The 144179-nt window shown below is 44.3% G+C and overlaps 3 protein-coding genes across 4 annotated transcripts; 1 reads left to right on the plus strand and 2 right to left on the minus strand.

Moving 5' to 3' along the window:
* The first annotated feature begins 6813 nt into the window (after positions 1-6813).
* LOC311137328 (uncharacterized protein) lies at positions 6814-50919 on the plus strand. Its single transcript, XM_084171768.1, has 6 exons — positions 6814-7100; positions 31655-32378; positions 41852-41993; positions 45295-45507; positions 45717-45854; positions 45992-50919. The coding sequence occupies exons 2-6, from the start codon at positions 31790-31792 to the stop codon at positions 47232-47234; spliced, it is 2325 nt and encodes a 774-aa protein (XP_084027894.1). The 5' UTR covers positions 6814-7100; positions 31655-31789; the 3' UTR covers positions 47235-50919.
* Positions 50920-54264: 3345 nt separating this feature from the next.
* LOC311136962 (anoctamin-10-like) lies at positions 54265-61287 on the minus strand. Of its 2 annotated transcripts, none has more exons than XM_084171295.1 (13): positions 61190-61287; positions 60200-60453; positions 59608-59781; positions 59224-59364; positions 58719-58838; positions 57976-58626; positions 57659-57714; positions 56580-56654; positions 56161-56325; positions 55776-55967; positions 55413-55550; positions 54649-54765; positions 54265-54561 (listed from the first exon to the last, which is right to left on the minus strand). In XM_084171295.1, the coding sequence occupies exons 2-13, from the start codon at positions 60444-60446 to the stop codon at positions 54553-54555; spliced, it is 2085 nt and encodes a 694-aa protein (XP_084027421.1). In that variant the 5' UTR covers positions 60447-60453; positions 61190-61287; the 3' UTR covers positions 54265-54552. The 2 variants fall into 2 exon arrangements, with proteins under 2 accessions (XP_084027421.1, XP_084027422.1); XM_084171296.1 differs by lacking the exon at positions 61190-61287 and adding an exon at positions 61020-61181.
* A 9770-nt stretch (positions 61288-71057) lies between these two features.
* On the minus strand, positions 71058-112001 carry LOC311136963 (fatty acid 2-hydroxylase-like; the record flags this gene model as incomplete). The annotated part of the gene is made up of 7 exons (XM_084171297.1): positions 71058-71125; positions 77666-77918; positions 78189-78361; positions 79535-79635; positions 80343-80485; positions 86486-86575; positions 111720-112001. The coding sequence occupies 7 exons, from the start codon at positions 111999-112001 to the stop codon at positions 71058-71060; spliced, it is 1110 nt and encodes a 369-aa protein (XP_084027423.1).
* Between the last annotated feature and the right edge of the window lie 32178 nt (positions 112002-144179).

The following is a 144179-nucleotide window of genomic DNA, read 5'->3' on the forward strand; positions in this document are numbered from 1 at the left end:
GAAATTGAAAATTCCCTGTGTGTCTGACACCCGCCATTTGGTGCGACTCAGACCCGGTGGCGAGCGTGGTGAAACTGAGAAGACATTGTCTGTCCTTTTGAGTTTTTACCTGATAAAGTAATGTTAGGCTATGTCAGTTATCCAGTGAGAGCTTTTGTGCCGAACCCACTAAGGTGTTTCAGATGCCTAGCTTATGGTTATGTTGCAGCAGTGTGTAGGAGGGAGATTATGAGATGTGAGAAGTGTGCAGGGGAGCATGGGACAAAGGAATGTGTAGTGTCGGTGGAAAAAACTGTGTGTCAATTGTGGGGGTGCCCATGTTGCTGGGGATCAGAAGTGCCCAGTGCGAGAGAGACAGGTTGAGGTTGCCAGGGTCAGAGTAGAACAGAAGGTGACATATGCTGAGGCAGTGAAGAGAGCAGAGGATGATGGGTCAAGGGTGAATAGTAGGCCTAGGCCAATACAGAGTGATACGAATTTGTGCTTCAGTAAGGTTGGCTTCTTAGCATTCATTGCCATTGTTATCAACTGTACCACAGAAATGGAACGTAAATCACAGAAAATAGATGTTGTGGTGGCAGCTGCAAAGAAGTACATGGGTGTATGAAGTTTTACTGCAGATGAGTTACAAGGTATGTTGAACGAAAGAGTCCTGTCCTCCCAGGCTGTCGGCCTAGTGTAGGATGAGTTAGGGTCAAAGTAGTGGAATGGGGCGGTGATTAAAATGTTTATGAAATAGTGGTTTATAGGCGTAGGGTTAGTTGGTGGTGCAATTTTTTCCTTTTCCCCCTTCCTTTTTAATTGTTGTATCATAAAATGTAACGTAATTGACTACACACTACCGCACAGTAGGTGGCAGCATGCACCAAAAAAATGGTGAACGCCATGTTACCAACGAAGAAGAAGAAGAAGGAAAATAAGCAATTTTGATTGGACACCCTATATAAAATTGTTTTTGACTAAAATGAAAACGTGTCAGTTTGTCACTTTCACGAGGTTCGAGTAATAACATGTTAAACTACTTAAGACATTGGCACGAAACTAGGTTGTGCCTTTAGATTTCGAGAAAGTTAACAACTAAGGAATCATTTTTCACTTCTCTCATTGACTTCTCAAACCCCAAACTCCGGTTTTCACAACTACAAAGTCAAAATTGGCTATATCGTAAAAATACATGAATTATTTAAGGTTAGGTAAAGGTTAGGGTTAGGTTTAAAAGCAGTTAAATGTAACTAAATGTAATCGAAAATGTAATCTACGTAATCCCCAAAAGTAATTATTTATCATGAGAGGGCCATAAACAATAACTAGTAATGCTGTATAGTCCAAGAAAGGTTCAAATCTCACCTTTCTGATAACAATTTTTATAAATTGCTGAGGTGTTGTCACTTTTGAGGACACAACTCAAGTGCACAATACAAATATTATTAATATTAATATTATGTTATACTGTATATATGTATTTCCTATTCAATAAAACTGTATGAATAAGGCTTGCAATGACGTATACGCTTTCTAAATATATTATAATCAAATTATAAAACAACTAACTATAAGATTTCACCTGAATTATAACTGTAAAATACATATTGTGTTAGAGAAAATGTGCATATTTTCTGATCAAATCGTCTGTCCCCATTGCTGTGAACGTCTCACAGAGCTCTAGCCTGGCTTCCTGAACTTGTTAGGAACTCACCTTTCATCTCATATTAATATTGTCCGTCTATGACAAACATAAAGTGTTTTATGTTTAAAATCGATTAATTATATTCGATTAATGGCTATAAATCGATTTCTGAATGTGCTACCTGCTGTGCTACAATGTAAGGATTGCAGGCATGTGCTTTGTCGGTGGCTGTGACCTAGGGTTCAGCCAGGAGTTGATGGACAGTCGTAAGAGCAAATGAAATGGGAGGAGGGACATTCCAGCTTTAAGTGGTTTCAGATTTCATATCCTACATCACACAGACTCAGAAAATATACTGCTGTGTCGGTGGAAACCAGGGCTTTCACTCAATGCAAGCGACCTCGATCTACGGTGTCCACAGATCGGTTTATAAGCAAAAATGTGGGTTGGAACCAGTACCAAAACCATGCAGGTCCCCTAAACATCTACATCTAAGAGGTTTTAAAATCACATTTTAAGTAGATAAATTGTAGAAATAGGCGGGGTTTATGACTTTGTGGCCGTGGTAACTAGTGATGACACCCAAACTCCGGCCTGGGGTGTCATTTATAACCCTTGCGTAAATTTCACACAAACAATTTCTGAGAAGTCTACTCACAGTACAAAAATATAAAGATATATAAACTTTGCGCATGCCATACATACCCATGTTTCCCACTATAAATCAGACCTGTCATAAAACTGTGGGCGCGTGAACGAGGCATTAAAACTCCGCCTGGTTATTGTCACCTTTTATGGTGATCATAACCATCAATATTTAGTTTATCAATAGATTATTGAGTTTATATGTCCTGCCTTGGTATAGGCTCTGAGATTAAATAGGCGATGATGTCATGCTCCTATCGCACAGCTCCTATGTAGCCTACCCATACTGTCAAATATTTTACATAAGCTACCGGTCTATTTACTGTGTTGGCAGAATGTTTTAATCTTTAGCAGTAATTTATGCTGTATCTGGAAAAGGACTGTGTCAGTTTCTGGAAGAGAAAACAATGACAAATTGTCATGGACCTGTCAGCAGAACGTTTGAATTCAACAATGTTATATATCGACTTTTCTCCAACCTAAATATGTAGGACTTCCCGCGAATTCTGAAACATTGTAGAGCAGGCTACTCCCAATTTTTTTTTTTACAGTACTTACAGTAGTAACAGTTCTATTTCTCTTGTGTTTTCTACTTTACTTTTAAAAACATTTATAGTACTACTGATATTGATCACTGCATTGTTGGGAAAGAGCAATCAAGAAAGACATTTCACTGTACTTGTGCACATGACAATAAAAACTTGAAACGTTATACATAGGCCTACATAAATGTAAAAGATCAACTGTTAAATTCGACAGTATACCAGGATTATAAACTGCGCTGCCTATGATATTGCAAAACTTGAAAAACATATAGCCTTACACTGAACAAAAATATAAACGCAACATGAAAAGTGTTGGTCCCATGCTTCATGGGCTGAAATAAAAGATCCCAGAAATCTTCCATACGCACAAAAAGCTTATTTCTATCAAATGTTGTGCACAAATGTTTTTACATCCCTGTTAGTGAGCATTTCTGCTTTGCCAATATAATCCATCCACCTGACAGGTGTGGCATATCAAGAAGCTGATTAAACAGCATGATCATTACACAGGTGCACCTTCTGCTGGGGACAATAAAAGGCCACTCTAAAATGTGCAGTTTTGTCACACAACATAATGCCACAGATGTCCCATGTTTTGAGGGAGCGGCAATTGACATGCTGACTGCAGGAATGTCCACCAGAGCTGTTGTCAGAGAACTGAATGTTAATTTGGCAGTACGTCCAACTGTCACGTCTACACCCGCTCCCCCTCTCCGGCGCTCGAGGTCGCCAGTTTACTCTTCATTATGCAAACCTTCCATCATCGTTATGCGCACCTGCGTCTCATGAGACTCACCTGGACTCCATCACCTTCCTGATAACCTCCCCTATATCTACCACTCCCTTTGGTTCATTCCCCAGGCGTTATTGACTGTTCTCATGTTCCTGTTTCTTGTTTTGTTCCATGTTCTATTTATTATTAAATTCACCCCCTGTACTTGCTCCCCGACTCCCAGCGCCTACGTTACAGAATAACACCTCAACAAATGGAAGCAACAGGGATTTACTGGTAGACGTCGGGTCCAAATGCCACAGCCGAAGCAACCTGCCATGCCTCAGTTGGCTCGTCAGGCTCCCATGCCTCAGCTGGCACATCAGGATCCCATGCCTCAGCTGGCTCGTCAGGCTCCCATTCCTCAGCTGGCTCATCAGGCTCCCATGCCTCAGCTGGCACGTCAGGCTTCCATGCCTCAGCTGGCTCGACAGGCTCCCATGCCTCAGCTGGTTCGTCAGGCTCCCACGCCTTAGCTGGCTCGTCAGGCTCCCATGCCTCAGCTGGCTCGTCAGGCTCCCAAGCCTCAGCTGGCTCGACAGGTTCCCACGCCTCAGCTGGCTCTACAGGTTCCCACACCTCAGCTGGCTCGACAGGTTCACAGGCCTCAGCTGGCTCTACAGGTTCCCACGCCTCAGCTGGCTCTACAGGTTCCCAGGCCTCAGCTGGCTCTACAGGTTCCCACACCTCAGCTGGCTCTACAGGTTCCCAGGCCTCAGCTGGCTCTACAGGTTCCCACACCTCAGCTGGCTCTACAGGTTCACAGGCCTCAGCTGGCTCTACAGGTTCCCACACCTCAGCTGGCTCTGCAGGTTCCCATGCCTCAGCTGGCTCTACAGGTTCCCACACCTCAGCTGGCTCTACAGGTTCCCAGGCCTCAGCTGGCTCTACAGGTTCCCAGGCCTCAGCTGGCTCTACAGGTTCCCACGCCTCAGCTGGCTCTACAGGCTCCCATGCCTCAGCTGGCTCGTCAGGCTCCCAAGCCTCAGTTGGCTCTACAGGTTCCCACGCCTCAGCTGGCTCTACAGGTTCCCATGCCTCAGCTGGCTCTACAGGTTCCCAGGCCTCAGCTGGCTCTACTGGTTCCCATGCCTCAGCTGGCTCTACAGGTTCCCAGGCCTCAGCTGGCTCTACTGGTTCCCACGCCTCAGCTGGCTCGACAGGTTCCCACGCCTCAGCAGAAGCTGGTCCTCGGGACCATCCCTCTGGTCGGCATCGGGGGGGGGGGGGTACTGTCACGTCTACTCCTGCTCCCCCTCTCCGGCGCTCGAGGTCGCCAGTTTACTCTTCATTATGCAAACCTGCCACCATCGTTATGCGCACCTGCGTCTCATGAGACTCACCTGGACTCCATCACCTTTCTGATAACCTCCCCTATATCTGTCACTCCCTTTGGTTCATTCCCCAGGTGTTATTGACTCTGTTCTCATGTTCCGGCGCTACTCCTGTTTATTGTTTTGTTCTATTTATTATAAAATTCACCCCACGTACTTGCTTCCCGATTCCCAGCGCCTACGTTACACCAACTAGCCTCACTACCGCAGACCATGTGTATGGTGTCGTGTGGGCGTGCGGTTTGCTGATGTCAATGTTGTGAACAGGGTGCCCCATGGTGGCGGTGGGGTTATGGTATGGGCAGGCATAAGCTACAGACAATGAACACAATTGCATTTTATCTATGGCAATTTCAATGCACAGAGATACCATGACAAGGTCCTAAGGCCCATTGTCGTGCCATTCATCCTCCACCATCATCTCATGTTTCAGCATGATAATGCACGGCCCCATGTTACAGGATTTGTACACAATTCCTGGAAGCTGAAAATGTCCCAGTTCTTCCATTGCCTGCACACTCACCCGACATGTCACCCCTTGAGCATGTTTGGGATACTCTGGATCGACGTGTACGACAGCGTGTTCCAGTTCCCACCAATATCCATCAACTTCACACAGTCATTGTAGAGGAGTGGGACATAATTCCACAGGCCACAATCAACAGCCTGATCAACTCTATGCGAAGGAGATGTCGCGCTTCTTGAGGTAAATGGTGGTCACACCAGATACTGACTGATTTACTGATCCATACCCCTACCTTTTTTTAAGGTATCTGTGACCAGCAGATGCATATCTGTATTCCCAGTCATGTGAAATCCATAGATTATGGCCTAATTTATTTATTTCAATTGACTGATTTTCTTATATGAACTGTAACTCAGTAAAATCTTTGAAACTGTTGCATGTTGCGTTTATATTTTTGTTCAGTATATTTACTAGGCTAATAGGTCAAATTAAATGAGAGATGCGCATGGTAATTTGTTGTATGGCTCCTTCGGGAATATGAACCCATCACGGCCAGAAAAGAGGAGGAATATATTCTGCAATGGTTATGAAAATAAAATAGGAAAAAGATTCTTATTTCTAATTATAAGATTCCGATGTCTAATTCTTTTAGATTCTAAAACTAAAACACATAGATTTTCGCTCTTCTCACTAATGGCAAATGGTTGCATTCTTGTTAATATGTTTTCCTGTCTGTAGTTTTTTTAAAATGAATAAGCATTTCATCATATCCCCTATTTGCACAAAATACTTACTTGACAGCTTGCAATACAATTTTTCAAGCACTAGCAGATGTGTGTACGCATGCTCTAAAGTTTGCTGGGAGGTGAGCACATTCTCACATCAAGTTACATTTTTATAAATGCCAACTTTTGGGGTATATTTTGTACATAAGCACGGTTGAACTCTGTGGCCATACTGACTAAAGAGAATGTGTTTTACTATTTTCCTTATGTTTTCATTATTTCCCTCCAAAGGCATTCTAAAGAATTCACATTTGTAAAAAGCATTGTCTTTGGAGTTGTGAATCATAGCTAACGCTACAGTTGACCTAATGTGATGTGGTTGAAAAGGCCTCCCCTATAGGCCACTATGCCTCACCCATATATAAATATGTGAAGAATGTATTCTCCCATTGTGTTTCTTTATCTCCTCCGCCTACCTAATTATAGACACGCTGGCTGTTCAATTGCGTAGGCCATAATAGTTTTCAGCTCTTTCGACTTCAAGACAGACGTTTTCCTATAGGCCCTTCCGCATGCCTCAGCCCTCTCGCGCCCTAGGAGAGAACGTCCGCGGAATAAGACGGGAGTCAGCTGGAATGCTTTGACGTCAGTAGCAGGCCAACCCAGGCCAGCGCTCAGAGCCGACCAGACCGAGGCGAATGCACGAATAGGCTAGCCTACTGCAGAGAGAGACGCACTCACATCGAGCATCCCTGTTGCCTCGTCCTTTGCGGAGACATCGGGGCACACAAAAACTACGCACCAGGCACTGTCAACACAACAGGACGAGGGGAAATATTGTGTAATAGCGGTATTAAGATTTTAACACATCAAGTGTGCTAGTATTATTGGTAGGCTAGTATTATTGGAATGGAATGAAGTGCGGAGCTGTTTACAGTGGCGGGTCGCTCCACTAGCCTCAAGGATAACGCATTTTCCTAACAATCGTAAGTATTATTATTATTTTTTATCTTTAAGCTAACTATATTCTCACTCTTAGCAATTGTAGAATTATCTCATTTGGCTATAATGTTATTGTCAGACCGCGGTGCCAGATGTTAACGACAAGTCTATTTTTGTGCATTTCATCAGATGCGTAGGCTAATCAGTCTATGTGTATTTTGCGAACTCGGGACTGCGAACTCAGGACTGATTGCGGAGTGGAAGTTTACCAATTGAAATTAAAGCAAGTGTTAACGCTGGGCTGTTATAGCCTACTGCTGGTATTAATGTCCATGGGGACATTAGAATAATCATAATTTGCACTTTGATAACTAGATATATGCGCTGGCAGTTTTGACATAAAATTATACCGACTCACTTATGATCCATCCTCTCCAAACCTGCTGTTATACAAAACTTTCACAATGCTTTAAAAGGCATTTAAAGAGATTTTTATGTTAATTATATATATTTGTGTAACTGTTTGGTAAGTGAATCCCGGATATCTTAATTCATTAAAGGTCCAATGCAGCCGTTTTTATTGCAATATTATAACATTTATGGTTAACAGTTAAGGACCTTACTGTGATTATTTTCAATTAAAATGGTCGAAAAGACACAAAAATTGCTTCTTAGCCAAGAACAATTTCTCAAGCAAGAATTTTGCAAGCACTGTCTGGGAGTGGTCTAAGTGGGGAGGGGAAAACTGAAAACTATCTGTTATTGGCAGAGTGGTTTGGGACTTAATTTACCGCCTGGTGAAGTCACCGGGCAGGCCAACACTCCATCCTACCCAAACAGACTGAGGCATTATCATCATTTTCACAATATCACAGTATTATTCCAACCTCGTAACGTGGAAATATATTTACAGTACCAGTCAAACGTTTGGACACACCTACTCATTCCAGGGTTTTTCTTTATTTTTTACTATTTTCTACATTGTAGACATCAAAACTATGAAATAACACATATGGAATCATCTAGTAACCAAAAAAGTGTTCAACAAATCAAAATATATTTTATATTTGAAATTCTTCAAAGTAGCCACCCTTTGCCTTGATGACAGCTTGGCATTCTCTCAACCAGCTTCATGAGGTAGTCACTTGGAATGCATTTCATTTAACAGGTGTGCCTTGTTAAAAGTTAATTTGTGGAATTTATTTCCTTCTTAATGCATTTGAGCCAATCAGTTGTATTGTGACAAGGTAGGGTCAGAAGATGGCCCTCTTTGGTAAAAGACCAAGTCCATATTATGGCAAGAACAGCTCAGATAAGCAAAGAGAAACGACAGTCCAGTTACCTCTGCTGCAGAGGATAAGTTCATTAGAGTTAACTGCACCTCAGATTGCAGCCCAAATAAATGCTTCACAGAGTTCAAGTAACAGACACATCTCAACATCAACTGTTCAGAGGAGACTGCATGAATCAGGCCTTCATGGTCGAATTGCTGCAAAGAAACCACTACTAAAGGACACTAATAAGAAGAAGAGACTTGCTTGGGCCAAGAAACACGAGCAATGGACATTAGACCGGTGGAAATCTGTCCTTTGGTCTGATGAGTCCAAATGTGAGATTTTCGGTTCCAACCGCCGTGTCTTTGTGAGACGCAGAGTAGGTGAACGGATGATCTCTGCATGTGTGGTTCTCACCATGAAGCATGGAGGTTGAGGTGTGATGGTGTGGGGGTGCTTTGCCGGTGACACTGTCTGTGATTTAATTAGAATTCAAGGCACACTTAACCAGCATGGTTACCACAGCATTCTGCAGCGATATGCCATCCCATCTGGTTTGCGCTTAGTGGGACTATCATTTGTTTTTCAACAGGACAATGACCAAAACACACCTCCAGGCTGTGTAAGGGCTATTTGACCAAGGAGAGTGATGGAGTGCTGCATCAGATGACCTGGCCTCCACAATCACCCGACCTCAACCCAATGGAGATGGTTTGGGATGAGTTGGACCACAGAGTGAAGGAAAAGCAGCCAACAAGTGCTCAGTATATGTGGGAACTCCTTCAAGACTGTTGGAAAAGCATTCCTCATGAAGCTGGTTGAGAGAATGCCAAGAGTGTGCAAAGCTGTCATCAAGGCAAAGGGTGGGTACTTTGAAGAATCTAAAATATAAAATATATTTGGATTTGTTTAACAATTTCTTGGTTACTACATGATGCCATATGTGTTATTTCATAGTTTTGATGTCTTAACTATTATTCTACAATGTAGAAAATAGTAAAAATAAAGAAAAATGAGTAGGTGTGTCCAATCTTTTGACTGGTACTGTATACACAACACAGGAAAATCACGTTTTTGACTGCACTGGGCCTTGAATGGGACATGATGAAAATTATTGTAGTACAGGGGATGATGAGTTAAATGATTGTGAGACAAAGTCTAAGTTTACCCATGTGTTCTGTGTGTGTTGTCCTTTGTTAGGGGGTAGCAAGTTTGGTGTCATCTCACAGTGCAGTGTGTGATCACTCCCCCATCTCTCATAACTCTGTAGGCTATTGTTCGTTACTGTAACAAGAGAGCTGGTTCCTGGCCTGCACCTTGTCTTTCTATTGCCTTGCCATCCCCAGGGACACCCCGGATCACGGGCCAACTCTGAGTCATCACAGGACTGCCAGCCAGAGAGGGAGATAGAAAGCGAGGGGGAGAGGAGAGAGGGAGAGAGACGGAAAGGGTGGACGGGAATACAGATGGGTTGATTAAATAGCAGAGGAAAGTCAAAGTGAACTAACAGAGTGTGTGTATACATGTGACTCCCCATACTTTATTCTGAGCGGGACGGGACAGTGTCCCCTGGGTCAGAGAGGAGAGAGCAGGCAGGTCACAGGAGACCTGACGCTGCCTGATCTGCAAACCTCAAAGCGCATGCGCGTGAGTCTCAGATAGTTTTTCCGTCTCAAATGGCGCGCAACCTGTAGAGGTTTGTTTGTGTATCGCGTGAGTCAGTAGCTTTGTTCCGGGGCGTCAGTGTGCAACGCACATACAATTTGTTGCACTAACTCTGGTCCAAGGTGTTATGTTAACCACTGTTGCTTGTTCAGCTAACTAGTACACACTAGCTAGTACACACACACAGCTAGCTAGTACACACACTCACTAGCTAGCTAGTGCACACTAGCTAACTAGTACACGCTAGCTATCTAGTAAACACTAGCTAGTACACACACACAGCTAGCTAGTACACACACTCACTAGCTAGCTAGTGCACACTAGCTAACTAGTACACGCTAGCTAGCTAGTAAACACTAGCTAGTACACGCTAGCTAGTACACTCTAGCTAGTACCTAGTTTCTAATTCTAAATGTAATTGTAATGTTGGTGGTGGTAACGCACCATCCTCTGTGGGACCATTTGACATCCTGTCTGATCTCGCATGTCTCACAGCATCTGTGGTGTGAGAAGTTATCTGCTGGAGCCGGACCCTATTGCGTCACACAGGCCCTGCAGCAATCTCAGTCTCAGCACACTGCTTCTGTTTGGACTCCGATCTGCTGCATGTGGAACACACCATCAAACTGTGTGTCTTAGTAGGCCAAGGTGGACATGCTCTCCTCAACTCCTCTCTCTCATTACCACTGACCGATGAAAGGACTATCGATTTCACTGTGCATGACCAAACTTTGGGCCCAAATTATGAGGGAAGGAAAACAAGGATAGAGTGATATAAGTGTATTCAAGACACAACTCACTCAATCCTGTACTTCTCCTCCAATATAATTACAATTCTATTTACATTTCTATTAATATTAACATGCTGTTCCATACAAAGGGAGAGACAAAGGAAATGGAGGAGCTAAATTTGTATAAGAGTTTAAATGCTGGAAATGAGTGTGGAATTGAATTATCTGTGTGATAATGACTGAATTGAGAATTCAGAAGAGAGAGTGCTCTCTCAAGTCTCTCTGCTCCCCTATTCCCACGGTGACCTCACCATGTTGAATATTGCATGATGGGGAACAAGTGAGATGAGATCATACCTAAGGAAACCCCACTCCGTTCTCCATCACCCATAACCCCTCCCTCCTCTTTCCCCATCACTATCCTCACTCCATACCCTCCTCCCTCCCTTTTCCTCCTTCCATCCCTATCTTCTCACCCTCTATTCTCCCCTTTGATAAGAGACAGAATGAGTCATCCCCTCGCACTTTTCTCATTATGCTTCTCTCACGTCATAATCCCGCCCACAGCTTTACCGTATGTACGTCAAATCAAAATCAAATCAAAATCACATTTCATTTGCCACATGCTTCGTAAACAACAGGTGTAGACTAACAGTAAAATGCTTACTTAGGGGCCCTTCCCAACAATGCAGAGAAAATAAAATAGAGAAGTAATAGAAAAGCAATAACACGTAATAATACAATTATGAATAAACATATAATGAGTAACAATAACTTGGCTATATACACGGGTACCAGTACCGAGTCGATGTGCAGGGGTACGAGGTAACAGGTAGATATGCACATATAACTAGGAATAAAGTGACTAGGCAACAGGATAGATACTAAACAGTAGCATCAGTGTATGTGATGAGTTAGTGCAAAAAGGGTCAATGCAGATAGTCGGGGTAGCTATTTGGTTAACTATTTAACTAATTTATGGGGGTAGAAGCTGTTCAGGGTCCTGTTGGTTCCAGACTTGGTGCATCGGTACCGCATGCCGAACTTGATCATCAGTCTCCCGAGTGGCGCAGTGGTCTAAGGCACTGCATCGCAGTGCTAGCTGTGCCACTAGAGATCCTGGTTTGAATCCAGGCTCTGTCGTAGCCGGCCGCGACCGGGAGACCCATGGGGCGGCGCATAATTGGCCCTGCATCGTCCAGGGTAGGGGAGGGAATGGCCGGCAGGGATGTAGCTCAGTTGGTAGGGCATGGCGGTTGCAACGCCAGGGTTGTGGGTTCAATTCCCAAGGGGGGCCAGTATGAAAAATACAAAAATAATGTATGCACTAACTGTAAGTCGCTCTGGATAAGAGTGTCTGCTAAATGACTAAAAATGTAAAAAAAAAAAAAAAAAAATTCATAATAAACACATTTTAGAGGCCAAAACGGCCGTGTAATTGTTTTTTGTTTGACCATTTTGGCGATAGTAATTTACATAGGTTTCTAGGTCAGACCAGGGCTTTTGGCACCGCTAGGTTGCTATGCAATAGCCGACCAGCAGAGCTTGTGAATTCACGCTCCAGACCTGACACTGGATGAATCCGGGAACATATTCCAGTCTGTGCTAGTGAACAGTCCTGTAGCTTAGCATCCGCTTGGGCGCATCACTGGTACTTCCTGTTTGAGTTTTTGCTTGTAGGCAGGAATCAGTAGGATAGAGTTAAGGTCAGATTGACAAAATGGAGGGCGTTTCTGTATGTGGAGTAAAGGTGATCAAAAGTGTTTTCGCCTCTAGTTGCACAGGTGACATGCTGGTAGAAATGAGCTAAGACAGATTTCAGTTTCCCTATATTAAAATCACTGGCCACTAGGAGCACCGCCTCTGGATGACCATTTTCTTGTTTGCTTATGGCCCTATACAGCTCGTTGAGTGCAGCCAGCATCGGTTTGTGGTGGTAAATAGACAGCTATAAAAGATCCCAGAATTTTTTCATACGCACAAATAGCTTATTTCTCACAAATTTGTTTACATCCCTGTTAATGAGCATTTCTCCTTTGCCAAAATAATCGATCCACCTGACAGGTGTGGCATATCAAGAAGCTGATTAAACAGCATGATCATTACACAGGTGCAGGTTGTGCTGGGAACAATAAAAGGCGACTCTAAAATGTGCAGTTTTGTCACACAACATAATGCCTCAGATGTCTCAAGTTTTGAGGTAGTGTGCAATTGGCATGCTGACTACAGGAATGTCCACCAGAGCTGTTGCCGGATAATTGAATGTTCATTTCTCTACCATAAGCCGCCTCCAACATTGTTTTAGAGAATTTGGCAGTACGTCCTGTAGTCTCACAACCGCAGACCACGTGTAACCATGCTAACCCAGGACCTCCACAACCGGCTTCTTCACCTGCAGGATTGTCTGATACCAGCCACCGGGAACAGCTGATGAAACTGTGGGTTTGCACAACTGTCAGAAACCATCTCCGGGAAGCTCATCTGTGTGCTAGTCGTCCTCACCAGGGTCTTGACCTGACTGCAGTTTGGCGTCATAACCGACTTCCGACCGGTTTACTGATGTCAAGGTTGTGAACAGAGTGCCACATGGTGGTGGTGGGTTTATGGTATGGGCAGGCATAAGTTATGGACAACAAATACAATTGCATTTATCACTGGTAATTTGAATGCACAGAGATACAGTGGCAAGATCCTAAGGCCCATTGTCGTGCCATTCATCCGCCGCCATCACCTCATGTTTCAGCATGATAATACACCAGCCCTATGTCATAAGGATCAGTACATAATTCCTGGAAGCTGAAGATTTCCCAGTTCTTCCATGGCCTGCATACTCACCAGACATGTCACCCATTGAGCATGTTTGGGATGCTCTGGATTGACGGTTACGACAGCGTGTTCCAGTTCTGCCAGTATCCAGCAACTTCGCACAGCCATTGAAGAGGAGTGGGACAACATTCCACAGGACACAATCAACAGCCTGATCAGCTCTATGCGAAGGAAATGTGTCGGGCTGCATGAGGCAAATGGTGGTCACAACAGAAACTGACTGGTTTTCTGATCTACACCCTGTCACGATCGTCAAAAGGAGCGGACCAAGGCGCAGCGTGATATGAGTACATACTTTTATTTTAGTACTTTCAAATACACAAAACAACAAAACGATACGTGAAGTCCTCGGTAACATGCACAAACCTACACGGAACAAGATCCCACGAATAACAAGTGCACACAAGGCTGCCTAAGTATGGTTCCCAATCAGAGACAACAAGCAACAGCTGATTCTCGTTGCCTCTGATTGAGAACCACCCCGGCCAACACAGAAACACATAACCTAGAACATACCATAGAAACACGAAACATAGACTCTACACAACGAAACTAACACCCTGGCTCAACATACAAGAGTCCCCAGAGCCAGGGCGTGACAGTACCCCCCCCCAAAGGCGCGGACTGTGACCGCGCCAACATAAACCCAACAGGGGAGGGGCCGGGTGGGCATTCCTCCTCGGAGGCGAATCCGGCTCCGGGCGTGACCACCACCCTCTAACAACCCCCCCGTAGCGCCCCTGGTCTGGTCCCGCTGGCTGGAGCTGGACTGGACATCGGTGGAGCGGATTGCTTAGGCTCCGGTGTGGAGCAGCTGACCTGACCAGGCACCGGTGAAACGGGCACGGGCTGTGCCGGACTGACGACACGCACCACAGGCTTGGTGCGGGGAGCAGGAATGGGCCGGACCGGGCTGACGACGCGCACCACTGACTTGGTGCGGGGAGCAGGAACGGGCCGGACCGGGCTGGCGACGCGCACCACAGGCTTGGTGCGGGGAGCAGGAACAGGCCGGACCGGACTGACGACGCGCACCATTGGCTTGGTGCGGGGAGCAGGAATGGGCCGGACCGGGCTGACGAAGCGCACCATTGGCTTGGTGCAGGGAGCAGGAACGGGCCGGGCCGGGCTGGCGACGCGCACCATAGGCTTGGTGCGGGGAGCAGGAACCGGCCGGGCCGGGCTGGCGACGCGCACCATTTGCTTGGTGCGAGGGGCAGGAACAGGCCAGGCCGGGCCGGGCTGGCGACGCGCACCATTGGCTTGGTGCGAGGGGCAGGACCAGGCCGGGACGGGCTGGCGACGCGCACCATTGGCTTGGTGCGAGGGGCAGGAACGGGCCGGGCCGGGCCGGGCTGGCGACGCGCACCATAGGCTTGGTGCGGGGAGCAGGAACAGGCCGGGCCGGGCTGACGACGCGCACCATTTGCTTGGTGCGAGGGGCAGGAACAGGCCGGGCCGGGCTGGCGACGCGCACCATAGGCTTGGTGCGAGGGGCAGGAACAGGCCGGACCGGGCTGTGGAGACGGACTGGAGGTCTGGAGCGAAGAGCTGACACAACCCATCCTGGCTGAATGCCTATTTTTACACTCTCTGTGTGAGGCATCAGCACAGGACGTACAGGGCTGTGTACTCGCACTGGCACTACAGCACGTGACACTGGCGCAGGATATCCGGGACCGAGGAGGGGTACTGGAGGCCACGAGCGTTGAGCCGGCACACTCCGTCCTGGCTGCATGCCCACCTTAGCACGACACGTGGACGTACCGGACTGTGCCGGACCACTCGCGGCACAGTACGCAGCGCCGCATACCTCGGAACCTGCCCAGTCTCACGCTGCCTAGCCTGAGTACGGGGAGTTGGCTCTGCTCTACCTCTAGGCTCCGCCAACCTCCCTTCCAGCCCCCCAAACCCGGTGGCCTCCTCTCCTAATCCCCAAACTCGCCCTGTAGCTGCCTCCAGCAGCCCCGTCGTCCATGCCGTGTGCCCCCCCCCTAAAAATGTCTTGGGGTTGCCTCTTGCGTGTCCTACGTCGGCCCGGTTGGCGCCGCTGCTCCTCTCTATGGCGCGCCTCCACTGTCTCCTCCCACGGACGGCGATTCATACTGGCCTGGATTTCCTCCCAAGTCCAGGACCCCTGCCCGTCCAAGATCTCCTCCCAAGTCCAGGCTGTCTGCTCCTGGGCACGCTGCTTGGTCCTGTTTTGGTGGGATCTTCTGTCATGATTGTCAAAAGGAGCGGACCAAGGCGCAGCGTGATATGAGTACATACTTTTATTTTAGTACTTTCAAATACACAAAACAACAAAATGATACGTGAAGTCCTCGGTAACATACACAAACCTACACGGAACAAGATCCCACGAATAACAAGTGCACACAAGGCTGCCTAAGTATGGTTCCCAATCAGAGACAACAAGCAACAGCTGATTCTCGTTGCCTCTGATTGAGAACCACCCCGGCCAACACAGAAACACATAACCTAGAACATACCATAGAAACACGAAACATAGACTCTACACAACGAAACTAACACCCTGGCTCAACATACAAGAGTCCCCAGAGCCAGGGCGTGACACACCCCTACCTTTTTGTAAGGTATCTGTGACCAACAGATGCATATCTGTATTCCCAGTGATGTGAAATCCATAGATTAGGGCCTAATTAATTTAATTTGATTGACTGATTTCCTTATATGAACTGTAACTCAGTAAAATCTTTGAAATTGTTGCATGTTGCGTTTATATTTTTGTTCAATTTATCATTGTATTGTTTGGTCTACAGCTTATCATGTATTCTAACTCAGGCGAGCAGAACCTCAAGACTTCCTTAATATTAGAGCTCGCGCACCAGCTGTTGTTAACACAGAAACACACAACTCCCCCCCTGAGGTTACCTGAAGCTGCCGTTCTGTCCTGCCGATGCATAGAAAAAACAGCTAGATGTACAGTGCCTTCAGAAAGTATTCACACCCCACTGGTCTCGTGTGTGTGTGTGTGCGTGCGTGCGCGTGTGTGCGTGGCAGGGCATTTATCCATATCCACCCTGGTCCTTGTGTTAAGTGCAGTACCTCTATTGCTTGTCTGTCTGGAATGTTCACATAGGTACAATGTGTTCTCAGCCTTTCTGCTCAGCTAGCACCAGGCACCAGAAGAATAGATATTCTGCCCCATTTACTCAAGATGTTAGCAAACAAACATGCTGAAATCCTGATGCTTTAGCATTGTTTATTAATGTTTGTGTGCCTGTTAGTGTGTGTATGTGCGTGAGAGAGAGTGTGTGGATGTACAGTATGTGTTAGTTTGTCTGTGTGTGTCTGTGTGTTTATAACAGTGAAAGTAATCTCCCCAGCGGAAGCCTGGTCCCTGTTTGAACACTATCAGAAGGAAACAGTGTTTCCTCCCTGCTCCCTATAGGATGCAGCGGTCTCACACGGTGCTGTTTTAGGCCTGTTCTGCTTTGGTAGCTGACAAGAGAGGCAGTGAAAGCCACAGTGAATAGGAGGGTGGCATTCTCCTTCACTCTCTCAGTCTCTGTTCTATTTCCCTCTCTCATCTCTCCATACTGTCTAGCTCTTTCTCTCATCACCCCTCTCTTTTACAGTCTATCACAGCACAGCTTGTGCCCTGAACTTTGTTTAGCATAACTGCTGATGTGTCTCTCAAATGGAAACATAAAAGCTCTATCCCAAGGACAGATCCTGAGGCAAGTCCTACTCTTGCAAAGCACACAATGTGTGTGGCTGTGTGCATTTGAATGCACAAGTGTGAGTTTTACTTTCTGTGTATATACTCCTAGTGTATGTATACATAGTTCAACTAACAATGATTGATTCCCAGAAAGTTTTCAGGTAGATTGTGTGCATTACATCCCCTGAACAACTTCTAAACAGGCTGATGTTTTGAAGTTGTTCAGGGGATGTAATCCACACAAAAGCTGTTTTTCTGCAAAGGGACCAGGACGACTGATCCGTGTAAAGGAAAGAATGAATGGGGTCATGTATCGTGAGATTTTGAGTGAAAACCTCCTTCCATCAGCAAGGGCATTGAAGATGAAACGTGGATGGGTCTTTCAGCATGACAATGATCCCAAACACACCGCCCGGGCAACGAAGGAGTGGCTTCGTAAGAAGCATTTCAAGGTCCTGGAGTGGCCTAGCCAGTCTCCAGATCTCAACCCCATAGAAAATCTTTGGAGGGAGTTGAAAGTCCGTGTTGCCCAGCGACAGCCCCAAAACATCACTGCTCTAGAGGAGATCTGCATGGAGGAATGGGCCAAAATACCAGCAACAGTGTGTGAAAACCTTGTGAAGACTTACAGAAAACGTTTGACCTGTGTCATTACCAACAAAGGGTATATAACAAAGTATTGAGAAACTTTTGTTATTGACCAAATACTTATTTTCCACCATAATTTGCAAATAAATTCATTAAAAATCCTACAATGTGTCACGATCGTCGGGAACAGAGGAGGACCAAGGCGCAGCGTGGAATGCGAACATATTTATTTTTATAAAGTATCACACGAACAAAACAACAAAACGAAAACGTGACGTCCCTGGTTACATACACAAACCAACACGGAACAAGAAACCACACCAAATGAATGCCTCACGGCTACTTAAGTATGGCTCCCAATCAGAGACAACGAGCTACAGCCGTCTCTGATTGGGAGCCACCCTGGCCAACATAGAAATACAACAACTAGAACAAACACAAATGAAAGCTCACACCCTGGCTCAACATACTAGAGTCCCCAGAGCCAGGGCGTGACAGTACCCCCCCCTAAAGGCGCGGACTCCGACCGCGCCAACCAAATACCACAGGGGAGGGACCGGGTGAGCACTCCGCCTTGGCGGCGGATCCGGCTCCGGGCATGATCCCCACTCCCTCTCTAACCCCCCAAAGTACCCCTGGTCCGGTCTGGCCCTGCTGACCGGAGCTGGACTGCACACTGGTGGAGCGGATTGCTCTAGCTCCGGCGTGAAGCAGCTGACCCGTGCTGAACCAGGCACCGGTGGAACAGGCACGGGCTGTGCCGGACTGACGACGCACACCACTGGCTTGGTGTGGGGAGCAGGAACGGGCCGAGCCGGGCTGACGAAACGCACCCCTGACTTGGTGCGGGGAGCAGGAGCGGGCCGGACCGGGCTGACGAAGCGCACCACTGACTTGGTGCGGGGAGCAGGAACGGGCCGAGCCGGGCTGACGAAGCGCACCACTGACTTGGTGCGGGGAGCAGGAGCGGGCCGAGCTGGGCTGACGAAATGCACCATTGGCTTGGTGCGGGGAGCAGGAACGGGCCGAGCCGGGCTGACGAAGCGCACCACTGACTTGGTGCGGGGAGCAGGAGCGGGCCGAGCTGGGCTGACGAAACACACCATTGGCTTGGTGCGGGGAGCAGGAACAGGCCGGACCGGGCTGACGACGCGCACCATTGGCTTGGTGCGGGGAGCAGGGACGGGCCGACCCGGGCTGGCAACGCACACCACAGGCTCTGTGCGAGGGACAGGAACAGGCCGGACCGTACTGGGGACACACACCACTGGCCCTACGCGGGGATCAGGAACGGGCCGGACCGGACTGGTAACACACCCCAGTACCTCTCGCCGTGCCTCTACACTTTCCTCCCCTTTTGTGACCAGTGGCCCCCGTAACCTGGCGGCCTCCTCTACTAACCGCTCCATCGCGGCCCCCTGCTGCCCCGTCGTCCACGGCGTGAGCCCCCCCCTAAAAGATTTCTGGGCGTCTCTCCTACCCGTGGACCAGGTCTCCATGTCCCTCGCCAGACTTTCGCCCTTCTGCTTCCAAGTCCGGCCCTTCTCTTCCTCACCCGGCTTGACCCAGTCGAGGAGGCGAAGGAGATCTGCTAGAGATCTCCCTGGCGATGGCTCCTGGACACGCTGCTTTGTCCAGTCTTGGTGGTTTCTTCTGTCACGATCGTCGGGAACAGAGGAGGACCAAGGCGCAGCGTGGAATGCGAACATATTTATTTTTATAAAGTATCACATGAACAAAACAACAAAACGAAAACGTGACGTCCCTGGTTACATACACAAACCAACACGGAACAAGAAACCACACCAAATGAATGCCTCACGGCTACTTAAGTATGGCTCCCAATCAGAGACAACGAGCTACAGCCGTCTCTGATTGGGAGCCACCCTGGCCAACATAGAAATACAACAACTAGAACAAACACAAATGAAAACTCACACCCTGGCTCAACATACTAGAGTCCCCAGAGCCAGGGCGTGACACAATGTGATTTTCTGGATTTTTTTTTCTAATTTTGTCTGTCATAGTTGACGTGTACCTATGATGAAAATTACAGGCCTCTCTCATCTTTTTAAGTGGGAGAACTTGCACAATTGGTGGCTGACTAAATACTTTTTCCCCCACTGTACATGATACTGCAACAAAATTTCCCCATGGGGACAATAAAGTCAGTAAGTAGTCACGCCAGTATGAATTGGTTAAAGCTCAATTATCGTTGGTGAAAAGAGCCAATAATGAGCCGAATGAGCTACTGTCACCTACCATTGAACGTCTGACTGACATGTCGTGATACCACAGCCTGAATAATGTCTGCGTGACACCTGTATCTTATGTTGTCGCCTACCATTGAACGTCTGACTGACATGTCGTGATACCAACGCCAGACTAACGTGTGTGTGACACCTGCGTCTTAAAAAATAGCATTGAGCTAAATTGTTCATCTGCAGGCTATTATAATACCGTAAGCCTCAACTGCGGGAGGGTCTACTCATACAATTTTGATTAGATTTTCTTTATTTTAGGTTCAAAAGAAGCATGGTAGGCCTACTGCTGGCAACTGTAGCCTATATTCCGCAGTAAACTTTTTGGGAGGCACTGTTGCATTTGATGTAAACACCATGGCAATTATGCACTCCAATAGTAATTATATGCAACATGCATCAATCCACTGTAGCTTATATATAGCTGGGATATTTCTCCCTTGTCAAATCAACATCTTCATTAGCCTATTATATTGCTGAAATTTCAACTTGAATCGATTGATCAAGTGGTTATAGCCTACTGTTACCTGATAGATATTGGTGTCATATTGGTGTCCATAAGCCCTATTCGGAACGGACTATTACTAGAATGTTGGTTATGTAATTATTACCCCAGCATCACTGGCGTAGCGCAGTTTCTCCGGACAACAAACTTAACATGTGTAAATATTTGTATGAACATAACAAGATTCAACAACTGAGACATAACCTGAACAAGTTCCACAGACATGTGACTAACAGAAATTTAATAATGTGTCCATGAAGAAAGGGGGGGTCAAAATCAAAAGTTACAGTCAGTATCTGGTGTGGCCACCAGCTGCATTAAGTACTGCAGTGCATCACCTCCTTTATGGACTGCACCAGATTTGCCAGTTCTTGCTGTGAGATGTTACCCCACTCTTCCACCAAGGCACCTGCAAGTTCCCGGACATTTCTGGGGGAAATGGTCCTAGCCCTCACCCTCCGATCCAACAGGTCCCAGACGTGCTCAATGTGATTGAGATCTGGGCTCTTCGCTGGCCATGGCAGAACACTGACATTATTGTCTTGCAGGAATTCACATACAGAACGAGCAGTATGGCTGGTGGCATTGTCATGCTGGAGGGTCATGTCAGGATGAGCCTGCAGGAAGGGTACCACATGAGGGAGGAGGATGTCTTCCCTGTAACGCACAGTGTTGAGATTGCCTGCAATGACAACAAGCTCAGTCCGATGATGCTGTGACACACCGCCCCAGACCATGACGGACCCTCCACCTCCAAATCGATCCCGCTCCAGAGTACAGGCCTCGGTGTAACGCTCATTCCTTTGACGATAAACGCGAATCTGACCATCACCCCTGGTGAGACAACTACGACTCGTCAGTGAAGAGCACTTTTTGCCAGTCCTGTGTGGTCCACTGAGCACTCATGGACAATCTGAGCACTCATGGAGGGATTGTGCGTTCCTGGTGTAACTCGGGCAGTTGTTGTTGCCATCCTGTACCTGTCCCGCAGGTGTGATGTTCGGAAGTACCGATCCTGTGCAGGTGTTGTTACACGTGGTGTGCCACTGCGAGGACGAGCAGTTGTCCGTCCTGTCTCCCTGTAGCGCTGTCTTAGGCGTCTCACAGTACGGACATTACAATGTATTGCCCTGGCCACATCTGCAGTCCTCATGCCTCCTTGCAGCATGCCTAAGGCACGTTCACGCAGATGAGCAGGGACCCTAGGCATCTTTCTTTTGGTGTTTTTCAGAGTGAGTAGAAAGGCCTCTTTAGTGTCCTAAATTTTCATAACTGTGACCTTAATTGCCTACCGACTGTAAGCTGTTAGTGTCTTAACGACCGTTCCACAGGTGCATGTTCATTAATTGTTTATGGTTCATTCAACAAGCATGGGAAACAGTGTTTAAACCCTTTACAATGAAGATCTGTGAAGTTATTTTGATTTTTACGAATTATCTTTGAAAGACAGGGTCCTGAAAACGGGACATTTCTTTTTTTGCGCACAGAGAGAAAGAGAGCACAGAGAGAGAGAGCACAGAGACAGAGAGAGCACAGAGAGAGTGCAGATAAACAGAGCTCTGTGTCTGTCTGTCTGCACATGCTCCTCATAGGACTCGGCACTCAGACACATGTGAGAAGGCCTGCTCTCCATCCTTTCTGCTTCTCTGGCACATTAACCATTCAGTTACACACACGCGCACGCGCGCACGCACACACACGCGCGCGCACACACACACACTTGCGCACACATACACACACAGACACACTTGCATGGCGGCGGCACACACACACGCGGATACACCCACACAAACAAATTATAATATCCCATTACAGATATCGATCCATACCATTTTTGCAGGATCGCGGTTATCTGACTCCCTGCCACTAACTCCCTAAACGCACTCAACATCCATAGCCTTTATCCCGTCCAACCCTGTCTGTATCTACCACCCTTCTCCATTGAGTCCTTCCCCACCTATCTCTGTTTATTCTAGCCCTTCCTCTCTCCTGTCCTGGCTATTATCCTCTCACAGTTACGTGTATCCATACCTATAGGGACGCCTGTTCTGTTGTTCTTTCTGCCTCGCTTCCTGTTTCCTTCCACAGTCCTCTGGGATTCTTGGACAGTTCACACTGGTCACAGAAGTCAGTTAAACATCTAGTTTTGATTTACATTTGGTTAAGTTGTTAACTAACGTGAATTCAACATGAAATCAACAAAAATATCACCATGTCATTAGGTTAAAAGTTGGGTGAAAAAAAATTACGAAATGCCCTTACGTTGATGACTTTTTGCAAATCCAATCAGTTTTCCACGTTGATTCAATGTCATCACCATTTTTTGCCCAGTGGGTTGTAACTTGTGAGGCACAGAGGTGTACTTATACTGTTTGTGCTGGGTTGTTTATGATGCCATGAGATTGTTTTATGTCGTAAGGTGTTACAAAAAAATGATTTTTTGTTGTTGTAGTTTTTTGTAGTTCAAGTTTATGTTGTTCAACTGTCTGTGTTTGTTAGACAGAGGTCGATGAGGCCACCTGCCTCCTGCTTCCACTCCCTTCTGTTTATAGGAAGGAACACTTCCCTAACCTGTCAGTCAGATCACTATGTACTGTACAAGAACGTACACACACGCACTCCCTCTGTGTGGGTTCATTGGCGGGACAGCCTGTGTGAGAAACTGTAAATGAGAATGAAATGCAGCCAGGAAATTTTGGCAACAGTTCTGAAGCTAAATGTCTCTATTGGATATATGGTGACTATGGCCGCTATGACTTCTAAAATTAGTTTAAAGATTGTAAAGGGTGATTCTGCTAGTATTGTATGGGCAATACTGTTCATAGATCATAGGGTCTTAAAGGAGGCATGTATAGATCTAAAAAGGGCCTAAAATAGCCCACTTCCATCATGATTTTCAAAAAAAAAATGGTGGTACAAATGTATGCACTCACTAACTGTAAGTCGCTCTGGATAAGAGCGTCTGCTAAATGACAAAAAAACAACAACAAAAAAACATTCTTTCTCCCAATGAAGTTCCTATTTGAGAATTGCCAGAACAATCTGAGATTCCCAGAAAATATTTTGGACACAACCAACACAGTGAATGGGAAAATGGATTCAAAGGGAACTCCCTCTGCTGGTGACTTGCTGAATGTGCAATCCTAAAGGAGGGCTGTGATTGGTTAATTACCTAAAATGTCAATTTCTATGGATAAAATGGGTCATATCATTTAAAGTACCACAGAGCCCACTCTGGAAATGTTACATGTTTGAAGTAGGGTTGTCACGATATCAGTATCGCGAGATACCTTTGTTTATTTAGCAAGCTATAGCACTCACAATTTTACATAAAGTACGTTTTTAGCAATCAATCACATTTATTTATAAAGCCCTTTTTAGATTAGCAGATGTCACAAAGTGCTTATACAGAAACCCAGCCTAAAACCCCAAACAGCAAGCAATGCAGCTGTAGAAGCACAATGGCTAGGAAAAAGTCCCTGGTAAGGCAGGAACCCCTGAAGAAACCTAGAGAGGAACCAGGCTCTGAGGGGTGGCCAGTCCTCTTCTGGCAGGGCTGGGTGGAGATTATAAGAGTACGTAGCAGGGTAAAAAAATTATCACAGTTGAGGTGTCATTTAGCAGATGGTTTAAAACAGTGGTTGTAGAGGGTGCAACAGGTCAGCACCTCAATAGTAAATGTCAGTTAGAGAGAGAGAGAGAGAGAGAGAGATTCACTTAACTTCACACACGACACCAGATAAGACTGATTGACCCTAGCCCCCGACACGCGGGGTCTGGGGACACCTGTGGCCCCGTACGACGATACCCCCGGACAGGGCCAACCAGGCAGGATATAACCCCACCCACGTTGGCAAAGCACAGCCCCCACACCATTAGAGGGATATCAACAGAGCACCAATTTACTACCCTGAGATAAGGCTGACTATAGCCCATGAAGATCTTCTCCACCGCACGAGCCCGAGGGGGCGCAAGACCGGACATTTAGATCACCTCAGTGACTCAACCCACTCAAGTCGAGGATAGCGCACAAAAGCCTAGCATGACGTGACGCACCCCTTCCTAGGGACGGCATTGAAGAGCACTAGTAAGCCAGTGACTCAGCCTCTGTAATAGGGTCAAAGGAAGAGAATGCCAGTGGAGAGAAGGGAGCCGGCTAGGCAGAGACAGCAAGGGTGGTTCGTCATTCAAGTGCCTTGCCATTCACCTTCGCACCCCTGGGCCAGACCACACTCAATCATAGGACCTACTGAAGAGATGAGTCTTCAGGAAATACTTAAATGTCGAGAACGAGTATGTGTCTCTCACATGGATAGGCAGACCATTCCATATAAATGGAGCTCTATAGGAGAAAGCTCTGCCTCCAGCTGTTTGCTTAGAAATTCTAGGGACAATAAGGAGGCCTGCGTCTTGTGACCGTAGCGTACGTGTAGGTACAGTGCATTCGGAAAGTATTCAGACCCCTTCCCCTTTTCCATATTTTGTTACGTTACAGCCTTATTCTAAAATGGTTTAAATAAATACAAATCCTCATCAATCTACACACAATAACCCATAATGACAAAGCGAAAAACAGATTATTTTTTGCAAATGTATAAAAGAAAAGAAAACTGAAATACCTTATTTACATAAGTATTCAGACTCTTTGCTTTGAGACTCGAAATTGAGCTCAGGTGCATCCTGTTTCCATTGATCATCCTTGAGATGTTTCTAAAACTTGATTGGAGTCCACCTGTGGTAAATTCAATTGATTGGATATGATTTGGAAAGGCACACACCTGTCTATATAAGGTCCCACAGTTGACAGTGGATGTCAGAGCAAAAACCAAGCCATGAGGTCGAAGGAATTGTCCGTAGAGCTCCGAGACAGGATTGTGTCGAGGCACAGATCTGGGGAAGGGTACCAAAACATTTCTGCAGCGTTGAATGTCCCCAAGAACACAGTGGGCTCCATCATTCTTAAAGAAGTTTGGAACCACCAAGATTTTTCCTAGAGCTGGCCGCCCGGCCAAACTGAGCAATCGAGGGACAAGGGCCTTGGTCAGGGAGGTGACCAAGAACCCAATGGTCACCCTGACAGAGCTCCAGAGTTCCTCTGTGGAGATGGGAGAACCTTCCAGAAGGACAACCATCTCTGCAGCACTCGACCAATCAGGCCTTTATGGTAGAGTGGCCAGACGGAAGCCACTCCTCAGTAAAAGGCACATGACAGCCTGCTTGGAGTCTGCCAAAAGGCACCTAAAGGACTCTCAGACCATGAGAAACAAGATTCTCTGGTCTGATGAAACCAAGATTGAACTCTTTGGCCTGAATGCCAAGCGTCATGTCTGGAGGAAACCTGGCACTATCCCTACGGTGAAGCATGGTGGTGGCAGCATCATGCTGTGGGGAAGTTTTTCAGCGGCCGGGACTGGGAGACTAGTCAGGATCGAGGGAAAGATGAATGAAGCAAGGTACAGAGAGATCCTTGATGAAAACCTGCTCCAGAGCACTCAGGACCTCAGACTTGTGGCGAAGGTTCACCTTCCAACAGGACAACGACCCTAAGCATAAAGCCAAGACAACGCAGGAGTGGTTTCGGGACAAGTCTCTGAATGTCCTTGAGTGGCCCAGCCAGAGCCCGGGCTTGAACCCGATCTAACATCTCTGGAGAGACCTGAAAATAGCTATGCAGCGACGCTCCACACCAACCTGACATAGATTGAGAGGATCTACAGAGAAGAATGAGACAGACTCTGAAATAAAGGTGTGCCAATCTTGTAGCGTCATACCCAAGAAGACTCATGGCTGTAATCGCTGCCAAAGGTGCTTCAACAAAGTACAGAGTAAAGGGTCTGAATACTAATGTATTTGATATTTCTGTTTTTTTTATTTTATAAATTTGCAAAAATGTCTACAAACCTGTTTTTGCTTTGTCATTATGGGGTATTGTGTGTAGAGTGTTGAGGGGAAAAAAAACAATTTCATCAAGTTTAAAATAGGCTGTAACGTAACAAATCAAGGTGTCTGAATAAAAAATGTCAAGGTGTCTGAATACTTTACGAATGCACTGTATGTACGGCAGGACCAAATCGGAGAGATAGGTAGGAGCAAGTCCATGTAATGCTTTGTAGATTAGCATCTACCTTGAAATCAGCCCTAGCCTTAACAGGAAGCCAGTGTAGCGAGGCTAGCACTGGAGTAATATGATGAAATGGTACTAGTCAAGATTCTAGCAGCCGTATTTAGCACTAACTGAAGTGCTTTACCCGGGTATCCCGAGAGGAGAGCATTGCAGTAGTCTAATCTAGAAGTGACAAAAGCATGGATTAGCTTTTCTGCATAATTTTTGGACAAAAGGTTTCTGGGTTTTGTAATGTTACGAAGATGGAAAAAAGCTGCCCTTGAAATATTCTTGATATCATCATCAAAAGAGAGATCAGGGTCCAGGGGAAAGGCAAGGTCCTTCACAGTTTTATTTGAGACGACTGTACAACCATCAAGATTAATTGTCAGATCAAACAGCAGATCTCTTTGTTTCTTGGGACCAAGAACTAGCATCTCTGTTTTGTCCGAGTTTAAAATTAAAACATTTGCCTCCATCCACATCCTTATGTCTGAAACACAGGCTTCCAGGGTAGGCAATTTTGGGGCTTCACCATGTTTCATCGAAATGTACAGCTGTGTGTCATCCGCATAGCAGTGAAAGTTGACATTGTGTTTCCAAATGACATCATCAAGAGGTAGAATATATAGTGAAAACAATAGTGGTCCTAAAATGAAACATTAAGGAACACCAGAGGACAAACCATCCACAAAGACAAACATATCTTTACGACCGATAATATCTAAACCAGGTAAGAACTTGTCCGCATTGACCATTTAGGGTTTCCAATCTCTCCAAAAGAATGTGGTGATCGATGGTGTCAAAAGTGGCGCTAAGGTCTAGGAGCACGAGGAAAGATGCAGAGCCTTGGTCTGAAGCCATTAAAAGGTAATTTACCACCTTCACGAGTGCAGTCTCAGTACTATGATGGGGTCTAAAACCAGACTGAAGTGTTTTGTATACATTTTTTGTCTTCAGGAAGGCAGTGAGTTGCTGCGCAACAGCTTTCACATTTTCTTTGAGAGGAATGGGAGATTTGACATAGGCCAATATTTGTTTTACATTTTCCGGGTCAAGATTTGGCTTTTTCAAGAGAGGCTTTATTACTGCCAACTTTTAGTGAGTTTGGTACACATCCGGAGGATAGGGAGCCATTTATTATGTTCAACATAGGAGGGCCAAGCACATGAAGTAGGTATTTCAGTAGTTTAGTTGGAATAGGGTCCAGTATGCAGCTGGAAGGTTTAGAGGCCATGACTATTTTCGTGAATGTGTCAAGAGATACATGATTAAAAAACTTGAGTGTCTTCATTGATCCTAGGTCCTGGCAGTTATGTGCAGACTCAGGACAACTGAGCATTGGAGAAATACGCAGACTCAAAGAGGAGTCTGTAATTTGCTTTCTAGTGATCATGATCTTTTCGTCTAAGAAGTTCATGAATTCATCACTGCTGAAGTGAAAGCCATCCTCTGTTGGGGAATACTGCTTTTTAGTTCGCTTTGCGACATTATCAAAAATACATTTAGGATTGTTCTTATTCTCCTCAATTAGGTTCGAAAAATAGGCTGATCGAGCAGTAGTGAGGGCTCTTCGATATTGCACGGTACTGTCTTTCCAAGATAGTCGGAAGTCTTCCAATTTGGTGGAGCGCCATTTCCGTTCCAATTTTCTGGAAGCTTGCTTCAGGGCTCGGGTATTTTCTGTATACCAGGGAGCTAATTTCTTGTGACAAATATTTTGTTGTTTTTAGGGGTGTGACTGCATCTAGGGTATTACGCAAGGTTAAATGTACTTTTGATAATCCTGGTTTGGAGTCTAAACAGATTATTTGTTGCGATTGCAAACATAATAACATGGTGGTCCGATAGTCCAGGATTATGAGGAAAAACATTTAGATCCACAATATTTATTCCACTGGACAAAACTAGATTCAGGGTATGACTGTGGCAATGCGTAGGTACGGAGACATGTTGGACAAAACCCACTGAGTCGATGATGGCTCCGAAAGCCTTTTGGAGTGGGTCTGTGGACTTTTCCATGTGAATATTGAAGTCACCAAAAATGTGAATATTATCTGCCATGACTACAAGGTCCGATAGGAATTCTGGGAACTCACTGAGGAACGCTGTATATGGCCAGGAGGCCTGTAAACAGTAGCTTTAAAAAGTGATTGAGTAGGCTGCATAGATTTCATGACTAGAAGCTCAAAACACAAAAACGCACTCCTTGTATTTTTTTTTTGCTGTCGTAAATGTTAGCAACACCTTCGCCTTTGTGGGATGCGTGGGGGATATGGTCAATAGTGTAACCAGGTGGAGAGGCCTAATTTTACACAGTATATTCATCAGGCTTGAGCCATGTTTCAGTCAGGCCAATCACATCAAGGTTATGATCAGTGATTAGTTCATTGACTATGACTGCCTTGGAAGTGAGGGATCTAACATTAAGTAGCCCTATTTTGAGATGTGCGATATCACAATCTCTTTCAATAATGACAGGAATGGAGGAGGTCTTTATTCCAGTGAGATTGCTAAAGCGAACACCACCATTTTTAGTTTTGCCCAACCTAGATCGAGGCACAGACACAGACTCAATGGGGATAAATTTAAGTCTAATTAGTGGAAAATCTGTTATTGTAGTATCGCGATACTGGTATCGTGACAACACTAATTTGAAGAGTATGTTGTTACAGACAATATGTCTAAAATAAACAAAATCAAAAAAGGTAGTTTTGAAATATCAATATTAATATTGTTAATGTTGAATAAATGAATGTGAACATTTTATATTTCAGAATCTAGACATGCTCCATATTTGAGAGAACACTATAAAGAGTATAATGACACCAATATGTTTTCTGTATCATGTATTGTTCACAGATCATATGGTCTTACAGGAGGCATATACAGTGCATTCGGAAAGTTTTCAGACCCCTTCACTTTTCTACATTTTGTTACGTTACAGCCTTATTCTAAAATAGATACAATTATTTTTTTCCCTCATCAATCTACACACAATACCCCATAATGACAAAGCAAAAACGGGTTTTTAGAAATGTTTGCAAATCTATTACAAATAAAAAACGGAAATATTCAGACCCTTTACTCAGTACTTTGTTGAAGCACCTTTGGCAGCGATTACAGCCTTGAGTCTTCTTGGGTATGATGCTACAAGCTTGGCACACCTTTATTTAGGGAGTTTCTCCCATTGTTCTCTGCAGATCCTCTCAAGCTCTGTCAGGTTAGATGGGGAGCGTCGCTGCACAGCTATTTTCAGGTCTCTCCAGAGATGTTCGATCAGGTTCAAGTCCGGGCTCTGGCTGGGCCACTCAAGGACATTCAGAGACTTGTCCTGAAGCCACTCCTGCGTTGTCTTGGCTTTGTGCTTAGGGTCGTTGTCCTGTTGGAAGGTGAACCTTCGCCCCAGTCTGAGGTCCTGAGCACTCTGGAGCAGGTTTTCATCAAGGATCTCTCTGTACTTTGCTCCGTTCAACTTTCCCTCGATCCTGACTAGTCTCCCAGTCCCTGCCACTGAAAAACATCCCCACAGCATGATGATGCCACCACCATGCTTCACCGTAGGGATAGTGCCTGGTTTCCTCCAGACGTGATGCTTGGCATTCAGGCCAAAGAGTTCAATCTTGGTTTCTTCACACCAGAGATTCTTGTTTCTCATGGTCTGAGAGTCCTTTAGGTGCCTTTTGGCAGACTCCAAGCAGGCTGTCATGTGCCTTTTACTGAGGAGTGGCTTCCGTCTGGCCACTCTACCATAAAGGCCTGATTGGTGGAGTGCTGCAGAGATGGTTGTCCTTCTGGAAGGTTCTCCCATCTCCACAGAGGAACATCGGGTTCTTGGTCACCTCCCTGACCAAAGCCCTTCTCCCCCAATTGCTCAGTTTGGCCGGGCGGCCAGCTCTAGGAAGAGTGTTGGTGGTTCCAAACTTCTTCCATCTAAGAATGATGGAGGCCACTGTGTTCTTGGGGACCTTCAATGCTGCAGAACAATTTTGGTACCCTTCCCCAGATCTGTGCCTCAACACAATCCTGTCTCGGTTTCAGTTTTTTATATTTAATACATTTGCAAAAAATTCTAAAAACCTGTTGTGTGTAGAGTGTGTATGAAAAACGTATGCACTCACTAACTATAAGTCGCTCTGGATAAGAGCGTCTGCTAAATGACTAAAATGTAAATGTAGATTGATGTTTTTTTGTTTTTTAATCCATTTTAGAATAAGGCTGTAACATAACAAAATGTGGAAAAAGTCAAGGGGTCTGAATACCTTCCGAATGCACTGTGTACAGTAGGTCTAAGAAGGGCCTAACATGGCAATACCCCCCAAAAATGATTGTTTGTGATACAAATGTAAAAGCATTTCAAACATCCTTCCTCCCGTGTAGCTCAGTTGGTAGAGCATGGCGCTTGCAATGGCAACGTTGTGGGTTTGATTCCCATGGGGGACCAGTACGTAAATGTATGGATTCACTACTGTAAGTCGCTCTGGATAAGAGCATCTGCTAAATGACAAAAACTTAAATTAAGTTTATATATCAGAATAATCTGAGATACCAAAAATGTTTTTCGCTGGTGTAGAATTGCCCGTATGTGAGATCTGTAGGCATAAGGCCTATACAATGAATTGCTTCATGAAAGTTGTTTAATGTGTGTTGTCACCATAGCAGTACTGTAATGTTAAATGGTAAATCTGTCAGTGGAGCCTTTATTTTGGCAGACCACCCACTGAGCACTGTCTGTACCACTGATCTGAGCAATCAAACTTTAATAAGGAACATAGCTGCCTGCAACAGACTGCAGGGCTGAAGAAATTGCAGTACATTGTGATGTTGTTAGGATCATAGTGATTTTTATAGTATTTCAAACACCACATCTCCCATACCAATCTGGACAATAAAACCCCTCCTCCATCTTGTTTGATATGAAGTACTGACTGTGTTTCCCATCGCTCTGTTTGTCCAGGTAATGCATCAGTAGAGAGAGCCTCCAGCCCAGCCCTCCCTCTCTTCATACCGAGACCCCTCATCCAGACTGAGACTGTCTCCAGCACCAACACACCACTCCCCTCACCCCGCCCTCGCCCCGCTCCACCCAGATATGGCTGCTTCCAAGAGTGGCTACGAGGGCAAGATCGCCGGCCTCTACGACCTGGATCGCACGCTGGGGAAAGGCCACTTCGCCGTGGTCAAGCTGGCCCGCCACGTCTTCACAGGCCAGCTGGTGGCGGTCAAGGTGATTGACAAGACCAAACTGGACGCCATGGCGACAGGCCACCTGCTGCAGGAGGTGCGCTGTATGAAGCTGGTGCAGCACCCCAACGTGGTGCGGCTCTACGAGGTCATCGACACCGCCACCAAGCTCTACCTTATCCTGGAGCTGGGCGACGGAGGGGACATGTATGACTACATCCTGCGTCATGAGGGTGGCGTGGCCGAGGACACGGCTAAAGTTCACTTCGCCCAGATCGTCCGGTCCATCTCCTACTGTCACCAGCTCCACGTGGTGCACCGAGACCTCAAGCCAGAGAATGTGGTTTTCTTCAGGCAGCAGGGAACAGTCAAGCTGACCGACTTTGGCTTCAGCAACCTCTTCAAGCCCGGGACCATGCTTATGACCAGCTGTGGCTCGCTGGCTTACTCCGCCCCAGAGATCCTGCTGGGGGATGAGTATGACGCTCCGGCTGTAGGTAAGACACATGGGTGACCTGGACAGTGGGTGTCTGGATGAGCAGGGGGTCTGTCTGTCCATCTGGTTGTCTGGCTGGTTAACTGTCTGTCTGTCTGGCTTGCTGGATGGATGGATGGCTTGCTGGCTGGCTGTTTCTATCATAAGGCTCAAGAGATGAGAGAAAGATATATGTGAAAAGACAGTTCCATATAATTCTCCATAGAAAAAATTTCTGCGTGTGACCCATTTTACAGACAAATAAACTATTCACAGATGTCTTTATTCTGTCCATAAGACCACATTCAGGTCCTTCTAAGCCAGGGTTTCCCAAACTCGGTCCTGGGACATTTTGGTTTTGGTTTTTGCCCTAGCACTACAAAGCGGATTCAAATTATCAAAGCTTGATGATGAGTTGGTTATTTTAATCAGCTGTGTAGAGCTAGGGCAAAAACCAAGACGTGAACCCAGGGAGCTACACAGAATTACCACAAATCCTCTGAGACCAAGATAAAGCTGGAGAGATTAACATGGGTTTATCTGTGGTACTGTCTGTGGGTCTGTCAGTGATGCAGGAATACCTCTAGCTCACCCAACACAAGTATATATTAATTGAATCCCTATTTAGATTTTAAGGCAACAAAATGTGAAAAAAAGTTAAAGGGGCTGTAGACTTTCTACACACACACACACACACACACACATTCACATTCACATTAACACACACACACACAAATGTGAACAGATGGAGTACTCTCTGGGCTGCAGAGAATCTGGAATGGAAATGTAATTTGCGCATGGATAGGCGGCGTGGTTGTAGCAATCCTCGCAAGGCTTTAATCCAGGCCAGGGACAGTGAAGCTGTGTACATGCATGGCTTAAAGCCCAGAGCCAGGTATATAGTTGTCTCTGTGTCAGGATAGGAGGATTGTGGGTTGCCACTCACAGTTCAGTGTCCGCACACTGATGTTGTTTTTAATCTGGTCTGTTTACCGCAGACAGACAGGGTTGTATATAGGCTTTTCTTCAATGAAGTCAAATCAAAAAATTAAATCAAATTAAATTAATCAAATTAAATTAAATGGAGAGTAGTGCAGGGAGAGTGAATGAACTATGAAGATACAGTTGAAGTCAGAAGTTTACATACACCTTAGCCAAATACATTTATACTCAGTTTTTCACAATTCCTGACATTTAATTCTAGTAAAAATTCCCTGTCTTAGGTCAGTTAGGATCACCACTTTATTTTAAGAACGTGAAATGTCAGAATAATAGTAGAGAGAATGATTTATTTCAGCTTTTATTTCTTTCATCACATTCCCTCCCTGTGGGTCAGAAGATTGCATACACTCAATTAGTATTTGGTAGCATTGCCTTTAAATTGTTTAACTTGGGTCAAATGTTTCGGGTAGCCTTCCACAAGCTTCCCACAATAAGTTGGGTGAATTTTGGCCCATTCCTCCTGACAGAGCTGGTGTAACTGAGTCAGGTTTGTAGGCCTCCTTGCTCGCACACGCCTTTTCAGTTCTGCCCACACATTTTCTGTAGGATTGAGGTCAGGGCTTTGTGATGGCCACTACAATACCTTGACTTTGTTGTCCTTAAGCCATTTTGCCACAACTTTGGTAGTGTGCTTGGGGTCATTGTCCATTTGGAAGAACCATTTGCGACCAAGCTTTAACTTCCTTGAGATGTTGCTTCAATGTATCCACATAATTTTCCTTCCTCATGATGCCATCTATTTTGTGAAGTGCACCAGTCCCTCCTGCAGCAAAGCAACCCCACAGCATGATGCTGCCACCCCCGTGCTTCATGGTTGGGATGGTGTTCTTCGGCTTGCAAGCCCCCCTTTTTCCTCCAAATATAACGATGGTCATTATGGCCAAACAGTTCTATTTTTGTTTCATCAGACCAGAGGACATTTCTCCAAAAAGTACGATCTTTGTCCCCATGTGCAGTTGCAAACCGTAGTCTGGCTTTTTTATGGCGGTTTTGGAGCAGTGGCTTCTTCCTTGCTGAGCGGCCTTTCAGGTTATGTCGATATAGGACTTGTTTTACTGTGGATATAGATACTGTTGTACCTGTTTCCTCCAGCATCTTCACAAGGTCCTTTGCTGTTGTTCTGGGATTGAGTTGTACTTTTCGCACCAAAGTACATTCATCTCTAGGAGACAGAACGCGTCTCCTTCCTGAGCGGTATGACGGCTGCGTGGTCCCATGGTGTTTATACTTGCTTACTATTGTTTGTACAGATGAACGTGGTAGCTTCAGGCGTTTGGAAATTGCTCCCAAGGATGAACCAGACTTGTGGAGGTCTACCATTTTTTTTCTGAGGTCTTGGCTGATTTCTTTTGATTTTTCCATGATGTCAAGCAAAGAGGCACTGAGTTTGAAGGTAGGCCTTGAAATACATCCACAGGTACACCTCCAATTGACTCAAATTATGTAAATTAGCCTATCAGAAGCTTCTAAAGCTATGACATCATTTTCTGGAATTTTCCAAGCTGTTTAAAGGCACAGTCAACTTAGTGTATGTAACTTCTGACCCACTGGAATTGTGATACAGTGAATTATAAGTGAAATAATCTGTCTGTAAACAATTGTTGGAAAAATTACTTGTGTCATGCACAAAGTAGATGATCTAACCGACTTGCCAAAACTATAGTTTGTTAACAAGAAATTTGTGGAGTGGTTGAAAAAACGAGTTTTAATGACTCCAACCTAAGTGTATGTAAACTTCCGACTTCAACTGTATGAACACCTGGCTGCACCTTATTCACCTGACCTCATTGCTAAGAAAATTGACTGTTATTGTGAAAACACCATGACATCCTCACACACATGTGGAAAGTGTTATGGTGCTGTGCCATTAACACCCTAACAGAACACTGAGAGACAGTAGAAGAGGTGAGTGAGGGCAGAGTAATTCCTTGTGTTCCTAGCAGTGTGGAATCCAGTAACCCTATTAGATCTGCTAGGTAATGGCCACTGGCCAGGGAACACCTGAGTGTTCAATGACACAGACAGACAAACATACAGGAGGACAGGATTACAGCTTAGAGGGAATCTAATCAGACTCACACCTCATCTCAGCACGACACTACTAGTCCACAGTGTGGTTCTCTACATGCCTTAGTCATAACTGCTGATGGGATTGTCCATGTGAAATAATGAAGATCAGCGCTACACTAGGTAAAGTATATCCCCTATGGGTACATATTGTATAAAATATAGTTGAGACTGTTTGATGTCGACGTTTCAGCACAGAGTGTGACCCAAGCAGGACTCGTAATACTACAGTAATACTTACTGAGCTGTATGTGGTGCTGGACTGGGAGTGTGCCAGGATTAAAGCCCCTAACTGGGTCAGACTCCTCTGAGACACAGATCCAGATCAGCCTGCCAGGTGCCCAGAGCCAACTGGGCCGCCCACTGCAGAGGGACCACAGGAGTTTAGTCACGTGCACTGAAACCAAAACCAAAACACAACCACCTCATTCACCTGCAAAATCAGGACCTGGCAGGAGCACCTACACACCTCAAACATGCCCCAAAATAAAGACTACACTAGCCAGCCCAGGAGATTTGTGACAGAATCCTTAGAGCTATATTCTCTGATCAGTCCTATGTGTGTCACTGTGTGCACAAGCAATCTTGTTTGGGCTGTGCTCACCTACATTTGTAGTGGATGCTCAAGTAAATTAGAGGCCATTTTTTTATTACCGTCTGGTTAATACATCCGGTTGATTTACCAGTTAATCCACAAACACATCTGTGATACATTTTAGTAATAAATCAAAACATTGGCTTGCACGGCAGTGGCACTTCTGTAAAATAAAATCCCTCATTTTTGGGCCTATTGCATGTGGGTGGCCTTGGTGTTGTGTGTGACTGTGTGAACTGACCAGTGGCAGTCTGCCCAGTGGGCTTGAGGCTCATTGTGGTATAATCAGATTGTGTGGCATGCTGGGAATGGCAGTGCCTGGCACACGGCCTGGTTTGAGCCCAGTCATGATGACCCAGTGATTAGCGCCCTGTCTAAGCAGAGCCTGGGAAACACACACATAGCCATGTGGCTGAAGAGACCTTGTTTCTAGTGTCAACTTGTCTCTGATGTTATCTGACAGGCTGTATTGAAGTCAAGCTGGGACAAGGCCTGATGAGTGTGTGTGTGTGTGTGTGTGTGTGTGTGGTTCCTATTAGTTCCTATTACTACAGGATTGTATATGCAATTCTATGGTCTAGTCTCTGTGACTCAGTAGTCTTCAGATGACACCTGAAAACCCCATGAATGGAGCCTGAGTCAGTGTGATGTAGTATTTCCACAGGTTCCCTGGCTGGTGGTGTACAGTTACAGTACGACTGACTCTGAATGAATATTCATTAGCTCAGCATGCTCTTATCTTGGTCCACTAACCAGGTGCTGGTTTAATCCACTCATTAGGCCTCAGTGACAGAGTGCCAGCTGAGAGAGGCAGCTCGCTCACTGAGGCCCACTGCCACTACACTGCCACTACACTGCCATACAGCCCTGCTAATGATAACATAGCACTGCAAAGCATAACACAACACCGCACAGCACAACGCAGCTGGGTTTGGGCTCAACTCCATTTCAATTCAGGCAATTCAGAAAGTGAATTGAATTTCCAATGCAAGAATTTCCAACTACACTTTGAAGATAAATGACACCTGGAAGATTGGACTTTCATCTGCTGAATGGACAGAATGTAGCCTTGCAGCACACTGCCAGGTGTGAAAGAAGAGCTGTAGAGACACACACATGCACACACACACACACACACACACACGCACACACATGTAGAATCACGTATTGAATATTTGTACAGTGTGTACTTTATATTGTGTGGAATATAGTATAGGTGGGTACTGTATACTGCTGTGAATGGATCCCCAGGGGCATTGAACTGAGTGTCTGTCTGTCTCCTAGTTATTATGAGAGCAGCGTGACTATCTGAACACAGTGGTTATATGATGAGGCAGAGACAATCAAAGGCCTGTGTGTGCAGAGTGCATAGTGCAGAGCCATGCAGGGTTCATCCCAAACCCATGGCGATGGGACAGGGGGCCTGTTTTTTGTGTCTAACTAACACATGGCTGTTAACGTTACATAAGCCAAACCAAGCAGTGTGGAGAAGAACAGATAGTCAGATACCATCTCAGGCCCTCTGTCTTGTCTTGTGTCCTGGGCTATTTCAGTAGAACTTGTCTGTCTACCTCTGTTCTGCCTTAACATTCAAGTATATATCATACTTTTTATGTTTCTACTTCACAGACATACATTTTCATAATGTATTTCTCAAAATCTCTAGTAGACAAACCAGTTTACATGTAAAATCTGTAGGTTTACCAAACATTTAAGTGATCGTCAATTAAGAGCAGTCGGATTAAGTAATATATTTTAACAAAAGAGAAGAGAATCATATAAAAAGGCAAATACTTTCTAGATAAAACACTAATTGTATTTCTAGATAAAACACTAATTAAGTTTGGTGAAAAGGTGACTATGATTTTGTAAAACGGAGTCTGGTGCTCTCTAATGTGTGGATAGGCCACTGGGAGCAAACGGATACTGGACTGCACTCTGGTCAAAGAGTGATGACAGACACAGAAGCCCAGTCTAGGAGTTTAATGATGAAACAGAGTATACATGTGGTATTTGGTCAAAAACGCACAAATATCCCTGCAAATAAAAACGGTCTGATCTCCACGAAAGCCAACCTAACTTAGAAATAAGTTTGTTTTTATACTAACAAGTGGTTGCCATGGTGAATAATCCAATAATAATTGGTAGGACACATGAAAGGAAACATCAAAGAGTTTACCGGAATCTCTAAATGAAAATACTGGCAGATCAATAAAATGTCCTTGTAGATCTCATTACATTTAGAGGATTCTAAATTAATATCTAAGCTTTTATACATTTTGTGTTGTACTTAGTCAATTGAAAATGTGTTTAGAGTTTTGAAACAACTGCCTTTTTGATTATCTGTTTTGAGTTTTGTACTAAATTATGAACAGATGGGGTGAGGTTTAGAGTGAGCGAGAGATGTAGAGGGGGAGAGGGGGAGAGGGCTCTCATTATGTACTCAAGGACAGAGTATTTCCTCTGTGTGAGGGAGCAGATTTCTCCTCTGGAGACAAACACCATCTGCTGGGATATTTAGAGGGTGTGGGGGGGGCAGGGAGAGGAGGCGGAGGGAGAACAGGGAGAAGAGGGAGAGGGCGCAGGGAGAGGACGCAAGGAGAGGGTGAAGGGAGAGGGCGGAGGGAGAGGAGGGAGAGGGAGAGAAAGGAGGGAGAGAAGGGAGAGGGAGAGGAGGAAGAGAGAGGGTGCAGGGAGAGAGGGAGAGGGCACAGGGAGAGGGCGCAGGCAGAGAGGGAGAGGGCGTAGGGAGAGGGTGCATGGAGAGAGGGTGCAGGGAGAGAGGGCGCAGAGAGAGAGAGAGAGAGAGAGGGGGGGGGGGGAGATGAGAGAGAGAGAGAGAGAGAGAGAGAGAGAGAGAGCGCAGAGACTTGGCCGTCAGAAGCCCACTCCATTGACCTGCACACATCAAATTGTGGGCAGGTCGATAATTAGCAGCATTGATTCCTGCAGATAAACAGAGCTCTGTCTGTCTGCACATGATCCTCATACTCACACACTTGCTCGAACGAACGAACGCACACACACAAACACACAGTGTGAGTGAGTGAAAGCATTAGGTAGCCAAACAATATATATTGAACAAAAATATAACCACAACATGTAAAGTGTTGGTCCTATGTTTTATGAGCTGTAATCAAAGATCAGAGAAATGTTCCATATGCACAAAAAGCTTATTTATCTTAAATGTTGTGCAAAAATGTATTTACATCCCTAATAGTGAGCATTTCTCCTTTACCAAGATAATCCATCCACCTGACAGGTGTGGCATATCAAGAAGCTGATTAAACAGCATGATCATTACACAGGTGCACCTTGTGCTGGGGACAATAAAAGGCCACCCTAAAATGTGCAGTTTTGTCACACAACAAAAGGCCACAAATGCCTCAAGTTTTGAGAGAGCGTGCAATTGACATGCTGACTGCAGGAATGTCCACCAGAGCTGTTTCCAGATAATTTAATGTTAATTTCTCTACCAAGCCACCTCCAACGTCATTTTAGAGAATTTGGCAGTACGTCCAACAGGCCTCACAGACCATGTGTAACCACGCCAGCCCAGGACCTCCACATCCAGCTTCTTCACCTGCGGGATCATCTGAGACCAGCCACCCGGACAGCTGATGAAACTGTGGGTTTGCACAACTGAAGAATTTCTGCACAAACTGTCAGAAACCATCTCAGAGAAGCTCATCTGTGTGCTCGTCGTCCTCACCAGGGTCTTGACCTGACTGCAGTTCGGCGTCGTAACCGACTTCAGTGGGCAAATGCTCACCTTTGATGACCATTAGCATGCTGGAGAAGTGTGCTCTTCATGGATGAATCCCGGTTTTAACTGTACCGGGCAGATGGCAGACAGCGAGTATGGCGTCGTGTGGGTGAGCAGTTTGCTGATGTCAACATTGTGAACGGAGTGCCCCATGGTGGCGGTGGGGTTATGGTATGGGCAGGCATAAGCTAAGGACAACAAACACAATTGCATTTTATTGATGGCAATTTGAATGCAACGAGATACCGTGACGAGATCCTGAGGCCCATTGTCATGCCATTCATTCGCCGCCATCACCTCATGTTTCAGCATGATTATGCAAGGCCCCATGTCGCAAGGATCTGTACACAATTCCTGGAAGCTGAACATTTTCCAGTTCTTCCATGGCCTGCATACTCACCAGACATGTCACCCATTAAGCATGTTTGGGATGCTCTGGATCAACGTGTACGACAGCATGTTCCAGTTCCCCCAATATCCAGCAACTTCGCACAGCCATTGAAGAGGAGTGGGGCAACATTCCACAGGCCACAATCAACAGCCTGATCAACTCTATGTGAAGGAGATGTGTCCCGTGTAGCTCAGTTGGTAGAGCATGGCGTTTGCAACGCCAGGGTAGTGGGTTCGAGTCCCACGGAGGGCCAGTATGAAAATGTATGCACTCACTAACTATAAGTCGCTCTGGATAAGAGCGTCTGCTAAATGACTAAAATGTAAATGTAATGTGTCGCGCTGCATGAGGAAAATGGTGGTCACGCCAGATACTGACTGTTTTTCTGATCCACGTCCCTACTTTTTTTGTAAGTATCTATGACCAACAGATGCAAATCCATTGATTAGGGCCTAATTCATTTATTTCAATTGACTGATTTTATTATATGAACTGTAACTCATTAAAATCTTTGAAATTGTAGCATGTTGCGTTTACATTTTTGTTCAGTGTATAAACAGTATATAGAGAGAGATTGCAGGAATTAGGCAGAGACAGAACAGAATAGGAGAATAATCACAGGGATTCCACATGGGTAATATCTGCCCTCATACAGCATTAATAATCTGTGCCATGGGGTGTTCTGGCTTTCTCACAGACATCATTAACTGAACCTTAAAGGGATACTTCGGGATTTTGGCAACTTCCCCAGAGTCAGATGAACTAGCGAATACCATTTTTATGTCCCTATGTCCAGTATGAAGGAAGTTAGAGGTAGATTTGCGAGCCATTGCTAACTAGCATTAGCGCAATGACTGGAAGTCTATGGGTATCTGCTAGCATGCTAAAGAAGAATGTCACTCAGTAAGAGCAGAGCCAGAGCCAGATAGATAGAAGGCTCTGGGCAGGGCCATAGGGACACAGAGTGTCAGTGTGGGTGAGAGGTTGGCTCTCTCTGTCTCATAGGGCCACTCACAGTGTGGGTGAGAGGTTGGCTCTCTCTGTCTCATAGGGCCACTCACAGTGTGGGTGAGAGGTTGGCTCTCTCTGTCTCATAGGGCCACTCACAGTGTGGGTGAGAGGTTGGCTCTCTCTGTCTCATAGGGCCACTCACAGTGTGGGTGAGAGGTTGGCTCTCTCTGTCTCATAGGGCCACTCACAGTGTGGGTGAGAGGTTGGCTCTCTCTGTCTCATAGGGCCACTCACAGTGTGGGTGAGAGGTTGGCTCTCTCTGTCTCATAGGGCCACTCACAGTGTGGGTGAGTGTCTCAAGGCCTGTGTGCTTGCTCCAGGCTCCAGACCCTGCCTCTGACACTGTGCCTGGGGGAGGGAGAGTTACTGTATGTACTCACCTAGCTGTCTGGGACAAAAACCTGGACCTGTAAACAACATCATTCATTTCAGCCACTGGAACCAGCCTACTGAGGGATAAGTTATACTGTAGATGTTTGTTGGTTGGTTTGTTCGAGTGATTATTAGGGCAAGCAGTTTTTTCTTGATCATGTGACCTGACCATACAAATCTCTGGGCCCTAGTGATCATATAGTATGTGTGTGCATACTCACTTTATGAAGTTTGACAATGTGTTTATGTATTGTATCTATGGTGACTGTATGCATGGTGTTTGTGTTACAGATATTTGGTCGCTGGGGGTGATCCTCTTCATGCTTGTGTGTGGACAGCCCCCTTTCCAGGAGACCAATGACAGTGAGACGCTCACCATGATTATGGACTGTCGCTACACCGTCCCCGCCCATGTCTCTGCAGACTGCAAAGAGTGAGTACCATCAACCTCTCCTTTAAGCCTCCAGCTCTCACACACATCCATGCATTAAACTCAACACAGTGCCATACAATGCAGTTTAAATATGTCATATGGTTTTATAATTCTCAGATGCACTAGAAACAGACTGTGGTTATACAACAACGATACATACAGACACATAATAACCATGATGCCAGTTGTCAGCTCTCTGTGTGTTTCTGAATGCCCTGCCCCAACCTGCCCTACCCCAGTCTGCCCCAGCCAACCTTTATTTTGACCTTTTTACACATTGTTCAGTAAAAAGGTCCCCTAACAACCGTCTGAAATGCCCTAGAGGCACCAATTCCTCACATTTTAAAGTGTATTGTAGATCATTCCACAAGTAAGTTGCAAGGAAATTAAAGGTTGATTTACCTAACTCTCTAGATACCAAAGGAGTCTCCAGAGTTAACCAACCCTGTGAACGGGTTTGATAATTTGTCATTTTAAATCTTAACAGTGATGTTAGGTAAGTCAGAAGTTTGTGGAGCAGGGCTTTGTAAACAAAAAGAGCGTATTGATGTGATCTACGTGACTTCAAAGAGGTGGGGTGAGAATTGTATTAACCCCATGTCTCCTATCGCCCAAACTCTGAACCTCACACCTAACTGAGAACCTTGTGCAAACAGCCTTCTGGACACAGTGTACCCTGTGCTCTTTGGCTGTTTTTGTCAGAAGGCGCAAGTCAATCACTGAATAGGGAATACAATACTGAAAGTTGATTTGAGGGGGCCAGCCAACCAGTGGGTAGAATAAAGAGATGGCTGAAATTAAAGTTTATCTCTGGACGTCCAAAAATGATGACAGTTCTAGGAAACTGAGAGTTGCTGAGTGAGTTGGTTCAGATCCATGTTGTATTGGACTGGCACTGGTCTGTAATTCATTGCGTGGTTCAGATCAATCCCTGGATACCTAGTCACTCCATTCTACATCTGACCCCAGATCTCACCCCAGCTCTGGTATCTATTAAAGTTAAATCTGAACAAAACAGTCTGTCTTTGTGTTAAAAAAGTGATGTATTAGCTAAGCCCCTTGGTACCAATGCTATTTGTGTTTGAGACTCAAGAACACCCCTGCAGCCACTGAACCGCAGTCCAGACCTCCCAGACCTTGTGGTTCTGAGTCAGATGATTGTGCCTCAGACATCTAGCTGACTGGCTCAGGAACAGTTCCAAACATAGAACCTGGGTCATATGACCAAGGCCCTTATGAAAGCTCTTTTCATGGGAAGATGATTCCTTGCAAAACAGAACAGTCCTGCGGGCACAATCAACAGAGCAAAAGCAGACCTCTCCCCGCCTCACCCTCCATCCCTCTCCCTCTCCCTCTCCCTCTCCCTCTCCCTCTCCCTCTCCCTCTCCCTCTCCTGCTATCTCTCTCTCCTTCTGTTGCTCTCTCTCTCGCACTCTCTCTCCTGCTATCTCTCTCTCTCTCTCTCTCTCTCTCTCTCTCTCTCTCTCTCTCTCTCTCTCTCTCTCTCTCTCTCTCTCTCTCTCTCTCCTGCTCTCTCTCTCTCCTGCTCTCTCTCTCTCTCTCCTGCTCTCTCCTGCTCTCTCTCTCTCTCTCTCTCCTGCTCTCTCTCTCTCTCTCTCTCTCTCTCTCTCTCTCTCTCTCTCTCTCTCTCTCTCTCTCTCTCCTGCTCTCTCTCTCTCTCCTGCTCTCTCTCCTGCTCTCTCTCTCTCTCCTGCTCTCTCTCTCTCTCTCTCTCTCTCTCTCCTGCTCTCGCTCTCTCTCTCTCTCTCGCTCTCCCTGGCTCTCTCTCTCTCTCTCTCTCTCTCTCTCTCTCTCTCTCTCTCTCTCTCCCTGCTCTCTCTCTCTCTCTCTCTCTCTCTCTCTCTCTCTCTCTCTCTCTCTCTCTCTCTCTCTCTCTCTCTCTCTCTCTCTCTCTCTCTCCTGCTCTCTTTCTCTCCTGCTCTCTCTCTCTCTCTCTCTCTCTCTCTCTCTCTCTCTCTCTCTCTCTCTCTCTCTCTCTCTCTCTCTCTCCTTCTCTCTCTCTCTCTCTCTCTCCTGCTCTCTCTCTCTCTCTCTCTCTCCTGCTCTCTCTCTCTCTCTCTCTCTCCTGCTCTCTCTCTCTCTCTCTCTCCTGCTCTCTCTCTCTCTCTCTCCTGCTCTCTCTCTCTCTCTCTCTCTCTCTCTCTCTCTCCTGCTCTCTCTCTCTCTCTCCTGCTCTCTCTCTCTCTCTCTCTCTCTCCTGCTCTCTCTCTCTCCTGCTCTCTCTCTCTCTCTCTCTCTCTCTCTCTCTCTCTCTCTCTCTCTCTCTCTCTCTCTCTCTGTGCTTTACTTTACTGTATAGTAGTGTTGTGAGATATGCATGGGTCAGTTAGGAGGACAGAGTGTAAATAATTAATTTCTATTAATATTTCAGTAGTTGTATGAATAGGATATACCAAACAACAAGAGCATTATTGGAGGTTCAGAAAAGCATGGGTACTTGCACAGTGTAAATGGACATAAGGGAAAATAGAACATATCTGATAGTGGTATTATTAAAGGAGGATAGAGCCTTTAGGCTGATTGGTGATCCTGGTCTTACATGGTTAAACCACTTAAAGGTGTATGCACACACATCATATCCTCGTGGGGACCTAAAATTGATTTCCATTAAAAATCCTATTTTCCCTAACCCCTAAACCTATCCCTTACCCCAACCTTAACCCTAAACCTAACTCCTAACCCTAAACATAACCCCTTACCCTAACACTAATTGTAACCCTAAACCTAACCCCTAAACTCAAAATAGCCTTTGTGCTTGTGGGGACGATGAGAAACAGAATTTTTCAGGTTTTACTATCCTTGTGGGGACTTTTGGGGATTTTAGGTCCTCACAAGGATAAAATAACAAGACGACACACACACGCACGCACACACTCACCTACCAGTGAGACGGAGGAATACAAAGTCCCCATCCTGCGTCAGAGCCTGCATGATGATGCACAGAGTCAGACTATGCCATGCCTCTCAGCAAATTACCTGCCTGGCCCTGCATGGATGCACCTAAAGACTGTCTGATGTCTGCAGGCGCTCATGAATATTGATTATGAAATAGATTGATAGTTTGAACTCATTCACTCTTGTATCACAGATATATGGGGTTATGTGCTTTGCCTGTCAATAACTGAATCAGTATGCATGAGAACTTCACTCGTGTACCACTGTTACAAAAAGAGGCCACAGAGGTATATATAGTATCTGGTCTATGGAAGGCGAATTCACAACCGTCTCTCTCAATGTCTCTCTCGCTCTCTCAATGCCTCTCTCTCTCTCTCTCTCCCAGTCTGATCTCCCGTATGCTGCAGAGGGACCCGTCTAGCCGCGCCTCCCTGGAGGAGATCGAGAACCACACCTGGCTGCAGGGGGTCAACCCCTCCCCCACAGGGCACAGTGCTGCCCCCCTCACCTCCCACCGCAGCCTGTCCCAGGAAGAACACGAGATCATCCTCCAAGCCATGACCAGCGGCAACATCGCTGACCGCGATGCCATCCAACAGTGAGGACTTCTCTACATCTCCCTCTTCTCTCCATATTCTCTTTCTCTCAATCTCTATCCTCTTCCTTTGTACTCTACCTCAGATCAGTAAGCTTTTAAGCAAGATAACTTGGTGATATGCATTTGTGGATGCAGTTCTGAAATGTGGTTGCTTTTAAATATTATATTCTAAATTAAAACGAATTAGTGTGTCATTGTAATACACCCAGGGCTCTAGAAGCGGATCAATACAACCACATTACAGCCACATATTACCTGCTGGGGGAGCGTATCCTGAGAGACAAGCAGGAGCAGCCCAGCGAGATCCCGAAAGTCGACAGTGCATGGGACGAGCCACCACAACTCCAGTAAGACTCAGCATTCATATAGTAGAGTCAGTCACAGTGATTCACAAAGGCACACAGTACAGTCAGTCAGTCATAGAAAAATGCCACTAGCTGATCATGAACTCTACTAATTTCTAATATCTCTTTCTCTTCTACAGGAGGCCGCGGTCTGAGCCTCTGGATCTGGAACAGAGGGGGCTCCATGGCCTGCTGGACGGCTGTCCCCGCCGAGGGGTGTCTGAGTCTGGGAACTTCCTGACCCACAGGCCCCTGCTGCTTCAGCCTGAGTACAGCACAGGGCCCTGCCTGGGGCTCACCCTGCGCCCCCCACCCCCTGACGAACCCCGACAGGTCAAGAGCCTGGGAGCCCTGCAGCTCATCTGTGAAGAGGAGGAGGAGGAGGAGGAGGAGGAGGAAGATGAGGTGGAAGAGGCAGGCAAACCACATGTTGAACTTCATAATATTCAAACACTGCCTCATATAATAGGCTTGGTATCAACCACTGTGTCTACAGAACAGTCTAGTCCCATGCTCACAGCACCAGAGGCTCCACACAGCCCAGTAAGAGTAGTGCCAGGTCAGGGAGAGGAAACAGGCCTGTTGGGCACCTCAGTGGAGGAAGCACTGGAGACAGAGAGGGGGGAGTGGGACAGGGAGCTGAAGGACAGGGTTTCTAGCCACAGCAGAGAGATGGAGCTTGACCAGGTGGCATCCAGACAGGAACAGGAACAGGGTACGATGGAGTCAGAGGAGAAGCCCATGGAGGAAGGAGACATATCATGTGAACCACTGAGACTAGGTAGTCATTTGACTTCAGACCAGCCAATCAATGGTTTAGAAAACCAGGTTCAGGCTGTGGTAGATAGTTCGATCAGCCCTAAAGCTCACCCTCCATACCTGCCTCGCCTCGGGGGGGTGCAGTGTTGTCGGGGGCAACAGGAAACTCCCAGCCCAGACATCATGGAAGGGGAAGAAGATGCTATTCTTGAAAACAACAACAACACCACAGAGTCCAAGCCTAAGCTCCTGGTGAAGGGTGGGGGGTCCACCCCAGGCGCCTCACCCCGCTCTCTGCCCCGTAACCACTGTGTGGACCTGGGCCCTGATGGGGTGGAGACGACCCGCAAGGTGGGAGGGCCTGGTGAGGAGTCTGAAGGGGACACTCCAGAGGAGCTTCAGTTAGAGAGATCCCACAATGCACCACAGGGTCGCCTTGGGCCCAGGGAGGCGGGGACCGACCCTACGGTAAGACTGGATCCTGGGAAGGGGAAGAACGTGAACCTGAGAGACCGCCTGCTGCAGTTCCCTCTCTGTGAGAAGGCCCTGTCCTTCAACATCCAGCCCACCTCCAAGGAGAAACTCCTGCCCTTCGCCCAGTACAACTGCTGCCACGTGCTGTAGGCAGGGCCACCTGTAGATACCATATACCTCCCACATTACTCACTCTATCCCCTGGCCAAGGGGTAGGAATGGTCCTCACTCCAGACACCCTCACACCAGGCCCAGAGCCTGTCACTGTTCCATCTACTTCAACTTCAACACAAAACACTGGTGCAGACAGTATGTAGCCTATTTGAACTATCAGTCTGCATCCGACCTGAACTGAATTATCATACTGTGACCTCAGACACATTCCAGCCAATTCTAGTTAGACCTGTGTAGCCCCCACCCTGACCTCTTTATACTTAGCATCTACTGCTGCTTCCTTTGTGAGAAAAAAACTGAACCTCATTGTGCTGCTATGTACTGGACTATAGAAAATGCTTTTTGTGTAGTCTTCTTAGACTATCACTATATACAGTAGCTTTGTATTGATTGCTATTTTATTTTCCCTTGTATCGTAGCTTTTCATTTTGCACTAGCTTATCTAGAACTGAGCCCATTTTTGCATATGGTATGTTGTCACTGAGGCCTGCTAGTATAGTGCTATAATTGGAATGTGTAAGATGATGCATGCTGTATAGGTGAAAGCTACACTCCATGCCTCAGGCGCCATCCTACGTTAGCTCAGCTAGCGGCCTGATGGAAGATGTGATGATGCTCATGACAGTATAGCTGGAAGCATGGTATCATTTAATGCTGGGGGTTAACATACGTCAGTGACATTGTTGGTGCACTAATGTGGGTGCATTGTTGAATCTCAGTGGTGTACAGTAGTGTAGCGGACATGAGTCGGGCATAGTTGCTCTTGGTCACGTGATGAAGTAGCCCCGCTTGCGAACTTAAAAACCAGTGTCTGCCCTCGGACCAAGGGGGAATTTCCTCTTGGTCTAACTGTCTAAGACGTTGGTTGCTCCCGTGGGCGACCCGGGTAGATATCCTGCATGTTACATTGGCGCCCAACATGGGGGGATCTCTCGTGGGGGAGTAGGTCAAAGGGGGGTGAATGTAGCAGACTTGTCGGGCATGGTTGCTCATGGTCACGTGATGAGGTAGCCCCGCCTGCAAACTTCAAAACCAGGGTCTGCCCTCGGACCCGTGGGAGACCATGGTTCATATCCCGCATGTTACAGTAGCAAGGCTTGGGATCTACACTGACTGTAAGAGCAACATCCAGGGAGAGTTTCATAAGGGAGACTTTAAAAAATGATATGATATGATATCAACTACGGAAATGCAGGTCTTCCAGATTGTTTGTGTATATGTACTTTATTTGAAAATCTTTCATTCTTATTCTTAGAAATGCTATTGAACTCTTTTATCATATCGGACAACTGTTTTTTTGTCGTAGAAGAGAGGTGTGTGATTATAACTATTGTTTTGTGTTCTAAGTGTGACAGAATTAATCAGGAGTGATTATGAGTCTCATGAGTGCCCATACGAAAAAAAATACATTTAAAATATATTTTTGATACATTTTTTAGGATACATGTGAAATATTTAAAATTGGCCAAATAATGTATTTTATTTTTATTTATTGAATACACTTTAAATACATTCCAACATAATTTACAGAATGTATTTAAAAGGTGTATATAAATGTGTGTAAAATGTATATCACAATATATGTTAAAGTCATCAGAAAATGTATTTAATGTATTTCAAAATGCGTTCTGAAATACATTATATTTGGAAATGTTTTGTAAAATATATTCCAACATGCATTTAAATGTATTTGTAAGAAATATATTTTTTAATTAAAATGTATGACAAACATAAAAACAATTGCCAAATCATATTGTAACAAAATGGTGACTGTCTTAACAATGAAGCTTTAGTAGGCTCTTTGGTATCACATGCACTTATGTCTCATTAAGACTGCAGAACTAGCAGTGTACAAACTTAACCTTTAAGCACAGAACACAACATAACACATTAAGTTGCATGACAATCTGTCACGAGAGGCCAAAAAGCACAAAGACAAAGCCACGCCCCAACAAGCCACACCTCCAAGTCTTCTAATAGGCTGCCACCATTACACAATCTATTTTGTCAAAATGCATTTATTGTACTTGACACATACCAAAAGCACTAACATGCATATAAATGCATTTAAATGACTACAACAATAACTACAAACATTATACATTATTGGTCAGTGACTGTGCATATGACAAATAAACAAAGAAACTTGATGAGAGCATTGCAACCAACGTCCAACGGGCAGAACTTAACATGTACTGGGTCGTTCCACGAAATGAGTGCCTTTTTGCGTCCCTTTTATATGTTAAGTAGAAATTATGCACCACTATTGAATTTTAAAACCCTGTTATATGAAATGAAGTGCCCTTTAATATAGACCATATGGATAATTCAATAAATCTGATTTTCAATATGAATAAAGACTTGCTATAAAGCTTCCATTCCCCCTGTCACAAGGGGATTTTTGGCTGATTTAACTAGTAATTACCAGTTGGAGGGCCAATTGGTTACGAACGCACCATTACACCACTAACCATCCTCTGTAGAGCTGCTACAATACCACTCATTGGAAGCACAAGACCTAGACCTACACTTTGACATTTTGTGGAGCGTTGTACGATGTATCATGTTTGTTTAAATCGATAGAAAATGTAATAATAAAAACAGCCGAGTGCCCGATTGAATGAAGCTGAAGAGAGCCACTTACTAATGTACTAATGTACTCTGTTTGTTTTTTATGGGGAAAACATATTTTTTATGAAGTTGAACATGTGCTCTTTACGACAGAATGTAAAAATTAGGTGAAATCAAATGTTTTTGTTTTTACTCACCATCACAATTGAAATTATATCACTGCCAAAGTTTTGGCTTGGTGGCCCAACATTTTTTCTCCATTGATCAACACTTAAAGAGCAATTTAAGAAGCCCAATTAGGAACCACTTTGACACCCTTTAGACTAGATGTCATAGCCATGCATTTCTGGAATATTGTATTTGAGCAAAGATGTAAATGTGGAACATGGATCTCTGAAATGCATTTTATGGCAGTAAATGCATTTTAGCGAAGATGCAAATGTATCTACATGTATTTGAAATACATTTTACGTGACGTTAAATATATTGAAATGTATTTTTTTTCTCCGTATGGGTGATGATACCTGTAAAATGTTGTTGGACTTGCCTTGTGATTTGTGTATACATTTTGTCTGTCTAGTGTTTTCTGAGAGAACGTACTGTATACCTATACATGTTACTAAGAGATACCGCTTGATCAAATCAGAAATCCTACTCTAGTCTAGATGGGAACTAGCAATTATGCAAAGAACAAATGTTATTGAAGAGTGTTACAGTACAAGTGTCCTCAGAAAGCTGTGTACTTTCCCATCAGTGGAATGCCCAGAGGAACCATGGAACAGTGGGACATGGAAGTCCCATGCTACTACTGTATGAGAGCAGAATTAATGGCGTACTCTCAGTCCCCTCATTGTGGAAGAGAAGAGTGTAGTGATGGACACAGAGCACTAACCTCAGCTGGCACATATATGATATGGACACTCCAACTCCACCTCCCCTGTCTTCTTTCCTCTTCTTTCATTGGACGGGGGTGGGCCTCGGATTCCACCAACCGGCTGTCTCCTCCTCCTCCACACCTGGCCTGGAGTCAGCTGACCTGGGTGTGTCCGTCTGTCTGTCTGTCAGTCAGCCTATTGACCCGGATTTAAACTATGACTATGTCTCGATGAGATTCATTTATTTTTGTATTTATTTATTAAAATTGATTAAACCAGAGTGACGGTGTTGTGGTGTGGTGATTTAAAGGGTATGTGCTGTAGAGACAATCAACCAATTGTTATTCCTCTGAAGCGGTCATGGATTTATTTTTGAGTTTGTCAAATGATAAAAATACATCAAAGGAATTTCAGGACCTTTTTGCATGATTAGGTATGTTTAGTTTATTTAGTCAAACACAACCATCAACCTAGCTGTTTGCATTCATCCAACACTCTATTCTGAAATCTTCCTTTTTAAAAGATACAGATGTAGCACGTGTAATACATAACATATTCCAACATCAAGCTCATCATCAATCCATATGTTTAAATATAGTCATCTTCAAATAAAAGTACACAGATATTTGGTGATATCACGTGCTCTCAGTGGTGTTGCAATGTGCCTGAAGCGTACAACATAACACTCATAATGTGAAAGTACACGCTTAGAAAAAAGGGTTCCAAAAGGGTTCTTCAGCTGTCCCCATAGAAGAACCCTTTTTGGTTCCAGGGAGAACCCAAAAGGATTCTACATGGAACCAAAAAGGGTTCTCCTATGGGGAAAACCAAAGAACCCTTTTAGGTTCTACATAGCACCTTTTTTTTTCTAAGAGTGTACATGGAACACACTGTGGGGAAAAATTTACAAAATTATATGCATATTTGCACTTGTGTGATTATACAGCAAATTAAATACTTGTATAGTATGTGCCACATACACAATAAAGTCCAAAGCTACCCAGTATTTAAAGAAGTCTCAAACACACTTATGCTGAAGCTGCAATGCTGCATTAACACAGACCCCTTGACTTTTTACACATTTTGTTACGTTACAGCCTTATTCTAAAATGGATACAATTGTTTTTTTACCCTCATCAATCTACACACAGTACGCCATAATAACAAAGCAAAAACAGGTTTTTAGAATTTTTTACAATTTATACGTTTAAAAAAACGGAAATATGACATTTACATAAGTATTCAGACCCTTTACTTAGTACTTTGTTGAAGCACGCTACAAGCGTGGCACACCTGTATTTGGGGAGTTTCTCCCATTCTTCTCTGCAGATCATCTCAAGCTCTGTCAGGTTGGATGGGGAGCGTCGCTGCACAGCTATTTTCAGGTCTCTCCAGAGATGTTCGATCGGGTTCAAGTCCAGGCTCTGGCTGGGCCACTCAAGGACATTCAGAGACTTGTCCTGAAGCCACTCCTGTGTTGTCTTGGCTGTGTGCTTAGGGTCGTTGTCCTGTTGGAAGGTGAACCTTCACCCCAGTCTGAGGTCCTTTCATCAAGGATCTCTGTACTTTGCTCCGTTCACCTTTCCCTCAATCCTGACTAGACTCCCAGTCCCTGTCGCTGAAAAACATCCCCACAGCATGATGCTGCCACCACCATGCTTCACCATAAGGATGGTGCCAGGTTTCCTCCAGATGTGATGCTTGGCATTCAGGTCAACGAGTTCAATCTTGGTTTCATCCGACCAGAGAATCTTGTTTCTCATGGTCTGAGAGTCCTTTAGGTGCCTTTTGGCAAACTCCAAGCAGGCTGTCATGTGCCTTTTACTGAGGAGTGGCTTCCGTCTGGCCACTCTACCATAAAGGCCTGATTGGTGGAGTGCTGCAGAGATGGTTGTCCTTCTGGAAGGTTCTTCCATCTCCACAGAGGAACTCTGGAGCTCTATCAGAGTGACCATCGGGTTCTTGGTCACCTCCCTGACCAAGGCCCTTCTACCCCGATTGCTCAGTTTGGCCGGGAGGCCAGCTTTAGGAAGAGTGTTGGTGGTTCCAAACTTCTTCCATTTAAGGATGATGGAGGCCACTGTGTTCTTGGGGACCTTCGCTGCTGCAGACATTTTTTGGTACCCTTGCCCAGATCTGTGCCCGACACAATCCTGTCTCAGAGCTCTACAGACCATTCCTTCGGTTTTCCTCTGACATGCACTGTCAACTGTGGGACCGTATATAGACAGGTGTGTGCCTTTCCAAATCATGTCCAATCAATTACATTTACCACAGGTGGACTCCAATGAAGTTGTAGAAACATCTCATGGAAACAGGAAGCACCTGATCTCAATTTCGAGTCTCATAGCAAAGGGTCTGAATACTTAAGTAAATAAAGTATTTCTGTTTTTTATTTTAATTAAATGTGCAAAAATTTATAAAAACATGTTTTCACTTTGTCATTATGAGGTATTGTGTGTAGATTGATGAGGGAAAAAAAGATTTAACACATTTTAGAATAAGGCTGTAACTTAACAAAATGTGGAAAAAGTCAATGGGTCTGAATACTTTCCGAATGCACTGTATATATACAGTATATATACACTGAGTGTACAAAACATTAGGAACACATGCTCTTTCCATGACATAGACTGACCAGCAGGGCGGGCACCAAAACAAATCAGTTTGACTGGCCTTTGATTTCCATAGGCAGGCACATTTTTTTATGGGTGTAATATTAAAGACCATAGGCAGTTTGTGAGTTTTAAGTTTGGGGAAGCTTACAATTTATCCTACCATTTCTACCGATCTGCTTGCCAGTTATGATTATTTTTATTATGCACATGTTCATGGAACAGTTTCATTTCAATAATAAAGTTTTTCGTTTTTCAAAATCATTGTCACGTGGTGGAACGTGGTGGAACACTTTCGACACCTTGCAGTTCATGCCCCCAATGAATTGAGGCTTTTCTGAGGGCAAAGCAACTCAATATTAGAAAGGTGTTCCTAACGTTTGGTATACTCAGTGTGTCGAAAGCATTCCACAGGGATGCTGGCCTATGTTGACTCCAATGCTTCCCACAGTTGTGTTAAGTTGGCTGGATGTCCTTTGGGTGGTGGACCATTCTTGATAGACAAGGGAAGCTGTTGAGCGTGAAAAACCCAGCAGCGTTGGAGTTCTTGACACAAACCGGTGCGCCTGGCACCTACTACCATACCCCGTTCAAAGGCACTTAAATATTTTGTCTTGCCCATTCATCCCCTGAATGGCACAAATACACAATCCATGTCTCAATTGTCTCAAGGCTTAAAAATCCTTCCTGTCTCCTCCCCTTCATCTACACTGATTGAAGTGGATTTAACAAGTGACATCAATAAGGGACCATAACTTTCACCTGGATTCACCTGGTCAGTCTATGTCTTAATGTTTTGTATACTCAGTATATACTGTATATATATATATATAAATATATATATATATATATATATATATATATATATATATATATATATATATATATTTTAGAGGGGAGACAAACTCATTATACCTTGTTGAAGACCGAATGCGGCCCCCGGGGCAAAATTAGTTTGACACCCCTGCTCTAGTATCTCCCATGACATGAGAAACTTCTCTAGTTATGACTAGACCAGTCCTCCAGGGGGAGATACTGAGACTGATAGAGCTTCTCAGGGCAGAGTCTGGCTGGCACCAGGGTTTATGTTTAGAGGCCAGACAGACATCTCTTTGGATCCTCCTCTCCGTCATCGCCATGGCAGCTGATTCTAATGAGCCCCCAGGTCCAGACCAACATTTGAAGGGCAACAGAAGACAGATTATGGACTTCCCCTCAGGGGTTCCACAACCTTTATAGCTTCTATAAAGTCAAAGGGAGATGTTTGATTGTCAGACACTTGATTGTCACAGTAAGGTCAGGGCTTTTCTATAATGATTATTCTCTCACCTGCTGCCCAAGAGCTTGCATGGAGTGAAACTCAATCTGTTCCCTCTTGATTCTGACCCAGTCTGGCTCGTCTGGGATCATAAAAGCGAGAATCATCTTGACCAGGATCAGGACATGCTGACAAACAAACACACACACATATACACTAAGTATTAGGATACAAAACATTAAGAACACCTGCTCTTTCCATGACATAGACTGACCAGGTCAATCCAGGTGAAAGCTATGGTCCCTTATTGATGTCACTTGTTAAATCCACTTCATCAGTGTAGATGAAGGGGAGGAAACAGATTAAAGAAAGATTTTTAAGCCTTCAGACAATTGAGACATATATTGTTTATGTGTGCCATTCAGAGGGTGAAAATGTAAGTGTCTTTGAACTGGGTAAGTGCCAGGCGCACCGGTTTGTGTCAAGAACTGCAACACTGCTGGGTTTTTCACACTCAACAGTTTCCGGTGTGTATCAAGAATGGTCCACCACCCAAAGGACATCCAGCCAACTTGACACAACTGTGGGAAGCATTGGAGTCAACATAGGCCAGCATCCCTGTGGAACACTTTCAACACCTTGAGTCCATGCCCCAAATAATTGAGGTTGTTCTGAGAGCAAAAACAACTCAATATTAGGAAGGTGTTCCTAATGTTTGGTATACTCAGTGTACATACAACATATGTCAGTTGGGCAGATAATGATACAGTAATATGTTATGAATAAGACAACTGTTATGCGCAAGATACTGAACTGTACTGTAATCATACTGTACCTCGACCAGGATGGCGAAGAGTATGATGTTCCTGCCGCTAATCCCTCCCTCCAGACAGAACTCCCGGACCCGAGGAGACAGCAGCAGCAGCCAGCAGTTAGACATGACTGACACGAACCCCAGAACCTCAAACGCTGTCTGAAATATACACAGGCATACAGAAATATGGTTACAGGCACATACAAGGACAGGAGCAAAGACAGACGCATGTGTACAGTGACATGGATAGGCACTGATTTGAAAATTACAATAAATTATCTATTTATTCACCAGATTTAGCTACATAGCTAATTTCCATCTGCAGTAAAATGCGCTCTCTGTTTGTTCACATCTTCACATTCCCTCTCTTAAAAACCTCCTGACCTGCCACACTCCCATGTTGGACACAGGGGCTGAGAAGGGCTTCCGGAACAGTTTACAGATCTTGTATGCATCTGCTCTGATCTCTGTGACGTTATTGAGGAGCAGGAGGACGGCGGTGAGCGGGTACACACAGGAGAACAGACTCAAATACCCAAACTGCACCAGCAACTCAATGTACTCAGCAAACAGGCCCTGAAACATAGCGATAAATGCGATAAGTTACACACCAAAACATAACATTCAGTCACATACAGTACAAATGCAAATACACCCAACCTTAATTCAACCCCTTACGGCACAGATACAAAGAAAGTCAGACAAGAGCACAATGAATAGAAACAGAGGAAAACATTCAAACACACAAACACATTTTACATGGACTTACTGGAAAAGGGGGCAGGCTTCTCTGGGCTCTGAGTTTGTCCACATCTGGGTCATCCTCCTGCTGCTTCTTCTGAGGAGCACTGAAGAAGCGGTCCACTATAAACGGCACCACCACCTCTGTACACTGGTTCACCAGTTGGGTCACGATTAGCAGAGACGCAAGCCTCTGTGTACACAGACAGATGATAAACACACACAAATAGTTACCTGCTGTATACAAACGCACACACACTGTGATCAATTACTTTAGGTTCAGTACATACTGCAAACAGAGAGAACATGATCTGTTCTGTTGCACAGCTCAAGAAAACATTTATTTTGGATCTACCGTTTAACATGAGCTATTTCTACTGTTACATTGTATAGAATTTCCTCTGGCCAGTCATAGACAAACAGTGCTGCCCAGCTGACATCTCTTACCTTCCTTAGCAGTGGTAGGTCTTGTTTGTAGAAGGCAATGTGGAATAGCACAGCAAAGTAGTTGAAGAAAGTAAACTAAAAAAAGAGAGAAGGAGATAGAATTTGGCTTGAAGTAATATCTCTGGAGGCACGGGAGGGTTTAGAGGCCGCAGAGACAACATTTTGCTATTTTAAAGCTAATTTCCAGCAATTCTCACATTTTGCGATGGGGCTGAGAGAATATTTAACAGTTTTAAAGCTAATTTTCTGCAATTCTACACATTTTGCCATGGGGCTGAGAGAACATTTCACAGTTCTAAAGCTAGTTTCCTGCAATTCTATACATTTTGTCATGGGGCTGAGTGAAAAATTGCAGTTTCAAAGCTAATTTCCTGCAATTCTACACATTTTGTCATGGGGCGGAAATAACATTTTACAGTTGTAAAGCTAGTTTCCTACAATTCTACACATTTTGCCATGGGGTTGAGAGAAAATGTGCAGTTTTAAAGCTAGTTTTCTGCAATTGTACACATTTGGCCATGGCTTATGCAGTGTTCTTATGCTGTCTGAGTGACTCAAACATTATAACAGAATCAATCATGCCATGACAACTTTTTTATTTTGGCGATGTTAGTTCTCAGAGGTGAACTTAATAAAAAATATATTGCTCCATTATATATTCTACATACGTTATATCTAGTTCTAGTCATTTAAGTTTACACTGAAAATGTTTTACCGAAAATTATTCAGGATGGTAAAATTACGCACCGCCGCTGCTAAATGCATATAGGGTAAACACTGAATACATATCCTGTTTTACTGTATCTGATTTGCCTCTCACTGAGGAATGGCTCCCACATCTGCTTATACATACACAGATGATACTATCTGCACACTACACCTACCTGTATCAGAATACATTTAGCCGATCTGTAATACACCTTCCTGTATCAGAATACATTTAGCTCTGCACCAGGGACTATTGCAACAGATTTAGATATTCAGTAGGAACAGAGAGAGAGGGAGGACCAGAGGGAGAGGAGGAGGAGGAGGATGTGGAGGAATAGACTGACAGATGGGGAAGGACGAGTGGGACTGACCAGGAGGACTTTGGTGGTATGATGGTTCTGGAAGGAGGACTCCTCTCTGTGGTTTTCTACAAGAAGAAAATAAACAGATTTTCAGGTGTCACAGACAGACAATCTGTGACACCTTGTATCCATTTGCATTCTCTATTATTCTATTATTCTATGCCCTTTGGTGAACTTAGCTCTGTTTTCCCAAACATTTTACCCCCTACCACAATAATTCATCAACATCAAACGTATTGTCTCTCTCCCTCTTCTCTATCTACTTCTCTTTCACCTCCTCCCTATCTAACCCATCTCCCTCCCCATCGCCCAGTGCACTTTCTCACCCCACTCTGTGAGTTGCATGGCCACAGTGCGGTACACATTCCCCAGCATGTTGGTGTAGACGATGTGAGCCACAGAGGGAAGGTAGAGCAGAGCTCCAGAGAACAGGGAGCCGCTGTCCTGATGGAAGCCCTGTGCCAGGGCCTCTCCGTGGTAGAACCCTGTCATACCCAGCACCACCAGCCCCAGGAACAACCCCACCAGGGGCACAGACACCAGGCCTACACGTAGCTGCCTCTGCCACTCCGGGAACAGGGGCTCCAGCCGCCCGGTCACAGGGTTGATCCCCAGGGTGCCGTGGAAGCCAGGTCGTGGCTCGGCGAAGCGCTCGGTCAGGTGCAGCAAGCCCCAGCGGTGGGAGATGGAGGAGCTGCGGCGCTTCCAGAACTCCATGACCAGCGTGGACCACAGCATGCTGAACATGGCCTGTACCATGTGACCGCTGACCGAGGGGCTGTCGTCCACCTCCACCATCCCCTCCATCACCCCCTCCCCAGCCTGCTCCTTCACAACCCCACCTCCTGATCCACCTCCAGGCAGCAGAAAGGTCAGGACCAGGCCTAGGATAGCAGGGGGCACCAGGGCCCAGGTGTAGAAGTCCAGAAAGCTGAAGTAAAACCCAATGGTGCCTCCGAAGTAGGCCTGGATAGAGTCTGCATAAGGGAGAGAGAGACCATTAGTAGGATAAAGGAATACAAGTTTGTGTGCGTGTGTCTATGTTTATATTTATGTTGTTGTTGTTTACCGAGAGGCTGTCCCCATATCTGCTTCCCAGAGTACCACTTCCTGCCCAAGTCTGTCAGTCTCTGTTTGTCATGCAGAGGGAAGATATCCTTTATCACTCCTGCCTTCTCTAGCTTCTGACCTACAGCACAGAGACAGAAGGGATGAGCTAGGACAGGACAGCGAGCTGTACAATACAACTACCATTACTACACATACAGATGGGGAAGAGGAGGTAACATAGCCAGAAGCTCGGCAGTAATGCATTACACTGTTAACACTATCCAGCATATGTAAGGGACAGTGTGCTGTAGTCCTCAGACAAATACAGATCACAGAGCAGTAAGAGAGGACAGGAGAGAGCACAGAAATGATCAACCAGAGGTGGTGCTCTGCTGCAGAACAGCTTAGCTAAGCAAGATCATGACAAAGAGAACAGAAAATGCTGAGGTAAACCGAATATCTAATACACACACACACACACACACACACACACACACACACACACACACAGAGTAGAGACTCACATATGTTCTCCCTGGCCTTCAGGACCCCCTGAGACTCAGGGACTCCAGGGATTTTCTGCTCCTTCTGGGCCCTTAGAAAGTCCAGCTCATACTTGACTATGTACTGACGCTCCGCTAGCGTCAGGAACTCCTGCATGTCATCTGATAACACAGAGGACAGGCGTCAATGAAGTCTGTCATATATATTACATTTCATATTTCGTTTGATCTTTATTACTACAGTTTATTACCACAGTGAATGTGTTGATTGTATTTCTACAGAAGGTGTATTGGGTGCTGAAGATCTACACAACAAGTTCAATTACAACTTGTCTAGTCGTGTTAGTAACTGTTATTACCATAACTATCCCTCTACTCTTCCCCTGCCATTACCAACATTCTTACCAACATTGCTGAAGTTTTCTCTGTCGTTGTAGGAGAAAGCAACCATGTCTCCATTGCGGTATTTCTTACACAGACCCAGGTCCTCTGTTGCTTTGAGGAGGGTGCACCGAGGTGCAGACACCACGATCACATCCCCACACTCATCCTCTCCAGGGTGGGCCAGCAACGCTGCTCCTAGTCCAGGGAGGAGGAGAAAGGTTCAACCATATTATCCTTGCCTCTACTGCAGTGTTCTTTGAGGGTGTAGTCCTACAATCTTCAGTTTCAGCCCAGTAATGACTGACACTTGATTCAGCTAATAAACGTTGATACTCACACACTGATGAACGCTTCCACAGTTGTATTGTGCAACGTTTCGACTCAAAGGTCTTCGTCAGGCTTAACCCACGTTAATAAAGCAGTCACTGGATGTACGTACACTACTTTGTAACAAGAGACTCAACTAATAAACTAATCATGAAGCCTGAGTGAATCAGCTGAATCAGATTGGGTTAATACTCAATAGTACTGAGCTGGAAAAAAAACACAACAAAGATTGAAGAACATTCAGACGTCTGATCTGCTGCTGACCCTATCTGGCCTGACCTCTCACCTCCGTCTCTCTCGGACACCCCGATCAGGGAGATGAGCCACCTCTTGGTGACAGGCTGGATGTTGTCTGACAGCTGGATGAGGACCAGGGGCTCCACCTGCTCAGACACACAGCAGGGACAGCTGACCTGCGTCCAGGAGCCCTGGTTCAGGACCTTCGTCTGGGTTTGGACGGAGCCTTCATCTTCATCACCCAGCAATGCCGTTGTCTCCCAGTGGCCTTCACCTTTATCACCCAGCGATGTCATTGTGTCCCTGTAGAGAGGCAGTGTGAGGAGGACAAGGTGTTTTACCTGGTTCATCATCTGTGATATATTTATACACCCTGTAATCCACACATTTACATGGGGAGTTCAAATGGCCATAGAAGGTTGTGTGTGCAGGTTAGAGAGCAGTCCAATTTGCATGTTGATGCGGAGAGGACAGGGTAGCAGTAAAACATAGAGAGGACAGAGAGGAACGACCAGATGGCAGAGATCTGAAGTTGTAAACACTGAGTCAACATAGGAGGGGAGCAGTAGCCAGAGATAGATGTTATCAACAGAAACAAGGGGCCAGGCAGTACATACTCTTCTTTGTGCTTGGCTCCAAGTGCTTCACCGCACTGTCTCTTTAATTATGTTGTGCATCAAGAAGGAACCGCAGAGAGCAACGGCAGTGTGGTTGCAGTATCGGAGCAGACAAGCAACTTCCTATGGGCTCTGCCTCTGTATACAGAGATATAATATGTAGCAAGGAAGAAAGTGAAAGCTAGATAGAGAAGGTGGGAGGGAGTGAGGGAGGGAAATAATAAGGAGAGTGAATGAAGGAGTGTACGGTACCTGACAGGGCGCTGAGGTATAGGTCAATAGGCGTATGCAGATAGCTGGCCCACACCCCCTCCAGTGTGATGTTTGAACACACACGAACATACACACACTGTTGTCCTGAAATCAAGGTGGGGCCTGGTCAGGGGTCCTGAACACAGACCTAAACACACACACACACTTACACTCTACGGATTTGTCCTTGCAGATGGTTGATTCAGAGTTGAGTTGCAGGACAGGAATGCAGTGAAACTTCTCATTCCCTTCAGGGTGTGGAGCTGTGTTCACTGCGTTTATTTTTCCTCCCTGACAGGCACCTCCCATCTCTGCCTGCCTTTGTCTGTCTGCAGCCCTGGGTCCTACTGTCCCACAGAGCACTGACTCACAGACCACAGCCGCCACAGTACTGAACAAGTTACACACTGCAGGCTGCATTTACAGTGGGGTTTTAAATTATTGACACCCTTGGTAAAGATTAGCAAAAATAACTGTATAAAATAAATAATTCAAATACTGAGCTATATTGTATGCCCCCCAAAATTGCAAAGCATCCTCAAACCACCACACTACCACCACCATGCTTGACTGTTGGTATGAGGTTCTTTCTGTGGTATCCAGTGTTTGGTTTGCCAGACATAACATGACCCATTTTGCCAAAAAGCACCTGGAAGATCGTCAACACTCCTGGAAGAATGTTCTATGGACAAATTAGTCAAAAGTGGAACTTCTTGAACGACATGGGTCCTGTTATGTCTGGTGAAAACCAAACAATGCATTTCACAGTAAGAACCTTATGCTTTGCTCCCATGGGCAAAGAAATTCAAAAGGGGTGATGATATTAATTAATAGTAATTTCGATCCGAATGTGCAAATTGTCCAAATAGATACGCAAGGTAGATGGATTATTTTAAATATGGTATTGGACCATAAACAGATATGGCTCATTAACCTTTACGGACCAAATAATGATGATCCACAATTCTTTGACAATATATATAATAAATTATCAAGCCTGCAAGCAACTCAAGACAATATTATTATGGTGGGGGATTATAATACTGTTTTAAATAGCTCAATGGACCGTAAAGGAAATCACACCACAAACAATCACCCACATGCTCTTAAGGAAATTGTGAATGTCATGGATACATTAGAACTAGTAGATATATGGAGGCTTAAATATGCTGATCTAGTGAGATATACATGGCGGAGACTGAATCAAGCTAGTCGTCTTGACTTCTTTCTTATCTCATTCTCGTTGGCACCAAAAGTAAAAAAAGTGTTGATAGGGGACAGAATGCGGTCGGACCATCATATAATAGGCATATACATTACTCTGACTGAATTTCCACGTGGGCGAGGATATTGGAAATTTAATCAAAGCCTATTAGATGATAATTTATTTATAATTAGAACAAAGGAATTTATTACTGACTTTTTCCAACATAACATAGGTACAGCGAATCCCCTTATTGTATGGGACACCTTTAAATGTGCCTTTAGAGGCCATGCAATTCAGTACTCATCTCGAAAACAAAAGCAATTTAGGTCAAAAGAGCTTATACTAAGAAAGGAAATAGAAAGTCTAACAGAACAGATAGATGGCAATAAAAACTGTAACATAGAGGCTCAGAATAAATTAGAGGAAAAACAAAATAAATGGAAAAACTTATTCAAGAAAGATCAAGTGTAATATATTATAAAAATAAAGCAAACTGGATGGAATATGGGGAAAAATGCACAAAATAATTTTTTAATCTTCAACATAGGAATGCTACCAAAAAGAACTTAATGAAACTGGTTACAATTGACGGAGTCACCCATAATTCACCTAATGATATTTTGAAGGAAGAAACAAAGTATTTTAAGCATATGTTTTCTTTTCAGTCGCCTCCATCTCCTCTAACTGAAGCTAATTGTAGAGCTTTTTTTTCTATTGATAATGTCAAATTAACAGCCACACAGAAAGACTCATGTGAAGGTGAAATTACAGAGGAGGAACTTCTGGATGCAATTAAAGACTAAGTCCGGGAAAACTCCAGGGTTGGATGGCATACCAATCGAGGTATACCAAACCTTTTTTGATATACTAAGAGGACCGTTATTAGCATGTTTTGACCACTCCTATGTAAATGGTAGATTATCTGACACTCAAGAAGAAGGTCTGATCTCATTATTACTGAAACAGGATACAAGTGGAAAATATAAAGATCCAGTCCATTTACAAAATTGGAGGCCACTTACACTTCAGTGTTGTGATGCAAAAATCCTAGCAAAATGTATAGCGCATAGAATTAAAAAGGTATTGTCGGATATTATTCATTCTAATCAGACAGGTTTTTTACATGGAAGATACATTGGAGATAATATAAGGCAAGTATTGGAAACAATAGAACACTATGGAAAATATGGGAAACCAGGCCTGCTATTCATAGCAGACTTCGAAAAGGCATTTGATAAAGTTCGACTGGAATTTATATATAAATGCCTGGAGCATTTCAATTTTGGAGAATCTCTTATAAAATGGGTCAAAATCACGTATAGTAACCCTAGGTGTAAAATAGTAAATAATGGCTATTTCTCAGAAAGTTTTAAACTGTCAAGAGGAGTGAAACAAGGTTGTCCACTATCGGCATATCTATTTATTGTGGCCATTGAGATGTTAGCTATTAAAATCAGATCCAATAATAATATCAGAGGATTAGAAATACAGGGCTTAAAAACAAAGGTGTCATTGTACGCAGATGATTCATGTTTTCTTTTAGATCCACAACTAGAATCCCTCCACAGCCTCATAGAGGATCTAGATACATTTTCTAACCTCTCTGGATTAAAACCAAATTATGACAAATGTACTATATTACGTATTGGATCACTAAAAAATACAATTTTTACATTACCATGTAGTTTACCAATAAAATGGTCTGATGGTGATGTAGATATACTCGGAATACATATCCCAAAGGAAATAAATGATCTCACTTCAATAAATTTTAATAGAAAGTTAGCAAAAATAGATAAGATCTTACTACCATGGAAAGGAAAATACCTGTCAATTTGTGGAAAAATCACCCTGATTAACTCTTTAGTATTATCCCAGTTTACCTATTTGCTTATGGTCTTGCCTACGCCTAGCAAACAGTTTTTTAAATTATATGAGAAAAAAATATTCAATTTGATTTGGAACGGCAAGCCAGACAAAATTAAAAGAGCATATTTATATAATGAATATGAATTCGGAGGACAGAAATTATTAAATATTAAAGCATTAGACCTATCACTAAAATCTTCAGTCATCCAAAAGTTATACTTAAATCCGAACTGGTTCTCAAGCAAATTAGTAAGATTGTCTCACCCACTGTTCAAGAAAGGCCTTTTTCCCTTTATTCAGATTACAACCTCTCACTTTCAGTTATTTGAAAAGGAAATAATCTCCCAAATGTCACTATTTCTAAAACAAGCCATAGAAAGTTGGTTGCAATTTCAATTTAATCCTCCAGAAACGACAGAACAAATAATGCAACAAATATTGGTTAAATTCAAATATACTAATTGACAAAAAACCTTTATTTTTTGACAGAATGTTTAAAAAAGGTATAATCTTCGTAAATGATATCATCGGTAGGACTGGTGGAGTTATGTCGCACATGCAGCTAACAAAAACATATGGAAATGTCTGCTCTACCCAAAATTACAACCAAATAATTGCAGCCTTACCGCAAAAGTGGAAGAGGAAAGTTGAAGGGGGAGAAAGTAAGGAACTTGTCTGTCGGCCTTGCATTAAAGAACATAATTGGTTAAGGAAAACTGTGATAAATAAAAAAGTATATCAGTTTCACTTAAGGACCAAAGGATTGACAGCCGTCCCATATAGATTGCAAAATAGTTGGGAAGAGATCTTTGACGTACCGATCCCATGGCATAGTGTTTATGAACTGACACGCAAAACGACACCGGATTCAAAAATTAGAATCTTTCAATTTAAATTATTATATAAAATTCTTGCTACCAATAGAATGTTATTTATATGGGGGATACAATCTTCCCAGCTCTGCAGATTTTGCTGTGAAGAGATAGAATCATTAGATCATTTGTTTTGGTTCTGTCCATTTGTAGCTTGTTTTTGGACACAGGTCCAGGAATGGCTAAAGGATTGCAATATTTACCTGGAACTAACCTTGCAGATAGCATTACTGGGTGATCTGAAAAGTCATAGTCAATCAATCAATAATATAATAATACTTTTAGCAAAAAGGTTTATTTTTAATTCACAATCTGTAGAAGCAATGAGAATAGAAAGGTTCAGAACTTTTGTAAAACGTCACAGTACGGTTGAAATATATATGGCAAATAGAAATCCTATATGGATGGTGTTAAGAGATAGATGGGAGGTATTGAATAGAGTTGAAGGATGGGACTAATAACAAATAACAACAAATAATAACAAAGATAGCTAATAATGTAAGCATACTGTGTCCATAATAAGTATATAGGTTGTATGTTGGGAGCTTTTGGGAAAGAGCACAGTTAGAAAGATATGGCATTTAGAAGCAAACCGGATGGACATCATGAAAATGATCGGAGAGGTTGAGAGTAGAAGAAGTTCAGGAGCAAAAAAATAAATAAATATATATATATATACAGTGGGGAAAAAAAGTATTTAGTCAGCCACCAATTGTGCAAGTTCTCCCACTTAAAAAGATGAGAGAGGCCTGTAATTTTCATCATAGGTACACGTCAACTATGACAGACAAAATGAGGAAAAAAAATCCAGAAAATCACATTGTAGGATTTTTAATGAATTTATTTGCAAATTATGGTGGAAAATAAGTATTTGGTCAATAACAAAAGTTTCTCAATACTTTGTTATATACCCTTTGTTGGCAATGACACAGGTCAAACGTTTTCTGTAAGTCTTCACAAGGTTTTCACACACTGTTGCTAGGGTATTTTGGCCCATTCCTCCATGCAGATCTCCTCTAGAGCAGTGATGTTTTGGGGCTGTCGCTGGGCAACACGGACTTTCAACTCCCTCCAAAGATGTTCTATGGGGTTGAGATCTGGAGACTGGCTAGCCCACTCCAGGACCTTGAAATGATTCTTACGAAGCCACTCCTTCGTTGCCCGGGCGGTGTGTTTGGGATCATTGTCATGCTGAAAGACCCAGCCACGTTTCATCTTCAATGCCCTTGCTGATGGAAGGAGGTTTTCACTCAAAATCTCACGATACATGGCCCCATTCATTCTTTCCTTTACACGGATCAGTCGTCCTGGTCCCTTTGCAGAAAAACAGCCCCAAAGCATAATGTTTCCACCCCCATGCTTCACAGTAGGTATGGTGTTCTTTGGATGCAACTCAGCATTCTTTGTCCTCCAAACACGACAAGTTGAGTTTTTACCAAAAAGTTCTATTTTGGTTTCATCTGACCATATGACATTCTCCCAATCCTCTTCTGGATCATCCAAATGCACTCTAGCAAACTTCAGACGGGCCTGGACATGTACTGGCTTAAGCAGGGGGACACGTCTTGCACTGCAGGATTTGAGTCCCTGGCGGCGTAGTGTGTTACTGATGGTAGGCTTTGTTACTTTGGTCCCAGCTCTCTGCAGGTCATTCACTAGGTCCCCCCGTGTGGTTCTGGGATTTTTGCTCACCGTTCTTGTGATCATTTTGACCCCACGGGGTGAGATCTTGCGTGGAGCCCCAGATCGAGGGAGATTATCAGTGGTCTTGTATGTCTTCCATTTCCTAATAATTGCTCCCACAGTTGATTTCTTCAAACCAAGCTGCTTACCTATTGCAGATTCAGTCTTCCCAGCCTGGTGCAGGTCTACAATTTTGTTTCTGGTGTCCTTTGACAGCTCTTTGGTCTTGGCCATAGTGGAGTTTGGAGTGTGACTGTTTGAGGTTGTGGACAGGTGTCTTTTATACTGATAACAAGTTCAAACAGGTGCCATTAATACAGGTAACGAGTGGAGGACAGAGGAGCCTCTTAAATAAGAAGTTACAGGTCTGTGAGAGCCAGTAATCTTGCTTGTTTGTAGGTGACCAAATACTTATTTTCCACCATAATTTGCAAATAAATTCATAAAAAATCCTACAATGTGATTTTCTGGATTTTTTTTCCTCAATTTGTCTGTCATAGTTGACGTGTACCTATGATGAAAATTACAGGCCTCTCTCATCTTTTTAAGTGGGAGAACTTGCACAATTGGTGGCTGACTAAATACTTTTTTGCCCCACTGTATATATATATATATATATATATATATATATATATATAGATATAGAATTATTGTAAAATTAACTCTGTCCATAAGGTGTAGATAGTAAGTATAGACCGGAAGTAGAGGCCTGGGCGTTGTTGTTCACTAATTTACTCCAAGTAGGGAAAGGATGGTGGGGTTGAAAAGTAATAAAGGGGAATATATATATAAAAAATAAAAATAAACATGGGGGATTGGAAGTGATGCAGACAATTACATTGATAGAAGATGCAATCTATCTGCAATATTAAGCTGATCCATCCCCCCCAAAAAAAAAATAATTAAAAAAAATAATAATAATAATACAGGGGCTTTGGGTTTTGCATAACTTTGTTCATAAAATAAATGAAAATGATCAAAATGTTGTGTTATTTGTTCACTCAGGTTCCCTTTATCTAATATTAGGTTTTGGTTGAAGCTCTAAAAACCTTCAGTGTCGAAAATATGCAAAAATAGAGGAAATCAGAAATGGGGCAAATACTTTTTCACAGCACTGTATGCTGTAGGAGATCAACCCTTCATTAGTAGCAATTACTAAGGCAAAGAATAACAGAATGATCTACATGTCAGTACAGTACATCAACATGACTATTAAAAAATAAATAATAGTAGGTTTGAGTAAAAAGATGGGCCGGCTCAAAACAAAACACGACTAGTGATCTTCAGAAATATAAAGGCATTTATTTACAGATACATCTGCATTTGCATAGACATTTAAAATTCCAAAACAAAGATAAAAATATGTGCTAAACAGATTTTTCAAAATTATTCTATAATTGAGCAGAGAATTCCTCCTGCTCAGCTAGATGGTTGGTCCATTCGAAGGCTAGGGTGGGTGTTGATACAGGAGAAGGGGAGGGGGCATGCCAAACTCAACTGCCATTATCATAATTTTCATCATCAGCATCCTTATTATCATCATCATTATCAACATATCACAACAATATTTTGTTCTTCATCAAGTCGTGAAAAGTTCATCATACAAAAGTCATCATCATCATAAGCATGGGTACAAATATTGGCTTGAACATGCATAATCTCAACTGTGATGAGTTCTTGATGCTAATCAGGGTATCTTACTGATCCTTCGCTGACCGTTCTCTGTCCGAACACAATGTGAACACGACCCAACCCTGAGCCCTGACCCCAACCCTGACCTGAGTTCCAAACAGACCACTCCCGCCCCCCACGTACAGTTGAAGTCGGAAGTTTACATACACAGTCAATTGGAGGTGTACCTGTGGATGTATTTCAAGGCCTACCTTCAAACTCAGTGCCTCTTTGCTTGACATCATGGGAAAATGAAAAGAAAATCAGCCAAGACCTCAGATAAACATTTGTAGACCTCCACAAGTCTGGTTCATCCTTGGGAGCAATTTCCAAACGCCTGAAGGTACCACGTTCATCTGTACAAACAATAGTATATGTGGATATATTGAGGCAACATCTCAAGACATCAGTCAGAAAGTTAAAGCTTGGTCGCAAATGGGTCTTCCAAATGGACAATGACCCCAAGCATACTTCCAAAGTTGTGGCAAAATGGCTTAAGGACAACAAAGTCAAGATATTGGAGTGGCCATTACAAAGCCCTGACCTCAATCCTATAGAAAATGTGTGGGCAGAACTGAAAAAGCGTGTGCGAGCAAGGAGGCCTACAAACCTGACTCAGTTACACCAGCTCTGTCAGGAGGAATGGGCCAAAATTCACCCAACTTATTGTGGGAAGCTTGTGGAAGGCTACCCGAAACATTTGACCCAAGTTAAACAATTTAAAGGCAATGATACCAAATACTAATTGAGTGTATGTAAACTTCTGACCCACTGGGAATGTGATGAAATAAATAAAAGCTGAAATAATCATTCTCTCTACTATTATTCTGACATTTCACATTCTTAAAATAAAGTGGTGATCCTAACTGACCTAAGACAGGGATTTTTTACTAGGATTAAATGTCAGGAATTGTGAAAAACTGAGTTTAAATGTATTTGGCTAAGGTGTATGTAAACTTCTGACTTCAACTGTAAATGACTGCAAGGAGGAGCATTTTATACAGTAAAGCAAATGCTGGATTACACATATTTATGTGATGAAGAATTATTCTCTTGGCATATAAATCACCCCCATGTACTTTGTCAGGCCCCAGTCCCCTGTCACAGTCTCTCCATGGTCCCCTGAGAAACTGTAGGAGTATTTGGGCTTATCTGTAGTGGCTTCACACCCAAAGGACAAATGAAAGGGGGAATAAGGTAATTACCAAAAACACATGGAATGCAGAAGATGATAAAAAGGATAGAAACTTTAGGATAGAAAAGTAGTCAGAACAGTCGAGGATCGGCCTGGAACTGAACCGAAGGCCTCCTGTAATTTAGTCTGATGCAAGATTGTCATCCTACATGCAGAGAGAAGCACGGGAACATATAGCGGAGTCCTTATCAGCTTCATTCTGTAGCCATGTGTTCCTCCCTACAGCAGGAGACGTGGTAGACCGGCCTCATGCCCTCAGTGTTCTGTCTCTGTATCCATGACAACATGTATCCATCCATCCATCTATCAATAAATACACATCGATCGTAGAACATCAACTCATTCTGAAGCTTCATTTGACATATCAACAACAAATCAGAGTGTATAGGAGAGAGATAGAAAGATGCAGCAGTATTTCTATTTGTACAAATATTTCTATACATTTAGTCATACCATTACTGAATACAAATAGACATTATGTAGAAATATAAATTAGTCTGAACATAGTGAAAGACTAAATCAGCTCCCTCCATACCTTCCCACAGATTTTAATTGGAAATGCCCCAGTTTAAGCAAGACACTACAGACTAACCATCAGTGAATTAGGTGAGCACATGCTGTCAACAGCGTTTTTCTGTGTCAAAACAGCATAGCTGTGATATAATGGTGAGAATGGGGTTAAGTCCCCATAACAACGTTACTAAGCGTTACTACAGGTATTAGTAACGCTTGACCTCTAGAACAGAGGGGAGCATTCTGCAGCATAAACACTCCAGGGATAGAGAAGGGACTTTCCTGAATTTTCTTAAAGGTATAAACCTGGACAGCTTATATAACGACAAGTGTAATCTCTTAACTTTCACCATCCTAAACATCACTCAATATCCTCTCTCTTCCACATTCACACTCTCTTGCTCACTTTACAGTCTCTCTCTACTGCAGGGTTATTAAACTCTTACCCTACGAGGTCAGGAGCCTGCTGTTTTATTTGTTCTGCCTGATAATTAATTGCCTCCACCTGGTGTCCCAGGTCTAAATCAGCCCCTGATTATAGGGGAACAATGAAAAAAGCCAGTGGAACTGACTTCAAGGTCCAGAGTTGAGTTTGGCTCTACGGTCTCTTGTGGGATGTTGACTGTTAGAACCTGGGACTGCATGTAAGTTCATCCTCCTTACTGCATCATAGTCATATAATCTTAATTTGATCATTTTGTCCATTATAAACAAAACATACAGAATCATAAAAAGAACATTTAAACCCTCACCCCGACCCTCCATCCCACCAGTTCTGAAAATATACCTTTCTTCTTTGACTGGCAGGTGGAACATATTGGAGAAGTGTGTTGTGTTTTGTTCGAAGAGGAGAGCAGCAGCACCGAAGCAGTGAGCCAGACAGACAGACTGACAGACTGATTGGTGGTGGTTTATAGGGAGAGGCTGGGGCCAAAGGGTATATGGGGTCATTGAAGGGGTTGATTGCCAGGTATAAGAGGGATGGGCGAAGGTCGCCCCCCGTTAGAGAGTAGAGTAAGTTGGGTCTTCTAAAAGGTCTGTTCAGGGATCACTGTGTTGAACGGATAGTCCCACAATGTGGTGCTGATTCCAAAACCTGCAGAGGGAAACCAATTTATGTCATCAGTGAGAGGACAGAGTCAGAAGTACTTATGCACACATACAGGAATACAGGTATAATAGATATGAGAACCATACACAGAGCTGAACTACAGGAAATTACAGAGACATTAAGAGTCTGAGGTAATATAATCAGTACTTGACTTGGGCAGGAGCTCACCGGAGATGAGTACCAGCACCTCAAATTTTCTACTGCTTGAGATCCTGTTGCTGTTGTAGAATATTAGCTCAAAAGTATTGTGGAGCTCCTGCACCTAAACATAAACAGTACCTACAGTGCCTTGCAATAGTATTTATCCCCCTTGGCGTTTTTCCTATTTTGTTGCATTAAAACCTGTAACTTAAATTTATTTTTATTTGGATTTCATGTAATGGACATACACAAAATAGTCCAAATTTATTTTTATTTTTATTTATCCTTTATTTAACCAGGTAAGCCAGTTGAGAACAAGTTCTCATTTACAACTGCGACCTGGCCAAGATAAAGCAAAGCAGTGCGGAAAAAACAACAACAACACAGAGTTACATATGGAATAAACAAACGTACAGTCAATAACACAATACAAAAATCTATATACAGTGTGTACAAATGTAGTAAGTTATGGAGGTAAGGCAATAAATAGGCCATACTGCAAAATAATTACAATTATAATTTAGTATTAACACTGGAGTGAAAGATGTGCAGAAGATGAGCAAATGAGCAAAATAAATAACAATGTAAATAACAATATGGGGCTGAGGTAGTTGGGTGGGCTAATTACAGATGGGCTGTGTACAGGTGCAGTGATCGGTAAGCTGCTCTGACAACTGATGCTTAAAGATAGTGAGGGAGATAAGTGTCTCCAGCTTCAGAGGTTTTTGCAGTTCGTTCCAGTCATTTGCAGCAGAGAACTGGAAGGAATGGCGACCAAAGGAGGTGTTGGCTTTGGGGATGACCAGTGAGATATACCTGCTGGAACGCATACTACGGGTGGGTGTTGCTATGGTGACCAATGAGCTAAGATAAGGCGGGGATTTGCCTAGAAGGGATTTATAGATGACCTGGAGCCAGTGGGTTTGGCGACGAATATGTAGTGAGGGCCAGCCAACGAGAGCGTACAGGTCACAATGGTGGGTAGTATATGGGGCTTTGGTGACAAAACGGATGGCACTGTGATAGACTACATCCAATTTAGTGAGTAGAGTGTTGGAAGCTATTTTGTAAATGACATCGCCGAAGTCAAGGATCGGTAGGATAGTCAGTTTTACGAGGGCATGTTTAGCAGCATGAGTGAAGGAGGCTTTGTTGCGAAATAGGAAGCCGATTCTAGATTAAACTTTGTATTGGAGATGCTTAATGTGAGTCTGGAAGGAGAGTTTACAGTCTAATCAGACACCTAGGTATTTGTAGTTGTCTACATATTCTAAGTCAGAGTCGCCGAGAGAAGTGATTCTAGTCGGGCAGGCGGGTGCAAGCAGCATTCGATTGAAGAGCATGCATTTAGTTTTACTGGCGTTTAAGAGCAGTTGGAGGCCACGGAAGGAGTGTTGTATGGCATTGAAGCTTGTTTGGAGGTTTGTTAACACAGTGTCCAATGAAGGGACAGATGTATACAAAATGGTGTCGTCTGCGTAGAGGTGGATCTGAGAGTCACCAGCAGCAAGAGCGACATCATTGATATACACAGAGAATTGTGTCGGCCCGAGAATTGAACCCTGTGGCACCCCCATAGAGACTGCCAGAGGTCCAGACAACAGGCCCTCCGATTTGACACATTGAACTCTATCTGAGAAGTAGTTGGTGAACCAGGCGAGGCAGTCATTTGAGAAACCAAGGCTATTTAGTCTGCCCATAAGAATGCGGTGATTGACAGAGTCAAAAGCCTTGGCCAGGTCAATGAAGACGGCTGCACAGTACTGTCTTTTATCGATCGCGGTTATTATATCGTTTAGGACCTTGAGCGTGGCTGAGGTACACCCATGACCAGCTCAGAAACCAGATCACATAGCGGAGAAGGTATGGTGGGATTCTAAATGGTCGGTGATCTGTTTGTTAACTTGGCTTTCAAATACTTTCGAAAGGCAGGGCAGGATGGATATAAGTCTGTAACAGTTTGGATCTAGAGTGTCACCCCCTTTGAAGAGGGGGATGACCGTGGCAGCTTTCCAATCTCTGGGGATCTCAGACGATACGAAAGAGAGGTTGAACAGGCTGGTGATAGGGGTTGCGACAATTTTGGCGGCTAACTTTAGAAAGAAAGGGTCCAGATTGTAGGGGTCCAGATTTGTAGGGGTTTTGTAGGGGTCCAGATTTTGCAGCTCTTTCAGAACATCAGCTATCTGAATTTGGGTGAAGGAGAAGCGGGGGGGGGGGGGGCATGGGCAAGTTGCAGCAGAGGGTGCAGAGCTGGTGGCCGGGGTAGGGGTAGCCAGGTGGAAAGCATGGCCAGCCGTAGTAAAATGCTTGTTGAAATGTTCTATTATCGTAGATTTATTGGTAGTGACAGTGTTTCCTAGCCTCAGTGCAGTGGGAAGCTGGGAGGAGGTGCTCTTATTCTCCATGGACTTTACAGTGTCCCAAAACGTTTTGAAGCTAGTGCTACAGGATGCAAATTTCTATTTGAAAAGTTAGCCTTTGCTTTCCTAACTGATTGGGTATATTGGTTCCTGACTTCCCTGAAAAGTTGCATATCGCGGGGGCTGTTCGATGCTAATGCCGTACGCCACAGGATGTATTTGTGCTGGTCAAGGGCAGTCAAGTCTGGGGTGAACCAGGGGCTATATCTGTTCTTAGTTCTGAATTTTTTGAATGGGGCATGCTTATTTAAGATGGAGAGGAAAGCACTTTTAAAGAACAACCAGGCATCCTCTACTGACGGAATGAGGTCAATATCCATCAAGGATACCCGGGCCAGGTCAATTAGAAAGGCCTGCTCGCTGAAGTATTTTAGGGAGCATTTGACAGTGATGAGGGGTGGTCGTTTGACAGCGGACCCATTACGGACGCAGGCAATGAGGCAGTGATCGCTGTGATCCTGGTTGAAGACAGCGGAGGTGTATTTAGAGGGTACATTAGTCAGTTATCTATGAGGGTGCCCATGTTAACGGATTTAGGGTTGTACCTGGTAGGTTCCTTGATAATTTGTGTGAGATTGAGGGCATCTAGTTTAGATTGTAGGATGGCCGGGGTGTTAAGCATATCCCAGTTTAGGTCGCCAAGCAATACGAACTCTGAGGATAGATGGGGGGCAATCAATTCACATATGGTGTTCAGGGCACAGCTGGGGGCTGAGGGGGGTCTGTAGCAAGCGGCAACAGTGAGAGACTTATTTCTGGAAAGGTGGATTTTTAGAAGTAGAAGCTCAAACTGTTTGGGCACAGACCTGGATAGTATGATAGAGCTCTGCAGGCTATCTCTACAGTAGATTGCAACTCCGCCCCCTTTGGCAGTTCTATCAAGACGGGAAATGTTGTAGTTGGGATTGGAAATTTCAGAATCATTGTTGGCCTTCCTAAACCAGGATTCAGACACTGTTAGAACATCAGGGTTGGCTGAGTGTGCTAACGCAGTGAATAACTCAAACTTAGGGAGGAGGCTTCTGATGTTAACATGCAAGAAACCAAGGCTTTTGCGATTACAGAAGTCAACAAATGATAGCGCCTGGGGAGCAGGAGTGATACTGGGGGTTACAGGGCCTGGGTTAACCTCTACATCACCAGAGGAACAGAGGAGGAGTAGAATAAGAATACGGCTAAAGGCTTTAAGAACTGGTCTTCTAGTGCGTTGGGTAAAGAGAATAAAAGGGGCAGATTTCCGGGCGTTGTAGAATAGATTCAGGGCATTATGTACAGACAAGGATATGGAAGGATATGAGTACAGTGGAGGTAAACCTAAGCGTTGGGTAAAGATGAAAGAGATAGCATCACTGGAGGCACCGATTGAGCCGGTCTCCGCGTGTGTGGGGGGTGGGACAAAGGATCTATCTGAGACAGGTTGAGCAGGACTGAGGGCTCTACATTGAAAAAGTACAGTTAAAACTAACCAAAACAGCAATAGGCAAGGCATATTGACATGGGAGATAGGCATAAAGCAGTCACAGGTGTTATTTGAGAGAGCTAAGACAACAGCTGGTAATGGCGACGAAAGTTTGAGCTGAGTCTAAACAGATCAACAAGATGGGGTACCGTATAATGGAACAGTCCAGCAGGCATCAGCTGTGTAGCTGAGCAGTTCAGTGGCTGCTACGCTACAGGCGAGCTGGAGGCACGGCTGTTGATTGCGTGTGCTAGCGGGCCGGGGCTAGCAGATGGATCTTCGTGGTCGTCGCAACGGGAAGCCTGTTAAAACCACATCAGACGATTACGTCGGCAGACCAGTCGTGAAGGATCGGCGGGGCTCCGTGTAAACACTAGGAGGTCCCGTCCGGTTGACAGAGAGGTAGATAGCCGAGAGATGGGCCTGGCTCGAGGCTAGCTCAAGGCTAACTTGGGTTAGCTTCAGGACAGTGGTGATTAGTGGTGATTAGCCAACAATGACAACAGCCATTCGGTTGCAGCTAGCTAGTTGCGATGATCCGGTGTTAAGGTCCAGTGATTCAGTGATTCCGGCAGAAAATCCAATATGCTCTGGCTCGATAGCGCGATGTGCAGACTGGCCGATAATTGTCCAGGCTAGAGCTGGCTGGTAGGTAGCGTAGGCCACGGCCACGGACAATGGTGAAGACCGCTAACGGTGGCTAATAGCAAGTAGCTAGTTAGCTGGCTAGTTTCAGCCAGAGGTTCTGGATAAAAATGTATGAAGAAATAATAGAATCCGTTCCACATTGGGTGAGGCGGTTGCAGGAAAGTATATTTAGTTAAAGGATGGAAAGTGAGATTGAGAAATATATACAGAAAAAAACCAGGCTATTTACATGAGGACACTACAGAAAACACGACCGCACTGATATGCCATCTTGGATCTCTTCAAATTGGTGAAGTGAAATGAAAAACATTACTTGTTTCAAGAAATTCTAAAAAATAAATAATGGAAAAGTGGTGCGTGCATATGTATTCACCCCCTTTGCTATGAAGCCCCTAAAAAGATTTGGTGCAACCAATTACCTTCAGAAGTCACATAATTAGTTAAATAAAGTCCACCTGTGTGCAATCTAAGTGTCACATGATCTGTCACATGATCTCAGTATATATACACCTGTTCTGAAAGGCCCCAGAGTCTGCAACACCACTAAGCAAGGGGCACCACCTAGCAAGCAGCACCGTGAAGACCAAGGAGCTCTCCAAACAGGTCAGGGACAAAGTTGTGGAGAAGTACAGATCAGGGTTGGGTTTTAGAAAAATATCCAAAACTTTGAACATCCCACGGAGCATTATTAAAAAATGGAAAGAATATTGCACCACAACAAACCTGCCAAGAGAGGGCCGCCCACCAAAACTCACAGACCAGGCAAGGAGGGCATTAATCAGAGAGGCAACAAAGAGACCAAAGATAACCCTGAAGGAGCTGCAAAGCTCCACAGCGGAGATTGGAGTATCTGTCCATAGGACCACTTTAAGCCTTACACTCCATGGAGCTGGGCCTAATGGAAGAGTGGCCAGAAAAAAGCCATTGCTTAAAGAAAAAAATAAGCAAACACGTTTGGTGTTCACCAAAAGGCATGTGGGAGACTCCCCCAAAGATATGGAAGAAGGTAATCTGGTCAGATGAGACTAAAATTGAGCTTTTTGGCCATCAAGGAAAACGTTATGTTTGGCGCAAACCCAACACCTCTCATCACCCCGAGAACACCATCCCCACAGTGAAGCATGGTGGTGGCAGCATCATGCTGTGGGATGTTTTTCATCAGCAGGGACTGGGAAACTGGTCAGAATTGAAGGAATGATGGATGGCGCTAAATACAGGGACATTCTTGAGGGAAACCTGTTTCAGTCTTCCAGAGATTTGAGACTGGGACAGAGGTTCACCTTCCAGCAGGACAATGACCCTAAGCATACTGCTAAAGCAACACTCAAGTGGTTTAAGGGGAAACATTGAAATGTCTTGGAATGGCCTAGTCAAAGCCCAGACCTTAATCCAATTGAGAATCTGTGGTATGACTTAAAGATTGCTGTACACCAGCGGAACCCATCCATCTTGAAGGAGCTGGAGCAGTTTTGCCTTGAAGAATGGGAAAAAATCCCAGTGGCTAGATGTGCCAAGCTTATAGAGACATACCCCAAGAGACTTGCAGCTGTAATTGCTGTTTTTTTGTCTTATTTCTTGTTTGTTTCACAATAAAAAATATTTTGCATCTTCAAAGTGGTAGGCATGTTGTGTAAATCAAATGATACAAACCCCCCAAAAATCCATTTTAATTCCAGGTTGTAAGGCAGCAAAATAGGAAAAATGCCAAAGGGGGTGAATACTTTCGCAAGCCACTGTATTTCAGTCCAAGTCAAGCACTGAATATAATACTTGATCTTGTTTGTCCCCCATCCTCTTTATCAGAAGACACTATGACAACAGAAATATGGTGATACAAAGAGCTATTCTCCTCACCTGCTCTTTGGTGTTCAAAGTGGTGCTTGACGTGGTATGCCTTGAGGCTGTACAGGTAGGAGTTTTTCTGGGGGGAGCCGTAGTGAAGGTAGTAGTGGATCATGTCGTACACCACGTACCCAAACAGCCCCCCCACAAACAGGGACACCCCTAGGGCCTCGGGAAAGGCCTTGGTCAGCAGCAGGTAGAAGCTGCCTATCACCACTGAGGCCAGGCAAGGAGGAAAGACCAGGCGGGTGCCATCGTAGGGAGACTTGAGGGGAGAAATCACCATGGTGTTAGTATAGGAGCACATAGACTGAGTAGTTACTGCACACTTTCATTTTATCATTCAAGCATATGGCTTGGCCTAGATTAGAAACAAAAAGTATATCCTTCTGCAGTTTCCCAAGTTTCAGAATTTCAAATGAATCATAAACAAAAGAGGCATAAAAAACACGTAAGTACTTATCAGTTAAAAAAAATACATGAGACATTTTAAACGTTAATTCCAGAGTATTGTTCACTCTCTTCCGTATCTCACCTTATGATGCTGTCCGTGCAACAGGAAGTGAATGGTGATGAGGTAATAGTTGTGGACGGGCGGGCGCATGTGGAAGACAAAGCGATGGATGCAATATTCGATGAAGGTCCACATGACCATGCCAATCACGAAGATGAGTGGAAAGCTGTACTTGTGCACCAGGAAGGAATAGTCTGCAGACAGAGGGGGTGGGACAGATACAGGCTTAAACAGGAATCACATGTCTACTAGACTGTACATAGGAACAAGCATGAATTTGCTGGACAGATATTAATTAACAAAAATGTGTCCCGAATCAACTACTTCTATTACTTCTTATTTCTCGTATATTTTATTAGTTATACTATTTTGATATTGAATACTGCACTGTTGGATAGGCTTGCAAGTTAAGCATTTCACTGAACTTATGCCAAATGTAACAAATACAACTTGAAACTTGAAGTATTTGAAAGTATTTTCAAATAGTTTCCTATAAATAGCCTACTTTTTGAAAGTATTTTTAAATACTTATTTCCAAATACATTTAAGTTATTTAGCAGACGCTCTTATCCAGAGCGACTTACAGTTAGTGAGTGCATACATTCTTTTTTTATTTTTCATACTGGCCCCCATGGGAATCGAACCCACAACCCTGGCGTTGCAAACGCCATGCTCTACCAACTGAGCTACATCCCTGCCGGCCATTCCCTCCCCTACCCTGGACGACGCTGGGCCACTTGTGCGCCGCCCCATGGGTCTCCCGGGCACGGCCGGCTACGACAGAGCCTGGATTCGAACCAGGATCTCTAGTGGCACAGCTAGCACTGCGATGCAGTGCCTTAGACCACTGCGCCACTCGGGAGGTTAGACAAAGCGTCGTCCAGGGTAGGGGAGGGAATGGCCGGCAGGGATGTAGCTCAGTTGGTAGAGCATGGTGTTTGCAACGCCAGGGTTGTATTTTTATAAGTATTTTAAAATACTTTCAAAAAGTAGGCTATTTATAGGAAACTATTTGAAAATACTTTCAAATACTTCAAGTTTCAAGTTTTATTTGTTACATTTGGCATAAGTACAGTGAAATGCTTAACTTGCAAGCCTATCCAACAGTGCAGTATTCAATATCAAAATAGTATAACTAATACATTATTTCAAATACCAAACAGACTGGTTCAAATGCATGGGTGTATTTAAGTATTTGTATAACTACTGTGTATTTGAGTATTTTCAAATACATGCCAATACTTTACAAGTGCATTTCCAAATACATTCCAATATTGAACTACTTGTATTTTCAAATAAAAAATATCCAAATACTTACTACCCTGAATAGTATTTTAACCCAGGTCTGATGATTGTGTCTTTGTTACCTGTGCTGGCGAACAGTCTGGTTGTCTCCTGAGCCAGGGTGGTGTAGCAGTACCAGCTGAGATAGAACACCAGTGGCATCCACACAGCAGGGACCATATACCTACACGCAGACAATCATGACTTATCATCTCAACCCAAACAGCAGCTTCGGAGGTAACATGCAAGTGTTCGGGCGGCGGGTAGCAAGGTAGCATGGGCGGCAGGTAGCCTAGCGGATAATGGTGGAACAAGCTCCCTCACGACGCCAGGACAGCGGAGTCACTCACCACCTTCCGGAGACACTTGAAACCCCACCTCTTTAAGGAATACCTGGGATAGGATAAAGTAATCCTTCTACCCCCCCTTACCCCACCCCAGTGCACCCCCCAAAAAATAACATATTGGAAAGTGGTTATCCCACTGGCTACAAGGTGAATGCACCAATTTGTAAGTCGCTCTGGATAAGAGCGTCTGCTAAATGACGTAAATGTAATAAGCTTGTTGGGCCAGTAACCGAAAGGTCGCTGGTTTGAATCCCTGAGCTGACTAAGTGAAAAATCTGCCGATGTGCCCTTGAGCACTTAACCCTAATTGCTCCTGAAAGTCACTCTGGATAAGAGTGTCTGCTAAATGACGCAAATGTAAGTGCTTTTCTACACTGTATGGGCTGGTTTTCCTGACAGCGATTAAGCTTAGTCTGGACTAAAAAGTATGCTTAAAGGGAAAGTTTGGGACTTCCCCAGAGTTTTAAAGAGTCTCAATTGAAAAAGCCTTTAAATTCAGGACTTAATCTGTGTCTGGGAAACATGTACATATCATCTCTCTTACCAGGATGTCTTGGTGCTGGCCTCCATGAACTCGTTCCCAAACAGGCGAATGGGCCGATCCACAGGCTGGTGCACCCAGGTGTCGTATTTCTCTCCCAGGTTTCCCACCTGCCAGGCCAGGGGCTTCCGCCAGTCCACCAGGTCCTGCAGGCATAGCAGGGGAGACACAGCTCAGGTTACAACACTATACATACAGTAACTTACGCCTTACAGCACACAACACAACAGTTTAATTCAAGATCTCTATTGAGTGTCATAACCTCATCAGTACTGCTTCTGCCTAAAACCTTCCAATTGTCAAAGTACATATTTTTCTAGATAAATGGAAATTGGACTCTAAACGTATTTCCGTCATAGCTTTATGTGATGAATCGGTCTGGGCCCTTCTGACGGTGTTGTGGTTGTCCATCAGGTGGCGGTAGATAGACAGACAGCTGGCCAGAGGAGGGAGTTACCGCACCACAACACACCACCACACTTCAGACCCAGGAAGTAGAGGCGTTGTGTAACTCCCTGATAAACGTGTGATCCCAATTTCTGTGAAGGATCTGCAGATCGTATCTCTGTCCATACCTGTTACTAAATGTCTCCTTTACCCTTTAACATGACCTTAGATAGAGACTAGGCAGACTGAGATTGGCTGGTTCTCAGAGTCATGGTCTCTTATACATTATCATAGATTATAGGTAAGGTGGGTACTATACTAACTAGACTACAGTGCCATGCATGAAATTGCTTTTTGCTATAGTAGACAATGTTGGATCAATTGAGGCAAACAGAAATGTAAAACCATTCATTGAGGACATCGATTGTATTGGAGAGAAGGTTAAAAGTGGAGAATGGGGTTTCAGGTATGTGTTGAGAAGCAAACTGATAGGTCAATAAGATAACAATGAGTGACATAAGTGTCATGGTATTCAGGACACAAATTCCTCCACTGTGTAAGTACGTAGGGCTGAATGAGCCAAGAGGCGACAAGCTGCACTAGGTACAGTGCCTTCAGAAAGTATTCACACCCCTTGACTTTTTCCACATTTTGTTGTGTTACAGCCTGAATTTAAAATTGATTGAATTGAAATTTGGTGTCACTGGCCTACACACAATATCCCATTACGTCAAAGTGGAATTATGTTTTTAGACATTTTTACAAAGTAATAAAAAATGAAAAGCTGAAATGTCTTGGTTCAATAAGTATTCAACCCCTTCAGGAGTAAAAATGTGCTTAGCAAGTCACATAATATGTTGCATTGATTCACTCTGTGTGCAATAATAGTGTTTAACATGATTTTTTAAATGACTACCTACCCCACACATACAATTATCTGAAAGGTCCCTCAGTCGAGCAGTGAATTTCCAAAACAGAGTCAACCACAAAGACCAGGGAGTTTTTCTAATGCCACGCAAAGAAGGGTACTTATTGGTAGATGGGAGGGGAAAAAAAGCAGACATTGAATATCCCTTTGAGCATTGTGCAGTTATTAATTACACTTTGGATAGTGTATCAATGCAACCAGTCACTACAAAGATACAGGCGTCCTTCCTAACTCAGTTGCTGGAGATGAAGGACACCGCTCAGGGTTTTCACCATGAGGCCGATGGTGACTTTAAAAGAGTTACAGAGTTTAATGGCTGTGATAGGAGAAAACTGAGAATGGATCAACAACATTGTAGTTACTCCACAATACTAACCTAAATGACAGAGTGAAAAGGAAGCCTGTACAGAAGAAAAATAATCCAAAACATGCATCCTGTTTGCAATAAGGCAAAATGTGGCAAAGAAATGAACTTTATGTCGGGAACACAAAGTGTTATGTTTGGGGCAAATCCAACACTGTTACAGGAGGGGGTCGCAGTTCCGGAGCGATCCACTAGGTGTCCCCCTCCGACAACCTTAGCCACCTCTGCTAGTTTCACTATGCCAAGCAGTACCAATCAGTGTCTGATCGCGAGACGTATGGACAGGTACTTGAGAAGTGTTCTCCCTGTTTCTTTATTATTTCAGCCATAGTTAGTATTTCGTATTTTGGCTGTCAGCCTGTTTTTGGAGTCTTATTTGCTCCGCCTTTCTTTTTCGTGTTAAGTCCGTTATTTTGTATCCTGGCTTCAGGTCCACCAGTAAAGAACCTTGTTTCAACATTCAGCAGGACAATAACCTAAAACACAAGGCCAAATATACACTGGAGTTGCTTACCAAGACGACATTGAATGTTCCTGAGTGGCCTAGTTACAGTTTTGACTTAAATCAGTTTGAAAATCTAGACTTGAAAATGTCTGTCTAGCAATGATCAACAACCAACTTGACATTTTCAATAAATGTACAAACATTGATAAAAACATGTTTTCAAGTCAAGGAGTATGAATACTTTCTGAAGGCACTGTATGTGATAATCAATGTCAAGCATTATGCCATCACTCAGTGCATCACAATGACAAACACACACAGAGCTGGCCCTCACACACACAGGTGGCCACCTGTTGCAAAGCAAAGGTGACTGGCTGCTATCCACTAGCTAATCCAAAAACATTCCTAAGGCCTGAGGAAGACTGCCCCTGTTCTGTCATTGAGAGCATAGCAATATCTCCCCTGAGATATGGAACCTTTACACTAGTACATCACTCTGTGCATACCGTACCCTGTCTATCTCTACTGAACACTGATAAACCTGCCACATAGCCCATCTACTATAGACTATCATAAATTATGATTATAACTGCCCCGAAACTACTCCCAAACTGTCTTCAATGATTAGCTGTGAAAATGGGTGGGCACAGATTTATTAGCAAAGCTGGGTGAATGACCGTAAAAGTGGTCACCTCTCTATCTTTCCCCTGTCTCTTTCTCTATCTTCCCCCCCTCTATGTGTCAATGCAGGAGCATGCTGTAGCTCACAGGCCTCAGTCAGAGCAGCAGGAGAACTGAACTCAAGGGCCTTGGACCAGACACATTGACGTTGCAAAACCCTGCCTACCTGCAACAATGACAGCTCCTACAGACCAGAGACGCAGTGCCACAGTGTTGGGCAAATGACAGTTTCAAATACAGTACGGCTCTGGAATCTGAGCTCTATTTTGACTTGTAGTTCAACCCAAGAACAACCCCTGATAAGATCACCAGTCACTTCCTGGCTGGCTGGCTGTAGGCCTGCTGCAGTGGTTGGGTTTTAATGCTCAGCCTGATCTAAGGGACATCCTCTAGATCAGGGGTGTCAAACGTCCGGGCCGAATCAGGCCCGCAAACGGGTTTAATCCGGCCCGCGAGATGATTTTGAAAAAAATATAATAATAATCATAATAATAATAATAATAATTTTGTAAAGTATAAAAATGCGCTGCAATTTTTCAATAAAATAAACTGCTGTTCCAATTGCGTCCACTGAATGGCGCAATAGCAATTGTGTTAAGCAAGCAAACTGTTTATACCGGGGCAGAGCAAGTAGGTCAAGCACGTGCAGCCAATGAGCTACTTTGTTTTGCCCGCGATATTTATTACGGCTTCTACTTTTAACATTATGTGCTTTGGCACCCTCATTGCCCCAATATGTCTCTGTCAAAAAAGAGAAAAGTGGACGCAGAGTGCAGAGTGTTCCAAGAAAAATGGTCATCCTATTTATTCACGGAATTGAATGGGAAAGCTGTATGTTTGGTGTGTTCTGAGCATGTTGCAGTGCTGAAAGAATATAACCTTCGTCGCCACTATGTGAGTCTTCATGCCGACAAATATGACAACTTTCAAGGACAGCGGAGATGAGAGAAGGTGAATGAACTGTTGGCGGGTCTGAAGAAACAGCAGTCTGTGTTTACTCACAGCAGAGACATCAGTGACGCTGCAGTGAAAGCTAGCTACCTCATTGCTAATGAAATCGCAGTGGCTTCAAAACCATTTAGTGAGGGTGAATTTGTAAAAACATGCATGATGAAGGCAGCGGAGATTGTGTGCCCTGAAAAGCGGCAGGCTTTTGCAAATATCAGCCTGACAAGAAACACAGTTGCAGACAGGATTTCCGATCTTTCAGTGGATTTGGACAGCCAGTTGAAGCAAAAAGTAAAGTCATTTATTGCGTTTTCGGTTGCAATTGATGAAAGCACGGACATTACAGATGTTGCACAACTGGCCATTTTCATCCGCGGAGTTGATGACACATTGACCGTCACCGAGGAGTTCGTGGAGTTGGTGCCGATGACAGATACAACGACAGCAGCTGATATTTTTACTGCACTCGTTGGCGCGCTGGACAGGGTCGGAGTGGACTGGTCCCACGCTGTCAGCCTGGCTACAGATGGTGCGCCCTCAATGATCGGGAAAAAAGCAGGCGTTGTGACAAAGTTCAGAGAGAAAGTGCAATCTGCAAATGGAGGACGTGATTTTTTGACTTTTCACTGTATTTTGCACCAGGAGGCTTTGTGTTGCAAGTCATTAAAGATGGATAACGTCATGAAGGTGGTCATCCAAACTGTTAATTTCATCCGATCCAGAAGCCTGAATCACCGTCAGTTTGACAGCCTTCTCAGAGAGAAAGACCACATCTATGGCCTGCCATACCACACTGAGGTAAGATGGTTAAGCCGAGGTGCTGTGCTAAGGCGTTTCTTTGATTTACGAGAAGAAATTGAACAGTTCATGGAAGAAAAGGGCAAACCAGTGTTAGAATTTCATTCCGCAGAATGGATGCAGGACCTTGCATTTATGGTGGATGTTACAGAGCACCTGAATAACTTGAACAAACAGCTGCAAGGGCGCAACAAAGTTGTCACGCAGTATTATGACAGCATACGTTCTTTCAAGTTGAAGCTGTCATTGTGGGAGACGCAACTTGCCGGTGGTGATGCAGCTCACTTCCCCTGTCTGAAAAATGTGTGCGCGACCCAACATGTGGCAGACATGAAGCGGTTCAAAGATAAAATAACGGGACTGTTACGGGAGTTTGAGCAACGCTTTCAGATTTATGTTTATATGTTTTTATGTTGATGTGCTATTGTTTTTAATTTATTTTATTTTGTTTGTATATTTAACCTATTCTTGACTCTGTGGTTCTTGCACTTGTTTGGGGAACAGGATTTCATTATTTTTATCTACATTTCTGCCTGAGAAATGACACCCTGATATAGTTCTGTGATCTGTGATATACTTCTGTGAATCACTGAGGCATTGTGTGTTTGTGTGTTCTTTGTCCTCAGAACTTTCAAATAACTTGAGGTGTTTTATGATTAATAGTGATGTTGTGCTTTTGGACACTGTCCTCAGGCTCCAGCTTTATGTTTATATGTTTTTATGTTGATGTGCTATTGTTTTTAATTGTTTTTATTTTATTTGTATATTTAACCTATTCTTGACTCTGTGGTTCTTGCACTTGTTTGCGGAACAGGATTTCATTATTTTTATCTACATTTCTGCCTGAGAAATGACACCCTGATATAGTTCTGTGATCTGTGAAACAGTTCTGTTAATCACTGAGGCATTGTGTGTTTGTGTGTTCTTTGTCCTCAGAACTTTTAAATAACTTGAGGTGTTTTATGATTAATAGTGATGTTGTGCTTTTGGACACTGTCCTCAGGCTCCAGCTTTATGTTTATATGTTTTTATGTTGATGTGCTATTGTTTTTAATTGATTTTATTTTATTTGTATATTTAACCTATTCTTGACTCTGTGGTTCTTGCACTTGTTTGGGGAACAGGATTTCATTATTTTTATCTACATTTCTGCCTGAGAAATGACACCCTGATATAGTTCTGTGATCTGTGAAACAGTTCTGTTAATCACTGAGGCATTGTGTGTTTGTGTGTTCTTTTTCTTTAGAATTTTCAAATAAACTTGACGTGTTTTATGATTAATAGTGATGTTGTGCTTGTACTATTTTGGACACACTGTCCTCAGGCTCCAGCTTTATGTTGTATGTTGATCGTATTAAAACAAATAAAACAATCTGAAGTTGTTGTTTTTAAGTTATATATACACCATGATTTTTCCGGTCCGGCCCACTTGGGAATAGATTTTCCTCCATGTGGCCCCTGAGCTAAAATGAGTTTGACACCCCTGGTCTAGATCTTTCTATATTATATCTTTCTATCTTAGTCTTTTTTTCTTCCAGTTTTCTTTCTGATTCTCTCTCTCCCACTCTCTTTTTCTGGTTGTGTTTTTCTCTCACTGTGTCCAGGTCGACTTGACTGCATTTGCTGAGGGGTGAAGGCTCCTCATCCACTGTGTGCTCCTGAGTCTTCCTCCTCTCCCTCACCGTCTGTGGAACAACAGGAGACAATGGATGACAATGAATGGGATTGTGAGCTCCAAATCAAAATGCTAACATTGGCAGGATATCCATTAAGGCAAACTATTCACAATATAAATGTTACCATGTGGATATAATGTTACCATGGGGATATAATGTGGTTAAGATTTGTCTGTGGCTAATCATGCCAGGTTATTTGTTTCTGCACATCCTCATGGCTATACTCCAGATTATTCAATCCACTATAGTATCAGTGTTGCCAACTACTAGTATCAGTGTTAGAGTGTGTTGTGGTGTCAACCATCTACACTCACTGTTATCTACATTCACTCATAAAAAGTCAGTCACGGCACATTCTACCACGTATTGACTGTATGAGTTAAGAGTTTCAGAGCACATAGAGCTGCCTTTGCACTTTTCTCTTTATTATGGGCAATACGTAACATGGACACAACCTTGATTATATCATAGGCCTACTGCACATTCTCTTTGCTTCATATGGTTTGTTAAGGCACACTTTTATGCAGGGCCCCAGTGTCCGCTTTGGAGTGTAAACGCACGAGCTCTGCTGGTTGGCTACTGCTTAGCAACCTGGTGCCAAAAGCCCTGGTCTGCCCTAGAAAGCCCATGTAAATTACGATCGCCAGAATGGCCAAACAAAACTTTTTTAGGCAGACGTTTTGGGCTCTAGATCGAGTTCGATCCCCACAGTGAATTATTTTAAAGTTTGCTACAAATCAAGATATTTAATTAAATAGTGATCCATTAAGACAACTACATTTGTCATCACACAGGACCACGTGCTATCACAGACCAATCATGGGCCGGCTTGCTACGAGGAGGCTCCCGGTTGACTCTCTCCAAAGACAATAAAACCGAACTCTCTCAGGCAGGATGAAAACGAATACATCGACCATGATCGTTTGCTAGTTACGGCCCTTTCAAAATTGGTAAGTGCATCATCAGTTCCTCTTGTCGTGTTAGTCATTACATATCTTAGAGAGCTATTTATAACTTGTCAGACGTGTCCAGATCAACTAGCCCATGTCAGCTAAAGTTTTTTTTTAGCAAAGGTACTGTATCAGCTAGAGATGACGTGCAGGAGCTTGCAGTCATTTGTAGTTTTGAATGAACCATTTCCCTGTTTGACCACTAGGTATTATGCCACCTCAACTGTGGGGCTCTATTCAGCACCATTCAGCAATATGGCACACTTCAAATTCAAATACTCCGGCTTCGTGGTCCTCTGTAGCTCAATTGATAGAGCATGGCGCTTGTAACGCCAGGGTAGTGGGTTCGATCCCCGGGACCACCCATACGTAAAAATGTATGCACATGACTGGAAGTGGCTTTGGATAAAAGTGTCTGCTAAATGGCATATTAATATTTGTATTATTCATGCAGCATTTTCCATAGGAATATGTGGATGAAGTCAACACTATCATTATCTACTGGTTTTAAAGTCCATACTTTTATGTTTTAGGGCACATTACATGACTGTGTGGGTTGGTACTCAGGGCTAGGGAATCTCCTCAAAGAGGAGCACTACAGTGCCTTGCAAAAGCATTCATCCCCCTTGGCGTTTTTCCTATTTTGTTGCATAACAACCTGTTTAAATTTAAATGGATTTTAATTTGGATTTCATGTAATGGACATACACAAAATAAAGTGAAATGAAAAAAATAAAACTTGTTTAAAAAAATGCAAATAAATAAATAACGGAAAAGTGGTGCGTGCATATGTATTCACCACCTTTGCTATGAAGCCCCTAAATAAGATCTGGTGCAACCAATCACATAATTAGTTAAATAAAGTTGATGATTTTGTACGTTTGCCCACTGACAAAGAAATGATCAGTCAATAATTTTAATGGTAGGTTTATTTGAACAGTGAGAGACAGAATAACAACAACAAAATCCAGAAAAACACATGTCAAAAATGTTATAAATTGATTTGCATTTTAATGAGGGAAATAAGTATTTGACCCCCTCTCAATCAGAAAGATTTCTGGCTCCCAGGTGTCTTTTATACAGGTAACGAGCTGAGATTAGGAGCACACTCTTAAAGGGAGTGCTCCTAATCTCAGCTTGTTACCTGTATAAAAGACACCTGTCCACAGAAGCAATCAATCAATCAGATTCCAAACTCTCCACCATGGCCAAGACCAAAGAGCTCTCCAAGGATGTCAGGGACAAGATTGTAGACCTACACAAGGCTGGAATGGGCTACAAGACCATCGCCAAGCAGCTTGGTGAGAAGGTGACAACAGTTGGTGCTATTATTCACAAATGGAAGAAACACAAAATAACTGTCAATCTCCCTCGGCCTGGGGCTCCATGCAAGATCTCACCTCGTGGAGTTGCAATGATCATGAGAACGGTGAGGAATCAGCCCAGAACTACACGGGAGGATCTTGTCAATGATCTCAAGGCAGCTGGGACCATAGTCACCAAGAAAACAATTGGTAACACACTACGCCGTGAAGGACTGAAATCCTGCAGCGCCCGCAAGGTCCCCCTGCTCAAGAAAGCACATATACAGGCCCGTCTGAAGTTTGCCAATAAACATCTAAATGATTCAGAGGAGAACTGGGTGAAAGTGTTGTGGTCAGATGAGACCAAAATCGAGCTCTTTGGCATCAACTCAACTCGCCGTGTTTGGAGGAGGAGGAATGCTGCCTATGACCCCAAGAACACCATCCCCACCGTCAAACATGGAGGTGGAAACATTATGCTTTGGGGGTGTTTTTCTGCTAAGGGGACAGGACAACTTCACCGCATCAAAAGGGACGATGGACGGGGCCATGCACCGTCAAATCTTGAGTGAGAACCTCCTTCCCTCAGCCAGGGCATTGAAAATGGGTAGTGGATGGGTATTCCAGCATGACAGTGACCCAAAACACACGGCCAAGGCAACAAAGGAGTGGCTCAAGAAGAAGCACATTAAGGTCCTGGAGTGACCTAGCCAGTCTCCAGACCTTAATCCCATAGAAAATCTGTGGAGGGAGCTGAAGGTTCGAGTTGCCAAACGTCAGCCTCGAAACCTTAATGACTTGGAGAAGATCTGCAGAGAGGAGTGGAACATCCCTCCTGAGATGTGTGCAAACCTGGTGGACAACTACAAGAAATGTTTGACCTCTGTGATTGCCAACAAGGGTTTTGACACCAAGTACTAAGTCATGTTTTGCAGAGGGGTGAAATACTTATTTCCCTCATTAAAATGCAAATCAATTTCTAACATTTTTGACATTTTGATTTTTTTGTTCAAATAAACCTACCATTAAAATTATAGACTGATCATGTCTTTGTCAGTGGGCAAACGTACAATATCAGCAGGGGATCAAATACTTTTTTCCCTCACTGTATACACCTGTTCTGAAAGGCCCCAGAGTCTGCAACACCACTAAGCAAGGGGCACCACCAAGCAAGCGGCACCATGAAGACCAAGGAGCTCCCCAAACAGGTCAGGGACAAAGTTGTGGAGAAGTACAGATCAGGGTTGGGTTTTAAAAAAATATCCAAAACTTTTAACATCCCATTATAAAAAATTGAAAGAATATGGCACCACAACAAACCTGCCAAGAGAGGGCCGCCCACCAAAACTCACAGACCAGGCAAGGAGGGCATTAATCAGAGAGGCAACAAAGAGACCAAAGATAACCCTGAAGGAGCTGCAAAGCTCCACAGTGGAGATTGGAGTATCTGTCCATAGGACCACTTTAAGCCGTACACTCCACAGAGCTGGGCTTTAAGGAAGAGTGGCCAGAAAAAAGCCATTGCTTAAAGAAAAAAAGAAGCAAACACGTGTGGTGTTCACCAAAAGGCATGTGGGAGACTCCCCAAACATATGGAAGAAGGTACTCTGGTCAGATGAGACTAAAATTGAGCTTTTTGGCCATCAAGGAAAACGCTATGTCTGGCCCAAACCCAACATCTCTCATCACCCCGAGAACACCACCAAGCATTGTGGGGGCAGCATCATGCTGTGGGGATGTTTTTCATCTGCAGGGACTGGGAAACTGGTCAGAATTGAAGGAATGATGGATGACGCTAAATACAGGGAAATTCTTGAGGGAAACCTGTTTCAGTCTTCCAGAGATTTGAGATTGGGATGGAGGTTTTCCTTCCAGCAGGGGGTGAATAGTTATGCATGCTCAAGTTTTCTGTTTTTTTGTCTTATTTCTTGTTTGTTTCACACCAAAAATATTTTGCATCTTCAAAGTGGTAGGCATGTTGTGTAAATCAAATGATACAAACCATCACACCACCACCACCATGCTTGACCTTTGGTATGATGTTCTTACTGTGGAATGCAGTGTTTGGTTTTCGCCAGGCATAAATGGGACCCATCTCGTCCAAAAAGTTGACTCAAGTTTGCCAAAAAGCACCTGGATGATCATCAAGACTCTTGGAAGAACGTTCTATGGACAGATGATTCAAAAGTATCACTTTTTGGACGACATGGTTCCAGTAATGCCTGGCGAAAACCAAACTCTGCATTCCACAGTAAGAACATCATACCAAAGGTCAAGCATGGTGGTGGTGGTGTGATGGTTTGGGGATGCTTTGCTGCCTCAGGACCTGGACGACTTGCCTTAATAGAAGGAACCATGAATTCTGCTCTGTATCAGAGAATTCTACAGGAGAATGTCAGACCATCCGTCTGTGAGCTGAAGCTGAAGCGCAGCTGGGTCATGCAGCAAGACAATGATCCAAAACACACAATCAAGTCTACATGAAAATTGCTAAAAAGCAACAGATTGGATGTTTTGGAATGGCCTAGTCAAACTTGAACTTGAAACGAGCAGTTCATGCTTGAAAACCCACACGTTAAGCAGTTCTGCATGGAAGAGTGGGCCAAAATTCCTCCACAGCGATGTGAGAGACTGATCAACAACTACAGGAATCATTTGGTTGGAGTCATTGCAGCTAAAGGTGGCACAACCAGTTATTGAGTGTAAGGGGGCAATTACTTTTTCACACAGGGGAATTGGGTGTTGCATAACTTTGTTTATGAAATAAATATGTAATTGGTGTGTTATTTGTTCACTTATGTTCCCTTTATCTAATATTAGGTTTTGGTTGAAGATCTGATAACATTCAGTATCACAAATATGCAAAAGTAGAGAAAATTAGAAAGGGGGCAAATACTTTTTCATAGCACTGTAGATACAATGTAAAAAGTGTCCTGATACACAGGTTAAATACCCACTCCTTGCAGTGAGGGTTGAGTCAGGTTTGGACAATTGTTTTGCAAATACTGTTCAGTATCTGCATTCACCAATGACTGTATATGAGGCATTAACCACATTTCCATAATTTAGCATTGAGTAGACATGATTATGCAAAGAGGCGTTCGGTGCATGTAGCCTATTATTATCATCAGAATGACCTAAATATTTAGAAATGTTTACATTCTTCAGTCGTCTTGAAATGCCATCCAGTCCACTTGTCACGACTTCCTCCGAAGGTGCCTCCTCTCCTTGTTCGGGCAGGCTTCGGCGTTTGTCGTCACCGGCCTTCTAGCCACTGCCGCTCCTCATCTCATCATTCCATTTGTTTTGTCTTGTTTTTACACACACCTGGTTCATATCCCCTCATCAGTCCCTGTATAAGTATTCCCTCTGCCCTCCATGTCTTTGTGTGTGATTGTTTATTGTGGAGGTGTCGATAGCTCGGTGGAGCTTTATGTACTGTATCGCCAGGTTATTCACCCGTGTGTTTTGCTTTTCTCCAGTGAGCCGTTATACCGCACTGTAGTTGTTTTACGCATTGCTGCGTACCGCTGTATTTTCAGAATAAACCATTTATTCTGTGATTTACCCTCCTGCACCTTACTCTGTCCAAATCACCTGCTACATAAATCACACACCCAACAGCATGGAGTCAGCAGGAGCGGGGAATATGCCTGGAGTCGTTGAGCGGGTCCGGGAGCATTCCAACATGTTAGCTAGCTTGGGCGAAGCAATGGATCGGGTTCTCCAGGTCGTCCAGCACCTGGAGAGGAGAAGACCCGACCTTGCGGAACCAGCTGAGCGACCGGATCCAGCCACCCACACCCCAGCGCCCAGAGGTATTCACCTGTCTCGACTGAGGGAATACGACGGGACAGCGGCCTGCTGCCAGGGTTTCCTCCTGCAGCTGGACCTCTATTTTACCACCATCAGCCCGGCTCCATCGGATCGGGAGAAGGTGTCCGCTCTCTTCTCCTGCCTCTCGGGGAAAGCCCTGGAGTGGGCCAATGCGGTCTGGAGTGAAGGAGGAGACGCGTTGGACAACTACGGGGAGTTCGCGCGCCTCTTCCGGGCAGTCTTCGATCATCCCCCCGAAGGAAGAGAGGCGGGCGAGTGTCTGTTCCATCTGAGGCAGGGGACGAGGACCACGCAAGACTTTGCCTTGGAGTTTGGAACTCTAGCGGCTGGGTCCGGGTGGAACGAGCGGGCCTCATCGACCACTTCCGATGCAGCCTGCGTGAGGACGTCCAAAGGGAGCTAGCCTGCCGGGATACCACGTTGACCTTCAACCAACTGGTGGACATGGCCATCCGGTTGGACAACCTGCTGGCTTCGAGAGGACATCCTGGAGAGGGGCCTGCCCGTTTCACCCCCCTTCAACCCGGATCACTTTCCGATGGAGCTGGGTGGTGCAGCGATCCGGGAGAACGGAGGACGACAGATCCAGTGTCACTCTTGTGGCAAGAGAGGACATTCTGCTGCACGATGTCATCAGAGTTCTTCTGGGTCTGGAGGCAAACCCACACTCGTTCAGAGCCATCTGCTGCGCATTTCACCATCCACGTCAACTTCCCTGATTACACGGTAGTTCCCTAGTGTAAGGCGCTGGCGATTCAGGCGCAGCTAGGAACTTTATGGATAGGTCTTTAGCTAATAGTCTACGTATTGTCTCCTGTAGCTCAGTTGGTAGAGCATGGCGCTTGCAACGCCAGGGTTGCAAAAAAAAACTCACTAACTGTAAGTCGCTCTGGATAAGAGCGTCTGCTAAATGACTAAAATGTAAATGTGCATCAGATGACCTGGCCTCCACTATCCCACAATCGGATGGCAGAGTGAAGGAAAATCAGCCAACAAGTGCTCAGCATATGTGGGAACTCCTTCAAGACTGTTGGAAAATCATTCCAGGTGAAGCTGGTTGAGAGAATGCCAAGAGTGTGCAAAGCTGTCATAAAGGCAAAGGGTGGCTATTTGAAGAATCTCAAATATAAAATATATTTTGATTTGTTTAACACTTTTTTGGTTACTACATGATTCCATATGTGTTATTTCATAGTTTTGATGTCTTCACTATTATTCTACAATGTAAAAAATAGTAAAAATAAAGAAAAACCCTTGAATGAGTAGGTGTGTCCAAACTTGACTGGTAGTGTACATCCCACACAAACTTTAAGTTTCCACAATTGTCTCCATATCAGTACAGAAAAACCCTCCAAACTATTTAACTTACGCCACAAAAACATACCCCCTTACTTTTCTTACACTCCACACTGCCCTTTCCCACTTTGACAAAAGGAACACCTACGTGCGAATGATGTTTATTGACTACAGCTCAGCGTTCAACACCATAGTGCCCTCGAAGCTCATCACTTCCTGACAGGCCTCCCCCTAGTGGTGAGGGTAGGCAACAACACATCCGCCACGGTGATCCTTAACACAGGGGCCCCTCAGGGGTGCTTGTTAAGTCCCCTCCTGTACTCCCTGTTCACCCACGACTGCGTGGCCTCTCACAACTCCAACACCACCATTAAGTTTGCAGACGACACGAGGGTGGTAGGCCTGATCCCAGACGACGTCGAGACAGCCTATAGGGTCAGAGACCTGGCAGTGTGGTGCCAGGATAACAACCTCTACCTCAACGCCAGTAAGACAAAGGAGCTGATCGTGGACTACAGGAAACGGTGGGCCGAGCACGCCTCTATTCACATTGAAGGGGCTGTAGTATAGCCATGTTATTTTTCTACTCCCTATATATAGCCATGTTATTTTGACTCGTTATTTTTATTCGTTATTCACTGTGCCAATATTTCAATGTTTTCTTATCTTTTACTCTGCATTGTTGGAAAAGGTCCCATAAGTAAGCATTTCACTGTTAGTCTATACATGTCTACGAAGCATGTGACAAATAAAATGTCATTTGATTTGACACTTGCTACATGCTGTGTGTGTCATCGCTTGAGGCGACACACGAGCAAAACTACTTTGACTCAGTATACTACACTGAATAGGGGTGTGCCTGTGCATACTCTTACAATGTGAACTATGACACAATGTGTGGAATACAAGGAATATTGACAAAGATCACATGGTGTATTTAATTATCGCTAGGGTTTGCAAATACTGCATTATACACTTTTCAAACCCCTGGTCACCATACAATTTAGGTTAACGAAATAGGTACTCAAAGGCATGTACCACATATCATTATTGTTAGTTGCTGTCAATTCCTTACATAGCACATAACCAGACCTTTCTGTATTCATAATAGGTAACAAAGTGTAGGCATTGGACAGTAATGAACAAATTAGGCCAAGTTTCGCATTGCCAGACATCAAACCAAGAATTAGATGTGTGACCTTTTCTGGTGACAAACCTATACTACTGTTCTACCCATATTGCTACTTTTACAGTAGGGGTCTGGGTGTTGTAAGGGAATGTGGGTAATTGTCTCTGGTTGCAGTGGGCTGCCTGGTGTGGAGGCATGCAGGCTGGGATAACTGAACAGTTACATTTTAGTAATTTAACCAGACAACAGAGCTTCTTCATATCCAGCCCTTAGCCCTACACAGAGAGTAGGGGAGGGGTAGCGGACGCTAATAAGGATCTCAGTGTGTCCTCCATCTAATAGGCTGGGGAGGACAATTAAGGAAAGAATGAGTGACCAAAAACAAAGGGGATGGACAGAGGAGTCCCTAGCACAGGCTGGTATCACCCGAACAGGGGCCACAGTGTGTTGGTGGGCCCTGGGCGGATGGCCGTGGGAGAAGAAGGGGGGCACGGTTTTGGGAGGGGAATGCTTCATGGGATACTGACGTCACAGACAGGCAACATGAACAGCTGCCCACCCAGCTGGCCAGAGTCACAGCAAGATCCTGTGGAGCATCTATTTTCCATTATTTACAGCAGCTAAAGGAGGCCTTGTAGTTTATTCTGTGTCAAAGACTTGACTTACAAACCATACTGAAAAAGTCCAAGACAAAACAGGGAACCACTGGCGCTCACATAAGGGCTTTGTACTAGACTATAAATTGGCCTACACACATAGAAAACCCACCACATAACAGGCTAGTGTTGCTCCTATCCAGAGAGCAGCTCTGATAATGAGTGGGAAGAGTAAATGGCAAAAAAGAGGGAACAGGACAATCTCAACTATCCCGCGAACAGACACACAGTTATGTGAAAATACATGTTAGGTCCAGGCTGTTGCGAGAGATTATGGATGGATAGCTTGTTGTATAAAGGAGCAGTGAGAAAAAGCAGGGAGTTTCTTTTGAACAGTATCGAGCAGATTATTCAAGTGTTTGCCAACAGTTGCTGGGTTGGGCTGTTTAGTCATTTCCAATATGGAACAGGTTTAAAGTTCACATTCACACGATTGGAGTCCTTGAGCTGAGCAGTTTGTTAACAAGAGGAGACAAGAAACATTCAGTATTACTCAAATAAACGCATACTCAAAAAAGATAATAAACATCTACCTCAAGATATTAATCACATCTACCAAACACTCTTAAAAATGACTGCTTTGAACAAGCATATCTGAGGAGCAATGAGGGCCCAGTCAAAGCCTCTATTAAGCCCATCTATCATCATTATACTATTATAAATACCAAATATAATGGTATCTCCTGTCATTATATCACATTTAAAAAGGTGTGTCCCGGATTACATCAATAGCTCCATCCCTGGTCACTGTGACGAGGTCTTGTGACTCATCTTGGTTAACGGTTAACCATCACTATTATATCTGTGCCAGGGTAAGCAGTCGGACGGCTACATACAGTGGGGAAAATAAGTATTTAGTCAGCTACCAATTGTGCAAGTTCTCCCACTTAAAAAGATGAGAGAGGCCTGTAATTTTCATCATAGGTACACGTCAACTATGACAGACAAATTGAGGGGAAAAAATCCAGAAAATCACAATGTAGGATTTTTAATGAATTTATTTGCAAATTATGGTGGAAAATAAGTATTTGGTCACCTACAAACAAGCAAGATTTCTGGCTCTCACAGACCTGTAACTTCTTCTTTAAGAGGCTCCTCTGTCCTCCACTCGTTACCTGTATTAATGGCACCTGTTTGAACTTGTTATCAGTATAAAAGACACCTGTCCACAACCTCAAACAGTCACACTCCAAACTCCACTATGGCCAAGACCAAAGAGCTGTCAAAGGACACCAGAAACAAAATTGTAGACCTGCACCAGGCTGGGAAGACTGAATCTGCAATAGGTAAGCAGCTTGGTTTGAAGAAATCAACTGTGGGAGCAATTATTAGGAAATGGAAGACATATAAGACCAATGATAATCTCCCTCGATCTGGGGCTCCACGCAAGATCTCACCCCGTGGGGTCAAAATGATCACAAGAACGGTGAGCAAAAATCCCAGAACCACACGGGGGGACCTAGTGAATGACTTGCAGAGAGCTGGGACCAAAGTAACAAAGCCTACCATCAGTAACACACTACGCCGCCAGGGACTCAAATCCTGCAGTGCCAGACGTGTCCCCCTGCTTAAGCCAGTACATGTCCAGGCCCGTCTGAAGTTTGCTAGAGTGCATTTGGATGATCCAGAAGAGGATTGGGAGAATGTCATATGGTCAGATGAAACCAAAATATAACTTTTTGGTAAAAACTCAACTCGTCGTGTTTGGAGGACAAAGAATGCTGAGTTGCATCCAAAGAACACCATACCTACTGTGAAGCATGGGGGTGGAAACATCATGCTTTGGGGCTGTTTTTCTGCAAAGGGACCAGGACGACTGATCCGTGTAAAGGAAAGAATGAATGGGGCCATGTATCGTGAGATTTTGAGTGAAAACCTCCTTCCATCAGCAAGGGCATTGAAGATGAAACGTGGCTGGGTCTTTCAGCATGAAAATGATCCCAAACACACCGCCCGGGCAACGAAGGAGTGGCTTCGTAAGAAGCATTTCAAGGTCCTGGAGTGGCCTAGCCAGTCTCCAGATCTCAACCCCATAGAAAATCTTTGGAGGGAGTTGAAAGTCCGTGTTGCCCAGCGACAGCCCCAAAACATCACTGCTCTAGAGTAGATCTGCATGGAGGAATGGGCCAAAATACCAGCAACAGTGTGTGAAAACCTTGTGAAGACTTACAGAAAACGTTTGACCTGTGTCATTGCCAACAAAGGGTATATAACAAAGTATTGAGAAACTTTTGTTATTGACCAAATACTTATTTTCCACCATAATTTGCAAATAAATTCATAAAAAATCCTACAATGTGATTTTCTGATTTTTTTTCCCTCATTTTGTCTGTCATAGTTGACGTGTACCTATGATGAAAATTACAGGCCTCTCTCATCTTTTTAAGTGGGAGAACTTGCACAATTGGTGGCTGACTAAATACTTTTTTTCCCCACTGTAGTTGAGAGAGATAAGCCAAACACACGTACAGTGGCTTGCGAAAGTATTCACACCCCTTGGCATTTTTCCTATTTTGTTGCCTTACAACCTGGAATTAAAAGGGATTTGGGGGGGGTTGTATCATTTGATTTACAAATTTTTTTACATTTACATTTTAGTGATTTAGCAGACGCTCTTATCCAGAGCGACTTACAGTTAGTGAATACATATCTTTTTTTTGTTTTATACTGGCCCCCCGTGGGAATCGAACCCACAACCCTGGCTTTGCAAACGCCATGCTCTATCAACTGAGCTACATCCCTGCCGGCCATTCCCTCCCCTACCCTGGACGACGCTGGGCCAATTGTGCGCCGCCCATGAGTCTCCTGGTCGCGGCCGGCTGCGACAGAGCCTGGATTCGAACCAGGATCTCTAGTGGCACAGTTAGCACTGCGATGCAGTGCCTTAGACCACTGCGCCACTCAGGAGTACACAACATGCCTACCACTTTGAAGGTGCTAAATATTTTTTCTTGTGAAACAAAACTTGAGCGTGCATAACTATTCACCCCCCCCCCAAAGTCAATACTTTGTAGAGCCACCTTTTGCAGCAATTACAGCTGCAAGTCTCTTGGGGTATGTTTCTATAAGCTTGGTACATCTAGCCACTTGGATTTTTGCCCATTCTTCAAGGCAAAACTGCTCCAGCTCCTTCAAGTTGGATGGGTTCCGCTGGTGTACAGCAATCTTTAAGTCATACCACAGATTCTCAATTGGATTGAGGTCTGCTTAGGGTCATTGTCCTGCTGGAAGGTGAACCTCCGTCCCAGTCTCAAATCTCTGGAAGACTGAAACAGGTTTCCCTCAAGAATTTCCCTGTATTTAGCGCCATCCATCATTCCTTCAATTCTGATGGTGTTCTCGGGGTGATGAGAGGTGTTGGGTTTGCAGACATAGCGTTTTCCTTGATGGCCAAAAAGCTCAATTTAATCTAATCTGACCGGAATACCTTCTTCCATATGTTTGGGGAGTCTCACACATGGCTTTTGGCGAACACCAAATATGTTTGCTTATTTTTTTCTTTAAGCAATGGCTTTTTTCTGGCCACTCTTCCGTAAAGCCCAGCTCTGTGGAGTGTACGGCTTAAAGTGGTCCTATGGACAGATACTCCAATCTCCGCTGTGGAGCTTTGCAGCTCCTTCAGGGTTATCTTTTGTCTCTTTGTTGCCCCTCTGATTAATGCCCTCCTTGCCTGGTCCGTGAGTTTTGGTGGGCGGCCCTCTCTTGGCAGGTTTGTTGTGGTGCCATATTCTTTCAATTTTTTTAATAATGGATTTAAATGGTGCTCCGTGGGATGTTCAAAGTTTCTGATATTTTTCTATAACCCAACCCTGATCTGTACTTCTCCACAACTTTGTCCCTGACCTGTTTGGAGAGCTCCTTGGTCTTCATGATGCCGCTTGCTTGGTGGTGCCCCTTGCTTAGTGGTGTTGCAGACTCTGGGGCCTTTCAGAACAGGTGTATATATACTGAAATTATGTGACAGATCATGTGACACTTAAATAAAGTCCACTTGTGTGCAATCTAACTAATTATGTGACTTCTGAAGGTAATTGGTTGCCCCAGATCTTATTTAGGGGCTTCATAGCAAAGGGGGTGAATACATATGCACGCACCACTTTTCCGGACCATCCTACTCAGTGAATTTCAGAATTGTTTTAATAATGAAACATTTAAAAAAGTTATAATTTTTAGATACAACTTTACTAAATATATTCACGTCACCAAATAACTGATTAAAACATACTGTTTTGCAATGAAGGTCTACAGCACTCTCTAGGGTAGCACCATGGTGTAGCCGGAGGAAAGCTATTTTCCGACCTCCTCTAGGTACATTGACTTCAATACAAAACCTAGCAGGCTCATGGTTCTCACCCCCTTCCATAGACTTACACAGTAATTATGACAACTTCCAGAGGATGTCGTCCAACCTATCAGAGCTCTTGCAGCATGAATTGACATGTTGTCCATCCAATCAAAGGATCAGAGAATGAGTCTAGTACTGAAAGCATAAGATACAGCTAACTAGCACTGCAGTGCTTAAAGTGTGGTTAGTAGTTGACTCAATGAGAGAGAAAGACAATAGTTGAACAGTTTTAACCAAATTAATTTCTTAAAAATTAAGGAGAAGCAGCAGAGATTTAATTTTTTGTTTAATTTTTTTATTCTTCTTAGTTTACCTTTCACTTACTTAGCTAGCTAATTTAGCCAAATCAACAACCTGACTCAAACAGAGAGGATGCTATTTATGTTAGCTAGCTGGCTAAGGCTATCCAACACTGCAACTCTTCCAACTCAAGGTAAGCTTTCGGTTTTATTAATTTATTGCCACCGGGGCCCGCCGGTGTAACTGCTAAACTGCTTGCTATATACTATACTGCATGATTGTACACATGGATTGGTTTGTGGGTTTACTAAAGCGTTAGTTCTAGTAGCTATGTTTACTATAACGTTAGCTAATATGGTGACAATTATGTAGGCTGTGTAGCAGTTAGCGGTTATGGTATGAAGGTTTGGCTTGGAGAGGTTTTTTTTCGCCTGGACACAAACAGATGTTGTGTGGTGCACTGAAGTACACAACTGAAGGGAAAAGGTGAGAGGAGGAGAGCGTGTTGATGTGAGAAGGAATTATACAATGAGCGAAGTGACGATGCTGTATGTGCCTGCTATGAAAGTGAACTATGTGCGGGTGATCATGGGTGTAATCATTCAGCCAATTCTGTTGCAAAATGAGAATCGTAACAAAACGGGATGGACCAACCTGAATTTGTCCAATAGAAACTCTAGTTTTAGTTGCAAAACAGAACATTTTGCAACTGTTTGGACTAATGATTACACACAGATCAGCTAGATGCAGGCAAAAGTTTGCAAGGCGGTATTGAATGTGTCACTGTTTGTCACCTTGATTACTCCAATTTGTCTCTCAACCTGTGCACCTACACTACCGGTCAAAAGTTTTACAACACCTACTCATTCAAGGGTTTTTCTTTATTTTTACTATTTTCTACATTGTAGAATAATAGTGAAGACATCAAAACTATGAAATAACACATGGAATCATGTAGTAACCAAAAAAATAGTTTAACAAATCAAAATGTGATTCTTCAAATAGCCACCATTTGCTTTGATGACAGCTTTGCACACTCTTGGCATTCTCTCAACCAGCTTCATGAGGTAGTCACCTGGAATGCATTTCAATTAACAGGTGTGCCTTGTTAAAAGTTAATTTGTGGAATTTCTAGGCTAAGTTGTAAAATGTCACCAACCGCCACTGATCTCATTGTCAGATAAGTCTCATTATCATTCACACATCAGTTGACATCAGTTGAAATGGCTCTGTTGAAATGTGTAAGAGCCTCTCTCTCTCTCTTTCTTTCTCTCTCAACCCTGGGCCTATTGGGTATGAAACTACCACCTTGTCACGTCTTGGCTGCAAGTTGCTAATTGCTGCAAGTGGGTAATGAAGTAATTAAGGTTGACTTATTGTAGGAATGTGTCTGCCATATAACAGACCTGCATGAACGATTCCATTTAGGGGAGTAAGATGTCTTTATAAAAAGTGTGACTTTTCCTTCTGGAAGAGAAACAGTGACAGGGTGTGGTGGTGTGTGAGTCCTCTCCCTCTCTTCAAACACACAGAGGTTTAATTAGGATAGCAGGATAACTCAGTCACTCTGACTGGCAAGAAATCAAGATTACTCTCATTCACAAACGCACACACAAACATACACACAAATTATCTCTTTCTTTCAGTTGGGTGGATAGGGATGGTACTACAATCAGAGACAAACTGTAGCTGGAGACGTTTGGGACTTGGTGTCATGTTACTACATACACACTTACAGTTAGACAAGACACTGCCATTATTTTCCAACAATAAACCAGAAGAACCCTGATAGATTTCAAACACGATATGGACATAGTGACCAGTGAATTTTGAGCTAGATTCAGTCTGAGCAGCAGGCAACCACTGAATATCTCTTGCGGTGGAAACTGGGCAGACTCTTCAGTATGCAAATTCATATTTAGTGGCAGGTAGAAATTCAAAGCTCAGGTGAAAGACAGGTGTAAGGGTCTCTCCACATATACGGTACCAATGTGGTCTCAGCATTTGTATTATTCTGTATGTAAATCCGAGACACTCCATTTAGTATGATATGTTACATTTTGTATGGTATGCATTAATTTGTGGATGTCAATCATCCATTTTGTATGATATGTTACAAATTACAATTTGTACATTTTCTTATGAATTGCAATTTGTGCAATATGTTACGAATTTGCTAAACATACAATATGTTACGAATTTGCAAAATGTATATGTTACAAATTCCAATTTGTTGTGGCTAAGGTTAGCTAGGTGGCTAGGTTGCTAACGTTAGCTAGCTGGCTAATGTTAGCTAGGCTTGGGGTTAAGGTTAGGGTTAGGAGTTAGGTTAAAGGGTTAGGGGAAGGGTTAGCTAACATGCTAAGTAATTGCAAAGTAGCAAGTTGTTGCCAAGTTGCTAATTAGCAAAATTGCTAAAGTTTTCCGTGATGAGATTCAAACAAAACCTTTCGGTTGCTAGACCTTCACGTTATACGTCTACCCATCCACACCAACCAACCAACCTTCTTTCATTTTTGCCTTAACTCACCTTCTATCTTATGTAACCATACCAAATGTAATATAGCATACTAATTTCAGTGTCCCGGGTTTTAGTTTACTATATTACGTCTAGTCTATGTGACCAGTCTGCATACACAGGTTAGCACACATGAACATCATAAATGACTAGGACCATGGATTACAGGGAACATCCGCACCGAGCTAAAGGCTAGAACTGCCACTTTCTAGGAGCGGGACACTAATCCGGATGCTTATAAGAAATCCCGCTATGCCCTCAGACGAACCATCAAACAGGCAAAGCATCAATACAGGACTAAGATTGAATCCTACTACACCGGCTCTGATGCTCGTCGGATGTGGCAGGGCTTGAAAAATATTACGGACTACAAAGGGAAACCCAGCCGTGAGCTGCCCAGTGACGTAAGCCTACAAGACGAGCTAAATGCCTTTTATGCTCGCTTCGAGTCAAGCAACACTGAAGGATGCATGAGTGCACCAACTGTTCCGGACGACTGTGTGATCACGTTCTCCGTAGCCGATGTGAGCAAGACCTTTAAAGAGGTCAACATTCACAAAGCTGTGGGGACAGACGGATTACCAGGACGTGTACTCAAAGCATGAGCGGACCAACTGGCAAGTGTCTTCACTGACATTTTCAACCTCTCCCTGACCGAGTCTGTCATACCTACATAGTCCCTGTGCCCAAGAAAGCGAAGGTAACCTGCCTCAATGATTACCGCCCTGTAGCCCTCACGTCGGTAGCCATGAAGTGCTTTGAAAGGCTGGTCATGGCTCACATCAAACACCATCATGCCGGAAACCCTAGACCCACTCCAATTCGCATACCGCCCCAACAGATCCACAGATGACGCAATCTCAATCTCACTCCACACTGCCTTTCCCACCTGGACAAAAGGAACACCTATGTGAGAATGCTGTTCATTGACTACAGCTCAGCGTTCAACACTATAGTGCCCACAAAGCTCATCACTAAGCTAAGGACCCTGGGACTAAACACCTCCCTCTGCAACTGGATCATGGACTTCTTGACGGGCCGCCACCAGGTGGTAAGGGTATTTGCCATGCTGATCCTCAACACTGGGGACCCTCATGGGTGCATGCTTAGTCCCCTCCTGTACTCCCTGTTCACCTACGACTGCGTAGTCAAGCGCGACTCCAACACCATCATTAAGTTTGCTGATGACACAACAGTGGTAGGCCTGATCACAGATAACGATGAGACAGCCTATAGAGAGTAGGTCAGAGACCTGGCAGTGTGGTGCCAGGACAACAACCTCTCCCTCAATGTCAGCAAGACAAAGGAGCTAATCGTGGACTATAGGAAAAGGAGGGCCGAAGTTTCAAGTTCCTAGGTGTCCACATCCCCAACGAACTATCATGGTCCAAACACATCAAGACCGTTGTGAAGAGGGCACGACAACACCTTTTCCCCCTCAGCAGACTGAAAAGATTTGGCATGGGTCCCAAGATCCTCAAAAGGTTCTACAGCTGCACCATCGAGAGCATCCTGACCGGTTGCATCCCCGCCTGGCATGGCAACTGCTCAGCATCTGACCGTAAGGCACTACAGAGGGTAGTGCGTACGGCCCAGTACATCACTGGGACAAGCTTCCTGACATCCAGGACCTATATCCTTGGCGGTGTCAGAGGAAGGCCCATAAAATGGTCAAAGACTCCAGTCACCCAAGTCATAGCCTGTTCTCTCTTCTACCACACGGCAAGCGCCAATTCCAGGACCAAAAGGCTCCTTAACAGCTTCTACCCCCAAGCCATTAGACTGCTGAACAATTAATCAAATGGCCACCCGGACTATTTATACACATGTGAAAGTGAGATTTTCACAGTTGGAGTTCTTACATGTGAACATGCAAATTAGATTTTCACATGTGATTGATTTTAACGTGAACTTGCAATTCCACATGTGAAAGAGATTATCACATGTGAATGTTTTTCACATTTGAAACAGCATATCAGATTTTCACATGTGAAAGTTTTTAACATGTGAAACACAAGCATGTCAATTGAAACTGAACCCGATGGTTTGAATTGATAAGTGAGAAAATAAGACTTTCACAGTGAGAGGAACGTGGTTGAAATGCCAAACTAAGGCATAACTAATGACTAGCATGAGGGAGCAGTTCAAAGTGTTTAACTGTGGTTAAAGCCCCCATGCAGTTTTTTAATTTTTTTATCATCACTTTATGTCTCATAAATCAGTGTGTTTATTTAATTAAAAGAACTCCAAAATAATTGTTTTATCATATTTTTCCCTGAGCGTCCTTTGGCCCTTGAAATTCTCAATCTGATCATGTGGGCATTAGGAAACAAATTTGAAGATATTTACATACACAGCCCTGATTGACTGAACGGATAGTTTAGAGCCCACCCCCTTACCCAGATGAACAGTCATTGGTCTATTATAATCAGATCACATTGTGACATCATGATGTGGGCTAAAAGTTCCATCCCACCTGAACAGGCTGAATTTCCAGGCATTCTTTTCAAACAGCTCTTACATAAAAAGGGCATTATCATAATTTCCACAATTTCAGAGTGTTATTTCGACATCATAGTTTGGAGATATTTGTGTTTAACTGCACTGCCCCTTTAACAGGATCAAGAGAGTGACACAGTGTTAAACTGTGGTTAACAGGATCAAGACAGTGACACAGTGGGCTCTATTTTAACAAACCAAACGCAATGCTATATCTAAACACTGGCAGTAGCGTTATAGGTTCGGGGGTGATTCAGCAATATTTTTGCTATTTTCACAAACTGAATTATGGACGCAGTAGCTGGCGGTTGCGCGAAAGGGCTGGGTTTTGATGAATAAACAAGTTGTGGGTGTGTCGAGGCTTGGCCATTCACTGGCCAATCAGAACGTGCTCCATGGCTAAATATATGTGGTTGCTTCAAGTTGTGTATTTATGTTTTTTTATCCTATCGCGTTCTCATCAACTCGACTGTTAGTCCGTTATAGCCTAGTTCGTTAAATACCCTGCCCCATATTTGCTAAATATTTTGACTATGTTTGCAGTCCACATTGTTCTAATATTTTTTACATTTATATGACAACTTTGCCAGAGCATTCTGGAAGACACCGATTTCAACTCCCTCTCCAACTAAACCTGCATGTCGCCTACAACCATTAGAGTGATGGAAAGTTTCTCCCAAATCCACTGACTGTGTTATGGGTCATACAGTACTCTGCTTGCGTAGTGGGTCAGACTGACTCAGACAGACAGGATTGACCGGTTTTAAAATACAAACACACAGTGAGATTCTGAGGGGAATTGCCTTTCTGACAAAAGCTTTGTTGCAGGTAATACACACTCTCTCTCTCGCTCTTTTAATTATGTTGTCATGGTAACATGTCTGAATTTAAGTTCCACTCCTTGGCTGGGAGTCTTTTTTTACTTCTAACTGACAACGATCTTTAAAATGTCATCACCTCTGCACTGATTACTTTGGCTTAAATCAGGGGTGTCAAACGTCCGGCCCGCGGGCCGGATCAGGCCCGCAAACGGGTTTAATCCGGCCCGCGAGATGTTTAAAAAAAATATATATTTTTCAATAAAATAAACTGCTGTTCCAATTGCATCCACTGGATGGCGCAATCGCAATTGTGTTAAGCAAGCAAACTGTTTATACCGGGGCAGAGCAAGTAGGTCAAGCACGTGCAGCCAATGAGCTACTTTGTTTTGCCCGCGATATTTATTCTACTTTTAACATTATGTGCTTTGGCACCCTCATTGCCCCAATATGTCTCTGTCAAAAAAGAGAAAAGTGGACGCAGAGTGCAGAGTGTTCCAAGAAAAATGGTCATCCTATTTATTCACGGAATTGAATGGGAAAGCTGTATGTTTGGTGTGTTCAGAGCATGTTGCAGTCCTGAAAGAATATAACCTTCGTCGCCACTATGTGAGTCTTCATGCCGACAAATATGACAACTTTCAAGGACAGCAGAGATGAGAGAAGGTGAATGAACTGTTGGCGGGTCTGAAGAAACAGCAGTCTGTGTTTACTCACAGCCGAGACATCAGTGACGCTGCAGTGAAAGCTAGCTACCTCATTGCTAATGAAATCGCAGTGGCTTCAAAACCATTTAGTGAGGGTGAATTTGTAAAAACATGCATGATGAAGGCAGCGGAGATTGTGTGCCCTGAAAAGCGGCAGGCTTTTGCAAATATCAGCCTGACAAGAAACACAGTTGCAGACAGGATTTCCGATCTTTCAGTGGATTTGGACAGCCAGTTGAAGCAAAAAGTAAAGTCATTTATTGCGTTTTCGGTTGCAATTGATGAAAGCACGGACATTACAGATGTTGCACAACTGGCCATTTTCATCCGCGGAGTTGATGACACATTGACCGTCACCGAGGAGTTCGTGGAGTTGGTGCCGATGACAGATACAACGACAGCAGCTGATATTTTTACCGCACTCGTCGGCGCGCTGGACAGGGTCGGAGTGGACTGGTCCCGCGCTGTCAGCCTGGCTACAGATGGTGCGCCCTCAATGATCGGGAAAAAAGCAGGCGTTGTGACAAAGTTCAGAGAGAAAGTGCAATCTGCAAATGGAGGACGTGATTTTTTGACTTTTTACTGTATTTTGCACCAGGAGGCTTTGTGTTGCAAGTCATTAAAGATGGATAACGTCATGAAGGTGGTGATCCAAACTGTTAATTTCATCCGATCCAGAAGCCTGAATCACCGCCAGTTTGACAGCCTTCTCAGAGAGAAAGACCACATCTATGGCCTGCCATACCACACTGAGGTAAGATGGTTAAGCCGAGGTGATGTGCTGAGGCGTTTCTTTGATTTACGAGAAGAAATTGAACAGTTCATGGAAGAAAAGGGCAAACCAGTGTTAGAATTTCATTCCGCAGAATGGATGCAGGACCTTGCATTTATGGTGGATGTTACAGAGCACCTGAATAACTTGAACAAACAGCTGCAAGGGCGCAACAAAGTTGTCACGCAGTATTATGACAGCATACGTTCTTTCAAGTTGAAGCTGTCATTGTGGGAGACGCAACTTGCCGGTGGTGATGCAGCTCACTTCCCCTGTCTGAAAAATGTGTGCGCGACCCAACATGTGGCAGACATGAAGCGGTTCAGAGATAAAATAACGGGACTGTTACGGGAGTTTGAGCAACGCTTTCAGATTTATGTTTATATGTTTTTATGTTGATGTGCTATTGTTTTTAATTGATTTTATTTTATTTGTATATTTAACCTATTCTTGACTCTGTGGTTCTTGCACTTGTTTGGGGAACAGGATTTCATTATTTTTATCTACATTTCTGCCTGAGAAATGACACCCTGATATAGTTCTGTGATCTGTGAAACAGTTCTGTTAATCACTGAGGCATTGTGTGTTTGTGTGTTCTTTTTCTTTAGAATTTTCAAATAAACTTGACGTGTTTTATGATTAATAGTGATGTTGTGCTTGTACTATTTTGGACACACTCCTCAGGCTCCAGCTTTATGTTGTATGTTGATCGTATTAAAACAAAGAAAACAATCTGAAGTTGTTGTTTTTAAGTTATATATACCATGATTTTTCCGGTCCGGCCCACTTGGGAATAGATTTTCCTCCATGTGGCCCCTGAGCTAAAATGAGTTTGACACCCCTGGCTTAAATAGTTCAGTGTGTTGTACACCAGTGGAGGCTGGTGGGTGGAGCTATAGGAAGACGGACACATTGTAACGGCTGGAATGGAATAAAAGGAAAGGACTCAAACATGAGGTTTCCATATGTTTGATGTGTTTGATACCGTTCCATTAATTCCATTCCAACCATTACAATGAGCCCGTCCTCCTATAGCTCCACCCACCAGCCTCCACCACACTCATAAGAAACACAACGTAAACACTATAAAAGATACGTGATACAACGGAAACACCATACAGAAGATACAATGTCAATCCTATGGGCCCTGGTCAAAAGTATTACATTATATAAGGAATAGGGTGCCATTTGGCTCCTCCTCCATCAGATCAGACCTATGACATGAAAGCATTGATCGTTCCAAATTGATGTTTTAATAGACTGTCTGTTATGATAACAAATATCTGTTATATACAGTGGGGAAAAAAAGATGAGAGAGGCCTGTAATTTTCATCATAGGTACACGTCAACTATGACAGACAAAATGAGAAAAAAAAATCTAGAAAATCACATTGTAGGATTTTTAATGAATTTATTTGCAAATTATGGTGGAAAATAAGTATTTGGTCAATAACAAAAGTTTCTCAATACTTTGTTATATACCCTTTGTTGGCAATGACACAGGTCAAACGTTTTCTGTAAGTCTTTACAAGGTTTTCACACACTGTTGCTGGTATTTTGGCCCATTCCTCCATGCAGATCTCCTCTAGAGCAGGGATGTTTTGGGCCTGTCGCTGGGCAACACAGAGTTTCAACTCCCTCCAAAGATTTTCTATGGGGTTGAGATCTGGAGACTGGCTAGGCCACTCCAGGACCTTGAAATGCTTCTTACGAAGCCACTCCTTCGTTGCCCGGGCGGTGTGGTTGGGATCATTGTCATGCTGAAAGACCCAGCCACGTTTCATCTTCAATGCCCTTGCTGATGGAAGGAGGTTTTCACTCAAAATCTCACGATACATGGCCCCATTCATTCTTTCCCAAAGCATGATGTTTCCACCACCATGCTTCACAGTAGGTATGGTGTTCTTTGGATGCAACTCAGCATTCTTTGTCCTCCAAACACGACGAGTTGAGTTTTTACCAAAAAGTTCTATTTTGGTTTCATCTGACCATATGACATTCTCCCAATCCTCTTCTGGATCATCCAAATGCACTCTAGCAAACTTCAGACGGGCCTGGACATGTACTGGCTTAAGCAGGGGGACACGTCTGGCACTGCAGGATTTGAGTCCCTGGCGGCGTAGTGTGTTACTGATGGTAGGCTTTGTTACTTTGGTCCCAGCTCTCTGCAGGTCATTCACTAGGTTCCGTGTGGTTCTGGGATTTTTGCTCACCGTTCTTGTGATCATTTTGACCCCACGGGGTGAGATCTTGCGTGGAGCCCCAGATCGAGGGAGATTATCAGTGGTCTTGTATGTCTTCCATTTCCTAATAATTGCTCCCACAGTTGATTTCTTCAAACCAAGCTGCTTACCTATTGCAGATTCAGTCTTCCCAGCCTGGTTCAGGTCTACAATTTTGTTTCTGGTGTCCTTTGACAGCTCTTTGGTCTTGGCCATAGTGGAGTTTGGAGTGTGACTGTTTGAGGTTGTGGACAGGTGTCTTTTATACTGATAACAATTTCAAACAGGTGCCATTAATACAGGTAACGAGTGGAGGACAGAGGAGCCTCTTAAAGAAGAAGTTACAGGTCTGTGAGAGCCAGAAATCTTGCTTGTTTGTAGGTGACCAAATACGTATTTTCCACCATAATTTGCAAATAAATTCATTAAAAATCCTACAATGTGATTTTCTGGATTTTTTTCCCTCAATTTGTCTGTCATAGTTGACGTGTACCTATGATGAAAATTACAGGCCTCTCATCTTTTTAAGTGGGAGAACTTGCACAATTGGTGGCTGACTAAATACTTTTTTCCCCCACTGTATGTATACACACACACCCACAGGACATTCCTTCACCCCAAAATATTGTTGTGCCATCATGTCCTAATGCCTCCACATTAGAAAGTATGATGAATGACAGACTTAGCCTCTCCTCTATTTATTTCAGGTTCAATGGGCAGCCAATAGAAAGCAATTGCGGCTGGCAGAGCAAGCCTGGCAATTTTATCCTCCAAGAAACGCCCAAGTATCCAAAGTTGCACCTGCCAAGAGTGAGACAAGTGGAGCCACACAGAGCTATCATATTCCTTACAGTAGAAAACTCAGAAGAATAATTAAAGAAATGCAATAGGCCAACCTTCAAGATAATACAAAAAAAGCATAAATGTGTAACTCTGGAAATGATTCACTTATTTTGGGGAAAATCCACTCCTATAAAATACTGTCTTTACTCATCATTAATGTACTGTACTGTATGTTTGATCAACATTAATGTTTACAAAAAACACATGTATGTGGTTTACAAATAGGGGAAATGTGAGATTGTTAGGTGCAAATAGGCATTGCGTCTCAAAGCAGATGTGAAAATCACACCTGCATGTGCAGCAAGTTCCATTTTACCAGTGGTGGAAAAAGTACTAAATTGTCATACTTGAGTAAAAGATACCTTAATAGAAAATGACTCAAGTAAAAGTGAAAGTCACCCAGTAAAATACTACTTGAGTAAAAGTCTAAAAGTATTTGGTTTTAAATATACTTCTTTATCAAAAGTAAATGGAATTGTATCAAAAGTAAAAGTGAAAGTATAAACCATTTCAAATTCCTTATATTAAGCAAACTAGATGGCACAATTTTTTGTTGTGTTTTTTTATTGACGGATAGCCAGGGGCACACTCCAACACCCAGACATAATTTACAAATGAAGCATTTGTGTTTAGTGAGTCCGCCAGATCAGAGGCAGTAGGGATGACCAGGGATGTTCTCTTGATAAGTATGTCAATTGCACTTTTGGGTGTCAGGGAAAATGTATGGAGTAAAAAGTACATTATTTTCTTTAGGAATGTAGTGAAGTAAAAGTAAGCAAAAATATAAATAGTTAAGTACCGATACCCCAAAAAACGACTTAAGTAAAAATACTTTAAAGTACTACTTAAGTACTTTACACCACTGCGTTTTACCGTGAGAAAAGGAAGCATGTCTTACTTTACTGTAGTCTATTTTCAGTAACAGACAAGAAACTATGCTTGAGTTAAAAGTTACAGAGTATCTGAGATAGACTTGTTATTCTCTTTGAAGGCTCTTTATTGGCATATAGGCTGTACCTGTGTTTCATCGGCACTACCGTCTGTGTCCAGCTCTCCGATGTAGTATTGTTCCATCCATCGCCTTGCATTCTCGGAGTGCCGGTGTGGGGGTCCCTCCATCTCCGGACTGATATCATTCCCTGACCGGCTTAATATCAGAGCCTCTCCACCCGGGTGCATTCGAAGGAATCCCGTCACATCATAAATCCTCGTCCCCGTTAATACCCAACATGAGTTTTTAGTGCAATGATTGGCTACCTCCTTCTCAGAGAAAAACCGAGGGGATACCGATGGAGACATTGCGATTTTGAAGTATCCACAAAAAAATTACTAAAAGAGTGGGTACAGGCCCCCTTGGCATGCCGACTGACCGCGTACTGACTTCTAGCTCATCTCTCAGCCCTGACTGAGTTTACCCGACCAACTAATTTACATATCATGATGAATTATTCATTGTTCAAGACTGCTCAATGTTCAGTATTTCATCTACCTGTTGCTCGCCCTGCAACATCACAGCTCTTTAACTTTTTACCTCCAATGTTACAGCTATAGTATCGTTATTCCAATGTTAATTAGGGGTTCAAGCCGGCGAAGCTGGGTGAAACGCTATTGTATTTGTTGGCGTTCATTATTAGGGGTTCAAGCAGAAAACCTGGTGCAACCCTATTGTATTTGTTGGCGTTCATTATTATTATTATTATTATTATTATTATTATTCATCTTCTGCCAAGGAAAATTGACATGAACATTCCGGTAAGATAATACGTTTTATGAGGATGCAAAATCGCATGATGGTAAAGAGCCATTGGTGGTGCTATAACAAGCAATTGAAAATGCAAACTTTGAAAGGTCACGCCCCTCACCCGATGTGACATATAGTCCAGAAATTCGCCACTCTCCTCCACAAGGAAAACATTTGCCTCAAGGACCCATATGGATTTTCTACGATTTGGAATTTTGTGGAAACCACATAAACCGCTACTCCTCTAGCACCGAATGACCGATCTGCAAGAAACTTGATATGTGGCATCTATGGACCAAGCTCTCTCAACGCAATATTTTCCAGACTAGTACCTCAAACAACATGGCCGCTACTGACTAATAAGAATTCACGTGGGCGAGGTCTGGCACATAAATGCATGTAAATCAGACAACAAATGCAAGCACATTCAGATCGACCACACGGTGGCGCTATAACTGGCACATATTTATATCTCTTGATCGGTTTGACTCAGAATGATGGAATTTGTCACACATGCTCAGGGATATGAGTTTAGCAAAGCTTTAAAGTATGCTTCAGTTTGGCCGCATGGTCACACTGTTGGACAGGAAAAACATTCATGCAAGCAAATTGGCAGATAGCGGCCATATTGTTTGAGCTAGAGTAAATGGTGTATGCGAGCCAACGAAGTTGAGTGAGTTTGGGCCTGGCAATTCAAGTCATTCTTGAATTGCAGTGGTGTAGTGGAGGGTATGTGCAGGTATACGGCCCCTATACCCATTTATACTGAACAAATATAAACGCAACATGTAATGTTTTGGTCCCATGTTTCATGAGATGAAATAAAATATCCCAGATATTTTCCATACACACAAAAAGCTATTTCTCTAAAATGTTGTGCACAAATTTGTTTACATCCCTGTTAGTGAGCATTTCTCCTTTGCCAAGACAATCCATCCACCTGCCAGGTGTGGCATATCAAGAAGCTGATTAAACAGCATGATCATTACACAGGTGCACCTTGTGCTGGGGACAATTAAAGGCCACTCTAAAATGTGCAGTTGTCTCAAGTTTTGAGGGATTGTGCAATTGGAATGCAGACTGCAGGAATGTCCATCAGAGCTGTTGCCAGATAATGTAATGTTAATTTCTCTACCATAAGCCGGCTCCAGCGTCGTTTTAGAGAATTTGGCAGTACGTCCAACCGGCCTCGCAACTGCAGACCACGTGTAACCACACCATGTGGTCCTCTGTAGCTCAGCTGGTAGAGCACGGCGCTTGTAACGCCAAGGTAGTGGGTTCGATCCCCGGGACCACCCATACACAAAAAAAATGTATGCACGCACGACTGTAAGTCGCTTTGGATAAAAGCGTCTGCTAAATGGCATATTATTATTATTTATTATTATCCCAGGACCTTCACTCCCAGCTTCTTCACCTGCGGGATCGTCTGAGACCAGCCAACCGGACAGCTGATGAAACTGATGAGTATTTCTGTCTGTAATAAAGCCCTTTTGTGGGGAAAAACTAATTCTGATTGGCTGGGCCTGGCTCTCAAGTGGGTGGGCCTATGCCCTCCCAGGCCCACCCATGGCTGCGCCCCTTCCCAGTCATGTGAAATCCATAGATTAGGGCCTAATTAATTTATTTCAATTGACTGATTTCCTTATATGTACTGTAACTAAGTAAAATCATTGAAATTGTTTCATGTTGCATTTATATTTTGTTCAGTATATTTTTCAGTGTACATTGTGTACCCAGTTCTTAATCCCCACGATGCATATCAAAGTAGTGTACATCCTGTTGAACGTGGAACGACAGAAAACTTGTTTAGTTGTATTGGAAAGTTTTGAAAGTCTCTGAAAAAGTGTTCTATTGAAATAGTTTTGTTACTAGCTAGCTACCTTTTGAGTTTGGATCCCGTGACGCAGTTGGCATCCGTTAATGGGACCGCTGTGATCTGTCCAGGGATCCTGCCGACCAAAGGTCTGATGAGCTGCTTGGCGTAGCAGCTAGCCTGGCAGCCACTATTAGCTGCCTATCAAGCTAGCAGGGTTTCCTTGAGGGCTTGAATGCAGCCTGTGACGCAGTTAGCCCTTGTGGCTGGGACCGCGGATTGTCCCGGGCTTAAGACTGTCTAGAATCCCTGCTGTTTGTTGCTATTTCCATCTTCACTGCGACCTGCCCTTTCTGGAACTGTGAGGAGTGACAGCGTAGCCTACATTGCTACCATGACAAAAACCAAAGCCAGTGGGAGTACCATTGAGGACAGTGGTGTCTCTCTTATCATAGGTGAAGGATCTTTTAAACGAACCACAATAGTTCTACAAGCAGTTGTTACAACAACAAGAAAATTGCTTCCAAGTGTTGTGTCAAAATACTGGTGGAGTCAACTTATAAAAGAATGGACGACCTGACCAGAGAGGTCCTGGACCTGAAGAACAGTTTGCAGTTCTCCCAGGGTCAGCTCGATGAGTTTAAACTGACAGCAATCTGTAAGTCATTGATAGAGGACATCAGTTCTGTATTTGAATCCATGATAACAATGATGGAGAAATCAGATTATTTCAAGGGACAATCAAGGCGGAACAAAATTGTTGTGGACGGAATTGCAGAATCTCCATATGAGACCTGGACGTAGTCTAAGGACAAAGTGAGGGAAATGATCTTGGAGAAACGCGCCCACAGGACTGGAAAACCCACCACCGGCCCAGGTGACAGGCCCAGGCTGATAGTGGTCAAGTTCCTGAGGTTCAAGGACAAGGTAACTGTTCTGGAAAGAGCCAAGAACTTGAGAGGAGCGTACATCTTCCTCAACGAGGACTATCCTGAATCTTTGCCCAAGAAGAGAAAATAACTTATCCCGGCCATGAAAGCTGCTAGAGCGCGTGGGGACATTGCTTACATCCGCTATGACAGGCTCATTGTCCACCGTCCCTCCCAAAAGCCTGGAAGGGATGCGAGAGTCAAGCCTATGGGTTCGTAGCTTCAATCCCGCAGCACACACACACACTTACACACACCAACTGATTGGCCATTTCTGAGATTCACTTGGATAATTCCTTTGATGATACAGCAGTAGCAATACAAGGATATAACACCTATAGAAGAGACAGACATGCTTATGGGGGAGGTGTTGCTGTATATATTCAGAGTCATATCCCTGTAATGCTTAGAGAAGATCTCATGTCAAGTGTTATTGAAGTGTTGTGGTTGCAGGTTCACCTGCCTCATCTAAAGCCTATCATTTTGGGGTGTTGCTATAGGCCACCAAGTGCTAACAGTCAGTCTCTAAATAAAGTGTGTGAAATGCTTGATAGTGTATGTGATGTAAGTGGTGTAAGTGGGCAAACTTAGGCAGGAAATGCGAACAACGAACAGTTAGCCATCGCATTCATGCATAAAAAAATCAAATAATGAAAGAAAAGCATTGTAAGTTAGAATTTTGTAAAATTAGTGTGGGAGAGGTGGAAAATGTATTGTTATCAATCAATAATGACGAACCTCCTGGCATTGACAACTTAGATGGAAAGATACTGAGGATGGTAGCTGACTCTATAGCCACTCCTATCTGTCAAATCTTTAATCTGAGTCTAGAGGAAGGTGTTTGTCCTCAGGCCTGGAGGGAAGTCAAAGTCATTCCGCTACCCAAGAGTGGTAAAGCGGCCTTTACTGGTTCTAACAGCAGACCTATCAGCTTGCTGTCAGCTCTTAGCAAACTGTTGGAAAAAACGGTGTTTGACCAAATACAATGCAATTTCTCTGTAAATAAATTGACAACAGACATTCAGCATACTTATAGAGAAGGGCACTCAACATGTACTGCACTGACACAAATGACTGATGATTGGTTGAAATAAATTGATAATAAGAAGATTGTGGGAGCTGTACTGTTAGATTTCAGTGCAGCCTTTGATATTATTGACCATAACCTGTTGTGGAGAAAACATAGGTTTTATGGCTTTTCAACCTCTGCCATATCGTGGATTCAGAGCTATCTATCTCAAATAATTCAGCAGGTTTTCTTTAATGGAAGCCTCTCTAATGTCAAACATGTAGGGTGTGGTGTAGAGCAGGGCAGCTCAATAGGCCCTCTACTATTTTCACCAATGACCTGCAACTGGCAATAAACAAAGCCTGTTTGTCCATGTATGCTGATGACTCAACCATATACTGTGCGTGTCAGCAACCACAGCTAATGAAGTCACTGAAACCCTTAACAAGGAGTTGCAGTCAGTTTTGGAATGGGTGGCCAGTAATGAACTGGTCCTGAACATCTCTAAAACTAAGAGCATTGTATTTGGTACAAATCATTCCCTAAGCTCTAGACCTTAGCTGAATCTGGTAATGAATGGTGTGGCTGTTGAATAAGTTGAGGAGACTAAATTACTTGGTGCTAACTTAGATTCTAAACTGTCATGGTCAAAACATATAGATTCAATGGTTGTAAAGATAGGGAGAGGTCTGTCCATAATAAAGAGATGCTCTGCTTTGTTGACGCCACACTCCAAAAAGCAAGTCCTGCAGGCTCTAGTTTAGTCTTATCTTGATTATTGTCCAGCCATGTGGTCAAGTGCTGCAAAGAAAGACCTAGGTAAGCTGCAGCTGGCCCAGAACAGAGCAGCACGTATTGCTCTTCATTGTAATCAGAGGGCTAAGATAAATACTACGCATGCCAGTCTCTCTTGTTGAGGAGAGACTGACTGCATCACTTCTTATTTGTCTAAGAAACATTGTGTTGAAAAATCCAAATTGTTTGCATAGTCATTCCACACAGCTCTGACCGACACATTTACCCCACCAGACATGCCACCAAGGGTCTTTTCACAGTCCCCAAATCCAGAACAAATTCAAGAAAGTGTATAGTATTATATAGAGCCATTATTGAATGGAATTCCCTTCCATCTCATATGGAAGGGAATGGGGCGGCGCGCAATTGGCCCAGCGTCGTCCAGGGTAGGGGAGGGAATGTCCGGCAGGGATGTAGCTCAGTTGATAGAGCATGGCGTTTGTAACGCCAGGGTTGTGGGTTCGATTCCCACAGGGGGTAGGAAAAAATGTATGCATTCACTAACTGTAAGTCGCTCTGGATAAGAGCGTCTGCTAAATGACTAAAATGTAAATGTAATATTGCTCAAATGAACAGCAGACCTGGTTTAAAAAAACAGATAAAGCAACATCTCACGGCACAACACCTCTCCCCTATTTGACCTAGATATTTTATGTGTATGTATTGCTATGTAGGCTGTGTGCCGTTTTTAAACGTATGTAGTTCTGTCCTTGAGCTGTCCTTGTTGTTTCATGTTTTGTATGATGTAAATTTTTTATGTTTTATGTGGACCCCAGGAAGAGTAGCTGCTGCTTTCACAACAGCTAATGGGGATCCTAATAAAATACCAAAACCAGTAGTGGAGGTATACGCCATATCAATTAATGAGGTTGATGGAACAGATCAGAATTTTTAGCTCATAATGTTGATGAACTATTATTTCTTCACATTTTACGTGCAGCAATGTGCATCTGGCGGTAGGCCTACATGCAAATTTTCCAAAATGCAATTTGCGGGAAAACACCGTTCTAAAATATGCACCTCACATGCGAGGAGTTTCATGGACAGAGATGGATGAGCGGAAATATCCGTTAGAAATTTAGAAAGAGGGGAGATCTAAAGATGCAACAACTATCATGGGTTGCTAATAAGACTAGGATAATGCCTTTGGCTGCTAGACAATGAAAGAAAGTTGAAAGAAAACCAATAGAACAGGAGAACGCATATGAGGAAGCCTCCACGATTTTGGCTATAGGTTACTTTGAAGCAAGGCAAGACATGCCTCATAATATGAAGTAAACGTCCAGGTTTCAAACAATTAAGGAACAGGAAAACTACAGCGATGCTAATGATAGGCCTAACCATCTTCTGGTAGATGGAAAGGCTTTCCCAAAAACTTTCTCAATTAAATGTTAACTAGCTACAAAGTAGCCTGTGCCTAACTGGCAGAATTATATCATGATTATTTGCATCAATCCAGGGGCCATTTGTTTTGCAAAATCCATCTCATGTGCTACAGAAACACAGCTAACCAAAAAACTGTGCTAGATGTGTCACACCCTGGCTCTGGGGACTCTTATATGTTGAGCCAGGGTGTGTATTTTCTATGTGTGATTTTCTATGTTGTGTTCTAGTTCGTGTTTTCTATGTTGGCCAGGGTGGTTCCCAATCAGAGGCAGCTGATTCTCGTTGTCTCTGATTGGGAACCATACTTAGGCAGCCTTTTGGCACTAGTTTATTGTGGGATCTTGTTCCGGAAGGTTTGTGTATTTAACCTAGGACTTCACGTATCGTTTATTGTTTTGGTTTGTTGTGTGTACACTAATAAAAGTATGTACGCCTATCATGCTGCGCCTTGGTCCGCTTCATCATGTGTCAACGATCGTGACAGAAGATCCCACCTCGACTGGATAAAGCAGCGTGACGAGGAGAGAGGATGGACTTGGGAGGAGATGAGTGCGAGTCTGGCAAGAGGGATGGATGCCTTGAGCACGGGGGAGAGACAAGCCCAATACATTTTTAGGGGGGGCTCACACCGTGGACGGCGAGGCAGCGGGAGGCCGCGATAGAGCGGTTCGGCAGGTTTGCAGAGGAGGCCGCCAGGTTACGGGGGCCACTGGTCACGAGGGAGAAGGAGCGTGTAGAGGCACGGCGAGAGGTACTGGGGTGTGTTACCAGCCCGGTGCGGCCCGTTCCTGATCCCCGCACAAGGCCAGTGGTGCGCGTCGCCAGCCCGGTCCGGCCTGTTCCTGCTCCCCGCACCAAGCCAGTGGTGCGCGTCGCCAGCCCGGTCCGGCCTGTTCCTGCTCCCCGCACCAAGCCAGTGGTGCGCGTCGCCAGCCCGGTCCGGCCTGTTCCTGCTCCCCGCACCAAGCCAGTGGTGCGCGTCGCCAGCCCGGTCCGGCCTGTTCCTGCTCCCCGCACCAAGCCAGTGGTGCGCGTCGTCAGCCCGGTCCGGCCCGTTCCTGCTCCCCGCACCAAGCCAGTGGTGCGCGTCGCCAGCCTGGTCCGGCCTGTTCCTGCTCCCCGCACCAAGCCAGTGGTGCGCGTCGTCAGTCCAGCACAGCCCGTGCCTGCTCCACACCGGAGCCTGAGCAATCCGCTCCACCGGTGTCCAGTCCAGCTCCGGCCAGCGGGACCAGACCAGGGGCGCTACGGGGGGGTAGCGAGAGAGTGGTGGTCACGCCCGGAGCCGGATCCGCCTCCGAGGCGGAATGCCCACCCGGCCCCTCCCCTGTTGGGTTTGGTTGGCGCGGTCGCAGTCCGCGCCTTTGGGGGGGGGGGGTACTGTCACGCCCTGGCTCTGGGGACTCTTATATGTTGAGCCAGGGTGTGTATTTTCTATGTGTGATTTTCTATGTTTTGTTCTAGTTCGTGTTTTCTATGTTGGCCAGGGTGGTTCCCAATCAGAGGCAGCTGATTCTCGTTGTCTCTGATTGGGAACCATACTTAGGCAGCCTTTTGGCACTAGTTTATTGTGGGATCTTGTTCCGGAAGGTTTGTGTATTTAACCTAGGACTTCACGTATCGTTTATTGTTTTGGTTCGTTGTGTGTACACTAATAAAAGTATGTACGCCTATCACGCTGCGCCTTGGTCCGCTTCATCATGTGTCAACGATCGTGACAAGGTGCCTGCACATTTGAATTAAAGGGTAACTACACTCAAAAATCTAAATGTCTTAGATTTTTCCCAGACCTCGTAAGTGGTCTCCCATGGGGCGGCGCACAAATGGCCCAGCGTCGTCCAGGGTAGGGGAGGGAATGGCCGGCAGGGATGTAGCTCAGTTGGTAGAGCATGGCGTTTGCAATGCCAGGGTTGTGGGTTCGATTCCCACGGGGGGTATGAAAAAAATAAATAATAATTATGTATGCGCTAACTGTAAGTCGCTCTGGATAAGAGCGTCTGCTAAATGAGTAAAATGTAAATGTCTCCTGATGTGGTTGAAGCGTTGTTATGGACTTAGAACATCCAATTGTGACAAAAAATGAAAAAATCTGAAACCATGTGAATTTCTGACTCAGCTGACAACCTCATTTATCTGTTTCAATAGTATGCCTACTATTAGCCTACGTGCACAGTACAGCTTTGGTTGGCCTGACTGCGAAAGACCAATATGGGATTTATCATTTTAGGTAATTCAGAGTGTATGTCACTGTTTCTCATAGAATTTTTCACACAGTGCTCCTTTCCTTCGCCTGGCAGGCCATTTTGATTTGTTGGTTAAGGGCTTGTAAGTAAGCATTTCACTGTTGTATTTGGCGCATGTGGCAAATAAAATTTGATTTGATTTTGTATCGAGACCATGACCAGACCAATACCAGTTGAAATGGGGAAAAACAGGATCCAGTAGAGTTAACTTGAGAAATGTATAGTTCAATTCAGTTCAGTACAGTAAGGTAGAGTACAGTACAGTACAGTATAGTACAATACATTAAGGTACAGTACAGTAATGCACAGTACAGTATAGTACAGTAAGTCGCTCTGGATAAGAGCGTCTACTAAATGACATAAATGTAAATGTACAGTACAGTATAATTCAGTGCAGTAGAGTGTATTTCAGTACAGCACAGTATAGTACAGTCCAGTAAGGTACAGTCCAGTAAAATAAAGTACAGTACAGTAAGGTACAGTACAGTAAGGTACAGTTCAGTGTAGTACAGTTCAGTACAGTAACGTACAGTTAAGTGATAATGCCCTCGAAGCCGGTGTTTGGAGGATATATTGGCACAGGTGTTGTTATATCGTTATATCGTGCCAATATATCCTTCAAACACCGAATTCGAGGGCATTATCACTTTTATACAACGGGTTACCAACATATTCAAATAATGATTTACATATTTTCATTAAAAACATTATTTAGATGAATTTATTCATACTAGTTCATCCTTCCACAAGATATATTCCCGACACAAATCTAGGGTTGCTACAAAAGCCGGCTGGTCGTTCGTTCTATCGGTTCGGTTGCCAGAGACGCGACCCAGTCTTTCAGTCTATTTGTTCTGTATTTATGGACATGACCCAGTCGTTCGTTCTAAATGTTCCATTGCCATACTGGCTGGCAACGTTCTTATCCCTTGCTTGCTAGCTAGCCAACTACGGCTAACTTACAGTCATGTCAAACAGTGCAGCCAGAATAACAACAGTAGCTGCATTTGCATTTGTTTAAGCTGTTTTCTAGAGACATTTATTTGGACACATCCATAACAATAAGCTAATGAGGCAAGATTGTGCCTGGCATAGAAAATGTGCTCTCTCGTCAGGACACTGTTGGTCAGAGGAGCTAGCCAACAACACAGCTAACACAATCACTTCAAACTGAAGCTGTAAAGACAGCAAACTAGCTGCACTTTTCGTTTTGTTTGACCTTTTTTCAATTGACATATCCATCAAAATGATGTCAGCTGATTCAGGATTTCGACTGGCTGAGAAACGCTGCCTGCCTGTCTGTCTCGTCCCGACTTCCGACATGTTCATTACTATGGGACAGCTGGAGATCGAATTTGAATATTGAAACAATGTTGGAAATGTCAGAGAGACAGACAGCAAGGTTTATACAAATCTCCGCTATTGAAAACGAAATGTTAGTCTAAAAGAAATGTGAGATAATGTCTAGATGCTTTTTATAGTGGAGATCAAGTTTATAAATTGCCTGGCTGGGCTGATGAGACAGTGGATTGTGCAGTCAGATGGAACAGAGTAAATAGTAAATAGGCATTTTAACGTCATAGATTTAGCCGGTGGTAACTTGTGGAATAGACACTGGCTGGAATGCGGTTTTAACCAGTCAGCATTCAGGATTAGACCCACCCGTTGTATAATACAGGACAGTACATTACAGTACAGCACAGTAGTAGAGTACAATACAGTACATTGTAGACATCTATGTTTGGGCCGAATATATATCTATGTTTGGCCTCTTGGAGGGTTGGCGCCACCTGCAGGCTATGCATGTCAATACCCTCCCTTTTTCCTGAAGTGTGCAATTGTCCACTACCCACATTGTGGTCCTCTGTAGTTCAGTTGGTAGAGCATGGTGCTTTGGCGCATCTTAACTTCACGTAAGGCTGTCAAACATGTCCAATCACTATCTAGTTGTCCATGTATAGCTTCTCCTTCGTTTGTGAATATGGAATGAAAAACCTTCATAACCTGCTGTTGACGTAATTTCACATTATTTCATAATAATAATACATGATTATATTAATAATATGTATATTTTTTTACCAAAAAATAACAATACAGCCATTACTAAATAAAGCATACTTCATATTTCCATAAATGCAGTTAGCTACAGTACACTTGACAGGCAACACCACTACACTGTTCCATCTCAAAGCAGCATAAGAACCATTGAGAGTGCGATGAACGTTGTTCTTCTCAGGAATGCAGATTGCGAACCCTGGGTGACCCTCAATTGTAATTCCTTGATTCCTCATGTCCTCTCTCCTTTCCCCTTCTCAAAATGCATTCGAGGAGAAAATCCAAGGTCCCTACCCTCGGACCTTCTCCACCAATGCATTTATAGAAGGAGACAAGGAAATGGACACACGGGATCAAGGAAAGAAAATGCGATCCACCACCTGTGTTCTTCGGAAGGGCGGTAGAGGACGGGTTCACCTGGGGGCGTGTGGTAGAGGGGCAGGCCCTCGCTGGCTAAACGTGTCCCCACTGGACGAGTGTTGAGACTGGGCCTTCCCACACACCAGAAACGGCTCCGCCTCTTTGATGTCCATGGCATGCTTGTAGAGCTCCGCTGCTTTCTCAAAGTTCCGCTCCTCACAGCTGGGGGAAAGAGAGGGAGGAGGCAGGAGAGGAAGATGGACAGAGAAGAGAGAAAACAAGGTTCATAAAGAGATATGGGGTTGATAACAATGATGATGTTCAGCTCATAGTACTGTATATACTGTATACTTTATTAACAATAAGACTGTGTGTGTGTGTGTTAAACCGCTTGAGTCGCACAAAATGGAAAATAACGTTGCGGATAAAGTTCGGAATTACAAAATGTCATGTGTACAACATCTAAAGACCAGCATCACCGTAATGAGAGCGTTTCTGTTTAAAAATAATATGTATTTGGGTGTTTTTGGAGCGTTTTTTCGGCACCCCCATACTGCAAAACAAGGATGAGGAAGTGTATCGCTGGTTGGGGTAAGTTTTGCGAAAACAAGTGAAATCGCAAAAAAACTGTCTGTACACTTCTATATCATGCCATTTACATCAAAAATACAGATTTCGTTGTAAAAAAAGTTAACTTAAAATAAAAGCATATACATTTTCTTCTAGGATGTGAAATCTGACACCTCATTTGCATAAGGAGCAATACGTTACATTTTCTGGCCTATCCAGACAAAGGATCAAACTCCCCTGTCTGAACCTCACAGCTTCGCTTACAATACGGCATATGAAATAGGAGACTCTAGCGATTAAAGCAGTCTCATCTCGCTGTGATATTCGCCGATGGATTTAGAGCTCTCAACATGAAAAAATACTAAATAATTTCATAGAATTTAAACAAGACCACTTTCTCTTGGTCACAGAGGGACGAAATCACCTCGTGCTTAAAGCTGAATTTGTAACGAGTCAGCAGGCATTTGAAAGGCATCTGGGCAGAAAATGCTCTGACATCAGTTATATGAAATGATGGCAATTTTGTACTGTCACTAAGTATAATCATATTTATTTTAAAGTTAGAAGAAAGGTGAAATATTATAATCCATTTTAGAATAAGGCTGTAACGTAACAAAATGTGGAAAGAGTGAAGGGGTCTGAATACTTTGCGAATGCACTGTAACTTACTGTATGTATTATTCAACAAAACGTATGCAGGCAGGGTCCCCTGCATCTGCAGCGGTATCCTGGTTTACAGCTGCACAGTGCACCCATTATTACGCTTGGTGAAACAGCGAGACACATGCTCCAGCTCTACAACACAACACCCCACAAGAAACACACACATCATGACTATTCCATTTTCACAATGATTATCTTTTTGATTATAAGAGGAGCTGTAATAACTAACTACAAACATAGAGGGCGCATTGCACTCTGAAAACACTCATCCATGCAGTCAGCTTTATAACAATTCATGAGTCTCCCAGCAGGTGGCAGAAGAAGAGTAGAGGAAGCCGTTTCCAAACCCATACAGATGTAGGATCTTAATTTGATCACTCTTTTGTTGCGGAGAATTTTCCTGTACAGCAGGAAATGCAAACTTGTAGTGTGTTCAAGGTTTAAAAAGGCTTATAAATTTTGTAATTTCAACTTTAAAATGTCAGACTTGATTTGCCCTAACGAGAAATGTATTAACCCCTACAAAAACTGTCCATTAATTATAATCTGCATAATAATTCACATGTGCTGTTGTTGCAGGATTATTTTCCTGCTATAGCAAACTGGCTCAAATTAAAATCCTACATCTGTATAGTACCATGCATTAGGTATGGAAATTAACCAGCAATTTTCTTGGAGGATTTTTCCAGTACTTAAAGAGATTCTCTGGTACTTTTGTGTACTTTTTAGCCAATAGTTCTGAAAGTAGCAATCACGAGTGAAAAGTGGTCCCCAAAAATTGCTACTACATCACATATGTGCAGATACAGTGCCTTGCAAAAGTATTCATCCCCCTTGGCGTTTTTCCTATTTTGTTGCATTACAACCTGTAATTTAAATTGATTTTTATTTGGATTTCATGTAATGGACATATACAAAATAGTCCAAATTGGTGAAGTGAAATGAAAAAAATTACTTGTTTAAAAAAATTCTACAAACTAAACAATGGAAAAGTGGTGCGTGCATATGTATTCACCCCCTTTGCTATGAAGCCCCTAAATAAGATCTGGTGCAACTAATAGCCTTCACAAGTCACATAATTAGTTAAATAAAGTCCACCTGTGTACAATCTAAGTGTCACATGATCTGTCACATGATCTCAGTATATATACACCTGTTCTGAAAGGCCCCAGAGTCTGCAACACCACTAAGCAAGGGGCACCGCCAAGCAAGCAGCACCATGAAGACCAAGGAGCTCTCCAAACAGGTCAGAGACAAAGTTGTGGAGAAATACAGATACACTGGAACCACCTGCCTGAGGAGAGACACATGAAAAGTGGGTGAGACACGGTAGTGAGGGGGAAGGAGCAGCCGGTACTATACCTCATTTACCCACAAACCGGGGGCTCAGTTTCTTGCAGGGCAGGTGGAGGGGGAGGTTTTTAGTGGACAGCCAGACACGATCACCAGGCTGGAATACGGGGGCCTCACTGCGATGGCGGTCGGCTTGGTCCTTCTGCAGACGAATGGCCCTCTGGAGATGGATATGGGCGGCATCCCAGACCTGTCCGACCCTGCGGAACCACTCGTCGACAGCGGGCGCATCGGTCTGGCTGGGTGTCCAAGGGGCCAGGGCCGGCTGGTACCCCAGGACACACTGGAAGGGATTGAGCCCCGTGGAGGAATGAACAAGGGAGTTCTGGGAATATTCTGCCCAGGGAAGAAACCTCACCCACTCACCCTGCCAGTGTTGACAGTGGCTACGAAGAAACCTCCCCAGCTCCTGGTTCATGCGCTCCACCTGCCCATTCGACTGAAACCTATACCCGGAAGTGAGGCTGGCCGTGGCCCCGATCTTCTCCAGGAAAGCCTTCCACACTCGGCAGGTGAATTGGGGGTCAATGTCCGAGACGATGTCGTCCGGAAGTCCATAATGCCGGAAGACCTGTTGGAACAGGACCTCAGCGACCTGGAGAGCAGAAGGAAGACCAGTTAATGGCAAAAAACTGCATTATTTGGAGAACCGATCTATGACCACCAGGACTGTGGTGAAGCCGTCAGAACGTGGGAGGTCAGTGACAAAGTCTATGGACAGGTGTGACCAAGGTCGCTGAGGCCCTGGGAGAGGAACTAGTTTGCCTGCCGGGGCAATCCGAGGTGTCTTCGTTTGGGCACATACGGAACAGGAGTTGATATAGCGGGAGACATCAGTAGCCAAGGTGGGTCACCAGTATTTTTGTGAGAGAGAATGTAGGGTGCGCTTCATACCGGAGTGCCCTGCCATAAGGGTGGCGTGCGCCCAGATCAGCAGGCGGTCACGGACCCTGGTGGCAGGCACTGGGTCCTCCTGAGCCGCGAGGCAGATGTCTTCGACCACATTCCAAACGACAGGTGCCACGATGAGAGATGGAGGCAGGATAGGACCCCCTAGATCGTCGGCTTTCACATTCTGGGATCCTGGGCGGTAGGACAGAATAAACTGAAAGCGAGTAAGAAATTGGGCCCACCTGGCTTGACGAGAGTTCATCCGTTTCACTGCCCGTATGTGCTCCAAATTCCGATGGTCAGTGAGAATCCAGAATGGATGGACTGCGCCCTCCGGGCAGTGTCTTCATTCCTCCAGAGCGAGGACCACCGCCAACAGCTCCCTGTCAACTCCATAGTTCCTCTCTGCGGGGTTAAGCTTTTTCGAGAAAAAGGCACAGGGATACATTTTCTCTGGCTTACCTTGCTGCTGGGAGAGGACCCCACCCATGCCCTCCTCAGATGCGTCCACCTCCAGGATGAAAGGACGAGCTGGACCTGGGTGTTTTAGGAGGGGCGCTGTGGTGAACCTCTCCTTCAGCCTCTTGAAGACAGCATCAGCCTCAGGGTTCCAGGGTTCCCACCTTAAGGAGAGAGGTGAGCGGGGCGGCTATGGAGCTGAAGGACCTGATGAAACGCCGGTAGAAATGTACAAAGCCCAGGAAGCTCTGTAGGCCCTTGATGGTGGTGTGGTCTTCGCCCTTTCCATGAACACCTCCTGAGGACTGATCCTGTATCCCAGGAAGGAGATGGCCTTTGGTGGAATTCGCATTTCTCCCCCTTTACCAACATGCTGTGTTCCCGGAGACGGAGAAGGACCGCTCTGACGTTCCTGACATGCTCCTCGAAGTAGATTGAGTAGATCAGGATATCGTCGATGTACACCACCACCTGTCTACTCAGCATGTCTCGGAACACGTCATCGACGAAGGACTGGAACACGGAAGGTGCGTTGGCGAGGCCGTAGGGCATGACGCAGTATTCATAGTGGCCTGAGGTAGTGCTGAATGCCGTCTTCCACTCGTTTCCTTCCCGGATTCGGATCAGGTTGTAGGCACTCCTCAGGTCCAACTTGGTAAAGTACCGGGCCCCTCGCAGCTGCTCGCTGGCCGATGGAACCAGAGGGAGGGGGTACCGGTACTTGGTGGTGACTGCGTTCAGCCCTCGGTAGTCAATGCAAGGCCTCAGTCCTCTGTCTTTTTTGGCCATGAAGAAGAAGCTGGCAGAGGCAGGAGAGGTAGAGCGTCTGATGAACCCCTGTTTCAGGGTCTCTGCCACATACTTCTCCATGGCCTCAGTCTCCATTATGGAGAGGGAGTAAATGCGACTCTTCGGGGGGTGTTGTCCCTCCAGCAGGTCAATGGCGCAGTCCCAGGGCCTGTGAGGAGGGAGACACTTAGCCTTGGAGGCAGAGAAGATATCGGAGAGATCTGTGTACTCACGTGGAATGTTGGGCTGGAGGGCGAACTCCGGACTCTCCACTGACGTGGAACAACAAACCACCGGCAGGCAGGTCCTCCGGCATGAGGGGGACCAGGCTGTGATCCTCTTGGCTGTGAATCTCTTGTTGATCCAATTGATGGTGGGGTTGTGTAGTCTGAGCCGGGGCAATCCCAAGACGATCCGGTGAAGGGGTGACGTGACGATGTGGAAGGACAGCTCCTCGTGGTGCTCCGGTAGTGTGGGAATGGTGATGGTGATGGGGGGAGTGACGTGCGTAATAGTGCCTGATCCAAGTGGTTTATTGTCCAGCGAGGTGACGTGTAGCAGAGAAGGCAGTGGCACGGTGGACAACCCCCATTCGGAGACCAGCTCCCTATCTATAAGATTCCCTGCTGATCCAGAATCTATCATTGCCGTGGAAAGCGAAGAGGAGGAAGAATCATTCACCGTTAGGGGAACTAAAAACAATGGTTTTGTGACAGGTGATGATGGAACACTCACGGAGCGTCGACGGGAGTCATACCACCTAGATAGGGAGCCACCAGGAGATCTGTGGTTTGTGGTGGTGTAGGGGGTGCTGCCCACCTCCATGGGTGAGGACTCTGGGGCAGGGCGGCTTCCATAGCTCTGATGGGGTGAGCGTCGAGGCTCCGGGAGGTGTTGGGAACGCCGTCGGTCTCTCAACATGTCGTCAAGACGAATGGACATGGCGATGAGGGTATCAAGGTCCATCTCGTCGTCCCGACATGCGAGTTCTGTTGTGATGTCCTCTCGTAAGCCTCTCCTGAAGGCCATCCGCAGAGCACACTCATTCCAGCCGGAAGACGCCGCCACCGTGCAAAAGCTCAGGGCGTACTTGAATGCGGCCCCCTCTCCCTGTTGTAGCCGGAGGAGATGCCCACCCCCGTCCTTTCACTCTGTGGGATGATCGAACACCGCCCTGAACGGAGCGAGGAAGGTGGAGTAGGGAAGCGTCGCGGCCTCACCTCTTTCTCAGACTGCCATGGCCCAATCCAGCGCCTTTCCCTTCAGTAGCGAAATTGCCAGATTTATCCTGGCTTGGTCCGATGGAGATGCCCCACGCTGACGTGCCAGATACAGTGAAACCTGTAGCAGGAAGCCTCTACATTTCGTAGTTTTCCCGTCATAGCTCTCCGGCAGGGTGAGGGGTCCCTCAGATGTTGGTGATAGCATGGGAGGAGATGGACTGGGTGCACTCGCCACTCCCTGAGGTGGAACCGGAGCGATGGTCAGTTTATACAGCGATTGGAGCACTTCCTGCATGGCAGCGTTCAGCTGGGCAATCTGCTGCTGGTGCTGGTCGAGGCACTGGGAAACTCCAGGAGGATTACCTGCTGCATCCATATTTGTGATTGGTGTGTGATTCTGTGACGAGTACTGAGGATACGAAGAGGCAGGACACAGACGCAGAAATCAACAATGTAAAGGTTTACTTAACACTGTGCAAGAGAACAACAAAGAGCGAGTACACGACAAGACACTAACAATCACACACACACAACACTGAACAGTCCAGGGCTATATAGGGGTGGTGATGAGATATTGAGGTGCAGGTGCGCTGAAGGTGATTAGGGTGCGTTGGGTTTCAATTCGGTGTTGCCGAGGTGGTGCGCTCAGACCGGTGGCTCAGTAGACCGGCGAATCAGAGCGCCATAGGGGAGCAACTGGAGGAGACGTGACAGACGGTTTTTGACTTGAAGAAACGTTCAAAGTTATTGTAGCCATTATTAGCTGTTCAGGAGTCTTATGTAATAATAAATAATAATGTCTTGGGGGTAGAAGCTGTTAAGAAGCCGTTTGGACCTAGACTTGGCGCTCCGGTACCGCTTGCCGTGTGGTGGCAGAGAGAACAGTCTATGACTAGGGTGGCTGGAGTATTTGACAATTTTTAGGGCCTTCCTCTGACACCGCCTGGTATAGAGGTCCTGGATGGCAGGAAGTTTGGCCCTAGTGATGTACTGGGCCGTACGCACTACCCTCTGTAGTGCCTTGCAGTCGGAGGCCGAGCAGTTGCCATAGCTGGCGGTGATGCAACCAGTCAGAATGCTCTCGATGGTGCACCTGTAGAACCTTTTGAGGATCTGAGGACCCATAACAAATATTTTCAGTCTCCTGAGGGGAATAGGCTTTGTCATGCCCTCTTCATGACTGTCTTGGTGTGTTTGGACCATGATAGTTTGTTGGTGATGTGGACACCAAGGAACTTGAAACTCTCAACCTGTTCCACTACAGCCCTGTCAATGAGAATGGGTCTTTTTCTTTTTTCTGTAGTCCACAATCATCTCCTTTGTCTTGATCACCGTGAGGGAGAGGTTGCTATCCTGGCACCACACAGCCAGGTCTCTGACCTCCTCCCTATAGGCTGTCTCATCGTTGTCGGTGATCAGGCCTACCACTGTTGTGTCATCTGCAAAATTAATGATGGTGTTGGAGTCGTGTCTGGCCATGCAGCCATGGGTGAACAGGGAGTACAGGAGGGAACTGAGCACGCACCCCTGAGGGGCCCCTGAGTTGAGGATCAGCGTGGCAGATGTGTTGTTACCTACCCTTACCACCTGGGGGCGGCCCGTCAGGAAGTCCAGGATCCAGTTGCAGAGGGAGGGGTTTAGTCCTTAGCTTAGTGATGAGCTTTGAGGGCACTATGGTGTTGAACGCTGAGCTGTAGTCAATGAATAGCATTCTCACGTAGGTGTTCCTCTTGTCCACGTGGGAAAGGGCAGTGTGGAGTGCAATAGAGTTTGCATCATCTGTGGATCTGTTGGGGCGGTATGCAAATTGGAGTGGGTCTAGGGTTTCTGGGATAATGGTGTTGATGTGAGCCATGACCAGCCTTTCAAAGCACTTCATGGCTACAGACGTGAGTGCTACAGGTCGGTAGTCATTTAGGCAGGTTATCTTAGTGTTCTTGGGCACAGGGACTATGGTGGTCTGCCTGAAACATGTTGGTATTACAGACTCAGTCAGGGACATGTTGAAAATGTCAGTTTTTTGCTTATAAGCAGGAATCGGGAGGATATAATTATGGTCAGATTTGCCAAATGGAGGGCGAGGGAGAGCTTTCTACCTGTCTCTGTGTGTGGAGTAAAGGTGGTCTAGAGTTTTTTTTCTTCTGGTTGCACATTTAACATGCTGGTAGAAATAAGGTAGAATGGATTTAAGTTTCCCTGCATTAAAGTCCCCAGCCACTAGGAGCGCTGCCTCTAGATGAGCGTTTTCCTGTTTGCTTATGGCCTTATACAGCTCATTGAGTGCAGTCTAAGTGCCAGCATTGGTTTGTGGTGGTAAATAAACAGCTACGAAAAATATAGAAGAAAAGTATCTTGGTAAATAGTGTGGTCTACAGCTTATCATGAGATACTCTACCTCAGGCGAACAAAACCTTGAGACTTCCTAAGTATTAGATTTTATGCACCAGCTGTTGTTTACAAATATACACAGACCGCCACCCCTTGTCTTACCGGAGTCAGCCATTCTATCCTACCGATGTAGCGTATATATCCCGTCAGCTGTATGTTATCCATGTTGTCGTTCAGCCATGACTCTGTGAAACATAAGATATTACAGTTTTTTATGTCCCGAAGGTAGGATATCCTTGATCTTAGGTCATCCATTTTGTTTTCAAATGATTGTACGTTGGCTAATAGGATTAATGGAAGAGGCAGATTACTCGCTCACCGTCGGACCCTTACAAGGCACCCCGACCTACATCTACGATATCTCCGACTCTTTTTCATGCGAATGACGGGGATTTGGGCCTTGTCGAGTGTATGTAGAATATCCTTCGCGTCCGACTCATTGAAGAAAAAATCTTCGTCCAATACGAGGTGAGTAATCGCTTTCCTGATATCCAGAAGCTCTTTTTGGTCATAAGAGACGGTTGGCAGAAACATTATGTACAGAATAAATTACAAATAATGCGAAAAAACACACATAATAGCACAATTGGTTAGAGGGCCGTAAAACGGCAGCCATCTCCTCCGGTGCCATCTTATTCATTTCAGGGAAATCAAGAAGGGGAGGGGTTTGCCTCTTTATCAACAACAACTTGTGTGCTGACTCGAGCACGGTGGAAGTGTCGACCCATTGTTCACCCGTCTTGGAATATCTGATAGTCAAATTCCGACCCATCTACCTCCCGAGGGAGTTTTCAGCTGTTATTGTAACTGTTGTATACGTTCCACCTCAGGACAAGAAAAATAACAAGCTGGTGCTTAATAAACTGTTCAAGGCTATAAACAAACAGGAAAACTTACATACAGAGGCTTCTTTTCTGGTTGCCGGCGATTTTAATTCTGCATCATTAATAACCTTTTACTGCAGTGGGCTAAATCAGTGTCACACAGAGTGATTCTTAGTAGTCTTAAACGGTCTTAAAAATCTACTTTTAAACAAAAGTATACACCTCACACATGATTATGGGTAAAAAAATTAATAAAACACCTGTACCATGTCAGATATAGAGTTTAAATATATTACATTTTGAGTTTCCATCCCAATATTACACTTTATATACATCACAGAAGACTGAAATATAACAAAACTGTTTGACATAGAAACACTGGATTTTCGTCTGAAAAAAAATAAGCTCTTTATTAATGACGGTAACGGTGCATCAAGTATGACACCAACAGGCTCTTGAACAGCTTCTATCCCCAATAAATATGACTGATAAATAGCTAACAAAATAGCTACACGGACTATCTGAGTTAATCTGGTAATTTATCTTTATTGACCTTTTATTTCAATCTTTGCACTGTCTCTATGCACACTTACAGGGCCCTACACACTCACACACACTGTCACTCCAACACACACACACAAACACTCACTCCATCATTTGCTCACACATTCATTTATACTGACTCTACACACCCGCACACCCACTCACATACAAGCTGCTGCTACTGTTATCTTATATCCTGTTGCCTAGTCCCATTACCCCTATACATATCTACCTCCATCACTCCAGTATCCCTGTCACATGTAAATACGGTATTGGAACTGACTTATATTTCCTGTATATATTTACATTTACATCATTTAGCAGACGCTATTATCCAGAGCGACTTACAAATTGGTGCATTCAACTTATGATAGCCAGTGGGACAACCACCTTCTGTTTTTTTCCCTTTTTTATGGGGGGTGGGGGAAGAAGGATTACTTTATACTATTCCAGGTATTCCTTAAAGAGGTAGGGTTTCAAGTGTCTCCGGAAGGTGGTCAGTGACTCCGCTGTCCTGGCGTCGTGGGGGAGCTTGTTCCACCATTGGGGTGCCAGAGCAGCGAATAGCTTTGACTGGGCTGAGCGGGAACTGTGCTTCCATAGAGGTAGGGGAGCTAGCAGGCCAGAGGTGGATGAACGTAGTGCCCTCGTTTGGGTGTAGGGTCTGAAGGTAAGGAGGAGCCGTTCCGCTCACAGCTCCGTAGGCAAGCACCATGGTCTTGTAGTAGATGCGAGCCTCAACTGGAAGCCAGTGGAGTGTGCGGAGGAGCGGGGTGACATGAGAGAACTTGGGAAGGTTGAACACCAGACGGGCTGCAGCGTTCTGGATAAGTTGAAGGGGTTTAATGGCACAGGCAGGGAGCCCAGCCAACATCGAGTTGCAGTAATCCAGACGGGAGATGACAAGTGCCTGGATTAGGACCTGTGCCGCTTTCTGTGTAAGGTAGGGTCGTAGTCTGCAAATGTTGTAGAGCATGAACCTGCAGGATCGGGTCACCGCTTTGATGTTAGCGGAGAACGACAGGGTATTGTCCAGGGTCACGCCAAGGTTATTTGCACTCTGGGAGGAGGACACAATGGAGTTGTCTACCATGATGGCGAGATCATGGAGCGGGCAGTCCTTCCCCGGGAGGAAGAGCAGCTCCGTCTTGCAGAGGTTCAGCTTGAGGTGGTGATCGGACATCCACACTGATATGTCTGCCAGACATGCAGAGATGCGATTCGCCACCTGGTTATCAGAAGGGGGAAAGGAGAAATGTAATTGTGTGTCGTCTGCGTAGCAATGATAGGAGAGACCATGTGAGGATATGACAGAGCCAAGTGACTTGGTGTATAGAGAGAATAGGAGAGGGCCTAGAACTGAGCCCTGGGGGACACCAGTGGTGAGAGCACATGGTGCGGAGACAGATTCTCGCCACGCCACCTGGTAGGAGCGACCTGTCAGGTAGGACGCAATCCAAGAGTGAGCAGCGCCAGAGATGCCCAACTCGGAGAGGGTGGAGAGGAGGATCTGATGGTTCACAGTATCAAAGGCAGGGGATAGGTCTAGAAGGATAAGAGCAGAGGAGAGAGAGTTAGCTTTAGCAGTGCGGAGAGCCTCTGTGACACAGAGAAGAGCAGTCTCAGTTGAATGACCAGTCTTGAAACCTGACTGGTTTGGATCTAGAAGGTCATTCTGAGAGTTGGCTAGAGACGGCACGCTCAAGAGTTTTGGAGAGAAAAGAAAGAAGGGATACTGGTCTGTAGTTATTGACATCGGAGGGATCAAGTGTAGGTTTTTTGAGGAGGGGTGCAACTCTCGCTCTCTTGAAGACGGAAGGGACATGGCCAGCGGTCAAGGATAAGTTGATGAGCGAGGTGAGGTAAGGGAGAAGGTCTCCGGAAATGGTCTGGAAAAGAGAGGAGGGGATAGGGTCAAGCGGGCAGGTTGTTGGGCGGCCGGCCGTCATAAGTCGCAAGATTTCATCTGGAGAGAGAGGGGAGAAAGAAGTCAAAGCATAGGGTAGGGCAGTGTGAGCAGGACCAGCGGTGTCATTTGACTTAATAAATGAGGATCGGATGTCGTCAACCTTCTTTTCAAAATGGTTGATAAAGTCATCCACAGAGAGGGATGAGGGAGGGGGAGGAGGAGGGGGATTCAGCAGGGAGGAGAAGGTGGCAAAGAGCTTCCTAGGGTTAGAGGCAGAGGCTTGAAGTGTAGAGTGGTAGAAAGTGGCTTTAGCAGCGGAAACAGAGGAAGAGAATATAGAGAGGAGCGAGTGAAAAGATGACAGGTCCGCAGGGAGTCTAGTTTTCCTCCATTTTCGCTCGGCTGCCTGGAGCCCTCTTCTGTGAGCTCGCAATGAGTCGTCAAGCCACGGAGCAGGAGGGGAGGACCGAGCCGGCCGGGAGGATAGGGGACATAGAGAGTCAAAAGATGCAGAAAGGGAGGAGAGGAGGGTTGAGGAGGCAGAATCAGGAGATCGGCGGGAGAAGGATTTAGCAGAGGGAAGAGATGATAGGATGGACGAGGAGAGAGTAGCGGGAGAGAGAGAGCGAAGGTTGCGACGGCACATTACCATCGGAGTAGGGGCAGAATGAGTAGTGTTGGAGGAGAGCGAGAGAGAAAAGGATACAAAGTAGTGGTCGGAGACTTGGAGGGGAGTTGCAGTGAGATTAGTAGAAGAACAGCATCTAGTAAAGATGAGGTCAAGCGTATTGCCTGCCTTGTGAGTAGAGGGGGACGGTGAGAGGGTGAGGTCAAAAGAGGAAAGGAGTGGAAAGAAGGAGGCAGAGAGAAATGAGTCAAAGGCAGACGTAGGGAGGTTAAAGTAATCCAGAACTGTGAGTGGTGAGCCATCCTCAGGACTTATCAAGGCGTCAAGCTCATTGATGAACTCTCCAAGGGAACCTGGAGGGCGATAAATGACAAGGATGTTAAGCTTGAATGGGCTAGTGACTGTGACAGCATGGAATTCAAATGAGGAGATAGACAGATGGGTCAGGGGAAAAAGGGAGAATGTCCACTTGGGAGAGATGAGGATTCCTGTGCCACCGCCGCGCTGACCAGATGCTCTAGGGGTATGCGAGAACACATGGTCAGACGAAGAAAGAGCTGTAGGAGTAGCAGTGTTTTCTGTGGTAATCCATGTTTCCGTCAGCGCCAAGAAGTCGAGGGACTGGAGGGTAGCATAGGCTGAGATGAACTCTGCCTTGTTGGCCGCAGAACGGCCGTTCCAGAGGCTGCCGGAGACCTGGAACTCCATGTGGGTCATGCGCGCAGGGACCACCAGATTAGAGTGGCAGCAGCCACGCGGTGTGAAGCGTTTATATGGCCTGTGCAGAGAGGAGAGAACAGGGATAGACAGACACATAGTTGACAGGCTACAGAAAAAGGCTACAATAATGCAAAGGAGATCGGAATGAAATGAACTAAACATCTGGGAAAGCGAGAGAGCGGGGCCTCCCTCACTTACGTTTCACTGAAACACTCAAATATAACTCTCCCAACTTCCACTTTAGAAATTATAATTGTTGTAAACTACAGCAGTTCAATGTTTTCTAGGAATAGACTAACTTAGTTTATTCAGCTATAGTATGCTTACTTACTTACTTTATTGTGTATTTCATATTTCCTATTCTTATTTCTTGTGTGTTATTTTCTAGTAATAGATTGTTGTTATTGATTATTGCATTATTGGGTTTTGAGTTTGCAATAAAGGTCTTTCACTGTACTTATGCATGTGACATTAAAGCTTGAAACTTGATGAAATTATTAAAAATATTAATAACATTCCACCCATGAGGCCAAAGAGGGCGCTTTTGGTCATTGGCTGCAAGAAAGGGCTACGACACGTGATGCCCAACTTCTATCAACATGTCTCTCCTAGACCACTGTTATTTTACCCAAAAGCAAGCATACAAGGCACTCCCTCATCCTCCATTTGGTAAATCAGATCATAACTCCGTACTCCTGCTTACAAACAGAAGCTCAAACAGGAAGTACCCGTCACTCGCTCCGTTGAGAAATGGTCACCAGAATCAGAGATTCTGCTACAGGACTGCTTTGCTGGGCTTGATTGGAATATGTCTCGAGTCTCCGCCGATAACATCAAAGAGCTAACCACCTCAGTCACCAGCTTCATTAGGAAATGCATCGGCGACGTTGTCCCCACAGTTCACTGCTTCCCCAATCAAAAGCACTGGATTAACAACAAGGTTGGTGCTAAACTAAAGGACAGGGCTACCGCATACAGGGCTATCGCAGACAACCCTGAGGCTACGGCTGAGGACAGGAACAAGTACAAGAAGTCCCGCTATGACCGCAAAGTCTTCAAACGAGCAAAAGGAGATAGGAATAAGGTGGAATCATATTACACAGGCTCCGGAGCCCGCCGTATGTGGCAGGGGCTACAGTCTATTACAGATTACAAAGGAAGACCCAGCCGTGATCTGTCCAACGATGCCTCTCTACCAGACAAACTCAATGCATTTTATGCACGCTTCGACAATAACAACATCGTGCCGGGTGTGAGGGCCGCCACCGACCCAGAGGATTGGGTGATCTTGCTCTCCACACTCACACACACTAACACTCCAACACACACACACAAACACTCACGCCATCATTTGCTAACACACATACGTTTATACTGACTCTAGACACACGCACACCCACTCAAATACAATCATCATATACGCTGCTGCTACTCTGTTTATCATATCTCCTGATGCCTAGTCACCTTACCCCTATACATATCTACCTCTACCACTCCAGTATCCCTGCACATTGTAAATATGGTACTCGAACTGACCGACCCTGTATATAGTATGCTTACTTACTTTCTTGTGTTCTTCTTATATCTTATTTGTATCTCTTGTGTGGTTTTGTTCTACCTTATGTTATTGTTTGTATTACATTGTTATTGATAACGGCATTGTTGGGTTTAGCGCTTGTTAGAAAGGCATTTCACTGTACTTGTGCATGTGACATTAAAACTTGAAAAACCTGAAACTTCGCTCATAATAACTTATGAAAATCGAACTACTTATATTGCAAATATAAGTGCCTGACTGTCATACATGTCCCTCCCTCACCTAAGGGTTAATTACTATTAAATATATAATACAGAGTCTACTGCTGCAGCTGAGCTGTCTGTGCTGCTATGCCTAGCATAACTGAGACCAGAAGACCAGGGGACCACACTGCCTGTGCTGGGCCCAGCAACATAATAATAATAATAATAATAATAATAATATGCCATTTAGCAGACGCTTTTATTCAAAGCGACTTACAGTCATGCGTGCATACATTTTTATTTGTTTTGTGTATGGGTGGTCCCGGGGATCGAACCCACTCCCTTGGCGTTACAAGCGCCGTGCTCTACCAGCTGAGCTACAGAGGACCTAACATCCTAGGTCCATAATAAACCATTTATAAGGCATTTACAAACTGTTTGCTCACCATTTAGTAAACATTACTCCACATTTGTCAATGTTAGTAAGCTGGTTGTTATTCAGTTAATGTACTGTATTTCCTTAATGTTTTGGCTGCATAATACAGCCACTAGCTATATTAAGGAACTGGCAGTCTATCGCTCTCCCTCTTTCTCTGTTTTCTTCTATTGAATTTAATATACAAACTTCTGTGTTTTTCAAAGAACCATGCCGGGACAAGTTTATGTGGATGCGGAAACATTTCCAGCGTTGTGCTTCGTTTGACAGTGCTGTGCGCGTATGCGTACCTTTCTGTCAAGAAGTGACAGGCCTTTCAGCGAATGAAATAAGCGGGAGATAGGCGGGACTTTCCAGCTTTCAGTGCCGTGGCTATGTAATGTAATCCGACACCAGAGTCACTTGTTACTACAGCTCATAAACTCACTCGCTGGGCTGAAAAGACTGCTATTGAGAAGTGAATGGTCATAGAGTAATGAAATAGTCTTCTAATGTGGTCTAAGTCAAAAATGAGTACCAGGGGCCCAATTCAAACAATTAAATTAGGACACAATGCACCCCTGCTACTAAGCTTGTCATCCTATTCTTCTCCCTCATCATTCCCAGAATTACACTTCAATTCACACCCCTCTGCTTCTAAATGTACCCACAGGGACAAAGGCTTTCTTAATAATTAAAAGCTTTGTGGTGCTACTTTTCTGAAACATGAGACATCCTCTTTGCTGTGTTCTGTGTGTGGAGTGGGGGTGCATAAAGAGCAGTGAGCTCACTAGGTGATGTCAGAAGTGGGCAGGTCTGTTTTGTATTGGCTGCAATGTAATTGGCCCTACCCTATTCAGCATCACTGTCTCAGAAAGCTAAAAGAAGGTGGCATGTCCGCAGAGTGGCTCAAAGTTACCCTCCCACCTGAACCACAGCACTTTGAACAGATCAAGCAGTCTCTCCATCTCTCCATCTCAGTCCATGGCAACTGTAGTGCCTGTGAGTATTTATTTCTGTGTTTGGGTGATAATAGTGGTTTGTGAAAATGTGGGAATTGATGAGTGATCCTCAACAGAACTGGATCGGTAGAAAAGTTTTGATGAAATGATAGTTATTATGTTAAATAGACAAAGGGAAAAATATGAAATGTTGGACAGGAGCCTCAGTTGATAAACTCCTATGTGTCTGTGTACCCATGGAGGGGCTTCAGTTCAGCTGTGTGTCTGTAGCAGACTAGGTTGTCTGGTAGTCAGAGTGAGGAAGTTCAGCCAATGTTCTCCATGAAGATCAGGTGTCAAGTAAAATAATCTGGTTATCTAGAATCTCACTGTGAGGTAGATAGAAGGATCCAGTGATAGTTGGAGTCTGTGTTTGTGCTGGGCTTGGATTTCTGATGGAGAGGGTGATTTTTTTTGGAACTGTTCAACTGTTTACTGAAATTCTGGGCAGAGACAAAACAGTTTGCACTGTGTGAATATGATGAAATTAATGAAACAATGTTCACTGTGTAAAACTAAAATGAACAGAACTTTTTTTAATTTAGTGCTTTTGAAAACAAGTTTTGAATGACTAGGGTCCTAATTTGTTTTTATTTTGGCACTTAAATCCAGCAAATAGAGTTGACATTGTGTTGCTTCAGAATCCTTAGCAAAAACTGGTATTTTTCTCTCCCCATGTCTCCTCCAGTTTGCTTCCTGTTATGGAAACAGCACTCTCCATCAGCCTCTCCAACTGTTTGGGAAGGGCCCCAAGTGTGGTTACATGTCCCTCATTGCCTACCGTGGCCCTCGTAATGACCCCCACCCGCGTCTGGCATGCAATACCCCTAAGTTGACTCTACGTCAGATCTACAGAATGCTGTGTGTGATGCGTTATGAGGCTGCTGCTGCAGCCAACAAAAGGTGAGGCCAAATCCCAATGCTGTACTACCCTGCAAAATTTTTCTAGATGCATTGTTATCAGTCTTATTTCTCTTCAAGCCCTGTGTGTAGGTAGCATATACAGTGCATTCGGAAAGTATTCAGACCCCTTGACTTTTTGCACATTTTGTTACGTTACAGCCTTATTCTAAAATTGATTAAAACATTTTCCCCCTAATAAATCTAGACAATACCCCATAATGACAAAGCAAAAACAGGTTTTTAGAATTTTTTGCAAAGTTATTAAAAATAAAAAGCTGAAATATGACATTTACATAAGTATTCAGACCCTTCACTCAGTACTTTGTTGAAGTACCATTGGCAGCGATTACAGCCTTGAGTCTTCTTGGGTATGACACTACAAGCTTGGCACACCTGTATTTGGGGAGTTTCTCCCATTCTTCTCTGCAGATCCTCTCAAGCTGCTGCACAGCTATTTTCAGGTCTCTCCAGAGATGTTTGATCGGATCTCTGGCTGGGCCACTCAAGGACATTCAGAGAGTTGTCCTGAAGCCACTCCTGTGTTGTCTTGGCTGTGTGCTAACGGTCGTTGTCCTGTTGGAAGGTGAACCTTCGCCCCAGTCTGAGGTCCTGAGTGCTTTGGAGCAGGTTTTCATCAAGGATCTCTCTGTACTTTGCTCCGTTCATCTTTCCCTCGATCCTGACTAGTCTCCCAGTCCCTGCCGCTGAAAAACATCCCCACAGCATGATGCTGCCACCACCATGCTTCAACGTAGGGGTGGTGCCAGGTTTCCTCCAGACGTGACGCTTGGCATTCAGGCCAAAGAGTTCAATCTTGGTTTCATCAGACCAGAGAATCTTGTTTCTCATGGTCTGAGAGTCTTTAGGTGCCTTTTGGCGAACTCCAAGCAGGCTGTCATGTGACTGATTGGTAGAGTGCTGCAGAGATGGTTGTCCTTCTGGATGATTATCCCATCTCCACAGAGGAACTCTGGAGCTCCTTCAGAGTGGCCATCGCCAAGGCCCTTCTCCCCCGATTGCTAAGTTTGGCCCGGCGGCCCGCACTAGTCTTGGTGGTTCCAGACTTCTTCCATTTAAGAATGATCGAGGCCACTGTGTTCTTGGGGACCTTCAATGCTGCAGAAATGTTTTGGCGTCCTTCCCCAGATCTGTGCCTCGATACAATCGTGTCTCGGAGCTCCTTCGACCTCATGGCTTGGTTTTTGCTCTGACATGCACTGTCAACTGTGGGACCTTATATAGACAGGTGTGTGCTTTTCCAAATCATGTCCAATCAATTGAATTTACCACAGGTGGACTCCAATCAAGCTGTAGAAACATCTCAAGGATGATCAATGGAAACAGGATGTACCTGAGCTCAATTTCGAGTCTCATTGCAAAGGGTCTGAATACTTATGTAAATACGTTTTTATTTTATTTTATTTTTTTATACATTTGAAAAAATGTATAAAAACCTGTTTTTGGTTTGTCTTTATGGGGTATTGTGTGTAGATTGAGGAGGACAAATATTTATTTAATCCATTTTAGAATAAAGGCTATAATGCAACAAAATGTGGAAAACGTTAAAGGGTCTGAATACTTTCCGAATGTACTGTGTCATCTAGCACTGTCAAAATCTGTTATATTCAGGAAAAAAGGTCCTACTATGGGGACACCTGGAGAACCCTTCTGGAATCCTTTTTTCTAAGAGTGTAGGGTCTTAAATTGATATGTCAATTGAATGAAATAAATCACGTTCTGAATATTTTAGAGGATGTAGATGTTAAATTAATACCTCAATATATAGATCTCTGACTCATGGTCGAACTCTTTGTGTTTCAGGAAGCAAGCATCTTCTCCTCCAACACCCGGTTCTCCGGCCAAGTCAGACAGGAGATGTCTGCCTTCCTGCTATCGCCGCAGACGTATTACTCCTAACATAAAAAGATTTGGATGATAATGGACCCCAAAGAGCCCCCCACCCCCAACCCCCACCGACCCTCCCAACAACCTTTATCCAGCCGTTGGGCGCTACAATTAATTTGGGGATGATCCCCCTTTACGTCTCCACACAAACCAGTACAGAGGAGCACAGACACAATGTCCCCCCCATGCTTCCTTTGTTGAGGGAAGGGATGACACTCCTGAGACAGAGCACATCTGTATTTCTCCATCTGGAGGGGTCAGAAGTGGACCAGTGACTGATAGACTTAGCTTCATGTTAGAGCCCACTGGGTGATGATTAACCGTTGATACATATTTGTTCCTTTCTCTATGGCAACCACAGTGATTTTTTTGTCTTATATGTAATTTCAGCAGGTGAGACTCTGCTCACTGCAAAGGTCCATCAGTAAATAAACCTGTGGAAAGTTACCAGCGGTCAGGAAAGGGGTCCTAACTTTTTCATATTCCTCTGGTGTGGGCTTGGGGGGTTAGGTGTTGGGTTGTTGTCTTTTTTAGGTGTGTTGAAAAATGGGTGTACATTTCTAAATGAAAGGTGTCATTGACTTACATTTGCACTGTGAAGATTTAATAAAGCTTTGACTATTTAGATCAACTTAACACCTCGTCTGTTGTATTTTGCTGTTGTGATGTTACAGGTTTGTATTTTCTGCATACATTTTATCAAATAGATTACTGTCCATTGAAGTGTATACTCTGGGTTACATAGACAGACACTGTATTTACAAAGGAACACACATAGTACTATTACCTGTGTGCTTGTGTCATACATTATTTAAAGCATTTGCCATTCATTCCAAATGGAAGTAAGTAATTAAAACAATACAGTCATTATTGGCTGGGGGGAGGTTTTACTGACTTACGTCTTCTCAATCTCGTTCCACCCCATGCCAGATCTTTTAGCATCTGCTTCTAGCTCCTGCCTCCAGGTGTTTTGTGGGTGCACTGTTTTTCGTTTCCCTTGTGGGTTCCAGGATAGAGCTGGAGGGAAGTTCAGACACATTCATGAGAAAAACATGATGAATTGTTATGCAGTTGAGGTTTAATTGAGAAAATGAATCCAGAAGACTCATATGAATGATCCTCTTTCGCACAGAGGCAGACAGACACAAAGAAAGGAGAAGAGTAGGTAACAGATAGACACACCAGACAGTAGGCACTTAAAATAACAGAATACACTGGACACTTTAAAATAGGCTATAACTCTACACTCTAGGCACTTAAAATAATAGAATACACTGGACACTTTGAAATAAAAACAGCACTAGACACCTGAAATAAGCCCTCCTATCAATTCCAAATTATTTATATGGTTGTTAAATGACATAGAAAATCCCGCTCACAGCCCCTGCTGTAAACACAGACTCCTGTTCTCTCGCTTGACTACAGCCATGCTGACCGGTCCACAGCTGACCAGACCCGGGCCCCGGCGGATCTGACAAGGCCGCTGCTGAAACTTTGATGGGTAGAGATGTTGTCTGAACGTGAGGAGCAGAGGAGTCAGGTTGTAGGACAGGAAACTCGCTCTCAGGTTTCCTCTTGAGGAGGAAGTGGATATTTCAGTCATGCTATCTTGGGATTACGCACGCACATCTACTTTAAGCTGCTACTGTGCGTGCAGGTGCATGGAGCAAACACCGTGTCCTTCACTCAGGGTAAATTCTCATAGAAATAGTGATCATAGCTAACTCATTCAGAATCATGGAACAGTAGGATTTTACACTAAAACACAACTCCATAGTCCAGCCACCACCGCCTTGCACAGAATGGTGAACAGGGCTCTGAGGCTGGGCTACACAATCACAACCAAAAATCAAGACGTGATGCAGCTGCACATGCAAAATCAAAAATAGGGCCCGATGGCATAGCTAAACATACAGATGTAGGATCTTAATTTGAGCCAGTTTGCTACAGCAGGAAAATAATCATGCAGCAACAGGAAATGTGAATTATTATGTGGATTATAATTAATGGACATTTTTCTGGGGGTTGATACATATTTCGTAAGGGAAAATCCAAGTCTGAAATTTCAAATACACTACAAGTTTTACATTTCCTGAATCACAGGAAAGTTCTCCTGTAACAGGGTGATCACATTAAGATCCTACATCTGTAGAGTCAAAAGCAAACCCCTATGGTGAAGACACTGGATACACAATCAATAACAATGCCTCTCAACAAAA

Source organism: Coregonus lavaretus (genome assembly GCF_964263955.1).
Source record: "Coregonus lavaretus genome assembly, chromosome: 11".
Lineage (NCBI taxonomy): Eukaryota > Metazoa > Chordata > Actinopteri > Salmoniformes > Salmonidae > Coregonus > Coregonus lavaretus.

Coding starts and splice junctions, on each gene's coding strand:
- LOC311137328 (XM_084171768.1), top strand. CDS start 31,790: ATGGCTGCTTCCAAGAGTGGCTACGAGGGCAAGATCGCCGGCCTCTAC. Junction 32,379..41,851: donor GTATGACGCTCCGGCTGTAG/GTAAGACACATG, acceptor TTTGTGTTACAG/ATATTTGGTCGCTGGGGGTG. Junction 45,508..45,716: donor GACCGCGATGCCATCCAACA/GTGAGGACTTCT, acceptor TAATACACCCAG/GGCTCTAGAAGCGGATCAAT.
- LOC311136962 (XM_084171295.1), bottom strand. CDS start 60,446: ATGACATCGCTGGGTGATAAAGGTGAAGGCCACTGGGAGACAACGGCA. Junction 58,839..59,223: donor GAAGGCCAGGGAGAACATAT/GTGAGTCTCTAC, acceptor TCTGTGCTGTAG/GTCAGAAGCTAGAGAAGGCA. Junction 58,627..58,718: donor GATATGGGGACAGCCTCTCG/GTAAACAACAAC, acceptor TCCCTTATGCAG/ACTCTATCCAGGCCTACTTC.